The sequence below is a fragment of the Podarcis tiliguerta genome (genome assembly GCF_965153285.1).
Source record: "Podarcis tiliguerta genome assembly, chromosome: Z".
In the NCBI taxonomy this organism is placed as follows: domain Eukaryota; kingdom Metazoa; phylum Chordata; class Lepidosauria; order Squamata; family Lacertidae; genus Podarcis; species Podarcis tiliguerta.
In genome coordinates this window covers 47,742,016-47,869,714 of record NC_139553.1, presented here as the reverse complement: position 1 = coordinate 47,869,714, position 127,699 = coordinate 47,742,016, and the positions used below count along the sequence as shown (strand labels likewise).

At 44.1% G+C, this 127,699-nt stretch overlaps 1 protein-coding gene across 7 annotated transcripts; it reads left to right on the top strand.

Annotated features, from left to right (window-relative positions):
- Nucleotides 1-6,164: 6,164 nt before the first annotated feature.
- LOC310669082 (kelch-like protein 13) lies at nt 6,165-80,595 on the top strand. 7 transcript variants are annotated; one of them, XM_083422605.1, is made up of 11 exons: nt 6,168-6,365; nt 16,992-17,045; nt 21,997-22,059; nt 39,001-39,045; nt 39,585-39,698; nt 55,582-55,723; nt 60,395-60,527; nt 60,739-60,935; nt 65,174-65,969; nt 73,134-73,247; nt 78,926-80,595. In XM_083422605.1, exons 2-11 carry the CDS (start codon nt 17,017-17,019, stop codon nt 79,411-79,413), a joined length of 2,121 nt encoding a protein of 706 aa, XP_083278731.1. In that variant the 5' UTR covers nt 6,168-6,365; nt 16,992-17,016; the 3' UTR covers nt 79,414-80,595. The 7 variants fall into 7 exon arrangements, with proteins under 7 accessions (XP_083278732.1, XP_083278731.1, XP_083278733.1 ...); XM_083422606.1 differs by lacking the exons at nt 39,001-39,045; nt 39,585-39,698 and having other exon boundaries at nt 6,165-6,365; XM_083422607.1 differs by lacking the exons at nt 39,001-39,045; nt 39,585-39,698 and having other exon boundaries at nt 6,168-6,267.
- The last annotated feature ends 47,104 nt before the right edge of the window (nt 80,596-127,699 follow it).

Sequence of the window (127,699 nt, the reverse complement as noted above, 5' to 3'; positions counted from 1 at the left end):
TTCAAATCTTCCATATCTGGGTAAGGTAATTGAGAGAGCGGTTGCTGAACAGCTTGGTAGGTTTCTGGAGGAAACATCAGCTTTAGATCCATTTCAGTCCAGTTTCCGTCCTGGTTTTGGGACCGAGACGGCTCTGGTTGCCCTAACAGATGATCTGGATCGAGACAGGTCAGGACTACTGATTCTTTTAGATTTGTCAGCAGTCTTTGACATGGTCGATCATGATCTTCTGGACCACCGCCTCGCAGACGTGGGGATACAGGGCATAGCCCGTAACTGGCTGTGCTCTTTTATCTCTGGTCAGGGACAAAGGGTGGCACTAGGGAGGGAAATGTCGTCGCGCCACTCCTTGGTGTGTGGAGTGCCGCAGGGCGCAATTCTCTCCCCGATGCTTTTTAACATCTTTATGCGCCCCCTTGCCCAGATTATCCGGAGCTTTGGGCTGGGCTGTCACCAATGACACTCAGCTCTTTCTGCTGGTGGATGGCCACACCGACTTGGCCCCGAACACATTGACCAGATGCTTGGAAGCTGTGGCTGGATGGTTTTGTGGGAGCCGATTGAAACTAAATCCTTCAAAGACAGAGGTCCTTGTCACGGCTAAAATGGCCGCTGTTTCTTTAATGCGAATAAAGCTGGGTCAGCATGACTCAGCGGCTTGCAGCAGGTTGTATATATATAGTGAGAAATGTTAGTCTGAGACTGAGGATGGTGTTTGGGTTGGTTGGTTGGTTGGTTGGTGCTGGTGTGTATAGTTATTCAGTCGTGTTTTGCACAAAGATTTTTGAGAATAAAACTCTGCAAGGATATTCTCATGGACTCTTTTATGCAGACAAGGGTCCGAGGACCAGGCTGAAGAGACAAAGGGAGGTCAGAACCCTTTCCTTCTTTTCTTTTCTTTTCTTTTTTTTGCTTTTTACAAACACTGACAGTCCTATGGCTGGGTCTGGATGGCATGGGGATGAGGGACCAACTCCCTTCTCTTGCAGAGGCCCAATTAGTGCCATTGCCTTCCGTTAAGAGTTTGGGTGTAATCTTTGACGCCTCCCTTTCCATGGAGGTTACAGCAAGTTACAGCAACAGCCAAGGCGACATTTTTCCACCTTCGCCGCATCAAGCAGTTGGTCCTTTACCTTTCCCGCCCCGACCTGCCACAGTGATCCATGCGACGGTCACCTCCAGGCTTGACTACTGTAATTCGCTCTACGCGGGGCTGCCCTTGAAGCTGTCCCAGAAACTCCAGCGGGTGCAGAATGCTGCAGCGAGGCTCCTCACGGGGTCTCTGCCATGGCAGCATATTCACCCAGTGCTTTTCCAGCTGCACTGGCTCCCAGTGGAGTACAGGGTCAGATTTAAGGTGCTGGTTTTGACCTTTAAAGACCACCTCTCCAGGTATGCCCCACGGAGAGCCTCAAGGTCCATAAATAGCAACACCCTAGAGGTCCTGGGCCCTAAGGAAGTTAGATTGGCTTCAACCAGAGCCAGGGCCTTTTCTACTCTGGCTCCGGTCTGGTGGAACGCTCTGCCTCATGAGACCAGGGCCCTGCAGGATCTGATTTCTTTTCGCAAGGCCTGTAAGACAGAGTTGTTCCCCCTGGCCTTTGGCTTGGAGCCAGTCTGATTCCCTCTCTCCCTCTCTTTCTTTTTCTTTTCCTTCTCCTCCTGCGAGGAGGCTACATTTTAATATTTTAATGTTCCATTAAAATTAAAATTAATGTTGTATTTTACTTTTGTTTTTAAGTTGTAATCATTCATCTTGTTTTTATTATTGCTTGTAAGCCACTCTGAGCTGGGGAGGGCGGGGTATAAATAAATAAATAAATAAATAAAAAGATATTATTATTATTATTATTATCACCAGAGAAATGCTGGAGGGTATGGAGTTATGTGACCCCCATTCCAAGGATTTGTTGTTGTGTAGTTGATTAGTCATGTCCGACTCTTCGTGACCCCATGGCCCAGAGCATGCCAGGCACTCCTGTCTTCCACTGCCTCCCGCAGTTTGGTCAAACTCATGTTCATAACACTGTCCAGCTATCTCCTCCTCTGTCGTCCACTTCTCCTTGTGCCCTCCATCTTTCCCAGCATCAGGGTATTTTCCAGGGAGTCTTCTCTTCTCATTAGGTGGCCAAAGTATTGGAGTCTCAGCTTCAGGATCTGTCCTTCCAGTGAGCACTCAGGGCTGATTTCCTTAAGAATGGAGAGGTTTGATCTTCTTGCAGTCCATGGGACTCTCAAGAGTCTCCTCCAGCACCATAATTCAAAAGCATCAATTCTCCAGCGACCAGCCTTCTTTATGGTCCAGCTCTCACCTCCATACATCACTACTGGGAAAACCATAGCTTTAACTATAAGGATCTTTGTTGACAAGGCAATGTCTCTACTTTTTGAGATGCTGTCTAGGTTTATCATTGCTTTTCTCCCAAGAAGCAGGCATATTTTAATTTTGTGACTGCTGTCAACCATCTTCCATGATCATGGAGCCCAAAAGGTAAAATCTGTTACTGCCTCCATTTCTTCATGCAACCTAAAGTCAGACCTGCATAGGGAAGGTTTTTATTGATTCATATTTTATTATGTTTTTATATCTGTTGGAAGCCCCCCAGAGTGGCTGGGGCAATCCAGTCAGATTGGTGGGGTATAAATAATAATAATAAAATCATGGAATAGGGCATCCCTATTTTCATCAGAGAAATCTTGGAGAGATTTTTTATAGGCGGGTTTATTGAGTTCCCTCTGATGGCCAGAAAACTGGTTCTGAAATAGCACAGTTCAGAGAGCTGAATGATCTCCCCCACCCACCCACTTGAAGAGCCATAGGTTACTCCTTAAGTAAGAACTAATAGCCTTTCATAACAACCTGGAGTTGTACTTAAAGACAACCTGTGGATGTTCTGCATTTCTAGGTTTGCCAGTTCTGCTCCCTAGGGAATCACTGTTGCTCAAGCATGTGGACCTGCAACAGGGGACCCTTTCACCCACTTGAAAAGGAGCGCACAGAAGCTGTCTTTAAAGGTGCCAGGGGGCCCATAGGTAAGCGATGGGCAGAACCTGAGGCAAGTGGGCAGAGCAGTGGGCAGTGGCGTAGCGTGGGTTGTCAGCACCTGGGGCAAGGCAAGTAATTTGCGCCCCCTAACCCTATTCCCCAGATGTTGCGCCCGGTGCGGCCGGCCCCCCCTGCACCCCCCACACTACACCACTGGCAGTGGGTATAAATTTTGCCTTTGTATGGTGGGCTACCTTCTCCATCAGTGGGTCTCAGAGGACGTGGCAGGAGAAGGATACAAGGGCAAATCAAGAAACATGTAAACATTTCAGTGTTCATCAAAATAATAATTTTTTTTAATATACAACTAGAAACAGTGTCCATGTATCTCTTCAAGAGCTTTGTCATTCTCCATGACTTATTATTGTGAACAGGGATTTCCAACTCTCACAAATATTTCATAGAATAGAAGAATCATAGAATCATAGAGTTGGAAGAGACCACAAGGGCCATTGAGTCCAACCCCCTGCCAAGCAGGAAATACCATCAGAGCACTCCTGACATATGGTTGTCAAGCCTCTGCTTAAAGACCTCCAAAAGAGACTCCACCACACTCCTTGGCAGCAAATTCCACAGTCGAACAGCTCTTACTGTCAGGAAGTTCTTCCTAATGTTTAGGTGGAATCTTCTTTCTTGTAGTTTGGATCCATTGCTCCGTGTCCGCTTCTCTGGAGCAGCAGAAAACAACCTTTCTCCCTCCTCTATGTGACATCCTTTTATATATTTGAACATGGCTATCATATCACCCCTTAACCTCCTCTTCTCCAGGCTAAACATGCCCAGCTCCCTTAGCCGTTCCTCATAAGGCATCGTTTCCAGGCCTTTGACCATTTTGGTTGCCCTCCTCTGGACACGTTCCAGTTTGTCAGTGTCCTTCTTGAACTGTGGTGCCCAGAACTGGACACAGTACTTCAGGTGAGGTCTGACCAGAGCAGAATACAGAATAAATATTTATTTATTTTAATTTAATTTATATACTGCCCTATACCTGGAGGTCTCAGGGCAGTTCACAGAACAAAGTCAAATCAAAATAAAAACAACAACCCAATACTCCCCCAAAACCCACATTTTAAAAGGGCATGGGATGTCAAAAATCAGCCAAAGGCCTGCTTAAAAAGGAATGTTTTTGCCTGGTACCTAAAAGTGTCTTCTTCTTCCTGTTCTGTGGCGATCCCTCGTAGCCGCGTCAGATTGTCTTCCATAAACATGGTCATAACAGTGAGTCCATAAGTGACTGTGAAAGCCAATTCTGGAACCACACGTCCTTCCACAGTGGGGACATTGGTTTCGGGGTGGGAGTTGATCATGGTGAAGGTTTGCAAAGCGTGTCTTCCTCTTAGCATGTTTCACCTTTTCATATTGGGTTTGAGTGTCTTCAAAGCCCATGACACCTTTGTTAAAGGCTGTTCTCCAATTGGATCACTTGCAGACCAGTTGTTTTCCAGTTGTGGGTGTTTATACTACGTTTTTAAAAATTTGGCTTGAGAGAGTCTTTCAACATATTTTTTGACCACCAGCATTATGCTTTCCATTTTTAAGTTCAGAATAGAGTAGTTGCTTTGGAAGACAATAATCAGGCATCCGCACAACATGACCAGTCCAAAGAAGTTGAAGAATCATTGTTTAAAGGTGTATAATGAAGGCGCCCAGCAAACTTCCCTGGGGACAGCATTCCACAGACAGGGAGCCACTGCAGAGAAGGCCCCGTTCTCATGTTGCCACCCTCCGGACCTCTTGAGGAGGCACAAAAAGAAGGGCCTCGGAAGATGATCTCAGGGTCTGGGTAGGTTCACATGGAAAGAGGCGGTCCTTGAGGTATTGCGGTCCTGAGCTATTTAAGGCTTTATAGGTCAAAACCAGCACTTTGAATTGGGCCTGGAAACTAATTGGTAGCCAGTGCAGTTGGACCAGGATCGGTGTAATAATGCTCAAACTGTCTTGCCCCGGTGAGCAACCTGGCTGCTGAATTCTGCATCAGCTGAAGTTTCTGACCCTTCTTCAGAGGCAGCCCTACGTATAACACATTGCAGTAATCTAAGCTTGAGGTTACCAGAGCATAGACAACAGTAGTTAGGCTATCCCTGTCCAGATAGGGGTGTAGCTGGACCACCAGCTGAAGCTGATGGAAGGCACTCCGGGCCACTGAGGCCACCTGAGCCTCAAGCGACAGCAAAGGATCCAGGAGGATCCCCAAGCTACAAACCTGCTCCTCCAGAGAAGTGTAACCCCATCAAGAGCAGGCGACCTCCCAGCCATCTGGTCCAGGGAACCACCCACTAACAGTGCCTCAGTCTTATCCCAGTATGTTTCTGAGTACAATTTGAAGTGTTGGTGCTGACATTCAAACCCCCAACTGCCTCAGCCCAGTATACCTGAAGGAGCGTCTTCACCTCCATCCCGGACACTGAGGTCCATCTCCGAGGGCCTTCTAGCAATTCCCTCCCTGCAATAAGGGAGGTTACAGGGAACCAGGCAGAGGGCCTTCTCGGTGGTGGCGCCCGCCCTGTGGAACGCCCACCCATCAGATGTCAAATAAATAAACAACTATCTGACTTTTAGAAGACATCTGAAGGCAGCCCTGTTTGGGCAAGTTTTTAATGTTTGATGTTTTATCATGTTTTTAATAACCTGTTAGGAGCTGCCCAGAGTGGCTGGGGAAACCCAGCCAGATGGGCAGAGTATTAATAATAATAATAATAATAATAATAAGAAGAAGCTTCAGTCTGTTGGCTCTCATCCAGACACATTGGTCCAGCACTTCCACTGCCTCACCTGCATATGTAAAGGAGAAATAGAGCTGAGTGTCATCAGCATATTGCTGACATCGCACTCCGAACCTCCAGATAACCCCATTTCATGTAGCAGTTTCATGTAGATGTTAATAGGAAAGACCAGAAAAAAAGAAAAGCTTATTTGTGTTGGTGTGGAGTTGAGTTTGCCTGTCTCAAACTGGACCTGATACATTACTTTTACAATAAATAGTCGAGCATCGACGTCTTAACGGCGGCGTCGAGATTCGAACTCGCAGGCCGCCGCTCTCCCTCTAAATTCCCCCTCACGCTTCCCTCCCTTCCAGCGTCGCGCAAGCGCAGCGCCGCCATATTGGTGACGCAGGAGGGCGTGGCTTCAGGCACGGAGGGGGCGTGGCTCCCGATTCCGGACTCGGGAGGACTTTCGAAAAGCTCCCGCAGCCGCCGAGGGGGAAGGAGGAGGCGGATCAGGTGCGGCGGATCGGGCCCCGGTCGCTCTCCCCCGCCGCTCCCCCTCGGGACCCCGGGCCCTTTATTGACTTGGCGGCAGCAGGTGGCGGCAGCCGCGGGTGAGGCGACGGCGCGGGGGGGGGGGCGAGCGGGAGGCCGCTCTCTGTGAGGGACGCGGAGGGGGAGGGCCGCGGCGGCGGCGGCGGCGGCGGCGGCGGCTTTGTGTCCCTCTGCACCATTGGCTGGAGCAGGGAGGCAGCGTGGAAAGGACGGCGACGCTGATTGGCTGCGCGCGCTCCGGGGCGCGGGGAGGGAAGGAGGGCGATACGATTGGCTGGGCGGTCGGTCGACCTCCCTCTCTCCGTCCGGAGGGGAGGGGCGAAGGGAGGAGGGCTGGCCCCTACCCCATACACTGGCTCATGGGGGGGGGGGAGTCCATTTCCCGTCAAATCCAAATAATAAAAATAATATAGCGAGGGGCTGAATCTTAGAATGCTCACTCCATTTGCAAAGGCTGAATGGGGGGTTGGGTTTTTTGGGGGGGAGGAGCAATAGCTTGGATTTGCATCCTTCCCCTTCGATCTTCATCAGAGGCGTACCTAAGATCAAGTGCACTCTTTGCAGGAAGCTGTATCTCCAACCCCCAGCCATAAAAAGAAAATGTTACCCAAGTACTCTTAAGTGCATCCAGAGTGAATTGTAGTCCAAAACATCTGGAGGGCATTAGGTTGGCGAGTGCTGTTTTAAGGTACGGGGGCAGGATCGTCAGATGCAGAAAGGCACTGGAGCTTTGGCAGAAATTTGTAATTATTTTCAAAGGACATCAGGTGTTTAGGATGGCTGTTTTGGAGAGACCAGCTGCCCTTCTGGGTTTTGTTGTTGTTTAGTCATGTCCGCCTCTTCGTGACCCCATGGACCAGAGCACGTCAGGCACTCCTATCTTCCTTCCTCCTGCAGTTTGGTCAAACTCAAGTTCGTAGCTTCGAGAACACTGTCCAACCATCTTGTCACCCCCTTCTACTTGTGCCCTCCATCTTTCCCAGCATCAGGGTCTTTTCCAGGAAGTCTGAGCACTTCTTCTCTCCATTATTGTCATCTGCCCTTAATCTCAGCGAAATAGGAGCTATGCAGGAGGGAGGAGGTGTCACTTTGCATGCGCTAGGTGTGGGTTACTCTCCTTTTTAAAAGTCAAACTGTGGGACCCTGGTTGAAATTAGCTTTCAGTAACCCAGGACCTCCATACACCCTGCTCAGTCTTGTGCTCCACAGAGGAGGCACTCTCCATTGTCTCTCAATACAGATGGATGCCCTCCACACTATAGTCCCATTGGAGGTAACAGCAGCTTACATCTGAGTATACATGAATAGGATTGCTCTGCATTCATTTCCCAAGCACACCATTGCTCAGGACAGTCTCTCTCCCCTTGGCAGCCAGTTAGAGGCCACAGGAAATTGGAGGATGCAGTGAGGTGGTAATTCATATTTTTTCTTGTCAGCCAGTCTAGTTATTGAGCTGTTGCGTGTTTGGTCACAAAGAGAGCCACTTGAGTGTAGCGGTGAGAGAGCTGGTAAAGCCTGGGAGACCAGAGTTCAATAAGTAGATCCCAGTAAGTTCATTGTAACTTACTTCCTTACTACAGCAAAATCCATAGCATATCTACTGAGAGGTAAGTCTCATTAAATTTAATGGGATTTATTCCCAGGTTAGTAACTCCACTTACTTGGGAGTAAGTCCCACTGAACTCAGTGAGATTTACTTTAGAATAGATTTGGTTAGGATTACACTGTTAGTATGGCTAGGATTGTGCTGCAGGTTTATAATATAAGTAACCCCATAAGTAACCACAATGTGAATTCAATTGGACATGCTAGTATATACTTTTAGGTTTGCTGATTTAATCTGGTCTAGAATAGTAACAAGGATGCAGGTGGTGCTGTGGTCTAAACCACAGAGTCTAGGGCTTGCCTATCTGTGGTTCGAATCCCCATGACAGGGTGAGCTCCCGTTCCTCGGTCCCTGATCCTGCCCACCCAGCAGTTCAAAAGCATGTCAAGTGCAAGTAGATAAATAGGTACCGCTCCGGCAGGAAGGTAAACAGCGTTTCTGTGCGCTGCTCTGGTTCGCCAGAAGCGGCTTAGTCATGCTGGCCACATGACCCGGAAGCTGTCTGCGGACAAACACCAGCTCCCTCAGCCTACAGAGCGAGATGAGTGTGCAACCCTAGAGTCATTCGCGGCTGGACCTAACAGTCAGGGGTACCTTTACCTTTACCTTTAGAATAGTAAAAAACTAAATGGAATCTAATTAATTGTTCAGTATTCATACGAAAACCAGTAATAATTGTGAAGCAGAGAACCTTCTGAACCTAGACAAGGCACTTAAACATTATAGTTTGGTTAATTCTTAGAATTTAAGTGTATACTGTTTTCTTTGCAAAAGTGGAGGGTAGGGACAGCATCAGAATAACAAGCACAAACTTGATAAATGTCCACTTTATGAAATCATGCTTCTTTTCCCAACTTATGAGAATTGGCAGGAATTGGATTTGTGGCTTCTTTAGCCCATATCCACCTCACAGTCTCTTCTCTTTCCGACTTTTCCTTTAGTGCTGCAAACCAAATTGTGGGAAATCCTGAACCAGAGCCGTTAAGGTCTACTGCACATAGACATGCAGACAATATAGTCTCACACAATTATCCAGAGCTAGACTAAAACACTTTGCTGCCCTAGGAGGGGTGGTGAATGAGCCTCATCCTACACCCCAAATCAATGTGCATGGTAGTCAAGGCTTGCCACTTTCTTCTCGCACATGAAGCAGAAAATCCAACAAGCTATGGTACTTTCTTGCTCTTTGTCCATAAAAAATACATTAAAACCATTAACAGCTTGCTGCCCTTTCTATGTCACCCAAAATCAGCTGTCTGAGGCAGCTATCCTACTCTGATGGTCATGCACAGATGTTGCTCCTCACCTTCATTTACCTTTCCATGGAAACTAAAACATATCTCCCCTCCTTCAGTTTCTGCTGCACAGCTGTTTAAAGTGCTGCTGTCCCTTTAAAAACACCAACCAGCCTTGCTATTCCTTCTGCAACATCCCACATACCTATCTTCCCCCTTTAAGAGCGGCCTCTCCCCCTGCCCCTCTTGTCTTTATTAGGGCTGAATAATGGGAATCTGGCCTTTCCCTTCCTTTCTTCACAAAGGGTGTTTGGCTCCATGGCTGAAGTGTGGAGGATGTCGTTTTTTGCAAAATTGTCGGTGATATTTTTGTAGAGTTTCTGCAAATCTTGCTGTGGCGAATTATGGGAGGTTAACAGTACAGTTGTGTCAGTAATTATGTGGTGTTTCATGCAGTTAATGGACACAGAAGACAAGCTCAGGGAGCTTGTAGTTGAAACTTGCAGTTCAGGGAATAGGAGGGAATGAAGAGTCATGGGTAATGAGGGAAAGCTCGATTGGTTTTTTTTTGTCCTGACCATTTTGATTTTAAAGTTTAAAGCTATTGCAGTATGAACAAAGCGGTATAAAATGTGTGTGGTTTAAGCAAGCAGGGGAGAAAAGTATAGATGCATTAGGCTATGTTACAGTGGTCCCTGTTCCACATTGGGCAAGGATATGGCTGAGAGAGAAAGGTCTGTAAAAAACACTTAGCTGAGTATAAAGATCCCACCTCATATTCTCTTCAGGTTGATTTCTGCTGTGCTGGGGGCAGGAGGAGGGGGGAGGACAGGTGGGGGTGGACAGGAAGTGGACTGGGGATGATAATATTTTCTCCCCCACTCCATTTTCAATTCTCACCAGAAGTTGTGAGTAAAACAAAGTTATATGAATCAATATTATGCTGTATTTCCATTAAAGCAATTAGTCTTAAGTAATGACTAGACTCCAGACCCTTTTAAAATGTTTTCTAACTTCACACAGCAGCATTTTTTTTAAAAGAAAAGTGGGCAGGGGTGCAGTGATAATGAATAGGACAGAGAAGTCTTCCTCTATCCCGTCCAGTGTATACTGGGGAATGAAAACACATATCATGAACATGGTTCCATTCTAGCACTCTTGGTATCCCTGTCCACCCATCTGCAGAGAAAGTCGCTCCTGTGGCAAAATAGATTCCAGAATATTGAAAATGAGAATGCCATGTGTTCTGGGATTCTAGTGTGAATGTTTCTTTGCTACCCAAGATGTATTTACTTGCACTGTAGGAAAGATAAGGCTTCATTTTACTTGCAGCTGCTTAGCATATGCTTTTGGAGCTGGATTTGAGGTTTCATTCATAGGTTTTATGATGGATTCTCAAGGGGCTCATTTAGAATATGCCTGCTCTGTGTGCTTGGACCTGTAAGTAGTGTCTGAATTGCTGTAGTCTGTATAGTTCTGGACTTTCGTACTGTCTCATAACAGAAGCCTGCTTCAGGTATTCCCACTTTCCACCAGAGTTTGCAGAGGAACAAATGTGTTGTTAGTAAGGCTTTCAATACTGTGGTAACTTGAAACTTGAATACTGTGGTGTGTAAGAATAATCTTTAAATGTAGCTATTTTTTAAATGTTGGGGTCCTTGCAAATGTCAGCGAACTTAGCTGTGTTACATACACTCCTTTGCTTCAGGAATAATAGAATCATAGAGTTAGAAGGGGACCCTGAACGTCAGTTTAGGAATCCTGTACACATCCTTTTCTGGGTGGGCCATTTACTGACAGCCATATCCCCACTTGTTCTTGGAAGCTCAGGTTGTGCAAGTTTTCTAATATAAAAAGGGTGAAGAATATATAAAAATGCATACAGTACAGATGGCCATAGATACTCAATCAGAAGCTCCCAAATAGATTAACTCCCAAATACCAATTGCCAGCCTACATAGAAGTGTGTTGGGTAGCATCTTTAAATTCCACATGCTCCTATTCTTACAGACCTTCTGAAGAAGACAGTGATTGGTTATATAGCAGCAGCTCCTGAGAAGTAATAGCTGTAACTTAACATTGAATTATCACCCATGATGTGCTAAGTGCTCTACAGAGAAGAACACCTCTCTGTGTGTTCTGAGGAAATTGTGCTGTTAAGAGGTGCATTTGATTGGTGGCTGCTGTACCATGGAAAACTGGGTGCTTCTTAGTGATGTTTGCATGTGAAGCTTCAGTTTAAGAATTATTACTTGTTCCTAGAATTAGCAGTTGGCTCCAGGGGTCACAGATACTTCTTATTTTCTTGCAGAATGTGAAGAGCTTACCTCCAAAGGTGTCTGAGGTTGCAGCATTTCACAGGGTGGCTTCATTTCCGCCCAAAATCTGAGCTGCGTGATCAGCTGTGGCATGTCTTGTGACAATATGAATGCAACATGAAGTAGAGCAGGAATGAGGAACCTGAGGCCTTGTTGCTGCACTACAACTCACATAATCTCTGACCATGGGGCAGGTTGGCTGGGGCTGATGAAAGGGGGAGATCATAGAATCATGGAATTGTAGCGTTGAAAGGAAGGGTCATCTAGTGGGGCTCAAACCCTGAGATTAAGAGTCTCATGCTCTACCAACTGAGCTATCCCAGCAACAACTGAAGGGCCACAGGTTCCCCATCCTTGGAGTTGAGGCTGGAGATGGAGGAGTATTGTGTTGGAGGAACAAGAATGAATGCTGAAGGCTGGAGTGGTGGGGAGGAAGAAGTTTGAGAGAGGCCCTGCGTCTTTACGTGACATCTCGCTGCCTTGCACGATACATCTGACAAGGCCTGGCATTGTGTTAACTGTTCTGCACAGACAGCCTTTCATAAAGGTGGTGGAGGGGAGTGCTGACATTTCCTCACACAGACTGGCCACCTGCAGAGTCTGCTTTGAACAGGGTGAAAAAGAGTTCACTGCTTCCTTATGGTTGCTCCAGGCAGTTTCTTGCCAGAGGAAAGGACTTGGCTAATTTTCTGTCCTGTTTGCGTCACTGTTTTGTACTTGCCTGTGTTAAGGGCATTCTTTTGATAGTGAAACCTTCTGTAAGGGGATATCTTTAATTCATAAATCCCTAATACACAGTAGCACCTCCAGAAAGAAACATAACTTGCCTTAAGTGTGTGTCATAGCCAAAGTCTTAATCTCCATCTAGCGCCCACCAGGGTGCCCTAGGTGGTGATCTGCATCTATCCCTGGTTGCCCAAAGTTTGCTTGCAAATGCTGCAGTTCTTGTGTGCTCTTACCTGAGAGATTTCTGTTCTGTTATATTGCCTGACCTTTGCATTACAGGGCAATAGGGTGTGGCGTTGGCATGCCTGAGACAGGTTTTTTGGGCTGGAAGGGGGAGTGGACAGAGTTGCATTGGAAGGATGACCAAATAGGCAATTGTTTCAGCTGCTTTCTCTAACAATCACAGGGTGTTTGCTGCTTGTTCAAATACAACAACAGAATTAGGATGGGAGTATGAAGATGCTTTGCTCTGCTTATGCTTTGGGCTTCACAAGAAAAATAGGTAGCAATTCATGCAGCCTTAAAAGAACTAACAAGACCTGCAAGCTTTCTCAGAACTGGCCAATTTTTGTATGCAATTGTTGGGCTGACCGTTGTTCTCAGTTTTGCATTAAATGTCCTGGTTCTTTTTGTTGCTGTTTGCAGAAAGGAAGGAGAGGGTTTTTTGGTAGAAGTAAGTGGGGAAGAATAATAGTTAGTAATATGCAAAGCCATTGGTTTGAAGTTGTTGTATCTGCCTTGGTATATCAGTTTTAGCTGGTGCTCTGGGAAAGCCTATACAGTACAGTGGCACCTTGGTTCAAGAACAGCTTAGTTTATGCACAACTTGTATTAAGAATGCTGCAAACCCGGAAGTAGGTGTTTTAGTTTGTGAACTTTGCCTTGGAAGCATGTTCTGCTTCCTGTTGAGTGTAAATTGAAAAATGCTTTGGTTTAAGAATGGACTTCAGGAACAGATTAAGTTCATAAACCAAGGTACCACTGTACAATGTTTGAGAACAAACTACAGGAAACATGGACAGACAGATATGTCATTCAACCATAGGAAGTTGTCCTAGTGCAGTGAATAATTTTTTTTTTGGGGGGGGGGGTCTTGTCCTGTACTTGCCAGTACTTGCAGAGTACTTCCCAGTTTTTAGACCTTGTTCCTCTTGCTTTTAAAAACTTATGGTGCAGAAATATATACATTTTTCACTGCTAATGTGCACCCTTTTTGCAAAACCAGTCATATGGTTTTATGTAGCATTTAATGTGTGGGGCAATATGAATGAGATAAGATAGCGGAGATCTGCAATAATTCCTTAATTGCTCCTGGCCAGGACTAAGTTTTCCTCTATTGCAAGTGGATTTGTAGCTTATATAATGGCAAGGGTCAGTATTCAACTCCACTGACAATATTGTGCCCTGGAGTTTCTTAAATGGCAGCACAAAGGCCTCTTTGCCAATATATATTTTTTCTTCCCTTCCCCAAGCTGTGTTCAGTGTATTGGCAATAAGCTGAGCTTCTGGGAATGGTAAAGTATTGTCTGCTACAGCAAGCCTATAATAATCCTCTGCTGTCATGACAATAGCTGAGAAGCTGTGGGTCTAAACACCCTGACAGTGTTGCATGCAAATGTGAATTACTTGGTTCTTTGCTTGTGAGCGATTATTATGCCTGCTTTATCCTATGGTTCGCTTTTTAGTAGTGCCTGTATATGGTAGCAATCAGTCTGAAAAATGTTTTTGAGTGCATGGGAATTGAGAGTGACCCAAAGCCTCATGGTAGGAAAGCACTTGCCTCCTGGTTAGATTGTTAAATATTTATTCCTTTATGGCTGTGGTTTTCCTACAATGTTCTGGGGCTCTAGTGGTGCCTCAGAAGAAGCCTGTTTGAGAGGCTTTCGACAAAAAGAGCAGTGATGGTCAAATAGCTCCCTTGAATAGATGCTTTGCTCACTGTTACCAATCTCCCCCGACACTGCACAGTTTCAGGAGCGTGTTGGGCATGTTTTAGGGGTGACTCTCTTGGTTCAAGTGTGACAACAGGCCTGGCTAGTGCTCTATTTGAGCAAAGTGCGCACCTTAGGGCAGAGGTTTTCAACCTTTTTGGGTCCACTGCTCCCTTGACCAACTACATTCTTTCTGTGTCTCCCCTGTGGGGCTCAGGAGCTCAGTTATGTCTCCTCCTCCCCTTGCCTGCAGAGCTGGCAGCCTCTCACCCTTTTTCAAACACCCTCCCTTGTGGAATGTTCCCTCAGCCTCCTCTCCCCTCCCCTTGGGAGTCCTCTGGGCAGCTGCTTCCACCCCCCCCCCCACAAAGAGAGGTGCCTCCTCATGCCCCGGGGGGGGGGCTGGGAAGAGGATGCCCCCAGCCTTAGCAGCCTGACGAACACTGGCCAAAGGTGAATGTGACGCCAGCACTTTACTCACCTTGGGAGGCAGCAGTGGCAGCTGCAGGCACCACCAGGTCTGCATGGCGGAAAGTCTCTCCTTTGGCTCCAGGCACTCAGCTCCCAGGCAGGCCTTGCACACAGCAAGTAGAAGAAAGGCCAGTGTGTCGCTTACCTGCCAGACCTCTCACTTGTCACTTGTTTGGGAATAGTCCCAAAAGCAGGGGCTGGTGGACTGGTTGTTTGGGCTCCCTCACCCACTTGCTTGCCTACTCTGAGGCCCCTCAGCTCCTGGCAACCAGCACCCCATGAGCAGTCCCAGAGACACCATTTGCCTGGGGAGCTTGTAGCCAGGGCTTCAACAAACAGCAAGTCTTTGGGAATCAGACACGAGATGGCATTAGAGGAGGGAGGGAAGGAAAGAGGGACTGAGGCCAGGGTTGCCTGTGACACCCCTCACCATCATTCAAGGCACCCCAGGGGGCCACGACACACAGGTTGAATATCACTGCCTTAGGGCATGTCTAAGAACTTGCTGCAAAATTCTGTGTTCCTATGGCAGATGTGCAAGGGACTCTCAGCAAGGGTCAGTAAGTGGAAAGTGTTCCCTGAATATTAAAGAGGCTGAATTAATGGGCTCAAATTAACAGGTAGATCCAGGGAATGCTTTATGCACTGCTGGTCAAGCAGACCTCATTTTGTGAGGTCCACAACCTGGCTACCTCTGACATACAGCCACATTCAAACTTCATGAAATCTAATTTCTGTACTCCTGTACTGTATGTTTCCCTTATAGTAGTAAGATAAATTAAAGACTGAGTACAAGGGCTGAGACTGGGGGGCACCTGGGGTGAGTGGAAATCACCAAGAGGCCACCACTGACAGGAAGTGATGCATGTTGCCAACTCTTCCATGGTTCCTGCTTTGTGTTCCCTCCATTTATCAAAATTGCCTGCAGCTAACTTCTTTCAGGAAGAAGTGTTTGTGAAGTAATTAAAGCAGTTGGCTGGAATTTAAGTTAGTAAAATAAAACTGTTCCAACCCGTTTCTCTTCGCCTCCGCTGTTTGCTGTAGCAACATGTTGTGAGCGGAACTGTTTGTTTCAGCCTCCTCAAGTCTGAGATGGTTGTGAGACTGGCGTCCTTGCCAGCAGGGCTCAGTTTGTGTGCGCACATGTCTGCCGCTTCACCCAGCCTTGCAATGAAGTTGGCCAAGGTTGCCGCTGCATATGCCCACAAGGGATCAAACTGGGGGGTAGCTTTGTGAAAGGTCCCCTCCCCCCCGTAACTGTAGGTTTGGGAGGGAATGACTGCTGACCCAGCTGGGGAATAGGCTAGGGATGGCTGGAAAATGAAGGTAGGCTTATGCTCTTTACTTACTCTCTTTCCCCATAAAGCAAAGGCTTTTATGATTTCTGCCATGCCAGCCCCTTTCTCAAGCCTAAACTTGATAGCACAGTTTGGAAAGCTGAAAGCAGCAAGAAGCTTTTTTGCTCAACCCAGTACTTCAGTTATGACCATTTACATCCCTCAAGAATAGCAGGCAGGCAAGAAGTTGTTGACGCTTTGCTAAGAACTGGAGATGGGGCTATATCTGTCATGCTTGCTGAAGGGGGTGTGTTTTCCAGTGTTTTCCTTTCTATTCTAACACCTGTTGCTTTAGTGTGCATGTTCTTTAACTGATTCTCAAACATTTTTTTCAAACCCAGGTATCTCCCCTGTGCCATAATGGGTCTAGCTTTGTTTCTGGGCAAATATTTTAATTTGCAAACTTGCTGGTTTTTTGTTTTTCTTTAACAGCTGATGGGCCTTCTTAAGACCATAAGAATTAATGAGCTGGTAACTGATCAAAGAGAATCCTTATGTGTGCCTTGAATGGAAATGTGGATAACTGCTTGGAACATATTCTGGGGTGTTGTGTGACATAATGTGTAGATAAGTGGTTCTCAAATGTTTTCCTTGCCACACTTTCAGAACAAAAAATTGCTCACCACATCATTTTTAAAAATTATTATTAATAAGTAAGTACATTGCAAAACGAAAAGCAACAACTCTTAATAATGCTTAGTATATGACATAAAACACATAGGATATCCATAAAGTATAAAACAATGCAGCTACGTATGAACATAAATCATTCACAACTTATAGTACTGATTGTCCTTGAATCTTCCTGCCACAGTTGCCATCCTCTTCTGCTGCACCAGTGCACTGTGCCACACCGTTTGAGAACCACAGTGCAGATGTTGCTCCAAAATCCTTTAGTCTACCTCCTTTCCCTTGAGAGAGTGATGAAGAACATCTGCACTAGTAGTCTGGAAGGAATGTAGGCTGGTTCTGGTATCGGACTCTTGATGTAGAGCTTGCTGTGCAAGGGTGCCTTCTTCCCCATGTCTGAGAGTTTCCATCTGTTTTTGTTCAACTTGCAGGTTCGCAAAGAGGGAAGAAGGGCATATGTTGGAGAGGATGTGGAGAGAAGTTTTGTGAGTATCTAAATATTTGTGTGTTATGTAAACTGGTAACTAGTGGTCCAACACGCAGCCTGCAGGTTCGGTGTCAAAGTACTCCTGCCGCCCACTTAGTATGAAAAGTTGGGCCACCCAGACCTATCCTCCCCCCCCCCCATGTCCTTCATAATCGTGTGAAAGCTAACTGCACAGCAAACTTTGATTTGGTTACAGAAATTGTGAATATCAGGTGTGGCTGGACCAATATCAAAGTAGCCCATTTTAAGACTGAGATGGCATAGAATCTGGGGATTGTGTGCAAGGGCAAAATTGCACAAACTCAGAGTTCTCCCCCCCAACTGCCCCCACTATCAAACATGTTGTGAGATCAGGGCTGTCCAAAATCTCACGGGAGCCTCCCAGAGCAGGAAAATCTCACATGGGAAACACTTTTAAGCCCTCTGCCTTGCTTACCAGGCTCTGGTGGCTCACGAAAGATCTCTTGGGGAGGTCTGAAGATACATTGGATGCCTGCAATTGGATCCGTGTGAGGGCCTCCAGAACCTAGTAAGCAAGGGTCTCTCTATTTATTTATGTTTATTTTTTTATGTTATGCCTAAAGCTATGAACAAATAAGTATAAGTTGTGGTTCCACTGTAATTTCGGGAGCTTCTTTCTTACCCCAGCAAATTGCCCAAAGCAGCTCATAGTATACAAAGATAACAGTACAATTTTACTAAAAAGCAGCACATTAATTCAGCATTTGAGTACTAAAATATTTCAGTTGTAAGATTAAAATGTGTCAATTTTCTCTATAGAGAGCATTTCATCTCTGAACATTAGCATGAGCTCTTGTATATGAATTTGGCAGGCCCTCCCATAATTTTCATTGTGCTTAAAGGCTAGGGGGGGGGAAAGGCAGTAGAACAGAACAATCACAGGTTGATGGTCTTAAAAAGCTGGCTTTTATAGTTGTATCTTACCTTGCAGTCCACAGGATAAAAACCAACACACACTGTGGGGAAAATAAAAGACCTTTTAAATTTCTAACATCTCAAGCTTAAGTGTGTAAGTGAATTATCACCCAGAATGTGGAATTTCAATCTAGGTTAAGAATTTTGCCCTGTCCTTTTTACTTATTATCAGGTGAGTGTGTCTTCATAATCCTGCTTTAGCGTTTGATTATAAAGGCAACCGAAATATTTAGTTGGGTTTTTCCATGATGATTTCACATTGTAAGGTTTGTGACGGAGACATGCTTAAAAGCCTGGATCCTTTAGGGTACAGATGCCTGTGTACTTAGACAATGAAATAATCCAATTTTAGCTTGGCGCTGGAGAAGAGTGTCACGCCAGAGCAAATGCAAATTGCTGTGCAGCAGCTGGGTTTGTCAAGAGCAATTTTGAGCTTAGAGGGTTCCAAGTACAGAGGAAAAAGTGTCCCCCTTTCCCCTCTTTGTGCTTGTTAAAAGCTTCTGAATATTTGCTTTTGCCGGAAGCGTAAGTTTGGTTTACACTATGGCTGTTGGAGTTGCCATGAAATGTATATTTTGGATTATAGAATATAAAACACATTATTTTTCAAGAACTCGGCAGTATAGTAGAAACTGAGGGACCTCTCTAGAGGGCTGAAGAGCTTTAATGTCTAATTTCAATTTTCTATCTTGGTTATAATACTAAGTACCTTTGTTGCTTTTAATGGCAGGGGTTATTGACTGTCTCAAGTCTCTCATATTTTTTTGTCTCATGGTATTTATTTTAAAGTTTAAAAAGGTTGTGCAGAGATTTCTTTGTTTCCTCCTAGACTAAAACAGGTGTTGGAATTCGTTTTGCATCAACTTTATATCTATTTTTGGAGAGTATTGCATGTGTGGAGTCAGATCACTTATTACATTGCAAAAGTTTTAACTTCTACCCAGCATATGTATTGTATGTGTGGCTTAATTTTTTTTTTAATATGTCTAGGCAAATAACATTATAATGTGTGGGGTTCTGGTCACTTGTTAAGGCTATTTTATGAGTTGTGGGCCAGATGGTTCATGGTGAAACAGTGCAGAGGTTTGGCACGTGCAGCTTTGAATGCTGAGCAGTCAGCCATTCTAACATTGCAGAACAGATATGTCAGGCTTGGGTTTATACACATGCAGGGTGGTGGTGTGAAGAGAACTTATTTTGAAGCTTGCATTTCAGTATCCTATTAGTGAACTTTTAAAGATGAAATCCCTTGAGAGTTTGCACATCTCTACATCTCAGTCACACAGCAAATGCAGATAGCCAACCTGATGCCCTCCGAAACATTGGACGGGTACTAGTCTGTTGAAATGGATCTGGTGTAGGGGAATAGAATATTTGACAAGGTATCAAGAGACCTAGAATATTTTAAAACCCCTCCTACTCTGTGGCTTTCATTGGATCATCTTGGGCAGAGATAGCATTACTTGACCCAACCTGTCAATTAATACCCGAGTGGTATTGAGGAGAAAATAGGGGACACCAGGTGCACTGTCCTGAGCTCCATGAAAAAATCTTGAGGGTGAGGAGAGAGATTAAAATCCTGACAGATATGCAGCATAATTCTACTCCATGCATAACAGGGATGAAACATCTTGTGTTTGGAACACAGGCACAGTAATGAGATTTCATAATGTGACAGGAGATGGTTTTGCCTGACCCTACTGCTTTCTCTCCTCTGCCCTTCACTAGCTTCCCAGCTCATGCAAATTGCACAACATAAAATGAGCTGCGCTTTATAATCATAAGCATGTGTTTACTTGCTTGTTTTTCCCCTTTGCATGGAGATCGAAGTCTTCTCCCTTGCACATATGAATCAACTCATTGATCCTTGGTAGTGTGCCAGTGAAAGGCAGCTGATTATTGAGACAGCCTTTCTTGCTTGCATAGATCACCACAGAAGTAGCAAAGCAGTTTTGTCTCACATCCAGGGTGAGTTCTAACTTATTGATGGTAGGGAAACAAAGCATGGTAGGGAAACAAGCTTCCTGCTTGCTAAGATCTATGTCCTTTGATATGACTCTTGTTAGCAGAGATCGTATTCTGACGAGAAATACTAGTTTCTTACAATAGTTTTTGCAAATCATATAGATTGGGGTGGAGGAGTTTTTGTATGACTGTCTCCTTGTTGTAACTGCTTTTTCAAGCAGATGAGCAGGGAAGGGGAAAAGCGGAGACAGCAATCTCCTATGTTACCTCTGCTTTGAACTTCAGTTCCATCACTAGAGATTTTTATTTCCAGAATATTAGCAGCGGACATGAAAAACAGTTTCAGATGAGCACCAACTTATGCAGGCTTGCTTTGAAATATAACTGGTTTTGGTCTTTCTGGATTCTATGTAAAATTCCATTCGCGGCAAAATGGAGAAGGGATGCATTGCTTATGGGAAGGAAGCTCTTAATAAGGACGTAGGTGATATTGTGAGGGTCGTTATAGGTCTGCATTGGCAGTAGAAAGGAAACCCGATCAAAGCTCCTTTAAGCTGCTTTAACATATGGATATTCAGAAGAGGAAAGTGCAGCCCAGAGAGCTGTCTCACTCTTGAAGGATGACATTCTCTGATCCTGACTGTTGACTCTGCCTGACAGTTATTCTGCTAAATGCCCCCCCCCTTTATTCCACAAGGGGATTTTTGTTATTTGAATAATCTTAATGTGTCTCTTAAAGCAGATGGGATGTTTGCTATTTTGCCAGATCTTCAGTTCTGGGCCCACTTGAGAGGAAAAGGCTCTTACAAGTATGTGTTTGAAGAACAGAATGGGGCTTTACAATGTACTGCAATGAATGTGGTACAGCAAGAACAGTTGGAGCACAGCTCCCAAACTTTTATTTATTACTTTTACATACCAGCTTTTTCTTCCAAGGAGCTCAAGTTGGTGTACATGGTTCTCTTCTTCTCACCACAACCCTGTGATGTAGGGTAGGCTAAGAGATGGTGATTGGCCAAGGTTACCCAGGGAGCTTAATGGCTGAATGGGGATTCAAACCCTGCTCTTCCACACTGGCTTATTTTCAGACCAGGATTGATGATGCCATCTGAGAGTGCACCGGGGTATTTGACAGACTGTTAGCTGTGACAAGTGAATAAGATGATAACAAATCTTTTAAGTTGTATTACCGTTTGACAGGTTAGCGCATAGAGGAAACTGGAGATGGAGGAAAATACTCAAGCAGAGTCTGGATATGGAGCGTTGTATCTAGTGCTTGTTCTACTTGGAGTTAGACCCACTGTCAAATATGCATGACTAACTTAAGCCCATAAATTTCATTATGTCTACTCTGAGTAGAACTTGGTTGGATACAGCCCTTATTTCCTTTGATGGGGTTCCTACTTCATGGTAGTCATTGTAATATTTCTGTGCAAGTTTGCTTACATTTCTAATTTAATTTTAAAGGTTGTATTTCAGCTGGCTGAAGACCTTTTGCTAAAGCTCAGTGTTGGACCTAAGAAGTTGGAACACTGAGTTTAATAGGGCTATTCCCGAGGTAACTATGTTTCTGCCCCAAAGCTTATCAGAGATGTGAACCCCACCAGCTAAGTTCCAACATGCTAGCTACCCACCACCCTTCACTAGATCCCTACTCATCTCTGGAGGACAGTAAGCAGGTCCTAATACACTGGGCGTTATGCTATGTACTGCTATTAGTTTATTATATGTATAAAATGCGTGGACGCAAACTGCCTGTATGTTTTCGATGTTGCTTGGGGGCAGGGCTGTCATGGAGAGCTCCTGTGCTTCAAAGTTTGCCAGGACACCACTGGTGAATAGCAAACCTATTGTCGAGAAACAAATGCTTCATTTTTACAACTAAACAATGGATGGTCTTGGCATTGTGACTGACTTCACTGGCAATTAATCCCCACTCCAGTGAGCTATGCTCACATGATTTATTAAGATGACATGGCGCATTAGGGTACTATGCTTCCTTTTTAAAAATCAGAGCATTTAAAATCTTTATCTTGTTTTGTCAACAGGGGAGCTACTAATACTGACGGTATGGATCATTCTGTGCTCCGAAGGGAGGTGCATCATGAGAGGTATGCGTTTTGGTGCAAAATGAATCATGTTTAATACATTAACACTGCTTAGTGCTTGCTTGTTCTCTCAAGACAAATAAGTTTTTTTTTTTCCGGAGTTTTGGATGTTCTGCCTTTTGTTTATCAACCTCTGGTGGGTGGTGCTATAGTTATACAGAAGCTCATCACTCATGCACTGACAAACTTGTTTAGCATGTAGCCTATTGTGAGGATTCTGCCAAATCAATTACATTATGTACAATGTTTGTTAAAGCCTGTTTGGTCTTAAAACAGGATGTGAAACTTGATGAGCTGATGAGAGAATCATGGGTTTGGCAAAAGAATTGAGGCACATGCTTGTAATTTATGGATCAGAAGGGGCTGAATGTTACACTCCCATCACTTTTTAGCATATTTCTGTTGCCATATCCAAGTGTTGCCATAGTTTTTAATATCAGTAATTTTGGCAGTATCGTTGGGAAGGATTCCACCTTTCCCCTCAATTGCGTTTTGATTGTCTTTTGTTAGAGAGGCAGCTCTTATTTGCCAATTACTTCTAGTCAGAATGTCAGTGAGATTGCAGCTGTCTGCTGTTTGTAAAATGGTTAAAACCCTCCCAATAGCCTTGTTTCTTTTAATCGTACCCTTCGCTGGCACGTAGCCCTTCCCCTTTCTTCTTGCTCTTTACTCAGCCAACACTTAATTCTCATTGTTTTGTATTTTCTGCTTGAAAGCAGCTTGCTATGAAGCTGCTTCTGCCTCACAAAGAATATCCATGTGCATTTGGAATTCAGAGGCTTTTGAGGTATATGGGGAGTTATTACTACCATTTTCCTAACGGGGAAGGAAACTGTTTCTTCTGAAAACATGAGACAGGAGTGAGACAACTAGCTGAGGAGCTCCTTTGAATATTCTTGCTCTATGAAAATGCATTCTGTGCATTATTTGCATAAACAGCAGATGCAGGATCCTAGTTTGTGCCCCTGTGATATTGGTCCTTGGCCACAGGTGCAATTTTGAGGTGGCAGGAGAGCTTCATTTGTTGGTTGCACCTTTTTTGAGACATCACCTACTTAAAAAAACTGCTTTTGTGATGGTGGTTATTACATTTTGTTTAAACACACTGGGAAATTTTTAACAGAAAGGTTGGTTATGAATATTCCTTCATCATAAATTTAAAATGCACACATTGAAAACACAGGAACAATTTTTTTTCTTCATTTTCTGTTGCATGAGATTTTTCAACTGTTCTTATGTTCTTTAAATGCTGATTTCAAATCTGAAATTGGTTTTCGTGTACGTGCTATAGTTATCTTTCAATTTCTGACTTTTGCCGATATGTCATATTTACACTGGGGATAAGTGGACACTGACACGTTGATCTACCCTAACCACATGGTAAATATTGTTTTACAAACTTAATTTTTCTTTATTTTTATAGTTTTGTAACCCAAATAATTGTATTTTTCAGATTGGACCATGGCTTCTTCAAGTAGACAAAAATGTGTAAACAAGCCTGATGCCTTTTGTTATGCTATTTTTGTCTGGTCAATACGAAGAGTATCGGCAAGAAAAACTGACATTCTGTCACCCTATCCCAGTATTCCTTCAGCAGTTAGACCTCTCCTGCACTCTGAGGAACTCCCAATTCCAGTTTTTAAGGGGTTTGTCTCTTCTGAAGATGAAGGAAGTGAACATGGTGAAGAGCACAACTGGATCATCTGTGTGGATCTCAAAATGGTCAACTTCTTGCTTGGACAACAGAAAGGCTTTACCAAGTACCTGAATAACAACAGCTTGTGGATACCACTAGGAAACAAAAATAGCAGTCATTTGTGTGATCCTTGGGTTCTCGCCAAACCACGGGAACCCCAAAAGGCATACTCTTCTGTTTTCCTTTTGTCCAGTCTCTAAGCATTTCCTCACAATTCTGACAAACAATATGCGGAGCCCATTTCTTACCTTGGTCGCCCAGAGGAATTTCAAAATAGCTTTTATAGGCATGCCTCACAATCGCTGTTATATTGCGTCTTTGACGAGGAAGTGTATAGCAGCCACATACATAACAAAAGGCATCAGGCTTGTTTATACGTTTTTGTCTACTTGAAGAAGCCATGGTCCGATCTGAAAAATACAAATATTTAGGTTACAAAACTATAAAAGTAAAGAAAAATTACGTTTGCAAAACGATATTTACCATGTGGTTAGGGTAGATCAACATGTCAGTGTCCACTTATCCCGAGTGTAAATATGACATATCGGCAAAAGTCGGAAATTGAAAGATAACTATAGCATGTACACGAAAATCGATTTCAGATTTGAAATCAGCATTTAAAGAATATAAGAACAGCTGAAAAATCTCATGCAACAGAAAATGAAATCCCCCCCCCCTCAGTATACTGTATATCCCAAGGGAATACATTTTTTTTGCATACCTCCAACTACATAGATATACATGTCATTTTCAATGCTATACATGTTACATTCAATGCTATATAAGTCACTTACATTTATACTCATATTGTGCTACTTTGGCTATGTGTTTAATAAAATATTGAATTCTTGCATTGCGAAAAACAAAGATTATGGTGAAAAGTGAAAAACATGAATTGCAAAAAAACCACAACAACAACCCTAGAGCTTACAGAACAAAACCAACTTCAGATATGAAATCAGCATGTCAAAATTAGGTTAGAACAACTGCAGGTCTGTGCAACAAAATTTTTGTTTCCCAGTGAAATTGATTGCAGATGAACATCTTGGAGAACAGAAGCTGAAGTTCACATCATGTCAAAATTGCGTATATATTTATCTGTCTGAAAAGTTATTTGTTAGCATGTAAACTTTTCTTAACATTGGAAATCAGTTGATTCGATCTTTGATAGTAATTTTTTTCAAGTGATATGACAAAGAGCGGTAAGATTGTGCAGGATATTCTGATGTCCTATATAGCTTTGGTATTAAACAGACAAACAGCTCTCTGATCTTAAAATAAATTGTCCCAATATGAGAAGGTTATTAGAGATAGATATACTTGTTTAAATTAGTGGTTCCCCAACTTTCCCCCCTGTGGTCCTCTTGAAAACTGCTAGGGGTCTTGGCGTACCACTACATCATTTTTCAGCCTGTTGTACCAATTGTAATGTCCTGGGCTAGGTACCATATGATTTTAAATTGTCTTTTTATTGCCACTTTTATTTCTTACAATTCCTAGAATTCAAATTGTAATATAATGAAAGACAATATAAGAAGTAAAAGAAGCAATAAAAATACAATTAAAAATAATATAAATATTTAATGTGAACCCACTGCAGACCACTTGAATGAAGCTTGTGGACCACTGGTGATCCTTGGACCACAGTTTGTAACTCTTTGCCTAAACTATATGATCCTAACATTATCTTGCCATGGCTTCTTTAGATTTTAGTCAGCACATGATGATTTGGTAGAGCACTACCAAAAAGTAGCCATCTGTCCTCTGTCAGACCTTCCAGTTGTCAGTATCCTTCTTTCTTAAATTGTGGTGTTCAGAACTGGATAAAGGACTCCAAGGTGATCAAGGCAGAATAGAGCAATACTATGACTTCCCTTGATCTGGATGTTCTACTTTTGTTGATGTAGTCTAGAATAGCAATAACTTTTTTTGCTACAGCATAACACTGTTGGCTCGTGTAAATTAAGCTTGTGGTCTACAAAGACCCCTACATTTTTTTCACATGTATTACTGGCAAGCCAGGTTTCCCCATCTTACATTTGTGCAGTTTGGTCTTTGTGCCTAAGTGTAGATTCTGAAATTTTCACTATTGAAATTCATTTTGTTAGTTAGCTGCAATGTTCTCCTATCTGTTAAGGTTATCTTGAATTCTGATTCTGTATTCTGTGGCATCAGGTACCCCTTTCAGTTTGGTGTCCTCTGCAAATTTGACAAGCACCCCCTCCATTCTTTCATTCAACTCGTTTATAAAGGTATTGAACAACAAGGGGCCCAGGACAGAACCCTGCAGCGGCCCTCTTGTCCCTTCTCCCCAGGATGACGAACCATTAGTGGGCAGTCTTAGGATTTGGTCAGTCAGATGAAGTTGACTGTACTGGGGATTCACTTGGCTTAGCAAGGATGGCAGTGCTAAAGGTTTCACAGAAATGGTGGGCTGTGAGAAGCGGGGTGGAGTGAAAGGTATAATCTATGCAGCCTTCCTCAAACAGGTTCTCTCCATATGTTTGACAGCAGCTCCCAACAGCTGAGAGAGTGCAACTGGAGAACACCAGGTTGCGATAGTTTGTGAAACTGAGTCTTAAAATCCTGTGCTAGAAACCTTTGGTGCACTTTCATTAGCCATTTCATCAGACGTACAGCTTTCTGCAATCCTGGCTTGAAGAAACAAACTTCCAAAACTAGCCCCCCCAAATGACCCCACTGTGGAGCTCTAGTTAACACTCTGCATAGACTTGAATAGTTATGAATGCTGTTTAATTAGCCACCTACTCCTTAATTTTCTTGTCAAATTGATAATCAGCTCTTGAAGGATGTTGCTTCTCTGTCAGCTGGATAAGATCATGTAACCTAAAGCGTTTTCTGTGGGAGTAGCTGCTGTTTAGTTGCTTGTTCATGGCAAATTAATTGTTTTTGGGGAAAGAGAAATGAGGAAGGAGCGGTGGTTGGCTGTTAGATGCATTTCAGTTTTTAATAACTTTTAATTTTAGCTTTCAGCCTGTCATGCTTGCATATTTCTGAAGGGCACCCCCTTTGTCTGAGGACATTGAGCCCCTTGAAGAAAGAGTGGGATCAAAATATGATCTGTGTAGAACTCTTTTGTTTCTCTTTAGTAACACAGTCCAGAACAGAAGGCCCAAGCTGCATTCAGAGCAGTTAAAATAGATTCTCACTCTTGGGAAAGACCCTTAGGACCTTTGCAGGTCCAGCCCTGCCCTTAAAGGCTTCGGTGGAAAAGATTTCTGTGTCGCTTTCAACAAATATTCAGTTATTGAAATTGTTCCTTTCCCCTTAAAATTTCACCGGAATTAGTTGCCCATGTGTTTGTGAGCTTGGTTCAAAGGCTTAGTTAGTGATTATCTTTCAAGTCCAGTGCAGTTTGGTACAATGGGACTGTTCCTCCCCGTCAAGCATCTTTATTAAAGTTTATCAGCAGAGGCCCTCTGCTTTTCACTAACATTTGAAGCACGTTTGATTGGGATTAGGGTGAGCTTTTTTCTAGGTGGAAGCTCCTTCCTGCAGAAAGGCTGCCCTTCTCTTTCTTTAATGGCACTTCTGCTGCATGGCAGAAACCTTCCTCATTAGGAAGGCTTTGGTGCTATAAACAACATCAGCCACCAGGCCTGCATTGTTCTCCTGTCTTCCCAGTGCCACATGTGGCTACTACATAACAAGGATCGGGTGGAAGGGCAAGACAGGGGGAGCTCTGTGTAGGTGTAGTGGTAGAGCCAAATCAGTGCTGTGCTCACACCAAGCTGCTACCACTCCAGGCAATCAGAGACCCTGAGGATGTCTAAGGCTTTGACTACCTGGCCTGAGACATAGGGAGGGTCTAGGGTGAAGGAATCTGCTTAATGTGTTGTGGTGATCTCCTCTGTTGTTCTGTGTGAGGTGTTTGCCAGATCTATCCTCCAAGCTTCCATCAGAACGTTTGGTGTGTTCTTCCATTGCCTCTCCTTGCTGCCATTCCAGAGGTAGATCAGTTCCAAGAGTGTTGGGGAGTTCTGTTGGTTCTAGTCTCTTTGTTGTTGTGATCTGTGTTGATCCTCTTGTGATAAGATCGAAGGGGAAGCCCCAGCAATATTTAATTCCAGCTTTTTGCAGTTTAATTCTGTAAGCACATAAAGCCTCCCGCCCCCCAGCCCCGTGTTTCAGAAGCCAGACCTTCATTACCATAACTGGACTGTTTTTATAAGGATATTAGGTTCCACAGTTTGTTCCACATTTCCTCTTTCTTCCTGTAACAGGCAGAGCAGACAATTATATCATGGAGGAAGTACCCTCAGATTGGGTCTGAGTGCTTTCGTGTGCCTGTTCAAAACCAGCTGCAGAGATTATGAGGTCTGGAAGCATTGATTTAAGCCATGTGACAATAAAATGTTCAAGATCATTTCCTTCCATGCCCTCTTCAAAAGAATGAAAATGTAAAATTATTCTCCTATTTAAATTTTCTGCATCTTCAGGCATGTTGCGTATATCTTTTTCTAATTATTTGATATTTTTGTAATGGATTTGGCGTAATTCTTTTGTTGTTTTCTGTTAAAGAGTCAAGCCTTGTGTTAAGTTCTGTCAGTTTTGATTCCATTGGAAGCATTAGTTCTTTTCAAGTGTTTTTAATAAGCTCCTTTATAGCATCATAGTTCTGCAAATTCTTCTCTAAGTTATTGCTTCCATGTTCTTTCTCAAACAAGGAAGAGGCCTCTTTTGAGGGTGGTGCCATCTTGGCTGCTGTCTCCATTATTGTCTTCATCACTGCCCTCTCTCAGGCAGGAAGAATTAAGAGACATCATCTTTTACTTTCAGCTTTTCTGAATGGTTTTGCATTCCCCTCTCCTTTCTTCAAGGTTTGGGTTTTTTTAGGCAGCAGGGGCTTTTGTTCCAAGCTGTTTTTCTGGGCTTTGGAGGAGAGCTTAGAGCAGAGCTTTCCAAACTGTGTGTCGTGACATGTTAGCGTGTCGGCTGCAGTGTGTAGGTGTGTTGCATGAATGTTCCCCATGCTCCTCCCAGGGCTGGGAGGGGGTTAGTTTAACCTCTGGGTTGCTAGTACAGTAAAAGTGAATTACCATGTCGTGAAATGATGCATGTCTAAAAATGAAAAGTTTGGAAAGGGAGTTCATGATGGCTGGGAGTTTGTTAAGAGGGAGATAGTAAAAGCACAACTTCAGGCAATACCAATGAGACGGAAACATGGAAGGTGCCTAAAGAAGCCAGGGTGGCTATCTAAAGAACTTTTAACTGAGTTAAGATTAAAAAAGGATGTGTACAAAAAAATGGAAAAGGGGGGAAACCACAAAGAGGAATTCAAACAAATAGCCAGCACGTGTAGACACAAAGTCAGAAAAGCTAAAGCACAGAATGAACTCAGGCTTGCTAGAGAGGTTAAAAGCAACAAAAAAGGCTTTTATGGGTATGTTCGTAGCAAAAGGAAGAACAAAGAAACAGTGGGGTCACTCAGAGGAGAAGATGGTGAAATGCAAACAGGGGACACAGAAAGGGCTGAACTCCTCAATGCCTTCTTTGCCTCAGTCTTCTCCGATAAAGAAAACAATGCCCGACCTAAAGAATTTGGAGCAAATGATTCAGTAGAGAAAACACAGCCCAGAATAACTAAGGAGATAGTACAAGAATACTTGGCTAGTTTAGATGTATTCAAGTCTCCAGGGCCAGATGAACTGCATCCAAGAGTATTAAAAGAACTGGCAGATGTGATCTCAGAACCACTGGCAATCATCTTTGAGAATTCCTGGAGAACAGGCGAAGTCCCGGCAGACTGGAGGAGGGCAAATGTTGTCCCTATTTTCAAAAAGGGGAAAAGAGAGGACCCAAATAATTACCGCCCAGTCAGTCTGACATCAATACCAGGGAAGATTCTGGAGCAGATCATCAAGCAAACAATCTGTGAGCACCTAGAAAGGAATGCTGTGATCACCAATAGTCAGCATGGATTTCTGAAAAATAAGTCATGTCAGACTAACCTGATCTCGTTTTTTGACAGAATTACAAACCTGGTAGATGAAGGGAACGCAGTGGATGTAGCCTACCTTGATTTCAGCAAGGCATTTGACAAGGTGCCCCATGATATTCTTGTAAAGAAGCTGGTAAAATGCGGTCTTGACTATGCTACCACTCAGTGGATTTGTAACTGGCTGACTGACCGGACCCAAAGGGTGCTCATCAATGGTTCCTCTTCATCCTGGAGAAGAGTGACTAGTGGGGTGCCACAGGGTTCTGTCTTGGGCCCGGTCTTATTCAACATCTTTATCAACGACTTGGATGATGGACTCAAGGGCATCCTGATCAAATTTGCAGATGACACCAAACTGGGAGGGGTGGCTAACACCCCAGAGGACAGGATCACACTTCAAAACGACCTTGACAGATTAGAGAACTGGGCCAGAACAAACAAGATGAATTCTAACAGGGAGAAATGTAAAGTATTGCACTTGGGCAAAAAAAATGAGAGGCACAAATACAAGATGGGTGACACCTGGCTTGAGAGCAGTACATGTGAAAAGGATCTAGGAGTCTTGGTTGACCACAAACTTGACATGAGCCAACAGTGTGACGCGGCAGCTAAAAAAGCCAATGCAATTCTGGGCTGCATCAATAGGAGTATAGCATCTAGATCAAGGGAAGTTATAGTGCCACTGTATTCTGCTCTGGTCAGACCTCACCTGGAGTACTGTGTCCAGTTCTGGGCACCACAGTTCAAGAAGGACACTGACAAACTGGAACGTGTCCAGAGGAGGGCAACCAAAATGGTCAAAGGCCTGGAAACGATGCCTTATGAGGAACGGCTAAGGGAGCTGGGCATGTTTAGCCTGGAGAAGAGGAGGTTAAGGGGGGATATGATAGCCATGTTCAAATATATAAAAGGATGTCACATAGAGGAGGGAGAAAGGTTGCTTTCTGCTGCTCCAGAGAAGCGGACACGGAGCAATGGATGCAGACTACAAGAAAGAAGATTCCACCTAAACATTAGGAAGAACTTCCTGACAGTAAGAGCTGTTCGACAGTGGAATTTGCTGCCAAGGAGTGTGGTGGAGTCTCCTTCTTTGGAGCAGAGGCTTGACAACCATATGTCAGGAGTGCTCTGATGGTGGTTCCTGCTTGGCAGGGGGTTGGACTCGATGGCCCTTGTGGTCTCTTCCAACTCTATGATTCTATGATTCTATGAAAGCTCTGAGTTTAACTGGCCATCTTATTTCCATCGTGGCCATCCCCCCGACTGGCTGAAGAATTGATGGTTTCTTCTCCCGCTGTCCTTAGGACAGTTTGAGGCAGTCCATGCTCTGTTCATCTGTACATTTTTTCCCTCAGGTAAGTGAACTTGTGTACACCAGGTCAGATGATTGAAGGAAAATAACTTGAATCCTGCTTCCACCTTTCCTTTGCACAGCTCAGTTGTCACTCAGCTGCTGTGCTTTGTAGCTTGCCCATTAAAAGAAGAGTCATGAACATCAGTTTAAATCAGGCATAGGCAAACTCTGGCCCTCCAGATATTTGGGACTACAATTCCCATCACCCCTAGCAGTACATGTGAAAAGGATCTAGGAGTCTTGGTTGACCACAAACTTGACATGAGCCAACAGTGCGACGCGGCAGCTAAAAAAGCCAATGCAATTCTGGGCTGCATCAATAGGAGTATAGCATCTAGATCAAGGGAAGTTATAGTGCCACTGTATTCTGCTCTGGTCAGACCTCACCTGGAGTACTGTGTCCAGTTCTGGGCACCACAGTTCAAGAAGGACACTGACAAACTAGAACGTGTACAGAGGAGGGCAACCAAAATGGTCAAAGGCCTGGAAACAATGCCTTATGAGGATCGGCTAAGGGAGCTGGGCATGTTTAGCCTGGAGAAGAGGAGGTTAAGGGGTGATATGATAGCCATGTTCAAATATATAAAAGGATGTCACATAGAGGAGGGAGAAAGGTTGTTTTCTGCTGCTCCAGAGAAGCGGACACGGAGCAATGGATCCAAACTACAAGAAAGAAGATTCCACCTAAACATTAGGAAGAACTTCCTGACAGTAAGAGCTGTTCGACAGTGGAATTTGCTGCCAAGGAGTGTGGTGGAGTCTCCTTCTTTGGAGGTCTTTAAGCAGAGGCTTGACAACCATATGTCAGGAGTGCTCTGATGGTGTTTCCTGCTTGGCAGGGGGTTGGACTCGATGACCCTTGTGGTCTCTTCCAACTCTATGATTCTATGATTCTATGATTCTATGATTCCCTAGCTAACAGGACCAGTTGTCAGGGATGATGGGAATTGTAGTCCCAAACATCTGGAGGGCCAGAGTTTGCCTATGCCTGGTTTAAATGCATGCTCTTAATCTGTTCACATAATCACCAGAAGGTGGCATTACTGATTTTGAATAAACATCACCTCACTTTCTGGGTCTTAAACTTCATTGTGTAATAACTTTGCCCCTGGGTGCTGCAGAGTGTGACAGAAATTTGTGCAGCTAAGATTCTTCAATGTAGAGGGAGCTGCCATATTGATCTGTTTTTATCCTAAGCTGCCGTCTAATTCACTCCTGTCATATTGACAAAGCTTCACTCCCCCCTCCCCCAAATGTGAAGTTTATAGCAGGCTTACCTAGGGATTGGACCAAATCATAATTCTTTGGAAAGCAGGAATATACAGTGGTACCTCGGGTTACATACGCTTCAGGTTGCAGACTCCACTAACCCAGAAATAGTGCTTCAGGTTAAGAACTTTGCTTCAGGATGAGAACACAAATCACGCAGCAGCGGCGCTGCAGCAGTGGGAGGCCCCATTAGCTAAAGTGGTGCTTCAGGTTAAGAACAGTTTCAGGTTAAGAATGGGCCTCCAGAACAAATTAAGTACTAAACCCGAGGTACCACTGTAGCACCAAAATGATACAGCATCATTGACAGTCTGATAATACATATGTTTACTTGGAAGTAAGCCCCCCCCCCTTGATAAGACTTGCATCTTTTGTTTAAACACATAGATTACACAAAGTCAACCTGAGTAGTCACACACATTGTAACTAAGTTTGAACAGGTCTTTAATTTGAATTTTCTGTGATCCTGCAAGTGCTGAATTATATGAATGGGAAACTGATGCTGCCATTTTGTTCAGAATATCACTTTTAATAAGCAGGTACATCAATGCTGGCCTGAAGTACATAAAGGACAAGATGTTAATCATTTGTTCTAATTCACTGTGTTTGTATTCTCCTCTTAGATAAGTCCCCACTAGTGTTCATCCAGATTTCTGGCAAAGTCCCCTGTCCTCTTAGTACCAGTGGTATAGAAGCATTAAGTACTCCTAAACCTTCCACTGGGTGCAGTATCCCTTCCAGAAGACCCTGTTGCACATTCTGAATTCCTTTAGCTTCATTTTGGTGCTATAAGCACTATGATGGGGGCACATCCTTCTGGAGCGGAGGAGCAGAGAAACCCTGGTCTACTGATAGTGCCCTGTTTTTTGACCTCTTAAGGCTTTATTATTCAGAAACTGAAAACGACACTATACTTTTGGGTAAGTTCCTCTCTTGAGAAATGCCTGTGGACTATCACGTTTTCCGTAAAGTCTGCTTTTGCTAGAAATGTCTTATCTTCCAGAGGTGGATCTAACAGAAACATGGCTTTGGATTGTTTGTTACCAGCATGTCAGCCGAATACCCCCCCCCCAACCTCCAGAAAACAATTTTTAAAAAAATTTAAAAAGTAGTTTTAAAGAATGTAAACAGTATTCTGTGCTGGGTAGGTCTATGTGACCTCCACCCTCGGCCTGGTGGAGAGAGGCAGGAGCAGGACCCTCAGACTCTCAGCTGGTGCTTTGTGTCTTGTGTGTGCCCGCACTTGCATTGTCCCCAAACTGTAATGAACTTCTTAATGATCCTGAGTCTCACACCTGCAGGCAACTTGACTAGGAGGAAATTAGTATGAGGGTATTTTTCCTATGATTTTTGGGCGGTGGGGTGGGGGGAACAGGAAGGAGGATACAGTGTGAAGTTGAAGTTTTCCTCTAATCCTTGCTTTCATTACGTAGCTGAATAGAACAGAATTGTGTGTTTGTGTTATATTTAATGGTGTTTGGAAAGGACAAATGTACTGTGGAAAAACCTTTTAAGACCTCAAGCTGTCTAGATCTTACATGATTAAAAGGTCACAATTTGAGGCCAGCTTAACCTATAATTCCAACCCTGAATAGCAGTGGCATGTCATCTGAGAAGCAGATAAATGTGATCCCTGGTGTATAAAGATGCGTTAATTCAACAGTTCTATTAATTAATTAATGTTTTATTGAGTAGATTCCATATTTAGTTATTGCTTAATTGGTAATTGTGTGATTTTCCTTTTCTGGCACGCTTTATATTGTCCTAGAGATGAAGGTGTTTTTGAAAGAGCATGCAGTGCCTATGCATAGTTGCATTTATTGCCGCATGGATCTTGCAAGTTCTGGAAAGATGATGGATCTAGCTCTTTGGCTGCTAGTAGCAGTAGCTTAAAATATAGCAACTCCATCCTTAAGCCCCCTTATATGAGAACTTTCTTTGATGCAAAGAAGAGGTACTCCCTTGTGTTTTAATTTCCGCATGTTGTTGAGTTCCAAATGGAAAACAAAGTCTACATTTTAGTATAGTATTTGTGCTATAAGCACAAGTATAGTACTATAGTATAACACTTTAGTATAGTACTTGTGCTATAAGCTATGACCTAGAAATTGCAGATAGTGCAGAATGCTGCAGCAGGTTGCTGACAGGAGTGAGAGCTCTGATGAGACGTATACACTGGTTCATATTCAGTGTGTTACTATCGGTGTATATAAAGCCATTAGCAGCTTGGGACCAGTTTTCTTGTGCGACTGCCTTTCCCTGTATGTCATAGTTGGAAGGGACCCTAAGGGTCATCTAGCTCAACCCCCTGCAATGCAGGAATCTCAACTTGACCGCTTCATTCTCTGCAGCTAGCACTTTTACAGGTGCCGTGTAACACTCATTTGATAGTTCTAAGAAATGGATCTTTCATTGTGGTGGCACCCACAGTTTTCAACTTCCTGCTTGTTGAAATCAGGCAGGCGCCTTCACAGTACTCTTTTCAGTGCTTGCTTAAAATATTGTTGCTTAGGCAAGCCTATGCAGGTATGCAGCTGTTGACATGATGTCATCTCTTTTACTGTTGATTTCAATTATTTTTAAAAGTGCTTAACTGTTTTTATTCATCATTCTAATATTTATTGTAAATTACTTACAAGCTTTATTACAATCAACTGTCATATAAGTTTGTTAAGTACAGTAAGAATAAAACACCAAGTGCTTACAGAAGGCGCAGCATTGCTGGGAGTTCTTTTAACCCCTCCCTTGACCACTTCTTGGAGGCTATGCCATGTGACCAAGCAAGGAAGACTGTAAACAGAGCATGGATACCCAGTGCACTGACCCTTGATGCTGTTTTCTTGGTTGGGGTCTCTCTTTGCCCCCTTCTATCATGAGCGCTGCTAAACTTACCCTCCTTCCATAGCCTTTGGCCTTTCACCTTTAAGATTTCAGCTACTGGCCACTGAAAAAAAGCGGTGCTTGGCATCCTAGTGACTTGCAATCTGCTATGAACATTTTGTTTCATCTGCAGCTGAAGCATGTCTTGGCCAGAGTTTGGCACTGCTATTTGCACCCCCAGTTTATTGTGCATGTGGTAGAAGAATGTACACCATGTAAAAAAAATGCAGCCCACCATCTGCTCAGATTGCTTTCCGGAAGAAAGATGAGCCAGCAGCTGTCTCAGCTAATATATCCAAGGTTTTCATTGTGATTTTAGCATTGTTGTGTTGAAAGGGACTGAAAAGTGTATCTAGTCTGTCCTCCTGACAGAAGACAGAGCCTTATTTTGAAATAACTCTTTATAGAGTGAGGATTTCAGATGGGGTTACTAAGTTGTAACTGTTTTGATGATATGATGCATCTGATCAGATATGTTAACTGAGTTGTGCAATACATGTTTTTATCAAGAAATATTGAGTGATATCCAGCTAAAACATGTTCAGAGTAGACCCATTGAAGTCAGTGGGCTTAAGTAACAAGTCCAATGATTTCAGTGGGTCTTCTTGAAGTATGATGAAAGAGCCCATCTCTAGGTGGCTCTAGCACCTACTGCTCTCCTTAGAATAATAGATGCTCCTGGTTGTTTGGAGCAAGCTTCTCCAACCTGGTGTCTTCCTGATGTTTCCAACTACAGCTGCTGTCTTCCCTGACCATTGGCCATCCTGGCTGGGGCTGATGAGAGTTGTAGTCCACACAGCCTGGAGGGCCCCAGGTTGAAAAAGGCTTATCTAGAAAACCGAGCAGCTGAGATATGTGAGCTAAATCCCATGCCAAGATGAAGAGTGTTAATAATGGTCTCATCTGGGGGAAACATTGCCGCCCCTTCCCAATATATAGAACAGTTGAAACACAACCCAATCACTTAGTCTCCCCAGTGGAGCATTTTCTTCAATTTCTGCAGTGTTGGTGATTATTTGGCTTGATTAACTCTGTTCGCACTGGAAGAAGTACTGGTAATTGTTCCAGAAGATTCCAAACCCATGTGTTGCCTTGAGGAAGGTGTGTTGCCTCTTTTCAGAGATCAGCTCTTTTTTTGGGAGGGGGGTTAGGGGTAGGTTCTGAAATGGCTTGCATTTTAGCCTTTGCTTCAGTTGGCTGTACAGCTTTATTGTTCTTACACATTGGTAGTATGGGCTGAAGGCAAAGGTCTGTTTGGAGAGGAGCAGAATTGATGAGTTGCTGGAACTGTTAATACTAATACAGTGGCACCTCAGGTTAAGTACTTAATTCGTTCCGGAGGTCCGTTCTTAACCTGAAACTGTTCTTAACCTGAAGCACCACTTTAGCTAATGGGGCCTTCTGCTGCCGCTGCGCCGCCGGAGCACGATTTCTGTTCTCATCCTGAAGCAAAGTTCTTAACCAGATGCACTATTTCTGGGTTAGTGGAGTCTGTAACCTGAAGCATATGTAACCTGAAGCGTATGTAACCCGAGGTACTTGGTGAGCTCTGTGAAATAGCAATTGTTTGATTTACAGTAATGGAGGAGGACTGGGAGCCTCTAAGGGAAAACAAGGTAGACAAGCCATTTCCCTGATCAAATTGCATGGTGGCTTTCTGCCCTGCAGTGCCTCCAAGGGGTCAGTGCTGATGAGCAGTGAGGATCTTGGCCCCTGGTTGGCAATAGTGCCCTTGTAACTGCATAGCTCTTAATGGCACCTTCTTGACCAGACTTGACCAGACTCCGGCACTGAGGAAGATTGGAAAGCATCAATTTACCACCACCACCACCACCCCTTAGTGCACTGGCACATAGCAGAATTACCATATTCTGTTACTCCACAAGCAGCAGGTGTTCTGTCTTGCTTGCCACAACTAGGCAACGCTTGAGGTTGAACAGCAGTGACCTTGCTGCTCTTGCCTTCTGTAGGTGTCACTAGATGAAAGGCACTCTTTTAGTACTGAACCTGATCATTAATCTTGCTTTTTAAAAAATAAATGTGTGAAACACACCAGTGATCTGGCAGAGAAGCAATGATTATGTAATGTGTACAGTGTTAAGTTTAGACAATGGTGCTTGGCTGCATGATGCAAAGGATTCATGAGTGACGGCAGGGTCCAGTGTGGAGCGATCTATGCAAATGAGACCAGTTCATACACTGTTGGTAGTACACGCTTTGAAAAGTAGGCATCAGTCAGCATGTAAATGTGTGACTTTATCCAGTTCTGTGAATGCAGCCTTTGGCGTTGGCTGCATGCTTCAGTAAATCTGCTTTTATTGGCAATAAATCTGGCTGCAAAACCAGATCTCTGGAGTGTCAAGTTTTCTTCCTTAGAATGAAAATCCAGAGCTGAATATGCTCACAGTGTCACATGTGGCATGTGCATCTGCCTTCTACCCCCACATCTTTGAACTCCCTATCTTGCTAATTTTCAGTAGCGTTTGTGATATTAACATGTCCTCCTCCTCCATTGCTTTAAGAAGGCTGCTTAAAAGATTGTTCTCCTTGGGTTAGGGCTATAGGCCCAGCAACATTCAGTTCAGCTCTCTGTGTTGGTATGTCATATGCCTCTGTACCTTGGATACCTGCCCATAATTACAGTTCTCCTTGCAGCTTGGGACTTGAACACAAAAATCTTAGAGCCCTTTCTGCTAGTGCCTCCTTCCTGCAATGCAAATGAAACTGAACAGAAATAGCTTTATTAAAAAAAAAGCATTCTTGCTTTCATAGCCTTTTCCATTATACAGTATTTAGACTTTTCGCTGAGGAAACATTCAGGTCATGCATGCTACTGAACATAAATCTGCTCTAGTGGCACCTCACCACAGAGAGATGAGAGAGAAAGAGACACATCAAGCCCATAAAAATCAATATTGGAGTCCACTTGTGACCCTTCTACAATAGTATGCAAATGGTTAGTACTTGTTCATGGGAGCTGCTGTAGACACACCTAACGGGTCAGTCAAGCCACTGCTTGGTTTGGGGTGAAATTCCTTTCTGTTCTCCCCTACCCTTCCCCTAACAAGCTCTCTGTCAGAGATGCCTTCATAAAGCAGATAAATTTATGTGTGTGCTTTAAGTGCGCTTTTAAAAAATGCGCACGCGCTCTCACACATGGTAACTGCTTGCCCCTGGAGGTCACCACCAGACCACAGGGGCTGTGTTTGGGTATGTGTGACGGACACCTGCGTGTCCGGCTGCTTCGTCAGGACTTCAGGCAATTTGTGAGCTCTTGGGGGGGGGGGGGCTGCTCTATTTGATTGTTGATCGCGTTCCTGCAAGGACAGTTATTAACGGCACATTGCTCTCCATTTGCTGCAGACAGAAGACGGAGAGCAATATTCATGTCACCTGAGCATATTGTAAAAATGCATGGGGTTTTTACTCATCTCACCTGGAAGCAGAGAATAGGGAAAATGAGAGTGCCTTGAATCCGAAGCTGTGTGGAAGAACATGCAGGAATCTGCAGATATGTATCCTTGTTCGGTCGTTCGGTCGCCCTGACTATGGATTAGGAAAGACTGGTTTTTTTCTCTTCTCCTTCCCATTTATTTTCCTTTTCTTCTTAAAGAAAAGCAAAAATATACTATTGTTATTATGCAATAGGCTTTTGCCACAATGGCATCCTTGCATTCTTTGCTTTGCACGGAAGCAAAACAGGCTGCTTTGTTTGGTCACTGATCTCTCTGTCGTTTGGCCCAGGGCTATGCTGAGATTTCTCTCCCACTTGTATTGTTGCAGCTCAAATGAAGAATGTTCAGAGGATGACAAGTGTGTACTGAGTCGGTATGTTGCTTCGTTTTCATTATGGATCCCATCTTTTTCCCCCCTTCCCCTTTCCCACCCTGCTACTATTGGTCAGAAATCAGGTTAATAGGTACAGAATGTAGTATGGTGCTGCAGTGTGACTGTGAAGGTAGAACAATAGCACTACAGGCTTGTTCTTGGGGTGGGGGGGTGGAGAGGCATTCTTTTTATAGAAAAAAGCTGCATTGTGGTGACTTGTAAAGTGCAGCTCCTCTCTCTCTCTCTCTCTCTCCCTTTCTTTCTGTTGAACATATACTGCAGTCAACACTTCTCTAACGAGGTGGCACTATTCGAGTTGGAGTGATAGAATCGCCTTATTGCTTTAGGGGACAGCAGGGTTTAAAATGAGATGCCTCTCAACCCCTTTTTTCAGACTGGAAGCTTTGGTTTAAGCTCACTGGCAAGCTCGCTTGGCTTGTTCCGAGCTTCAGCAGCCACCGTTGTGCCAGTAGCGTGTGTCTGGAATGGAAGTCCAAGTTGGTAGTCTGTTATGGAAACGCTGTTTGCTGTTATTGTAGTATCGTGGTGACCAACATGCCATTGAAATGGAAAACGAGTTCTCCTGCTATGTGGAAATTCCCAGTTCCTGTGCTTAAAACATCCAGGTCGTCGCCACTTTCTCCAGCATACATGTAAGTGAGAGAACTGAGGCTATTTTAAGGTGGGGTTTCTTTTGTGAGATTACATCCCCCCCTCCCCGGGCTTTTGTTTTGTTAGACATAACCCCCCTCCTTTCCCCCCTTTTTCTTATGTGGTGCCCTGATGTGACATTGGTCTCAGAATTTTTATTTCTAACCTTGCATTTCTTTCATTAGAACCTCTAAAATTTAACACTCCTTTTGTTGTCAGTTTCCCATTTTTTCTCCCCTCCCCAAACGATGGATGTTGTGTTGAGTCGTTCCTTTGTTGAAAAAGCAGAGAAATGGTGCAGATTTGGCCACATTCATAATTCCTTTTCGGTGCCTATAGTCAAGGTTTGTGTGGTCATTTGTCCTTAAAGATCTTACGTGAGCAAGTCAGAATCATCAGTACCCAGATCTTCCTTTTTATAGCTAATTTTAAAAATGAATATGTATGTAATGCCTACCATTATGTCATTTCTGTATTGTGTGTGTGTGTGGCACTGTGAAATATTGGAATTGCTTCCTTTCACTGCAGTTTTTTACCCGTTCTTTAGCTGTTCCTTAGAAGTCAAAGCAGAAGTCAAAAATTAAAGTTGCCACTGCCAGATATGCCTTGATTGGGCTTAGGATTCATATTTTTAAAGGGCACTGTGGCATTTTAATAGACTGTGTTTTTCTGGCTGACATTGAGCACCACACATGGCCTGCAAAAAATGAATGCAGTAAGGAGAAGTTAACTTGGTTCTGGTAGTGCTCATTAATAAATGAGCCACGGTGGGAACAGCTTCCATGGTTCATACTTATAAAACACAAAATATATGCTCAGCCAGCATTGAGGCAGTTCTCCTTGAGGGTTGCATGAATGAAATGTGGTAACTTGATGCTTTCAGCTTGTATACTTACCAACATCACAAAGGAGCAAATTGCTCATCAGTTTTGTTGGGCAAATATGATTAGCAGCATCATTTCGCTGAAATACCTTTTTTTAAAAAAGCTTTTTACTAACTTGGAGCATCTAAAAATTATAGTATCATAATTCTGAAGCTTGAAAGCAAATTGTTGAGTGTGACGCATCGGAAGGGGGAAATGGCTTTGTGCTAAGGGTTTTCAGGCATTTTCATATTTCAGAGAGAATCGGCATTGCCTAGTGATCAGCACTGTTGTGGATTTAAAAAATATTGGAAAGAAGGGAAAACTCTGCTCTAGGCTAATTTCTGGTGTGCCTACCATTTACACAAAGGGAGTTTGCTGCCATTGTTTTCTGTAGAGGCAGCATATAAAAAATACAGTGTTGAACAGAACTGTGCATGGTTGGTGCATTGTCCAGCTCTTATACAGCAATACATGAGGCATAAATGTTCAGGAGGCAGCTTCAATTGTAGGTGAGAAGCCACAATTGTCTCTGTGAAAACTGGATTTCATTCATAGGTGTGTAAGCTTCAGCTTGTAGAAGGTTGCTTAAGTATTGTTTTAAAATAATATAAAAATTCTCCAGAGGTCCTTACGAACTGCTCTGTTGTAAATATTCCTGCTATAGGTGTTTATACTTTAGTTATAAGTAACTTTGTCTTCCGTTCTGCATTCTATTTAGGGAGGGGGTTGGCATTGCTATACTGGTGACTAAAAACTTCTATTATGCCATGCATATGTTTATTGGCATACCCACGCTCATGCCAAACCACTGCTACCTGCCCTTAGCACTTGGTGTCTGGTGGGCTATAATTCAAAACGTATTAAATCAGGACTAAAAGGACCAACCACTTAATGTCAGAATACAGTGTATGAGGGCTACTGCAGACCTGAAATGTTTTTCAAGTTTTTGTTTGGTAGAATATGTTCTACAATAGGATTTCAGAATGCCCCAAGCTAAAAACCCTTTGAAATCTAAGGGTGACCAGAGTGATGATTACAAATATGGTGCAGTTTGCCATTAGGAATTGGTAGAATCACTTTGCTCATTATCAGTTTTAAACAGTAGTGCGTTACGATTCAGTGCCAAAGCTCTGATTGTCTTGGTTTTCTTAAAACATGTGCTTTGATTAAATGCCATTCCCTGTCATATCCATTGGTCTTTAATGTTGCAATTTTAGAAGTGAGGAAGAAGCCCTGTTTTTGCCACTCTTCTAGCAGCAATATCGTGTTAATGCATAGAATTTGCCTTCCAAATCAAGAACCATATGCCTAATTTATCTTGCTTCTTATAAGAGCTTTATGCAGATGGGAAAGGGCCGCCCTTGATTAAGACTGACAAAAACTCTGTATGCTGCATGCAACCTGCTTTGCAACCAGGTCAGCTTCTTTCCAAAAAGACTCACTTCATTTTGGCAGACAGAAGGTTACCAAGGCTGAGGTTGTTCCCCTTAACATTCTGTATCTAGCTGTTCCTCTTAGAGTAAATTGGGTGTATTGTAGGAGATTGGGGTCTTTCATGTCCTTTAGAAAACTTTCTATGCCTTTGGGAATAAAAGATTTACCTGTTCATACCCCCTGTTTGCGGGGTAGTATGAGCAAGGCTGTTTTTAGCTGGAACTCGCCAATTCAGCTTTCAGGTGGGAGCTGTTGCCATTCTAAGAGCACCGGGGAAGTGTTCATGGTGAGTTCTGGCACCTCTTTTTTTTTTTTTTTTTGAAAAATAGCACTGGGTATGAGGGATGCACTCGCAGAAGGAATACAGCTTGTGTGCAGTTACTCTTTATGACTGTGGGGTGAATGTTTTCTGCTTGGAAATCCTATTGATAGGAAAGCACTCCTTTTTCGTAGGGCAGAAGGAATAAAAAAATGGGCTGCCTCTCCTTATACCTGATGATTGTGATGTAGGTTTGTTCAGTGGATTGTGCGAGTGTCAATTCTCCATGAGTCTGTTCACCAAAGGTGAGCAGAACACAAAGCTCTCTAATTCTTGTTTGTGAAACTCCTGTGTCTCAGTTTGTCCACATCTCTTCTTTGTGTGCCAGAGGACTGGAAAGTGGAAAGTGGCAACAGCAAACAGTGGAAAGCAAGTAAGTTAAGACAAAATATGAATTGTGGGTGGTTGTAAGTGCTGCCAACTCAGGTGGTCACAGACGGGGGGTGAACGAACAGGATCTGCAGTGCTAGTTAATCTAAACCTCACTAAAGCTATGAAGTCTTCTCCTCAGCCTCTTCCCTGCCCCAATAGAATGCAGTGTTTTTGTTTCTACATAGCTGCTGCAGCCAGAAATGACTGTTCCCCCCCCCCCCATGGAAGAATACAGCGGATGAGAATGGATTTTGCACTTGGAGAAACCTTTTGAGATATCTGCCTAGTAGATATCCTGTGGGCTTTTTTTTTTTTTTTTTTGCTATGTCCTCTCTGTGCAATGTAGATCAGTTAAAAGCTACCCAATTATCAGAGTTAGAAAAGCTAAATACCATGATTACCAAGAAAACTTTCCCTATCTCTTATCCAACTGGTGCTAGTGTGGATTCAGTGAGGTCCAGAAATGGGTCTGGTAGAAATCTTTTAAAAAGGGCTATCCCTCCAGATCATGCCTTATCTGTGTCCAATATGGGAAAGGATACTTCTGTGGAATGCTAGTGGAATCACTGTAGTAAAACTCAGAGGTGAAATCCTCCTGCTTAACTATGACAGCCAAAACAGAGGACTGGTGAAATGTCCTTTTGAAGATGCCAGCACTTCCCTTCAGGTCCCCTTGCAGACATTCACTCCCTGCCACAGATGTAAAGGGAATCCAGAAAGCAACTGAGTGAACAAGGTTGACTGCTGCCTTACAACAGGGGAGCTTTCCTGTTGGGAAGTCTCCACATCAAACAGAAATCCAGACACAGCTTCTCAAAAATGGTCCAGGAGCTTTTTTGTCTTCTAGTTGTGGCTATGAGTAAGAGACTGTAGATCAATAATAGTCCTGGAGGCTATGAACATGAGTCCTGGCCTCAAGCTATTGATGGTGGTGTTCTCTGCCACTGTTGCTGCACAAAGTCAGGGGGATTATAGATGATTAAAGGTCGCATGCCTGGAAACCTTGGCAGCTGGATTCCAGTGTCATAGTCCCTGTACTACCAAGACAGCAGACCAGAAGATGGAGCTGGGAGTACTTTAAGCCAGCCCTGTTGTTCTTGGGCTCTATCAGGCTCTCTAATGAAGTGTCTTTCTCCCATCCCCCCTCACACTAGCACATAGTTCGCATCTTGTGTAGTCCCTTGTGGGCAAATATGGTCCCTATCTTCCCAGTGTTACCTTGCAAACTGCTTTGCACTATGTCAGTTGAAAATCTAATGCTGTCATTCAAGCTAAGATAAAAATTGTTTTTCAGTAAATACGTGTTTTGGCATTGAGTGATGTACACTGAGTTTGTTTACGGCCCCAGCACAATCTCATCTCTATGCAGTCACTTCCCTCACCTAAGTTTCAGCAAATATGTTGCACCTTGGCAAATCTTTGGAGTTAGAAGAGGATGAGCTGCTTCAGTACTGACTTTATTGCTGTGGTTTGAGATGTGCATGGTATAGTGCCATAAACTTTCTTGCTTCCCCTATTTAAGAGGTGCTGATGAGAAATAAGGCAGATTCTGTGACTTGAATAAAAATTAAGTGTGTCAGATGCCCCTGTTGAATAGAACAGCAAAGTATGTTAGGGTGATCAAAGGAAGAGTGGGTGCAAGATGACTAAAGGACTACTCTGTTGTGAACCTTTTTGAAGGCTGCTCTTCATGTCCCATCAGTGCTTGAGGTATGATTGACAGGAATGCAGTGAGCCTTTTCTGTGACTGCATCTGGGTTATGGCACTTCCTACCCAGGAAAACTTTACTCTTGCCTCATCTCTGGTGGTTCTCCATCTCCTAGTTTAGATCTTCCCTTTTCAGCAAGTTTTTGGCTGGATTTTATACCTGTTCTTATCAGACCTGCACCTCATCTATAATTTTTGAGAGTACTAGATTCCAATCCAGTTATTTTCTTGAGATGGTTGAGTGCTTTTTAAATGGAAAGATTGAAAATTACCCAGTGCTGCTTCAGCAGGTTCATAGCAGAGGTGGTGGATATATACTGTATTGGTCCAAATATAAGCCGCACCCAAATATAAGCCACACCTTTAAAATTAAAAGGGGGGAAAGAAAAAAGACAATACCTGAATATAAGCTGCCCCCTTAAAATTCAGCAAGCACTCACACCTATTCCATTTTACTGGATGTTTGTTTCAGCAGCAATATCGTAAAAGCCAATTTTTGTAACATTGTGACTTTAAGCTACACTTTAACTTTTCACAGTCAGAATTTGGAAAAAAAAAGTGAGGCTTACCATACTTTTCCATGTATAAGACTAGGTTTTTGTTTTGTTTTTACTAAAAGATAATGTTAAAAAGGGGGGTAGTCTTATACAGAGGGGCAATCTCCCCCCATTTTATTAATTTTGAGTCCCCCAAAATAGGGGGCATCTTATACACAGGGGTGTCTTATACACAGAAACATACGGTATATTCTGGCCAATACAGTAGTTGACGTGTGGATCTGGGTTTTTGGACTTCACATAACAACCAAAGGGAAAACCTGTACATAATCCTGATACAAAATGTGTAGAGCACCAGACACAGCCCTGCCTCACACATTCCTTTCCGAGGAGATGTGTAGATGTGCTGCCAGTTGGAGTATCCACTACTGAGCTAGGTTGCCATATAGTCTGCCTAATATAAGGCAGTTTCCAATTCTGAAGGAAAAGCATTTTTGCTCTGCCTTCCCCATCCCATTGCTTTGCGTATCTCTTCTACCTCAGTATCCATGTATTACTGAGACAAAGAAAAATGGTAGGAGAGCAAAGGGCAACAGGTGGGCATTCCCTGCATGTGGGGTTGAGCTGAAGTCGCATGAGGACTGCAGTATGCTAGGCAGAGCTAGGGTTGCCGTAAGTCTAGGATTTCCTGGACATTACCAGGATTTCAAGGGCAGAAGTGATGTCTGGGGGGAATTTCTGGAAGGTGGCAGTTTATCTTGGATCTTCAGCAAGTAAACCAAAACATTGCGTTCAATCGGCGTTTTTGTTCATTTGGCTCAACAACTTTGGGGTTTGTCTAAAAAAAGTTCAATAACTTTCAGGGTGTCCTGGTTTTTACTTTTTGAGATATGGCAACTTTATCAGAGCAGAGCACACTTAAATTCTACACCTTCTCTTTCTGTAGCATTCCATCTTGAGTTATGTGTCCACATTTTTCATCTGCGTGTTGAATTTTTCTGTGCCTGCAGTCACCTGATCGAAATTGCATTTTGGGAGCCTAGATTCATGTTTGCCTTCCTTTGAATCCTTAGGAATGAATGGGATATGTTGGAAGTAAAGTTTATGCATAAGCTGAAGGAAGTTGGTTGCTCACAGCAAAAACTTGCTTATGGCTGCTGTGCCATAAAAGGCCTGAACTTACCTGCATATGTACCGACTCGGTTTACAGCTTGCGTGGTGTTTGTTCTCCATCTTTTTAGGTTGACCTGTTTCTCTTTCGTTCCTCCCACTGGAAACTGTTGGTGCTGCTGGACTGTGCTGGTCTCCTCGATTTTAGCACATGAACATGAGCATTCTGGAGGCAGAGAGATTGTGACCCAAGAGGCAATAAGGAGGAGGTGTGCTGGCCAGCCAAATAGCTGTCCCCAGTCTGCCTGTGACAAGGTTAAAAGAACAGAGTTCTGATCGGTTAGCTCTGCAGGCAAGTGCTGTGCTGTAATTGTTCTTGGGGTTAGCGCAAGCACTATTTCCTGGCTGGGACTGTGAGTCATCCTCATTTTTCAGGGAGAGAAGTGCAGCAAATGCCCAATTAAGAAAGTGGCTTAGGAAATGCTGATATGAACTTTTCCCCAGTGTAGTCTTGTTGGTCTCTCTCCTACCTTATCAAGGCACTTGAAAGAAGCATTGACTTTTGTCAGTTATTTTAAAAAGAGCCTTTATTTTAATTTGTCATAGTTGAAATACAATAATCAATCACTAGTAGAATTGCATTCTCTCCTGTTCAGAGTTATTTTTCTATAGTAAACCATTATTATTATTCGGTTTTGGGAAGGATTAACTGTAGCTTGTGTGTGTGTGTGTGTGTGTGTGTGTGTGTGTGTCTGCTTGTTCCTTATAGGGTTTCTGCCTACTTTGGTCACACAGTGTGAAGCTAAAAATTACATCAGCCTTTTTGTCTTAATTAAGTTACTTGCAGCCTGACCCTCCAGCTTACTTCACCAGCAAACAAATGTTTACGGTGCACCAAATGCTGTATTTTAGATTCAGTGTTTGAGTTGTAGACAGATGTTCTTGTAGGCTTGAGGGAGGCAGAGCTATTTGAAAGCACAGTTCATAGACTGACGAAGCCACCTTTCAAAAAAATCCAACTAAGTTACTGCCCAATCTGCCAGTGCATCTAGTCATTTATGCCCTAAAATGGGGAGGATTCAACATCTCATTTTGTAAAGATTCTGTACTCTGCTACCTTGAGATAATTCAAACATGCCACATGTAACCTCTCTAGTAGCAGTTTGCAAACAAAACAAAAACAAACAAAAACAGTAGCCAATGCGGCACTCTCCAGATCCCATCAACCCCAGGCAGTAGAGGGTGTGGTCACATGACTACTAATGCAAGAAGGGTATTGTGCCATAGCATACCTGGCAATGTGGAAGAGCTCAGTGTCCATCTGCTATCCCAGATGTGTGATAGGTGCACCTGTCCTTCCTCCAGCAACCAATCCAACCGAGACAACAGCATGTCACAAGCAAAACAGACATAAAGTTCTGTCTGTCAATTGCCCACACTTTTGAAAAGGGTTAACATGCCATCATTCTACCTCCTCTGCCTCATTCAGAAATGTTCTTTCCCTTTTGCATCTACAGTATATGGATTTCTTGATTCTAGGTTGGTTTTGAATTTTGCAGCTAGAATTGCTGATTGTGTGCTTTTACTAAATAGCTGTTGTTGATGGATTTCCTTATAAAACAATTGACTGAAATTCATTGGTCTTTACAGATCAAGTGGGATTTTTTGCTGCCCATGTATAAGGAGCACTGTCAATGAAATTCCTTAAATGAGACTACTTTTATTTTCCTGAGGTGAGGAAGGGGGTCTGTAAGTTCACAGTAGTGATTCTTGCACAATGCCTCCTGGTGCACTTGTGTGCCCACAGTTTACCTTTTTCTCTTTCTACTTGGCCTTTGCCAGCCTGCGACCCTCTAGATCAGAGGTTTCCAAACTCTGTGTTGCGACACGTTAGTGTGTTGGCGTGTTGTGTGAATGTTGCCATCGCTTTTCCCGGGGCTGGAAAGAGGTTATGTTAACCTCTGGTTTGCTAGTAAAACTTAAATACTGTGTCATGAAACGATTCATGTCTAAAAAGGGTGTCACCAACATGAAAAGTTAGGAAAGTTCTGTTCTAGAAGCTTTGGACTACAAAAATCAGCCCCAGCTAGAACAGCTGTGCTAGTCTAGGGCTGATGCTGTTCTACATAGATAGCTATAGACTTGTGATAAGATGAATGTGTTTAGTGTGCTGCACCCGTAATTACTGTAAGACTTGACTACATTGCAGTAGCTTGTGATCGTAAAAGTTGTTCTAATAATACTTGAAACTTGATTCTTCAACCTGCTTCCTAGTTGGTTTTACAAAAATGAGGGAGCTGTTCGGCATGCTAGTCTCTCTGCCCCCACAGCTTCTGGATCTGCTGTAGAAGAGGCATTCGTGGGCAGATAATCTTGTTACGCATCACTGACTCCAGAACAAGTTTTGTACAACAAAGCAAATAAATGTCCAAATGCTTAATTTGTGCATGTTTTCAGAATTCATTAAAAAACAGAAAGTATTAGTGAAGTTTGCCCAGGAATAACAAGAGAATCCATGGCATAGGAACATGTGAGTTAGAACATCTTGGTGGCTTTGCAGCTAGAAATTGTTTATTATTTGTTTCTGGGCCCAGTTCAAGGTACCCACATTAGTGTTTAAAGCACTAAATTACTTGGGCTCCAAATATCTGAAATACCACCTCCTCCTCTACAGGCCCTCTTATGTGATGAAATAAACAGAGGGAACCCTCTTGGAAATTCTACAACCCTCAGAAGTTTGTGTATGTGTGTGATAGCCTGGGAGAGGACATTCACTATGGCAACCCCTAATTTTGTGGAATTCTCTCTGCACAAAGGTGTGTCTGGCCCCTTCATTACACAGCTTTCATTGTAAGCGAAGAGATGCCTCTTTATGCTTACCTATGGTGTCAGAGATCTGTATTTTAGGACCTACCCTATTCTCTTAATTGGAATCTGTTTTAATTGTTTTTGGGATTGTATTCTTGTAACCCACCCAGGATCCTCATTGTGAAAGTGGGTAAGAAATGGAAGAATAAAGTATGATGATGATAGAACAGAACAAACAAACCTCTAAGATGAGTGGTGATTCAAACTAGAAGGTACAAATCACAGATTTTAAAAATTATTTTGATATGGAATTATTTGGGCCAGACAAGGTTGATGTTCTTTTTTCTTTTCTTTTTTACATTCATATCTCGCGTTACGTTTGCTTCACATTGTGGCTTTTCAGGTTACGAACGTGGCAGACCTGGAAGTGTTTGCTTCTGGGTTCACTGCACACGCAGAAGCGATCTAGCAGTGCTCTACTTACCGACTTTTCGCGGTGCAAACGGTACCCTGAAATGGATTGTGTTCGTAAGTAGTGGTACCACTGTATTGTATCAAGCAGCAGTACAAGCACCATTGGTTTTTAATTTTAAATGACGATTTGACACTTCTCTCCCCCAAACCATTAGCACGAGTCTTCATGGCATGTGATAGTGGGGGCTGTGGTCCATGATCGTATGTACCATAATAAATTTAATAGACTTTAAGGTGCCCAGTAATTTTGCTTTGCTTCAAAAGACTGCTCTGATGGTGTTTCCTGCTTGGCAGGGAGTTGGACTCGATGGCGCTTGTGGTCTCTTCCAACTCTATGATTCTATGACTTACAGTGTTCCTACTCTGGACATTTAAATTCTATCGCTTTTTTATTTCACCTCACAACTAAGTCAACCATCAACCCTTCAGAAGGTACTGAGCTTGAGTGTCTTGGAGGGTGAGGTGTGCATCAACTAGGAATTTTGCAGGAATCCAGTCTTTGCGAACTCTTACACAAAACAACCTGATCTGAATCAGGCTGATCTAGGGATCCGAAGACAGCTATGTGCTACTTTCAGTGCTGCAGCATAATTCTCAGCCATTTAAATATACCAAGCATGCATTAAATACTACCTCTGAAAGAGAATACATCTTTTAAATGTGTATTAAAATATTTATTTGAGGAGGATTTTTCTCTTTAAAATGCACAGATTATTCTGCCATGCTGCCTCTGTACTTTTCCAAAAGTGTAGGTGGCATGTTTCTTTTTCGTGCTTTTTACATAGCTGAGGCATGCATCCTCAAATTTAGGCACCGAACCCGTTTGCCTAATTTGCATTTTAGACTGAGCCACCCAAGTCCTACTTAGCTCTCTGTTCAGGGCTCATGGTTTTACTATCGAAGATTGTGGGGAGGACTGGGGGGACGACTTTTAAATAGGTATATAACTTGAATAATTCTATTAAAAGTATTTTCTTTCCTTTTGTCACTCTGTGTTACCACAAACTGAACTCCAGTCTTCTCTGCTTATTGTTCGAGCTTTTCATCTTCATGAGATACAGAAAAGCCAGGGCTGTATAGGAATGGTGTCCAATAGGGGACCACCTCTACTTTAAACCCTAACAGGATAAGAGATTATCAAATGTTAAAAGCTATGATTGCCCAATGAGATAGAGAGAAAAAAGTGTGCCTACACTTCCATATGACCAAGAGGGGCCTTAAACCTTGCCTTCTTGCCAACAGTCTTCCATGCATGTGATGAAATGAGGGGTGTATCGAAAGTACAGTGGTGCCCCGCAAGACGAATGCCTCGCAAGACGGAAAACCCGCTAGACAAAAGGGTTTTCCGTTTTTCAATGCGCTTCGCAGGACGAATTTCCCTGTGGGCTTGTTTCGCAAGACGAAAATGTCTTGCGATTCTTGCGATTTTTTTTCGCTCCCCACCCCCTTTTTCTAAGGCACTAAGCTGCTAATAGCCTTTTAGCAGCTAATCCGCTAATCCCTTAAGCCTTTAATAGCCGCTAATCGCGCTAATCACGCTAATCCGCTAATGGGCTTGCTTCGCAAGACGAAAAAACCGCTAGACGAAGAGACTCGCGGAACGGATTCTTTTCGTCTTGCGAGGCACCACTGTAGTTGGTGATATGGCGTGTTCAGGGTATGAATGTGTGTTGGGGGGTATTTTGTTTTTTAAAAAATACAGACCGAGTTGCATGCATTCCCTGCCCAACTAGACTGTTGGGGCCTAGCAGACTTCTTCCCACCTCATTACATATTGTTCATCTGAAGCTGTTGTGAATTGTCCCTGCTACACATCTTTATATTACCTTTGCATTTTGCAGACTTTTATGTTGATTAAAATTCAACTGGCTGCTCTCCCCCCCCCCCCCCATTTTAATGTAATGGCATCTATTGATCAGAGCAGTAGAATTAATTAGAAAGTGAATGAGCGCCCCCTCTTTTTTGGAATTCCTAGTTCTGATATAATATGCACACTAGGAAACACTGATAAATATTTTTACAGTCTTCATTTACCTAATGAATTGTAATATTTGTCATGTCAGCATTAATGAGCAGAAATAAAATGCATTTGTTAACAGTACCTAATTTGCACCTCAGAAAACATGCTAATGAACCCACAGAAAGTGCATGCAAAGTTGACCTAATTGGATAGCCTAGGTGGAGGGAAATGACTTTTTTTTAAAAAAAGAATTCTAATTCGTTGATTTGTGGCCATTGAGGTATGTGTTGCTGGTAATTAATCACCTGCTAGTTAGTTTTATTTGTCCTGATAACTTGCAGCTGAAGATAAAGTGGAGGATGTGTTTCAGTTTTGGAATGTAAAAAATAAAATCTGAATGCCTAGCTCGCAGTTGGAACCGTATTTTACTGATGATGTTAAATTCTTGTGAAGAGAGAAAATTCTCTACCACTGGCTTTGGTCTAAGATTTTGGAGGCACTGCTCCAAGGGAAGAAAGCATATGTCTATATCCTAACAGCCAATATTTTTACACACAGAGACAGGCAATGAGGTTATTTCCATCACATAAGGTTCACAGCCTTATGTAAGGATGCTTCCAGTGCCCTGCAAGAGAGATTTCTTCCTCTGCTCCATGCACTTCTGTTGAAGTGCCTGTTCTGATGTTGGTCTCCTCCTACCTCCTTTTCTGTGCCGTGTACGGAGCATGCTTCCTCCACAGCTTGATAAATTGGAGGTGGTTCTGATATGCTAAGCTTGACTTGGCACATTGAAGCCTCTTCACTGCTGCAGAGAGAGAAGTTCCACACATGGGTAGACTCAGAATGTGAGGGCTGGCTCCTCTTTGCAAGTAGAATTTGTCTCAATGGCTTCCTGGCATCTTTATCCATGCCATTGAAATCCCTCTTTCTTTTCCACTGTTCGAAATTGTGTTGTCAGAATGACTGCAATGGAGCACGGGGGGTTGCTTTACTCTAAAGCTGCCTTTTAAGTCCGATGTATAATTTTGGATTAGTGGGCCTGCTAACTATCCACAATTCTTCTAGGCTAGTTCAGGTTCTGAGGGCTTCCGTGTTTTAGGTTCATCCTGGCAGAACTGGCAATTCAGTGTCAGAAAAACTTTATTTTGAAGGTGCTCCCACACATCAGGGATGCCCTGCACACAGGAAGTTAGGATCATGAGGAGAAGGTTAGTACTACAGCTTCCTTTTTCCAGACCATGCTAGTCTTGCAGTTGTGTGTGGTGGAAACTTTCCCCCAGTGTTTTTATTGGGGAGGGTGAGTCCCCATTTAATTAGTAACGTGAATAGATGGCAATTGCAACAACAACATTAAGGTCCGTTACCTTTCCCGCCCCGACCTGGCCACAGTGATCCATGCGACTCCAGGCTTGACTACTGTAATTTGCTCTATGCGGGGCTGCCCTTGAAGCTGTCCCAGAAACTCCAGCGGGTGCAGAATGCTGCAGCGAGGCTCCTCACGGGGTCTCTGCCATGGGAGCATATTCACCCAGTGCTTTTCCAGCTGCACTGGCTCCGGGTGGAGTACAGGGTCAGATTTAAGGTGCTGCTTTTGACCTTTCAAGCCCTTCACAGCCTAGGACCCTCGTACCTACGGGACCGCCTCTCCCAGTATGTCCCATGGAAAGCCTCAAGATCCATAAATAGCAACACCCTAGTGGTCCCATGCCCTAAGAATGTCAGATTAGCCTCAAACAGAGCCAGGGCCTTTTCAGTGCTGGCTCCTGCCTGGTGGAATGCTCTGCCTCGTGAGACCAGGGCCCTGCAGAATCTGATTTCTTTCCGCAGGGCCTGTAAGACAGAGTTGTTCCGCCTGGCCCTTGGCTTGGAGCCAATTTGATTCCCTCCCTCCCTCTCTTTCTTTCTTTTTTCTTTTCCTTCTCCTCCTGCGATGAGGCTACATTTTAATATTTTAATGTTCCATTATTTTAATGTTGTATTTTACTTTTGTTTTTAAGTTGTAATCATTCATCTTGTTTTTATTATTGCTTGTAAGCCGCTCTGAGCCCGGCCTTGGCTGGGGAGGGCGGGGTATAAATAAAAAAATATTATTATTATTATTATTATTATTATTATTATTATTATTATTACATTAGGCAAACATGGCACAGGTTTCAAAGTTTTTATTTTTGATTACCAAATACATGTAAAATAGACAAATTGCTCTCGAGGGCATCAGAAATATTTCCAGGGCAAACTGGAAAAAAATCCAGTGCATATTACTTTCAATTTGCTGAGGAGTTTTCTTGCAGGATTTCTAGAATCAGTGTTCTAGAAATTGAACAACACTGCTGAAAGGCTGCAGTTCAACCAAAGATGCATCACATGTGACTGCTGGTTGGGTGTTCAGCACCTAATTGAGTCACTGCTGGGGTCTTCTATCAAAGACATGTTTCTGTCTATGAATCATTACCTATGAAGTTTTGAGACCGTGTTAAATTTAGCAAGTTAAGCTAGTTGCTCCCATTCTTGCCCCACCTCCAGTCTTAAGTTCTTGTGCAAACAGTTTTTAATATGGATATAACTTTTTCTGTCTGATATAGTCTACTTGCTGCTTCTATGAAAGGCAAAACTGGAGTAGCTTAATAATGTACAGGGAGGTTATGGACTTTGAAGATATTTTTAATAGGAATTGCTCTCCGCCAGTATGTTAATGCCTGCTTTCTTATACTTGTCACACTTATTTCCTGGCATGGAATACAGGGAAGGAGGCAAATCCTTAGATTAGGGTTGTGTAAATGTTTTATGCAATTAATCAAAATGTGACTAGAGATTTTCCACCCAGGCTGCTTCTGAATTGTTAATTGCAATTAACAGAATTGTGTGCTAAAAGAAGCACCACTTTCCACCTGTCCCCATGTACAGATAAATGATGGGCTTGCTAAATACGGTCTGTATTTCTGTAGTGTGCGTTCTATGTATTTCACACCCATGTTTTGAACCTGTGTTCACTGTTTGGTCCAAGTTACTTGTTTAGTATTTCTTAAGGTTGATCCCTCTCTGAACTATCCATGGTTTTGACTAACCCCTGAAAAATTATCACGTTTCATAAATGGCTTTAAATAGATGTGGTCTCCCTGACTCAAAGCAAGAAATGAATGTTCACAAGAATTCCGTAAAAATGTTAATATACAAATTGATATATGAATTGGAATTATTCAGTGCAGGTACAAAAAGGATTAGTTTAAAATTCACATGCATCTTTGGGCAGTTAAAGTAATTTCTGAAACTTATTTGGAGGCCAATATTTTTATCTGCATATTGACAGTCTTCAGATAACTTCTCAGTAAGAATGGCAGTTGTGCTTCAGACATGTTATGAAACTGCCCTATATAAGGGGCTGCCAACTTGCATGGTTTTCCACTTGGGCATTAATGGTTACACAGGTTATGGAGAGCTTTCTTCCTCCTAAAGCTCCATGGTCTACCTTCCAACAGTAAATAAACTTTCTTTAGACACCTCCTAAGTACACAAAGGGGACGTGGGTGGCGCTGTGGGTTAAACCACAGAGCTTAGGACTTGCTGATCAGAAGGTCAGCGGTTCGAATCTCCGTGACGGGGTGAGCTCCTGTTGCTCAGTCCCTGCTCCTGCCAACCTAGCAGTTCAAAAGCACGTCAAAGTGCAAGTAGATAAATAAGTACCGCTCCGGCGGGAAGGTAAATGGTGTTTCTGGCTCGCTGCTCTGGTTCACCAGAAGCGGCTTAGTCATGCTGGCGACGTGACCCGGAAGCTGTACGCCGGCTCCCTCAGCCAATAAAGCGAGATGAGCGCCACAATCCCAGAGTTGGACATGACTGGACCTAATGATCAGGGGTCCCTTTACCTTTACAAGTACACAAAGGGTGTATTTTTGTTAAAGAAAGGTTGCCAGAGCTTGATGCAGTTACAGCTTTTAATGTTTTGGCAGTGATTCAGTAATTTTAGACTCTGGACTTAATGGTTTTACGAGGTTCTTCCCCAGCATTTTAGATGGCAGTATGTAATCTCTTACTTCAGGATTGGTAAGCCAACTGTGCTGCGTTTGAGGGCTCTCCTACTCATTCTGCTGAGCATGGTCCTGGACTTGTACCCCACGAATCCTACTCTGCCAGACCACCACAGCCGGCAGCAAAACCTAGCATGAAAATTAAAAAAAAAAGTCATGACACATTTGAACACTTAACATTTGTCTAGCAGGAATCTGATCCAGTTCTCATTTTAGATCCTCCCACAAGTCTCTGGCTTGACATGCCATTCATGTGGCAGAATGAAAAGCAGGCTTTGGATTAAGGTTGCTTTCTTCTGCTCTGCATTTTAGATCTCTGGTTGAAGAGGAAGACCCTCACATGAAAGTATCCATTGGGAGCAGCGATATGGGTGTGTCTGCCCATCTACAATCATCAAAGGCAGGAACCACAAGATTTTTCACCAGCAACACTCATAGTTCTGTAGTACTCCAGGTAAGTTGACACCATGATCTGAACAGCCATATCATCCTTTTGAGAGTTCCTTTTATTTCACGGGTGCTTCTCTGACAAGTTCTCATTGAGGTTGAATGCCTTATCTCTCTGTTGGTGTGCTTTGCCAGTGCCATTGCAGCCATTTGTAATTAAGTACAGTCATACCTTGGGTTGAAGTTGCTTCAGGTTGCGCTCTGCGGTGACCCGGAAATAACGGAACACATTACTTCAGGGTTTCGCCGCTCACACATGCACAGATGGTCAAAACGATGTCACGCGCATGCGCGGAAGCGGCCAATCGCGACCCATGCATGTGCAGACGTGGATTGGTTCGCTTCAGGATGCGAACGGGGCTCTGGAACGGATCCCGTTCGTATCCAGAAGTACCACTGTACATAGTTGTAAGTTTGTTGCATTTATGTAACCCTAATAAAAATTATTATTATTATTATTATTATTATTATTATTATTATTATACCCAAGGTGATACTTAAAAGTAGTAAAAACAAACAAATGGTATTAAATACGAAAGAAGTGAGTTCCTCACCAACCCATGGTCTGCTTGGGAGGTTGAAGGCATGTGCTCCTAACCAGGGCTTCTCCTCTTCTGCCCTCCTACAGGGCGTACAAATCTTAAGTAGCCGCATGGAAGCAGGGAGGTGCCAACTCCTGCCCCAAGGGTTCTCTCGGACTAGTGGTGGTCTCTGCAGTAGCTGATGATATATGCTTCTCCTCTTCTGCCTTCCTTAGGGCACATGGGTACCTGTTACTTGTTAGCTTCTGAAATTTCTTCTCTTCTGCCAATTTAACATTGTGATCAGATTAGCAGCAGCAACAGGAAACCTGACCTTTTGCTAGAATTAAAGGAGACAACAGTGTGTGTTTGACATTGTGCGAGCAGAGAGAGCCATTTGCCCAAGAATCACACATGGATGCCTTCCAGGGAATCTGCCAGGGGAAGCGGTCTCTCAGTGTTAATATTTCGCTCCTACTACCTTCTTGTTCCCTTGGCTCAGAGCATGTTTCGACGGGCAATTCAATTTCATTATCCATCAGTGCACTTTGCTGGAGTCCAGACACATCCTGTGACCATGGTTATAGTAACCATCTGCTGCTGTTACTGTGTGGTCTTTGACTTGCATTTCAAATAACTGTGAAATGAGGCTAAATCCCACACCTTGGATAGGTCGCATTGCTCTCTCATTGATTTAATGGAGGAAGAGAGTTAGTATTGGGATGGAAATATGCCTGTGTTCTGGGAACTTGCTCCAGCTGAATGTTTGCATTGTGCTCTGCTGATTTTTGTATTAGAAATGGAATGTTGCAGGTATATCCAAAAGTTTTTGTGAGGCATGTGTGGTTCTCAGACAGCCTAAAACAGAATGAAAAGAATTTATTTATTTTATTGAATTGGTATACTGCTGTTCATTCGAAGATTGTATTTGCTTGTATTTGTAAAAATACAAATGAGAATGCAGAATACATAATAAAACAAAAAACAAAACAATAACCCCTCCTACCACAAGAATCCCTTAATGTGTATGCATACTAGATTGGGGCTGAATAAGACTCTTCTTCCTACCTTTCTCCACTCCCTCACATAGAGGCCCTAGAGGAAATGATGATGGTTTGGGGCAGTTCAGGGAAGTAAGTTGCAGAAGGAGCTCCTAGTGTGTAGGAGAAATTGGCAGGTATGGGGGAGAGAAAGAGAATAGAATAGCAGTGCCAGCATCTATCATTTATATAGCATTTTTATTGTTGTTTAGTCATTTATTTGTATCAGACTCTTCGTGACCCCATGGACCAGAGCACGCCAGGCACTCCTGTCTTCCACTGCCTCCCGCAGTTTTGAGCACTTTAGAGCACTCAAAATACTTCACGTGCATCTCTCAGTAATTGTTAATGGCAACCTAGTGGTTGGGTTTGCATTATTATTTCCCTCATATTGAAGATAGTTAAGATGAGGCTAAGAGAGAATGGCCTGCTTAAGTCTTTTCTAGTGAGTTCATGGTGAAAGTGGGTTTTAGACCTGGGGTTTTCTGTTCATAGCTTGGATTTGTAACACACATACCACCAGAGCTAGAAGATGTCTCTCTTGTCCAACCTTGGATTATCATAAGTTGTGGACCTGTAGAGTGGACTTGGAAAGTGCTGTTGGGCTCACATTCTGCTAGGGACCAAAATAAGTTTTCCTAATTATATGAAGAAATTGAGTTTGTGCCCTGTGTAAGCATGTCTGCATTCTGGCAACTTGTTCCAACCTGAATCCTTTTCTTAGCGGGGGAACAATTCTGCAGCATCTTCAATTTTACTTTGCAACTAGCGAAACCATTCCCCCAGCCTAGTCTCCTTCAAATCAACAGCTTTTGAGTGATTATTTTGGTTATACTGAGTAAAAGCTAATTCTAAGGGACTGAGTACCAGGGACATTCCTTCGGGTTGCAGTGATTATCAAATAGTGTGAGGCAAGAGAGACTTCTGGAGGAAATATAGCTAACTAGTGATTGATTGGCAGAAATAATTATGTGCTGATTGGTGATAGCCAAGACATAAATCTTGGTTGTCATGCCTTCTCTTTCGAGAGAGGAAAATAAGGGATTAAGTTCACATTTACTGAAGAAAGCTGTTCGTCACAGTGGAGACAAGAGGTTTTTGGATGTGGGGAATGTCTTAGAGCATGGGTAGACAAACTAAGGTCCGGGGGCCGAATCCGTCCCAATCGCCTTCTAAATCTGGCCCATGGACGGTCCAGGAATCAGCATGTTTTTACATGAGTAGAATGTGTCCTTTTATTTAAAATGCATCTCTGGGTTATTTGTGGGGCATAGGAATTCGTTCATTCCCCCCCCCCCAAAAAAAAATATAGTCCGGTCCCCCACAAGGTCTGAGGGACAGTGGACCGGCCCCCTGCTGAAAAAGTTTGCTGGCTCTTGTCTTAGAGCGAGGAACTGCCAGACACCACATAATAGGCCTCAAGGCTAGCCCTCAGGGCATCAGGTCAGCGAAACCTTACTTTCAACTACTTCTGAGATTGGGATGAATTACCCAAATTGTAATCTGTCTGCCAGTTAATTTTCACCTGGAACATGAATTGAATGTTGGCATTAGAAGAGACATTAATTAACATTAACAAACAGACTGAAAAAATAATACAAAAAGTATATCTATTTGAGATTAAGAAAGTTAACAAACGGATAAGGTTGCTCTGCTGGTTAAGAATCGTTACTTTATATTACTTTTAACTCTCTGTCATTTCTGTGGGGTGCTGGTGGCAGAAGACAAACTACATTCCTGAGCATGGGAAAGCACTTTTCTCTTAAAGAGAGAAGCTTTTCAAGGCCCAGACTGTTAAGGTGGAAACTAACAGAACCCAATACGGCAAAGATTGTTGGTGTGATTTGGCAATTATTGAATGAGCAACTGAAAGAGCTCAGAGCTGAGATGCATAAAATGGTGAATGGAAATGGATCAGAGAAAGATCAGACCAAAGAAAACACAGGATCTTTGGAAAAAATACTGATTAAGATCTGCTGGGACATGAGAGTGGAATGATAGTAGATGATGGAATGGAGAAGACCTCCACGCAGTTGCCTGGAGGAGTGAAACAGGCAAAAGACAGAGTTGTGATGCTGGGGAGCAGAACGAAACCATGGACAGAAACATTAAGAAACATCCTGATATGGCAGAGATAGAGCTGAGAGAGAAAGGATCCTGTGTGCAAGTTGGAGTGAATTCAGAGGAAAATGGCATCCGGTGATCCTTATGGAAAAAGAGTGGAAGAAGCAGAAATGGAAGGAACTTTATTTCCAAATTAGGGTGGGAAATCATGGCCAGCAGGAAATGGGATTGGAAGATATGGAACTGGGTACAATTTAATGAATATACAACTAGTAAATAACTATGGATTATTATTCTAATAATGGGTAATAGAATTTTTTGGAGATATAACTGTTATATGGGGCTGGTGGAAGGCTGTTCTTGACATTTAGCGATAGTAACAATTGAAGAGCTCCTTTTGGACTTTTTGTGTGGAAAGGAAAATGAATGGACTTGAGATGCCTGGGGTTGAAGATTGGGAAAAGGCCACCTAGCAGATTGAGGAACAGCTGGACATCATCCTATGTGTGCGCACGCGCAGACACACACACACACACATTTGACAGACTGAGAACTGGAAGTTCTATTTATTTCTTTATCTGTCCCCCCCCCCTCTCATGATCTTTATTTCTTGTGCTTTCTTTTTCTCCTATCCACCTTACATTTGCTTATGCTTGGCTTTCCTTTTTGAGGTCCTCTACTCTGGGTATTGCACAGGAAGGTAATGAATAGAAGGTGAAAGACCCTGTGTGAGAGTCAGGGAAGGGAAGGTCTCCCAGGGTGGGAGGCTGGGAGAAGAAAGGAAACCGTCTAGGTGAGAACTGGGGAGGGTTCATCCCCTTTTCATGTGAGACAGGGGTAAGGATCTACCCCAATAGAGGACTTTGTATTTCTCTCTCTCTTTTTTGTTGATTTTATAAATATTTAGATTAAAAAAATAAAATAGATTAAAGTAAAAAAGAAAATAGTGTGGGACTTATTTGAACCATTGTGGAGTGGTTTTTCTATTTTGCAGCCCAGAGAGCTCGTTCTTGCAGCTGGGTGGAGCTGTTGATGCCATATTTTCTCTTGTAGGGTTTTGACCAGCTGCGAATAGAAGGTTTGCTTTGTGATGTGACACTTGTGCCAGGCGATGGTGACGAAGTGTTTCCTGTTCATAGGGCAATGATGGCATCTGCTAGTGATTACTTCAAGGCCATGTTCACAGGTACAGTGGATAGCAGTGATAAGGTGCATTCTGCATTTTAAAAAAAGGTCTGCCACGTAAGAGTGTGTTTGGCATGAATTATTCTTGTGGTATGTGTTTATCCTGTCCAGCTAATGGTTATGTGTGAAGTGGCTTTGTCTCTGGAACAAGAAATTTTATAGGGGAAGTTCTTTCAAGCTTTAACTATATCTTATCTAAATTTTGTTCTCAGGTGGGATGAAAGAACAAGACTTAATGTGCATTAAGCTCCATGGCGTGAACAAAATAGGTTTAAAGAAGATCATTGATTTTATTTATACTGCAAAACTTTCTCTCAACATGGACAATCTTCAGGATACTCTAGAAGCTGCCAGCTTTTTACAGATATTGCCTGTGTTGGACTTCTGTAAAGTTTTTCTTATATCTGGGGTAAGATATCTTAGGTTATTGCTCGGTTTGCCTCTTTTTTATTTTCTCTGTTAAAATCACAGTAAGTTTGTCAGCCTGAAAGATTGATACAGTTGGGACCAACGCAGGAAATTCAGTAGTTCTGTAGCACCCCTGATATGTGACCTTGATTTAAAAACTTATAGCAAATGAGAGTTCACCACCTTTCAAGCTCTTGAGGAACAAAAACTTATAATCTGCCCCTTAAATTAAAGCACAATTCCATCAGGTAATGATTTGCCTTTCATAGAGAGATGGATGAGAGCAGGTTTTCCACGAGTATCGTGTGAAACGTATTGATGCCCAGTAATTTGCCTCATGTTTTTATCATTCAGGATTCCAACCCTTGGGGCTTTGTTGTATTGTTGGGCCGGCTGAATGTTTAAGGCATTTGTCAGGATTTCAGCTGAGAGAGATCTGAAAGTCCAGGTTGTGAAATGTCCTCTTGTGCCAAGACAGGCACTTTCTATGTCTGGAACAGCTGGGGTCTGTCACACTGAGAGGTGCTGTGCAGGTTTTGTGTCTCCTGTTGTTTGGGTGAGAGCATCTTGCACTTACGTAAGGTCCTTTATCTCTGATTTAGTTGCACATGGGCCTAGAGTCCTCATTACTATTAAATGAGTTGTGCTTAAAAAGCCAGTGACTTCTGTGCCATTTTGCATATTGCTTGCAAAGTGCCCTGGGAGATGGGGTGTGTGTGGAATGACATTGACTTAATGTGCAACTATTAAAAAATGGCACTCATAGATTTTTAAGACATGTGTCTTAGAATCAATGTGAGAGAAAGCAGGCTGTTTCAAATGGCCCCAAAGCTGTATAAGGAGAAAAAGGATTGTGAAGCACTTTTCGTGCTGAGGGTTATATGGTCTTCTGTTAAGAGTTATGTAATCCTAGATCCTGCATTGTATCCAGTGGTAGTTCTACTCAGAGTAGACTTAATCTAATGGTCACAACTAACTGAGTGGAACTTAATGTGTTTAAGTCCTCAAATTTCCCATTAGAGGTCAGTCACTTAGGATTCTAATTCTGAAGGCCGTCTGAAATCTCAGATGAAGAAAACGAAATATAAATTCTGGTCGCCTGGACAGTGGGGTCCAGAGGACAGCCAAGAGGTAAAGAACAACCCACACATTTTATCCCTGGGTTTAGCAGTGAGGATACAGGATTATCTGTGCGTTGGTTACGCTTGCAAGCCCATTAACTGCTGGCATCTCTTCCTTTTTCAATTTCTTTCTCAAAATTTCCACCTGCAGCTCTGTTTATATGGGACTGCTGTCATTAGTTATCCTATCTCTCTAGCTTTTCATTTTAGCTGCAGTTGCTGTATCTGACGCTCTTTGCCCCCTTCCCTGTGCGTCTAAGCTCTGCAGAAGAGAGGATTCTGCCACGTTACAGGAAAAACTATATTCAAGTTTCCTTTCCCCCTCTTTGCTATTTCTTCAGTAATAACAGAATGAAGGCCCTAAAGTTGCAAAAGGTTGCAGCCCCTCCAGAACAGTATTTGGACCCATAGGTGGGGGAGTTCTGTGATCACCCTCTCTCTGGCCTTCTAGGTTTCTTGGCAATAGGGATGGGAGGACATTGCTTCTCTTCTTGGACTCAAAGCACATGCTGGAGTTTTCACCCATTTTTCACCTTTGCTGGCTAGCCTGCCTGCATCTGTAGAAATCTCCAGGAGAGCGAAAGCTTTGTGTCCTCTGGCTGGCAGACTTGACAGTAGTAGTAGTGGTAGTAGTAGTAGTAGTAGTAGTAGTAGTAAAGCTTTGGGAAGAAGAGTAAGGGGTGCAGAGACATGGGTGGAGGACATAGGATGCAGCAACCTGTAGCAGAGCAAAGAATGCAGAGATGCCTATGAGTAGAAGTAGCCTGGGGTGCACAAAAGAGAGCTCTGTGTTTGAAGAGAAGAGATGCTCAGAAGGAGAGCTAACAAAGATGGAGGCGCAGCTGTGCATAGTGTTCAGTGGGGCGCAGAGAGAGGGGAAAGTTAATGGAGAATAAGTTAAACAGGAGGAGTTAACATGCCACACTTAGTGGCTTAGTGCCCACCTGAGTGACTCAGAATGGCTTTCAGTGATTTGGGTGGTGCCCTCCTGTCCTTTGCTGGGTTTTTGTTTGGGGTGTTGTGATCAGTTCTAGCAGTGCTGAACTGCTCCATCATCCTCTCATGGAATAATTACTTATCCGTTCAGCTCATGTTTTTCTGTATAAAGCAGTGGTGTGAAACATCATTTCACCAGCTCTTGGGATGTTAAAATCCCTTTAAAAACGATTGTCCTCCAAACAGCCAATCATGAAAGGTTGCTCATCCTCTTCTTAGTTTTAAAAGCAGGCTGCTGAGGTTGAGTGCCTTCCCCCAGCCCCACATGCAGCCACCTAGTGTGTGTTGTTGAATTCTGCAAATAGAATTTTGCCCGAAGTGCTGGACATGAACTGGATTCTGAGATGTTGGTTATATTCATGTCCAGCATTCTAATGCCTTGCTTGGCGTTCTTGTTAAAACTTTAAAGTGTACTCTGATAATTTGATGGTATTTCTCAAGCTGCACTGTATTATTGCTGTTTCGCCTTCCGTCCAGTGCATAGTTAGACTATTACAGCTGCATAAGTAATTACTTGTAATAAAGTCGTATGGAAATTGAAGACTTCTTAAGCATGCATGTTTCAGATTTTGCTCAGTCTCAAGAGCTTCCTAGAAGAAACATGAAGCCATGTAGCAAACTAATCTAATAAGATAATTCAAATAATTAAGGAGAACCCAATCAGTTATACTCTTCTGTTCTGTGGGCCTCGTGAGCAATGGCCAATAGTAATTTGGTAATTTACTGGGAATCTGTCAGTTGGGAATGAGAAAGCTAATAGCATGCTGTAATGCAGGAATACAGTGGTACCTCGGGTTACATACGCCTCAGGTTACATACGCTTCAGGTTACCGACTCCACTAACCCAGAAATAGTGCTTCAGGTTAAGAACTTTGCTTCAGGATGAGAACAGAAATTGTGCTCCGGCAGCGCGGTGGCAGCAGGAGGCCCCATTAGCTAAAGTGGTGATTCAGGTTAAGAACAATTTTAGGTTAGGTACGGACCTCCGGAACGAATTAAGTACTTAACCTGAGGTACCACTGTATAGTTGAATAAAATCCACCATAACATACTTCCTTGGGCTCAGAGAAGTGGTTCCTAAAGCATATTGGATTTTAAGAAAACAACAAAATTAAATCTCTTGCACTCAAGAGAGTTGCAACTCATAAAAGCGGGGGCTGGAGGGAGAAAAAAATTGGAGGAGAGCCAGTTCTTCAGTGCAAGTAAAAAGTGCCAGTTATAGGTTTTAGAGGGGTAGCTGAGCCATCAGTCCCAGAACCAGAAGGACCCCTGATCCCAACAGCTGAAGAGCTGCCAGGTAGGGTGGCTTCCTGCAGCAGGAAGGAGTAAGTGTGAGGTGTGAGCTGTGGAGGATGTGTGGCCTTTAATTACTTGCTTTATTTATAAAACTGTTTATAGCTCACCCTCTCATATAAAACATCAAGGCAGTGTATAGCAAAAGTACAATAGAACATAAATGCATTAAAAATTTTTTACAAAGCAATAAGAAATGACTGGCTCATCTTGAAGGCTCTTAAGACTGTCATGGCCGCAGCCTCAGGAACCAAATGCAGGACTTTGTCCTGGGAGGGCAGAAGAGGAATCACAGAACTGTAGAGTTGGAAGGGACCCTGAGGGTCATCTATTTCTACCCCGTTCAATACAGAAATCCTGCCCACATCTGTCCCTGGCTGGGCTTGAACCACTAACCTTCTCATTCAGCCAGACACGCTGACCCATTATGCCACAAGGTGCTCCTGACAGAGGAAGATCTTTGGTTCAACCCCTGGCATCTCCAGGTACAGCAAGAAAAGACTTGTTTCTGAAACCCTGGAGAACTGCTGTTAGTGTAGACAGCAGTGAATTGGATGGGCTAATGGTGTGGCTTGGCATAAGGCAACCTCCCATCTTCCCACAATAATGTCTATTTATACTTTATGTGGACAGTCTCTTTGCACACCTCTCCACAGTCTAGCTGGGTCCACACTTGCACACACCAATCCAAAGAAATGTACAGTTTGTGTAAAACACACTGAGTGTGGTGGTATGTCTACATTAGCAACCCTTGTGTTACTGTAATGTGCAGGTGAACATAAAGCCAGAGCTTAAAATGGAGGAAGTGACTTTTCTCTTCCTATCATAGGTTTCCTTAGAGAACTGTGTCGAAGTGGGGCGGATTGCCAACACGTACAACCTCACAGAAGTGGATAAATATGTGAACAACTTCATCCTCAAGAACTTCCCAGCACTGTTAAGTACTGGTGAGTTTGTGAAACTCCCCTTTGAGCGCCTTGCCTTTGTCCTTTCAAGTAATAGCCTTAAGCATTGCACGGAGCTGGAGCTTTTCAAGGCTGCCTGCCGCTGGCTGCGGTACGAGGAGCCACGGATGGAATGCGCAGCGAAACTCATGAAAAACATCCGGTTCCCTCTGATGACTCCGCAGGATCTTATCAACTATGTCCAAACTGTGGATTTCATGAGGACTGACAACACTTGCGTCAACTTGCTCTTGGAAGCCAGCAATTACCAAATGATGCCCTACATGCAGCCAGTGATGCAGTCGGAAAGGACGGCCATCCGTTCGGACAGCACTCACCTGGTCACGCTAGGGGGAGTGCTCCGGCAGCAGCTGGTTGTCAGCAAGGAGCTGCGGATGTACGATGAAAAAGCACACGAGTGGAGGTCTCTGGCACCTATGGACGCTCCCCGCTACCAGCATGGCATCGCTGTTATTGGGAACTTTCTCTATGTTGTTGGCGGACAGAGCAATTATGACACGAAAGGAAAGACAGCGGTTGACACAGTGTTTAGGTTTGACCCTCGGTATAATAAGTGGATGCAGGTGGCTTCTTTGAATGAAAAGAGAACCTTCTTCCACCTAAGTGCCCTCAAAGGACATCTGTATGCTGTTGGTGGTCGAAACGCAGCTGGTGAGTTAGGTAAGTCTTCACCTTGGTCCAAAAAACCCCCCTTTCCTGACTTGTACAGCAATAATTATTTACTGTTGTATGCAAATAAGAACTAATTCGTTACTTACTTACTTACTTACTTACTTACTTACTTACTGTATTTGTATCCCACTCTTTTTCTCCAAGCAGCTTAAGATGGCAAACATGGTTGCCCCATTCCTTATCCCCCCCCCCCCAACAATAACCCTGTGAGCTAGGTTAGGTTAAGAAGCAGTGACTGGTACAAGATCGCCCAATGAGTTTCATGGCTCAGTGGGAGATTTGAACTCCAGTCTCCCTGGTCCAAGTCTGGCCCTCTACCAGTATACCACACTGGCACCTTGTTTTTATTTTTTAATGTTTTTGGTTGTAATGTGTTAAGAAGTGTGTATCAGGAGATTATTATTGAATTACCAAATCCACCATGCCAAAATATAACCCATGTGTTCACCTCTACATTCGCCATCTGATTTGTAAGGAGAATGTGGTGACATTGTGAAATTCTGCTTGTGGAATTGTGTTGGTTTCTGTGAGACAGTGGAAGTAATTGTGCAAATTGCACAATCCTGTGGATGTCTACCCAGAAGTGAGTCCTAGTGAGTTCAGTGGCCCTTACTCCCAGATGTAAGAGTAAAAGATTGTAGCCCAAGATTCCTGTTTCTGCTCACTTGGCATCTCCTTGATAAGTGCAGAATGCAGACAGCTATGTATATAATGAAATTGTGCAGGTGAAACCACCCACGTATTCTATATCACTTGATGATGTTCCTCATTTAATTTATTCTTACTTGATATGTCCTGACACGGAGTTCTTGTCGTAAACAGTTACCTTGGATGTTCTATGGATTGCCAAGTAACCGCACTGATTTTCTGTAAGGAGCCAGATCCATTTGTATGAAAATCAGTGTTTGGCTGACTGCGCTTTTGATTTTGTGGCTGAAATGCTCCCCCATCTCATTTAATTGCATCACAAGTTATTTTTCACTTTTATTGCTGCTTTCATATATATTTGCTGCAAAAGGGTGGAGAATTGGCATGATCTTTCTCTTGCTGTCATAAAAGAAATAAGCAGAAGGGACGGGGGTACATTTTCATTACATTACATGGCAGGAGAACAATGGATTTGGAGTTCACTTTTTTGGTGCAAAAGCATAGCAAGCAAACACATGTGGGACTGACCTCGACCTACAAGAGTGCAACTTTGAACTAATCCTATTTTATCACTTTTCATCAGTGAAAGATAATATGCTCATTGTCAGTGCTGACCTTTGGGGTTTTCACAGCTTCGAAATCTTGAGTCCTCTTTCCAACAGAAGCTGTTCAGATGGACCCCACTTTGGATGGGAGAAGCCTTCCCCAGTTGGATACCCTCCAGATATTTTGGACTACAATTAGCATAAGAATATAAGAAGCGCCCTGCTGGATCAGGCCTGTGGTCCATCTAGTCTAGCATCCTGTTCTCACAGTGGCCAACCAGATGCTCATGGGGAACCAGCAAATAGGATTCAAGCAGAAGAAAACTTTCTTTTCTTATGGTTTCCATAAGCTGGTATTCAGAAGTATTAATACCTCCATATACAGAGGCCAAGCCGAGCTACCATGACTAATAGCCAGTTATTGCCATCTGCCCTGGCCATGCTGACTGGTGCTGTTGAGAGTTGTAGTCCATAACATCTGGAGGGCACCAAGCTGTAGAAAGCTGGTTTTGAACACATTCTTGGAAAATAAATATATTTGGGTTCAGCCACGAGTATAATCTAGGATGGTTAGATGATTTGAGGGCTATGTTGTCACTTGAGGAGTGAGTCCCCTGACTATGGGCATGCCTTGTCCAGCTAAACTAAGCTGGGGGGTTTCAGGCAAGATGTGTTAAGGGCAGCAGGTGTGTGTACCTGGAGTCCCAGGAACACTGCAGAACATTCGTCTGTGCTGGTCGGTTGCAACATAGCTGGAACTAGTTTATTTATATATCATGTTTTCCAGAGATACCTTTGTGCTCAGAATGGTTTGCAGAAAATAATCAGTCTTGATAAAAAAAGTCATAACAAATAAAAGGTATAATCCCACTATAGTGAATTGCAGCTCTTTATTGCGTAGCCAAAGGCCATCACTAGTCATACATAGAATAACGCCGTGGAAAGTGGAAAACCTCTCAAAATATGATTACAACAAGCTAACTGCATTGTCTGCTGTAATATTCGACGCACATCCAATATTTTTAGCTCTGTAACACACAATTCAACCATTAACAAATCATTTTAAATATAGCAAATCTCAGTGAGCATAAATGGGTTAGTTAACAATATCCAGTCCTCTTGCATCCCAAAGCTGGTAGCCTTAGTGCCTAGTAGCTCCCCTCATAAACTTTTATACCTGGACCCAAACAGCCTGAAAACATTTTTGAAGGCCCCTAAGGCTGAAGAACTGGGACGCAGGTGGTGCTGTGGGTTAAACCACAGAGCCTAGGACTTGCCGATCAGAAGGTCGGTGGTTCGAATCCCCGCAACGGGGTGAGCTCCCATTGCTCGGTCCCTGCTCCTGCCAACCTAGCAGTTCAAAAGCACGTCAAAGTGCAAGTAGATAAATAGGTACCGCTCCGGCGGGAAGGTAAACAGCATCTCCGTGCGCTGCTCTGGTTCGCCAGAAGCGGCTTAGTCATGCTGGCCGCATGACCCGGAAGCTGTACGCTGGCTCCCTCGGCCAATAAAGCGAGATGAGCACCGCAACCCCAGAGTCGGTCACGACTGGACCTAATGGTCAGGGGTCCCTTTACCTTTAAGGCTGAAGAGTGTGGCAAAGCTTGTAGAAACAACCAGCCTCTGATAGTGAGTGCATGGTGTTTCTCTCTTCAACAGGGTGATCAAAGAACTGGTTCATACACTTGCCACCTTTATGACATGGAAGAACAGACCTAGGTTCTTGTCTTAGACCATGCACAGACTTGATGGTTCTGCATTGTGGCCCAATATCTGCAGTTATTTAAACACACACACACACACACACACGATGATAGTGGGAAGATTATGTGAACTGTGTTGATACATGCATGGGATTTGCGTGCAGAGTCCCTTTCTTACATGCTGAGATTTGTACATAGTGGGTGGGAGGATAGTGCCAGCTCCCTCATATTAAAAAGGAATTGCCAGCTTGGTAAGGGTGTGAATTGGGGCAGTTAAATCTACTGACTCTCCAAAAGACTAACTAACTGCAGAATAGGTTTTTGTGCACATGCTTATATGTAAAGCAGCTTAGTGATACACGCAGTATACACATGTTCAGAATGTTACTGTGGGAATGTTACAAAGTGACCTTAAAAGTTAAAGAATGTGTCTTAGCAAACGGGAATTGTGTAAAATTGACTTGCTCATCGCTGTCAAAAGGCACCTTACCACAAGTGCAATTGTTATTAGTTTTAATGGATAAACCACCCTTAGTTCTTATTCAAATGAAGAACTAAGTGTCGTCATGTTGTGAAAACGGCAGTCTTATGCAGCCTTAAAGGATAACATGATGCTGTAAGTATAGTCCACGAAAGTTTATGCCATAATTTTCTCAGCTACCCCTCTGCAAATGTCTTGTCAACTTCAATTTTGCATTCTGTCTGTCCACTAAAGGTGTTTTGCAGAAGCATGGTGACCTGATGAATGCACATACACTAGGTTCTGTGTGTTACTTCTATATTTTAGGAGTCTCCCAGTCAAGAAAGTGATCAAATTTTCACTAGCTGTTGATTACTAGCTCACTTACTTTCCTATATGATTTTGTGCTTTTCATTTTTTATTGTTCTATTATAATTCACACCGCTTTCTTGTGCTAGCTGAAAAGCGATACATAATCCCATAAATAAATAAATAAATAAATGTATGTATGTATGTATGTATGTTTCAAGTTGGAGGGTCAGGTTTTCCCAAAGCCTGCATGAAGAGACTGTGTTCTTTAGGCTGTAGATCACTAACCTCTGCAGAGACCCCATGATGGTCTCTGCACTAGGTGTTCTGATTGCATTTCTTCTGAGCTGCTATCATAGTTGGAGCCATCCCTCTGTATCGGTATGGTATTGTCAGTCTGCTCTTTTTCTTTTTGGAAGGTGGCTTAGCGCCAAGAGTTCCTGTGATAAATCCTTTGGCTGTGTATTCCTATCTGAGGGCTTAGAGCAGATTTGTATTGTAAGCATTGGCTGCACATGGTGGGTTGTGTGAAGTCACAGAAAATGGGGATGGGTGGTAAGTGGGTTTCCTGCGCAAGGGGTGTGTGTGTTTAAAACAGTCCTTGCAGAGCTACACCATCTGTGTCCTTGCAGAAAATGCACCAGCTGTGTGAACTGATCTAGGGTTTGGATTGGGATGGAGTTGAAATTATTGTGGTCTGGTAGACCTGTGAGCACCAGATGTGGAGACGTATTCCAAGTGACTAGCAACTATTTTACCTTTTGAAAACAAAGTAGGACCAATAGAGAGAATGAGATATTTCGGATAAATGTAATCTTAGCTCCCTGGTATTTTTCCAGGGCACTGTCAGTGCAGGTTGCCCTCCTCCAAATTGTTCATTAAGTGTAGATATCAAATTGCTATAATATAGAGAGTCGACACACAGAGATTATAATGCCTGTGTATTCTACAAAAGGAGAGAGAACCAAAGGAGGCACAAAAATAAGCCATCTTGAAATCCTTAAAAAATGAAAACCAAACCAGGACCACTAATTGCTCCACTGCTACCTATTAACAGAGGGAAGCCAGAGGAGGCTTGCTGGGTTTGGTTTTTGAACATCAAAATCTATTTGGCATTCACAGTTGTAAAATAGAAGTGATCTTTGGCCAAGGGTGCTAAATATGTGATCCAGCAGGGAGGGGGATATGAAAAATAAAGTTTTTGTCCAAGCTAGAGTCTGAGAATAGGTCTTTGCTTAAAAGGAAAAGTGGGAATTTCTGTTTGAATATATTATCTGCCTTTACACATGGCTCCTAGCAAAATATCATATTTTGTCTTATTTTTCCAGATAGCCTAGCTGAAACAAAGCTTTTAGCAGGCACTTAAAACTGTGGAAGAAAAGTGCCTCCGTAATATTAATAATTAAGCACTAAAAATATGTTTCTCACAGATGTGGAGCAAACATGTGTTCTGTGGAGCTTTCTATGATGCAAGCCACATAACGTGAAGTTGTTGTCCTTTGGATGATAGTGCACATTCCCTTCTTTGCTCCTCTTGCAGGTTTGGTGAAGTGCATGTGTGAGTCTATATTCCTCTATGTCTCCCTCCATAGAAATTTGTGAGGGGAGGAGTCACAGTGAATGACTGTGGATGATGCTTCAAATTAGCTGTAGAATATGGTTTGGATTGTATCATTTTAAATTACAGGTATGTGGTTGAAAGGCCACGACCTTTTTTTTTCTTTTTAAAGAAATTCTCAGCATTTAGAATAGTAGCATATAAGGAAAAAGGCTTGTCTAGAACCTTGTCTGCACTTTTTCTGAGTGCAGGATTTATTTATTTTTTCGTTTTACCAGTGGGTAGCATCTGACGCCATAGAATTCTGATGCTTTCTGCTATGATATCCCATGAGACGTATTTATATTTGAATGCCCTAGCCCTCACAGTGGTGTATGCAAAGGCCAATGTGATTGCACGTGACTTGCTTTTGCAGTTTGGATTTTTGCCCTCTGTTAAGCGGATACAACTGTGTTGAAGCTAAGGAGGTCACACACTAGGCGTGTGTTCATTAGTCAGAAGCAAACATAAAAGGAAGGTTTCGTATGTCTGCATTCATGTCAGTAGCAGAAAGAATTAGAAGTATAAAATAATGGTGGTTCTGAAAGGCCGTGAGTGATTGCATTTCCCATATTGAAATACCATTCAGCAGTTTGAAGTAGAAATCACAGGGTCACTCAATGCGCCTTGTTGTGCGGAGGGCTGAGTCGTTCTTCCCTGAGCAAGACAAAATGGCTGGTGCTGAAGAACTGCTTCATAGCTATCTAGCACCTGCGTAACCATCTGCCTTGTTCTGTACAGGATGTTCCTTATTGCTAAAAGAAAACAAACAACAACAAAAAACACCCTACTCTGTTAAAGCCTCATATTAGATCTCTTCGTTTTCTCCTCCCCCCACTAAAAACCTGGACGAGATTGTGGTTTTGGTAAAGCTACTGGTAATTTTTTTTTGTCAGCTGCTAATTGGAATTATTTTTTGAGCATATTTTTGCAAAATTGTGGTGCCTATTTGTGCTTTCCGCCTCCTCTTCCCAGTTCCTCAGTATGTAATGTAATGTACCTCCGTTATTCTCTGATGAAAGGTGATATAGAAATTTAATAAATAACGACAGCAACAATAATAAAATGCATTCTCTAGATTAAAAACTCAAGAATACAATCAATTTCAGTACCAAGACCCAAACCCAGCCTAAAAGGAAGGCTAATACTGGCCACCAGCAATAGATAATTTAGCACATGAAAAGAGTTGACAGATATTAATGTTTAATATCAGAAGGCCTGGAATAATAGAAAGGTCTGCTTCTGGAACTAAAAAGACACTGAAGTAGGTGTTAGGGGAACACCTCTTAAAAATGCGTCACACGTAATATTTTATTTAAAGTGCTTACATGCTATCTTTCAAGGCAAAGCCCTAGCAAGATGCCTCACAAAAGATAATTAGATGCTTATACATAGCAGGAACCTTGTGTTTCTAAACATTGTTATGGTACAGTCCAACTGCAATGGTTCTTGCCTAAGCCCCCAGTGACCTTCCTTTTAGTCACCCACTTGTGATCCGTACTGTTAACAACCAGCATTATTCCCCCTCCCCCAATACCTTCCCCCTGCTCTGGTTCCACCTCCCACCTGGGTTGGTCTGATGCATAGGTCTGTGAAACATTTGTTCCAATGATAATGATTTCTTTGGAGGTCTTTAAGCGGAGGCTTGACAACCATATGTCAGGAGTGCTCTGATGGTGTTTCCTGCTTGGCAGGGGGTTGGACTCGATGGCCCTTGTGGTCTCTTCCAACTCTATGATTCTATGATTAGAGTTTAGACTGCCTTCATGCTAGATCTAAGTAGGGTGGAGGGTAATCTGGGGGGAAAGAAAGGGAGAAATCATAACCCAGTGGGTTTTGTTTTGCTTTTAAAATGTCTCACTCTGCTCATTTGTTGTTGCTTCTACATAGCCACAGTGGAGTGCTACAACCCAAGGATGAACGAATGGAGCTACGTAGCAAAAATGAACGAGCCTCACTATGGTCATGCCGGAACAGTGTATGGGGGGCTGATGTATATTTCAGGTGAGCCTTCCTATTTTCTTCTTCTTCTTCTTCTTCTTCTTCTTCTTCTTCTTCTTCTTCTTCTTCTTCTTCATTTGTATACTGCCCATCATCCAACAATCTCAGAGTGGTTCACAGCATAAAAATACAAGATAAAACACATAATAAAAACAAGAACAAAAGAAACCAATAATCCCTCCCTCCCGCAAAACATTTTAAAGCATACAGGATGTAAATCAGCCAAAGGCTTTGTTGAAAAGCAGTGTTTTTGTCTGTCATGTAATGGTGCATAATGAAAGTGCCAGGCAAGATTCCATGGAGAGAAGACTCCACAAATGGCCTGTTATTGTGCTGGCACCCTCTGGACCTCTCGTGGAGAAAGCACACAAAGAAAGGCCTGCAACGATGATCCCAACGATAAATTGGGGGGAGGCGGTCTTTGGGATATTGTGGTCCTGAGCCATTTAAGGCTTTATAGGTTAAAACCAGCACTATGAATTGGACCCAGAACCTAATTGGCAGCCAGTCCAGTCAAGCCAGGGTCAGTGTAATATGCTCAAATGGCCTTGACCCAGTGAGCAACAAGACTGCTGAATTCTGCACCAGCAGAGGTTTCCAAACTGTCTTCAGAGGCAGCCCTACGTATAACATGTTGCAGTAATCTAACCTAGAGGTTACCAGAGCATAGACAACAGTTGTTAGGCTATCCCTGTCCTGACAGGGGCGTAGCTGGGACACCAGCTGAAACTGATGGAAGGCACTCTGCTGAGGCCAGCTGAAGCTGAAGCAACAGTAATGGATCCAGGAGTGCCCCTGAGCTATGTGCCTGCTCCTTCAGAGGGAGTGTAACCCCATCAAGAGCAGGCTACCTCCCACTAACAGTGCCTCAGTCTTATCTAAATTGAACTTCAATTTGTTGCCACTCTTCCAGTCCATTACTAGGACGAGACAACGGTCCAGCACATCCACTGCCTCACCTGCAGATGTAAAGGAGAAATAGAGTTTTGTGTCATCAGCATATTGCTGACAATGTACAGTGGTACCTCGGGTTATATAGGCTTCAGGTTACATGCACTTCAGGTTGCAGACTCCGCTAACCCAGGAATCGTGCTTCAGGTTAAGAACTTTGCTTCAGGATGAGAACAGAAATCGTGCTCTGGCAGCGCGGCGGCAGCGGGAGGCCCCATTACCTAAAGTGGTGCTTCAGGTTAAGAACAGTTTCAGGTTAAGAATGGACCTCCGGAACGAATTAGGTACTTAACCCGAGGTACCACTGTACTCCAAAACTCTGGAGTGCTCTGGACATCTCTTGAGATTCATCTGCTACAACAGCAGAGTTAAGATCCTGGTGGATGAAGCAGATCTTACTCCAAGCCAACCTAGCATTCGGCAACAGGATCCACAGACCCATGGTCTGGCAACCATAATTCCCCAGGTTGGAGGAGGGGCTAGCGCACGGCACAGTCACCAACAGCCTGTGCCCTGTGCCCCTTACCTGGCCTGCCCCGCCTCCCACACCTTCCCTCCCCCTGCCCTGAATCATGGCAAGTAGAGCCTCCCTTGCTCTTGCCAACTCTTCTCTTTGCAAGCACATCCTATGCCTCAACAAAAAACCCAAATTAAGAAACCCACAAGTTAAAAACCGTTTAAAAACATTTTATTATAAAACTTATTACTTCTGAGTGAGATTGCTCCCAACTACTCCCATAGTTTTTTAAAACTGTAATTCCAGTAACCTGTATCAAGATCGTTTGCTCTTTCCAAGCAGTGGTTTCTAATGCCCCCCACAAATCCTAATTTCCTTCAAAACTGTTCCAAACAGGACATGCTATGACATCTTCAGATTTCATTTTAGATAGTTATCTCAGCTGGCAGGTGATTATTTTCTGAAACAACCTCCTTAATAACGTATTTGTGTTTCTTCTTCTTAAACCTTCAAAAAAGGGTTTATTAGGAAATCACAAACTCAGCCACCATGCTGTCTCTAATCCTACAGGTGTCTCTATTGTAAGAACTGACTCATTTTGACTGGGATAAGTTGTACCTCAGGGAGGCCTAGCAAATCCAATGCATGTTAAGATAAATACTGCATCTTTGGGGTAAACATCAAGAACTTTGAAGTCTAGCCAGCGTATGTAAATCATTGCATCCTTCAAACACGTCATCAGAGGGAGAGAGCAGCCTACAGAGTCTGTTTTGCCTGATTCACATCAAAACGCTGTGATTTTAAAAACCTATTTTAGTTGGCAGCAGTGCAGCAGTTAGCTTATTCTCTCAGTGTTATCAATTCTCTGAACAATTGTCTCCCCCAGAGAGGGCTGGAAGCCAGAGGAGCATATGCCTCCCGTCTGCCACATGCACCTGTGTCGGAGTGGAATGCCTAGAGTGGGGGCCCCAAATCCTTTCAGCTGCCTTGTTCTTGGATCAGTTTTTCCATGAAAGAAATGTCTCCCTCCCATAGCAGGCTGCAATCATGAGTACTGTACTGCTTCCAAGCGGGGTCGAGTTGATGGCACACGTACTTTGCATTCAGAAAGCCCTTGCTTCAGTCCTTGGCATCTCAGAGCTAAAAGACATGGGTGGCAGGTGCAGAGAGACCCCCCTTCCCAGCCTTAGACCCTGGAGGGCAGCTGCCAATCAACTCTGGGCGGATCCTATAGAAGTCTGTGTTGTTTCAAATGAGTTTGTATCTACCTCTGGTTCTAGCAACCTACTCTGGCTGTGGGTGTTTTTGGACAGAATTAGGAATCCTGCTCTTTTGTTTTTAGCAGCATCTTCTACAGAGAATGCCATAACAGCATAAAATGTGCCACAGAACCCTTTATAACTATGGCAGCGAATGGTGCTCACAGCGCTCAAGGTCTATGCAAAGCCCTTTTCATCTGGAATAAAATATTAATTTCACATATATGCTCCTAGGATCAGAACTGGCAGTGTCTCACCATAAATGAGAGCTTGGGGTCATAGTGGATAGCGTGATGGAGATGTCAACCTGGTGTGTGGCAGCTGTTAAAAAGGCAGATTCCATGTTAGGGAAAAGAACTGAAGAGAAAACTACCAATATCGTAATGATATAATACAAATTGATTGTGCGACCACATTTGGAATACTGTGTACGGTTCTGGTGGCCTCACCTCAAAAAGGATATTGTGGAGTTGGAAAAGGGCAACAGCATGATAAAGGGAATGAAGTAACACCCATATGAGGAAAGGCTGCTGCATTTTGGGGAATGAGGAAAAGTGAGTAAGACGTAACATAATAAGTTTGTAAAATAATGCACAGTATGGACAGAGAACAGTTTTTCTCCCTCTCACTTGACACCTAGAACTCATGGGCATCCAACTTGGATGGCTTTAAAAGAGGATTGTACCAAATTCATGAAGGATGAAGTTGTCATTGGCTGCTAGCCAGGATGGCCATGTGCTGCCTCCATGGTTGGAGACAGCATTGCTTCTGAATACCAGTTTCTGGAAACCACAGGAGGAGGAAGTGCTGTTGTACTCAAATCCTGCTTCTTGGTTTCCCACAGGAATCTGGGTGACCACTGTTAGAACAAGATGATGGGCTAGACAGGCCACTGGCCTCATCCAGCATCATCTTATGTTTTTAGTCTTGCACTTCATTGTAGGGAGTTGACAACAGGTTGACAGAGGCATGTTTTTAGCACTTGTGCCATCTTCAAGTGTGTCTGCATTATTTTTTGTGTGTGTTTTGATAGGTAGTTATTTAATGCATTTATTGCTATTTGCGTATTTATTAGAAACTTTTATATGTAGCCCTTCATCCTGTTTGTATTTTAGAGTGGTGTACAACCAGTTTATATCACAGTACAAATAAGCAGTAATAAAAGTAGACAAACAAAACTTAAGATATACTGAAAGCTCAAAATGACTGGGTGAATGAAAATAGTTTTGCCTTAATGCTGGAAAAATTGCAGTGTGTTTAAAGCTGCTTACAATGTTGATGTATAATACAGTGGTGCCCCGCAAGACAAATGCCTCGCAAGACGGAAAACCCGCTAGACGAAAGGGTTTTCCGTTTTGGAGGTGCTTTGCAGGACGAATTTCTCCATGGGCTTGCTTCGCAAGACGAAAATGTATTGCGATTCCTGGGGGGTTTTTTCCGCTCCCCACCCCCTTTTTCTAAGGCACTAAGCTGCTAATAGCCTTTTAGCAGCTAATCCACTAATCCCTTAAGCCTTTAATAGCCGCTAATAGCCGCTAAACCGCTAATAGCGCTAATCCGCTAATAGGGTTGCTTCGCAAGAGGAAAAAACCGCTAGACGAAGAGACTCACGGAACGGATTCTTTTCGTCTTGCGAGGCACCACTGTAGATCATCAAATACTTTTTTTGTACAAAACAAACTAATCAATGAAGTGTTAGGAGCAGAACCCAGCAAACAATTTTTTTAAAAGGAAAGAACCTATTCAAGGACGAAATGGTAAACATTTTTAAAGCACGCAGAAATAAATACAGTTGGCATCCGTTTCATGGGGGGTTCTGTTCCTGGCCCCTCTTTGCATCAGCAAAGCATACATGAACGCATCCCTGCCCTGTTCTGCTGTTTTAGTGATGTGTTTAATGACATTTTGGTCACTTCCGGGTTCAGTGATGTGCGCATATGCACGATCACACATCATTCAGTCATGCATTAATCGGTCATTGCCTGTAAATAAAACTCTGGCAAATGCCTGAAGGTTAAAGTAGAAGGGGTCCAGCAGATCTCCATGAGGAGGACATTCCAAATCACTGTCTTTAGTGTCCATATGTCTGATCTCACCTATTCAAACATGCCCCTCCATGGTCCTGAATGGGGTAACTGTGCCCCTGAAGCCTGGGAGTCATTCTGGACTCACAGCTGCCGATGGAGGCGCAGCTCAATTCTGTGTCCAGGGCAGCTGTCTACCAGCTCCATCTGGTATGCAGGATGAGGCCCTACCTGCTCGCAGACTGTCTTGCCAGAGTGGTGCATGCTCTAGTTATCTCTCGCTTGGACTACTGCAGTGCGCTCTATGTAGTGTCTCAGAAACTACAACTAATCCAGAATTCGGCAGCTAGACTAGTGACTGGGAGTGGCCATCGAGACCATATAACACCGGTTCTGAAAGATCTGCATTGACTCCTAGTACGTTTCAAGCACAATTCAAAGTGTTGGTGTTGACCTTTAAAGCCCTGGCCCAGTAGACCTGAAGGAGCGTCTCCAACTCCATCGTTCTGCCCAGACACTGAGATTAAGCACCGAGGGCCTTCTGGTGGTTCCCTCCCTGCGAGAAGTGAGGTTACAGGGAACCAGGCAGAGGGCCTTCTCGGTATTGGTGCCTGCCCTGTAGAATGCCCTCCTACCAGATGTCAAAGAGAAAAACAACTATCTGACTTTTAGAAGACATCTGAAGGCAGCCCTCTTTAGGGAAGTTTTTAATGTTTAATGCTGTATTGTGTTTTTAATATTCGGTTGGAAGCCGCCCAGAGTGGCTGGGGAAACCCAGCCAGATGGGCGGGGTTTTATTTATTTATTTATTTATTTATTTATTTATTTTCCCCTGAAAGACTGGGAATAGCTGCTACCAGTCAGTGTGGACAATATTGAGCAAGATGGACCAGTTGTCTGACTCTGTAAGGCAGCTTTCTGTTCTTCTAACTGTTGATCTCATTAGCATTCCTCTTACATGAGGTGTTTGCTTTTTCTCCCCTGTCCTAGGAGGCATCACCCATGACACTTTCCAGAAGGAACTAATGTGCTTTGACCCTGACACAGACAAATGGATTCAGAAGGCTCCGATGACCACAGTTAGGGGCCTTCACTGCATGTGTACTGTCGGTGACAAGCTTTACGTCATTGGTGGAAACCATTTTAGAGGAACCAGTGATTACGATGATGTTCTAAGCTGTGAATATTACTCGCCAAGCCTAGACCAGTGGACACCAATCGCTGCTATGCTGCGCGGTCAGAGTGATGTCGGGGTGGCTGTGTTCGAAAATAAAATATACGTTGTGGGAGGATATTCGTGGAATAACCGTTGTATGGTGGAAATAGTCCAGAAGTATGACCCAGAAAAGGATGAGTGGCACAAAGTCTTTGACCTCCCAGAATCCCTTGGGGGCATCCGTGCTTGCACTCTGACAGTCTTCCCTCCCGAGGATAATACAGGCTCACCATCTAGAGAATCACCTCTTTCGGCCCCTTGAGACGTGGCATCGCTGGACTTACCATGTTGTCGCTCCAATACCACTGCACTGCATCAGGGATTCGCCTATTTGTCTTCAGTAGTATCTTACAAGGCTTACCCTGAAGCAGCTGGCACAGTAACACAGTTGGGGGTGGGATGTAACAAGAAGATGGGCGTCACTTGTGGGGTTTGGTCTAGAAAGTTTTATCGAGTGGACAGCCAAGTGCCAAGCAAAGTGAGGTTTTATTGTTTCATTTTGTTTTTTGAGCCAATCGCTTAAAAAATGAGGTATTGTCTTAGGAAAAGAAAAACCTTTGCATCAGGCGCTTAGATGTTCTGTACTGGGTACACGGGTCACATAGATCAAGAAGCCGTGTAAGTTGAGCCAGTGGGGGGCGGGGTGTGTGTGCAATGAATGGGGAACCTTGTTTGCTAAGCCCTGTTGCTGGAGGACCATCTTTCCTCGCTGCACCTCTGGAGAGAGGGGGAGCCCCTGATGCACACAACTTTTAGCAGCTATCTGGCCTCAGCTACCTCCCTCTTCTAATGGAGTATTTCAGACCTGTTTACTGACCTGACACTGGAGGTGCTTTTCAGAGGATATGGCAGACAAGAGAAACACAGCCTTTTTGAGACCATTAATAGATATACAATAAGCAGACCCTGAATCTATAAACCAGGGTTGTTGTTTTTCTAAATAACATATTAAGGGGTTTTCTTTTCCTTTTCTTTTCTGAACCTCCACATGCAAAGTGAAATGTGCTGGAGATTTGTAATTGTGTTTTTACTTTCTGTTCTCTTCCTCCTCTCCTTTCCTCTGCCCCGAAATAAAAGCTCTGATTCATCATGGGAGCCTGAGCAATTCATACATTGGAGGGAGGGGGTTTGGTTCAATTGCGCAACCCAGTGGGGTGCCTGTACTAGATTTTGGGGTAAACAAGGGCTAGAATCTCTTAATTTGAAGCCACTAAAATTTTGAGCAAATGGTTCCCTACTTTCCCCTCCTCCTCCCTCCTCCCTCCACAACCCCCCTCCAAATACCTTTTTGTTGGTTAAGAGAACTTGCTTCTTACACCTCTGTATAAAATCTCAGTTAATATACGGTTGTTTAGCACAAAATGCAGCTTTTACAGAGAGCTGCTTTTGCTCAGAGAATTCAGACTACCCTGTTTCTTTTGTTCAATAAAATCTTTAACGGCAATTAGTTGGGTGGTTTTTTAATTTTAAATTGTTTTAAAGGGCTCATTAACCTTCTCTCCCTTCTCCCACTTCCCTGTTGCCAGGAAACGTCTGTATGTATCTTTGTGTGTGGGTAGCACAACCTGCTGGGAAGCCAGTTTTGTAAGAGCTTCCAAATTTTGGGGGGGAGAGCAATGCTTGACCTACTTTTCCAGCAGCTCCCCTGGGAAGCCCAGGCTGAGCCCATTGTGAATTCTGTGTCTGCAAGGGGGTGGGGTGGGCACTGGCGCTGAAAAGTTATTCGCAGAAAGCCGGTTTGGCTGAGCTTAATAAACCACCCCACAAGGTGGAGCAGAATCTCTGGGGCATGCTTGGAAGAGGTTTGTCAGCTGTGGCTTTGAGGCACACACAGGGCTCTCAAGTGGAAAGGCTAGAGTTCAGTGGCGGGGGGCACCTCCAGGTTGCGGGCTAGGAGGGAGGCCCGTCTGCAACACTGGAGAGCCCTGCCAGCCAGTGCGGTCAAAACAGCTAGATGGATCCTGTTGGAAGGGACCCCAAGGGTCATCTCTCCCAACCCTCTACAATGCAGGTATAATGCCTAAAACATCCATGACAGGTGGCCATCCAACCTCTGCTTTAAAACCTCCAAAGAAGAAGAGTCCTCCACCTTTCCATCCCACAGTCGAACAGCTCTTAAAGTTCTTTCTGATGTTTAGTTGGAATCTCCCTCCTTGTAACTTGAAGCCACTGGTTCATGTCCTACCCTCTGGAGCAGGAGAAAAGAAGCTTGCTCCATCCTCCATGGGACAGCCCTTGATATATTTGACTGGTACATGGCAGCTTCCTGAGTTCCTATGGGCAGTGTAGTGAAGGAATGTGGTTTGCAGAGTTGGACAAGGCAGACTTGGGTTTAGATCTGATGCAGCACGTAGCTCTCTAGGGGACCTTGGGCCAATCTCTAGGCTCATCCAGAGGCAGCCAGTGGGATGCTCTCCAGAGGCTATTGTTGGGCTACCAACACCAATCAGCCCCAGCCAGCAGAGTTAATTGTCATGATTGATGGGTATAGTAGTCCAATAATACCTGAGAGGGTATTACCTGCCTAACCCCAGTGGGGTGCCACAGGGTTCTGTCTTGGGCCCGGTCTTATTCAACATCTTTATCAACGACTTGGATGATGGACTCAAGGGCATCCTGATCAAATTTGCAGATGACACCAAACTGGGAGGGGTGGCTAACACCCCAGAGGACAGGATCACACTTCAAAACGACAGATTAGAGAACTGGGCCAAAACAAACAAGATGAATTTTAACAGGGAGAAATGTAAAGTATTGCACTTGGGCAAAAAAAATGAGAGGCACAAATACAAGATGGGTGACACCTGGCTTGAGAGCAGTACATGTGAAAAGGATCTAGGAGTCTTGGTTGACCACAAACTTGACATGAGCCAACAGTGTGACGCAGCAGCTAAAAAAGCCAATGCAATTCTGGGCTGCATCAATAGGAGTATAGCATCTAGATCAAGGGAAGTAATAGTGCCACTGTATTCTGCTCTGGTCAGACCTCACCTGGAGTACTGTGTCCAGTTCTGGGCACCACAGTTCAAGAAGGACACTGACAAACTGGAACGTGTCCAGAGGAGGGCAACCAAAATGGTCAAAGGCCTGGAAACAATGCCTTATGAGGAACGGCTAAGGGAGCTGGGCATGTTTAGCCTGGAGAAGAGGAGGTTAAGGGGTGATATGATAGCCATGTTCAAATATATAAAAGGATGTCACATAGAGGAGGGAGAAAGGTTGTTTTCTGCTGCTCCAGAGAAGCGGACACGGAGCAATGGATCCAAACTACAAGAAAGAAGATTCCACCTAAACATCAGGAAGAACTTCCTGACAGTAAGAGCTGTTCGACAGTGGAATTTGCTGCCAAGGAGTGTGGTGGAGTCTCCTTCTTTGGAGGTCTTTAAGCAGAGGCTTGACAACCATATGTCAGGAGTGCTCTGATGGTGTTTCCTGCTTGGCAGGGGGTTGGACTCGATGACCCTTGTGGTCTCTTCCAACTCTATGATTCTGTTCCATGATTCTACCTCACAGGGTTGTGAGGATAAAAGGTTTGAGGGGATCCTGGTCTTGGAGGAAAGGTGAGACAAGAAGTAATAAAATTAAAATTAACAAATTAATAGACTTCTGCAGCAGCAGAGAAAAAGCACTGCTATTGAAAAAGCATTGGTTACATAACTCAGCTTTCTGAGAACCTTTTTTCATTAAATAATGTGGTTAGTATGGGTGCAAATATGTGTTTGAAAGCCTGCTCTCTTCTGAGGGATGAGAGGGGTGATTTAAGTTTTTTCAAAGATTGGAAATCTATGTCTACCAGATTAAGCACCAGCAATGCCCATTTTCTCACTGCATAATGTTTGCAGGTTGCAGGAATGCAGCATTTCTGAACACAGGGTTTGGATTGCTCTCAAGGTTCAGAGGCAGGGTGGATTTCTCAGAAGCGAGGTATTGGCAGGATTCTGCACAGAAGGCCAAAAAGTCTGCAGAAAACAAATAGATCTACTTCGTAAGCAGTTCTCTGGGAGAGCCCAGCACAAGCGTATCTGCAGGGGCAGCCAAAACTCTTTTTGCTAGGGTTGCAGTGTTCCCAGAACATTCAATGTCATCCTGAATGGCTCTTCTCAAAAAGGAAAGATCCATGCTTCATCAAGAGGTGGCAAGTTAAAACTATGGAAATCACTCCCACAAGAGGCAGCGGTAGCCACAGACTTTGCTGGCTTTAAAATGACCAGACAAAAGCATGGGGGATAAAATTGGCCACTAACCCTGATAGACATGTTCTGCCTCCACCGTTAGAGGCAGCATGCTTCTGAATGCCAGTTGTTAGAGAGGAGAGTGTTGCTTCACTCAGATCCTGCTTGTGGGTTTTCCATCTGGTGGGCCACTATGGGAACAGGATTCTGGGCCAGATGGACCCAGCGGCCTGGTCCCGCAGGCTCTTCTGTTCTCCAAGCCCCTTGGCACTCCTGCTTTTGACATCTGGGATAGCGGAGACCCGTTCCCTGCTGTCCATTCATGACAAGTTGCCTGAAGGCACTTTGCACTGCAATACTCCCTCCCTCGGCCATTGAGGTAGGTGCATCTTCCTGCATTTTATAAGGGCAATGCCAAAATGGATTTGCTAGAGCTGTAATTCTCAATGGTGGTCCCAGGAAACACGAATACCACTGCTGGCATATAAGCATTAAGTAAAGTATGTGAATCCAAAGTCTGTGTCTGCTTGTGTAACTGCTCTAGGTTTATCAGTGAGGAGGCAGACCAAGAACAATGACAAGACAAAGCATAGCCATCCTCTGTGTTTACAGCCCCCTACTCTAAAAGTTTGTGCTTCTACGTTCTTTTTTTTTTTTAAGTGTGGTTCAACTGGCAGAATTCTGAAGGTTTGAAGGCAAACCAACTGCTGCTTTGTATATTGCATTTCCCCCCATTTTATTGTTTGCCTCAGATATTTTAATCCTGCTGTTCCCCAAAATTTCCCAAGGTGGCTTACAGATGGAAAGCAATTGCAGAGAGTGCAATTCAAATTGTCATAATAATCATGAGAATTAAAAGGCAAGGTGATCTTGAAAGTCAGTTAACGATCAGTCGCAGAAATTAGATCTGAATTATTTGCGGTGAGGATTCAGTAGCAATATCTGCTTTATGGATTTACTGGTATTTTTGTATATATGTGTGGTTTATAAGGCTTCTTGACATGACAGTAACAGAACCAAAATTAGATCTAAAAAGCCTGGAGAAACTGTAGGGAGGGTCATCGCCTGGCTGAAGAAATGTCAAACTGGATTCCAGGAGAACCTTTTGTAGTGGAGACCACTACAAGGCTGCCTTGTTATCTCATTGGCAAATGCAAGACTTCAGTGATCATTTATTGGTTGTGCATTTTTTATTCCTTTGTAAGGGAGCTGTGTGGTGGGTTTCTGGCTTCCTTAGAAATTTCCATTGTTTGTATATGTATGCTAAATTTAAAAGCAAGAGTATGCCTAATTGGGATCTCAGACAGCAGAGCTGGCAGCCATTTGGTGATGTTGTTAGGCTGTTATCTTCCCTCATCTCCAGCCAGGTGTCAGAGATGGTGAACCAGCTGCAGCCCAGCAACACCTGAGAGACTGCAGCTCCCCTACCCCATCTTCAAGGGTGTAACTGAGCGGTTTTGTTTTGCCAGGAGTGGCTTCTTCACTTTTCACTCGAGGGTGCAAGTGCCCTGCAGGATCAGGGCAAGATTATTCTAGTCTAGCAGCCTTTCTAAGAACCTTAGTGAACAGGAGGTGGCCCACTGGACACATGCATTGTCCACCAGTGGACTGCTCCCTGTCTTGACCCTAACCCCTTTAAGCTATGTGCTCACAAAAGGTAGGCTAGAACATCTTTCTCCTGCACTTGGCAAGGTTATCACAGGCTTCAGGACTTCAGCCGTTGCTCTGCTCTGTTGTTCCAATTTAAACTTGAATGCTGTCCCCCCTCTCTCCCCTGCCAACTCACACACTCATTTCTTGCATACCCAGCTGTTGTGGAAGCGTGCTCTACTGGGGAGGGGGCTTCTCTGACCCTGTACACGCAATGCTTAAAGTTGCAGCTGTTTCATGCGTGGTGCTGAGTGCAGCTGCAGGAAGCAGCTTGAGCAGCTGTTGACACTGGATCTTCTGGAGCTGATGAAGGATGAAGTAGAGGGAAAGAGAATTTTCCAAATTATTACAAATCAAATCAAACCAAATTAATTTAAGTTAATATAGTTTCTTAAAATCAGGTTTCCCGCTCCTGCTCCAAACATATGATCACCATTTCCTTGCATAGTCACATCATTTCTTATTTAGAGTCCAGTTGACATCCTTCACTTGCCGTTAAACCATTCTTCCATCTGGCCTCTTTTTTCACCTTGCAAACAGCACCTCTGTTACATCTTATAAATAAACAATCTATTTCACGGGTATAGTCCTTCATATACAGTGGTACCTCTGGATACGAACGGGATCTGTTCCGGAGCCCCGTTTGCATCCAGGGCAGAACGCAACCCGTGTCTGGGCGGGTCACGATTTGCCACTTCTGCGCCTGCGTGTGACATCATTTTGAGCGTATGCACATGCGCGAGTGGTAAAACCCGGAAGTAACGCGTTCCATTACTTCCCGGTCACCGCAGAGCGTAATCTGAAAACGCTCAACCTGAAGCGACTTTAACCCAAGGTATGACTGTACTACATTATTGCGGACCTGGTGTGCTGAGAGAGTTAACACTTTTGCAGTCTTTATCTGGATGGTGTAAGGTCACATTCCATTCCTTCTGCTGTTTACAGACTAGCGTATGAGCTGCAGCCATAAATAGCTCAGAGTGCATATCCAAACTCCGCCATTTATATTCTACTGTGGATTTCTTCCTCAGCACACAGTTAAAAGCAATATCTTTTCTCAAATTCAGCCTCTTCACCACATGTGCCTGGCAGCAGTTCATTCTCGCCCCCCCCCCACTGCATTCCTCCAATGGCAGTCCAGGAATAATTTTAAATAAAGTCCATTCAGCCTCAGTCGAGGGGGGAGGGCATAGTAAAACCTTGTTAAATTCCTTGCTGAGCATAACTTAAAAGCTTCCCGCCTTTTTTCCGAAGTAACAAACAAAATAACATAGCAGCAGCTACACACGTCTTTTTCATGATGCAGGGGAGGACAGGGGGAAAGGATACCATCTGAAAACCATAAAGCACATAAACCATAAACTATAAACCACAAAGCACATTGCCCCCCCCTTCCTTTCCCAGTTGCTGTAAGGATTCTCAAGCTTCAAAGAAAACATTCAGATGCCTTCAAAGAGCCAAGTCCAGTCCTTTCGGCATCTGACTGATTGCAGCCCCTTCGCATATGTTGGTCTAGGAGTGCCTCTTGATTAATGCCAATTGTCCGAATTAGAATTTGCTCTTCCTCTGGTATGCCCGCCTACTTTCTGTTTAGGTTTGCAGATCTCATTCTTGGCAGCAGCCATTAGGTTGCTCTTGCCCTGCTGTGTGCAATGGTGCCCCCTTTCTCAGCTCCCTGCTCCCAATCCTTCATGGGATTGTAGCTAAGGACATCGGAAGAGCCTGATAGATCAAACCAGTGGTCCTTCTAGTCCATCTGTCCTCATAGTGGCTACCCAAATTCTCTCCTTGTATTGCGGCATGCACCACCCCACACATTAGGGGCGAGGAAGCAGTGGCTTTCCAGGGGTCCCTAGATCCCAACTCCCACCAGCTGTGCAGTCAGTGGTCAAGATAGCGGGAGCAGTGGGTCTACAGCAGGCTTCCTCAACCTCGGCCCTCCAGATGTTTTTGGCCTACAACTCCCATGATCCCAAGCTAGCAGGACCAGTGGTCAGGGATGATGGGAACTGTAGTCTCAAAACATCTGGAGGACCGAGGTTGAGGAAGCCTGGTCTACAGCAACTGGAGTGCCACAGCTACTCCATTGGGGACAACAACCACAAGATTCAGTTCAGATCCCAAGTTGATGCCTGGAGAAAGCAGCCCACTCTGGAGGCTCTGATTCAGCTTGTGGGGTGTGTGGCTCTGAAGCTGTATCCCACTTTTGAAAAACTAGGCTTTATTCCTCCCCTGTTTTCTATCATTTATAAATTGTTTCCTGTGAAATTCCCCCAAAGCGATTTGCAGAATAATAACATATATAAAATGTGCAACTGTTTTTTAAAATAAATGATACAGTTCTGCAAATCACTTCGGGATGTTTCATGAGAAGCAATTCATAAACGAGACAGATAGTGGGAAGAATGAAGCTTAGGTTTTTAAAAAAATGTTTTGAGAAATGCAATGGTTCTAACAGCAAAGGCACGGCATATATCAGACCATGTGTGTGTGTGTGTGTGATCATATTCCACAATCAGGCCATGGCTGAAAAAGTCCCGGCATGTGTGCCTGATGGGCATCTCAACAGACAGAGATTGGCTTACACAGTTGAAGGTGGCTTTTAAAAACCATTTTGGGTTTAAAGGGTAACCACTTGAAATTGGGTCTGGAAGTAGACAGGCAGCCACTGGAACTCATACAATATAGAATATTGGTGTAATATGCACCTTATCCCAGCTAGGAGCCAAGTGGCTGCATTTTGCAAACTGTCTTTAAAGCACATTTCAGTAGTCTAATCTGGATTTCACTATTATAGGGAAATAAGAAACAATGCTGTGTCATGTATGGAGCTAAATAAAAAAGAATAAAATTGCCATGCAGGGCTACAGGTTGCCTTGTAGACAAGCGGCGGCAAAACATTTGGTGTGGTGGGCCCTCAAACAGGCTGAAAAGTTTGCTAGTACTTCTCCAAGCTAAGTAGATCAGCCAAGATGGAGAATGCATAGCCTCCTTTGAGCCATAACATCACCCATGTCACTTGTATCCTTGGCTACACCTTTATTCAACCCTTGCGAATGCTAAGGAGCACCACCTGAATGCAGATCCAGGGGCGATTCCTCTGCAACTCTTTCTCTTCCCACTTATTCGTAGAAGCATAAGCAGAGGTAGTTAACTAATTAATTTGCAAATGAAATCATTATTTTGACTAAGTATTGGTTTGCCTTGGTGCAGAACAAAGAGTTTGTTCTTCAATTTTATTTTTTTGAAAACATTTTTATCCTGGTTATGAATCTTGATTTGCAGTGGCAGAGGCCCTGCTTTGCACCCAGAAGGTCCCATGTTCAATCTTTGCCATCTCTGGTTGGGGCCAGGAGACAACCTTTCATGAAACCCCAGAGAGCAACTCCCAGGCAGCAGAAGGTCAGCACTGAGCCAGGTGTACCAATGAGCTGACTTGGTATAAAGCAGCTGCCTTCTGTGTTTCTATGTCAGATGGTACCACGAGGTGCACACTTCCCTTTCATATGGTGAAAGATCTAATGAGCCTATTAGGAGAAAGATGCATAGCATCCTCTGGAGTCGCAATATCAGGTTTTCTTGTGTGTCTGTTTCTTAGTGGCTGATTAGCTGCTCTCCCTGTGCAAAGGTCAGAGGGGGCAGAGTTCTGTTGAGGCAGGTGATTAGCTGTGGGAGGAGCTTATCAGAGCTTGCAGGGCAGTTTGATCCATCTTTTAGATTTAGGGGAGCTAGTTTCAATCGTTTGTTGGGGAGACCTAGGTTTTTTTGGGGGGGAGTTATTTGTCCTGTCTTCACGCTTTTTATGATGGAGGACCGCTGTAGTCACTCCAGCGACATGTTCTCAAGATGGAGGGGGAGGGAACAGCTGCAGTCGCCTGCGGTTCCTGCGCAATGTTTGCCATCTTGCCAAAGGTTGCAGGCAGCTTTACCTGCAGCAATTGCATGTTGATTGCCCTCTTAGAAGACAAAGTCCAGCAACTGGAGGAACGTGTAGCTACGCTCCAAAGAATTAGAGAGCAGACAACTTCATTGTCCAGAAAGTGGGAGAAGCAACAAGAAGAACAGCCATTTTAGATCTGGTCCTAACCAATGTTGATGACCTGGTTAGTGGGATAGAAGTGGAAGGATCATTAGGCACGAGTGATCATGCTCTTCTGAAGTTTACTATACAGCGGAAAGGAGCAGCCAAGCATACTAGGACTCAATTTCTTGACTTTAAGAAAGCCGACTTCATAAAACTTAGGGAAGTGCTGGGTGAGATCCCATGGACAGTAATACTAAAAGGAAAGGGAGTTCATGATGGCTGGGAGTTTGTTAAGAGGGAGATAGTAAAAGCACAACTTCAGGCAATACCAATGAGACGGAAACATGGAAGGTGCCTAAAGAAGCCAGGGTGGCTATCTAAAGAACTTTTAACTGAGTTAGGATTAAAAAAGGATGTGTACAAAAAATGGAAAAGGGGGGAAACCACAAAGAGGAATTCAAACAAATAGCCAGCACGTGTAGACACAAAGTCAGAAAAGCTAAAGCACAGAATGAACTCAGGCTTGCTAGAGAGGTTAAAAGCAACAAAAAAGGCTTTTATGGGTATGTCCGTAGCAAAAGGAAGAACAAAGAAACAGTGGGGTCACTCAGAGGAGAAGATGGTGAAATGCAAACAGGGGACACAGAAAGCGCTGAACTCCTCAATGCCTTCTTTGCCTCAGTCTTCTCTGATAAAGAAAACAATGCCCGACCTGAAGAATTTGGAGCAAATGATTCAGCAGAGGAAACACAGCCCAGAATAACTAAGGAGATAGTACAAGAAGACTTGGCTAGTTTAGATGTATTCAAGTCTCCAGGGCCAGATGAACTGCATTCAAAAGTATTAAAAGAACTGGCAGATGAGATCTCAGAACCACTGGCAGTGATCTTTGAGAATTCCTGCAGAACAGGCGAAGTCCCGGCAGACTGGAGGAGGGCAAATGTTGTCCCTATTTTCAAAAAGGGGAAAAGAGAGGACCCAAATAATTACCGCCCAGTCAGTCTGACATCAATACCAGGGAAGATTCTGGAGCAGATCATTGAGCAAACAATCTGTGAGCACCTAGAAAGGAATGCTGTGATCACCAATAGTCAGCATGGATTTCTGAAAAATAAGTCATGTCAGACTAACCTGATGTCGTTTTTTGACAGAATTACAAGCCTGGTAGATGAAGGGAACGCAGTGGATGTAGCCTACCTTGATTTCAGCAAGGCATTTGACAAGGTGCCCCATGATATTCTTGTAAAGAAGCTGGTAAAATGCGGTCTTGACTATGCTACCACTCAGTGGATTTGTAGTTACTGACTGACCGAACCCAAAAGGTGCTCATCAATGGTTCCTCTTCATCCTGGAGAAGAGTGACTAGTGGGGTGCCACAGGGTTCTGTCTTGGGCCCGGTCTTGTTCAACATCTTTATCAACAACTTGGATGATGCACTCAAGGGCATCCTGATCAAATTTGCAGATGACACCAAACTGGGAGGGGTGGCTAACACCCCAGAGGACAGGATCACACTTCAAAACGACCTTGGCAGATTAGAGAACTGGGCCAAAACAAACAAGATGAATTTTAACAGGGAGAAATGTAAAGTATTGCACTTGGGCAAAAAAAATGAGAGGCACAAATACAAGATGGGTGACACCTGGCTTGAGAGCAGTACATGTGAAAAGGATCTAGGAGTCTTGGTTGACCACAAACTTGACATGAGCCAACAGTGTGACACAGCAGCTAAAAAAGCCAATGCAATTCTGGGCTGCATCAAAAGGAGTATAGCATCTAGATCAAGGGAAGTAACAGTGCCACTGTATTCTGCTCTGGTCAGACCTCACCTGGAGTACTGTGTCCAGTTCTGGGCACCACAGTTCAAGAAGGACACTGACAAACTGGAACGTGTCCAGAGGAGGGCAACCAAAATGGTCAAAGGCCTGGAAACGATGCCTTATGAGGGACGGCTAAGGGAGCTGGGCATGTTTAGCCTGGAGAAGAGGAGGTTAAGGGGTGATATGATAGCCATGTTCAAATATACAAAAGGATGTCACATAGAGGAGGGAGAAAGGTTGTTTTCTGCTGCTCCAGAGAAGCGGACACGGAGCAATGGATCCAAACTACAAGAAAGAAGATTCCACCTGAACATTAGGAAGAACTTCCTGACAGTAAGAGCTGTTCGACAGTGGAATTTGCTGCCAAGGAGTGTGGTGGAGTCTTCTTCTTTGGAGGTCTTTAAGCAGAGGCTTGACAACCACATGTCAGGAGTGCTCTGATGGTGTTTCCTGCTTGGCAGGGGGTTGGACTCGGTGGCCCTTGTGGTCTCTTCCAACTCTATGATTGTATGATTGTATGATTCTAGGTTCCCCACCTATTCCTCAAAAGCATGTGTGGAATATCCCCCCCCCCCCCGTTAGTGATTGTTTCTTTCTTGGAAAAGTCTTTGACAAGTGAAATCTGATTTAACACTGCAATAAATAAACAACATTTGGCCTATTGTTCAGATTGGCCTTGATGTCCGTATCCATAACAACCCCAGCCGATGGCTTCTCTACTGATGCATGCTTTTGACGAGAATAGTCTCTTGAAACATACTGGAAGCCTCTGTGGGTGGGTGCACAGCTCATCTTCCAGTTTTATTATCTGGGCTGCCATCCAAGAAGCACTGTTCTGTGATGATGACGCTGCTTGATCTTTAGTGCTTTCCAAGCCCCTTTCTACTTTTCTGAGCAAGAAAATATTTTTGAATTCTGAGCAGGTGATGCAAATAAATGAATTTTGGGTGTATTGAGCTACTAGGCCATACTTCCATTTTGGTGCTTTTGGCACAACTGGGGAGTGTTTGCTCCAAGTTCTGACAAATGCCATTCGTTTTTTTAAATGGGTAATTCAAGGCAGCTTTGCAACAGAAACTAAAAGCATGGTGAACATCCAAACGAGGGCTGTTTGTGACAAGGCTGTTCTGGCCCTGGGTCAGGGATGAAGGGAGCTGGGATCCAGCAACTTCTGGTGGTCAGCCCAGGCTTCTGATGTTTGTGTGAATGCTTCTGTCTAAGTAGCAATAGCACAGGATCCAGATTCCTGAGAATTTCAGCTTCCACCTTTTAAAACAGCAAAAAGGGATTCTTGAAACCGTTTGGACTATGTAAGCGGAGTGGATTTCCTTCAAGATTCCTAAGATTTGCACAATTCATTCTGCTTTTGCTAGGCGTGGGGGAGGGGATCAAATGCCCATGGCCTTCAGTCTTGCTCAGCCACCCCTCTGGTTTATGAGATGGTAAGTTAAAGGTAAAGGTACCCCTGCCCGTCAGGGCCAGTGGTGACCGACTCTGGGGTTGCACGCCCATCTCGCTTAAGAGGCCGGGAGCCAGCGCTGTCCGAAGACACTTGCGGTTCACGTGGCCAGTGTGACTAAGCTGCAGCTGGCGAGCCAGTGCAGCACACGGAAACGCCGTTTACCTTCCCGCTATAAAGCGATACCTATTTATCTACTTGCACTTAAGGGTGCTTTCGAACTGCTAGGTGGGCAGGAGCTGGGACCGAACGATGGGAGCTCACCCTGCCGCGGGGATTCGAACCGCCGACCATACGATCGGCAAGTCCTAGGCGCTGAGGTTTTACCCACAGCGCCACCCACGTCCCAGTATGAGATGGTAGCAAGCATAATTTAGTCAGGGTCACCAATTTAACTTCCCTCGGTGTGCAATTTGACTGCCAAATTTCGAAATGCTGCACACCTCCATAGATCTGGCCCTGTAGGCATGTGCCGACTTCCTCTAAATGACCTCAACTTGTGGCGCACAAAGGGATAGCCTGGGACAGGGGCTTCCTGCTTATTTCGCTGGATGGAGCCCTCAACCTTTGCCCTTAGCTGGGATTCTAGACTGCATACATTTAAAGAACATTTAAAGCATCTCTCTCCACCTCCCAAAAAAGAATCCAGAGCTGCATTTCCCTCCACCCTTAAACTGCAGTTCCCCAGATTCTTTTTTTTGGGGGGGGGGGGTGCTTTAAATACATGCTGTGGATGCAGCCCTATTGTGGCTTGTAAGTGGTATTTGAGAGGTATTCTTCAGGGGCTTTAGATGTTGCTGGGCTCTTCCTCCCATCAGCACTGAGCGTTGGGCCTGCAGCCTGGGACTGATGGAATGTGGAGTCAAACAACTTTTGGAGGACCAAAGGAAAGAGCAGAAGAAGAGGCCACTGGCCCATCTAAGTCTAGCATCCCGTTCTCAGAGTGGCCTACCAGATGTTTGTGAGAAACCTGGAAGCAGGATTCAAGCGCAATACTTGCAGCCTCTCCTCCTGTGGTTCCCAGCAACTGGCACTGAGAAGCATTGCTACCTTTGACTGTGGAGGCAAAGCATGGCTGGCTGCTACATTGATTGGTACCCACCCCTGGTATGCTGCAGCCGCTGCTGATTTCCCACCCCCAGCTTGTCATGTCCCCAAAGAAACAGGAAGCGCTTTATTCCACCGAGCAAGGCAAAGCTGAATTTCCACTTTTCTCCCTCCCTCCCTCTCCCCTTGGGAACAGCCTTCCTCCCACAAAAAGGAAGCAACCGCTTGCTGCCAAGGAGAAAGAAACACCACAGTATTGTATTCCCCAGCTAAAGAACTGCCTGGTTGTACCAGGAAGCTGCAGGTTAATGCAGCAAGCACATTAAGCACATTAAGCCTTGGTGCCAAGGCAGATCCTGACAGCAGAGGATACCCGACCTCAAGTAAATGTTCTGGTGTCTGAGAGGGGGATGCATTGAGAACCTAAGTAGAGTGCTGCTAGATCAAGCCAGTGACCCACCTCGTCCAGCATTGTGTTCTCACATGGGTCAGCCAGAAGCCTGTGGGAGACCTGCAAACAGGATCTGAGCACCAGAGCAACATTCTCCTTCCATGGCTCCAGCAACTGCTGTTTGGAAGCATTTGCCATGTGGCTAATAGCCATTGAGAGCTTTATCTTCCATGCCCTTGCCCAAGCTTGTCTTCAAGCAATCCAAGTTGGTGGCCACCACAACTTCCTGTGGGAGTCTATACACTGTGTCTTCCTCCCTTCTGCTGGCTAGTGTTTGCCTTCCAAATTGGCCAAGAGACACAACTTTGCTGCTAGTGCTTTGATTTTTTTCCTTTTTTTAAAAACCAGCTGCTTACCACCATGTCCTGGGGCTGTTTGCAGCCATTGAAAATTTACGAATGTGGCATTAAAAACAGTTTGCAACAAATGACAGGTTTTAACAGGGAGACCCTAGTTGTGGCAGCAGCTAAGGCAACATGGGCAATCACTGCTTGTGCGTAGGCTGCTCTGATTTACCTCAAAAGAAGAAGAAGCACCAGCACCTCCCTGTCGAACAACTGTTGACCAGAAGCCAGTTGCTCTTTCTGGCATGATGAGAACAGAAGGGTGGAGTTGGCACTATGCTCCAGCCCTTGTCTCCTCACCAGCCTGCACATGTGTTGAGATGGTGATTCAGCTCCCACACTCAACGGAGCCTGCCCCCACTCCAGTGGTTCTGCCAGGGCAGGACTCAGGGCCGTGTCCAGGACTCCACTCTTCAGGAAGGATCTGAATGTGGCAGGACTGGCTTATCACATTCTGAACTAATGAAAGCAATGCACAAGACTCCTTACAAGAGCTGGGTGCCTGCCCCTCTCTCTGCCAAGTGGTGGCAATAGCCCCTGGGGTCCCAGGAACACACAAAGGGCCTGTGTCACTTTGGAGAACAGAAGACACGGCAGAGACTGTCGTGCTTTAAGACATAGGGTTTATTCACCTATTTACACCTTCAGTCTGCATGGAAGGAGTCCAGATTCTACAGCATGACCCAAAGCATTGCAGGGAACCTTTCGTCTCCCTCTCTAAGATGGATTACTGCCCTTCTCCTTTTATCTCCCAGAAACCCCTTGCTTGAAAAACACACCCCATCTCCTTGGCAACCCTTCAAACCCCTTTCTCTCTTCACACCTCAGGGCAGGGGAAAGTTCTCTTGCATTGCCTCAATGGCCTTCTGTTGTTCTCTTAAGGGCTTGCTTGGCCAGGCTGGTTTGCATAAGCCAGCCCAGGAACTCTCTTTCTGGCACAGCTCTGCAGTTTGTGGAAGACCAGGGAGAGGCACGGTCTGTGATGTGCTCCAAAGGTAAATAGAGAGGCTTGGGGCAGCACATTTGGCCTCTGGGCTGTGGTTCCTTATCTAGAATAACTTAGATGAAGGGATAGCTCAGTCGGTAGAGCATAGAATCATAGAATTGTAGAGTTGGAAGGGACCCCAAGAATCATCTAGTCCAACTCCCTGCAATGCAGGAATCTCAGCCAGTGGCGAAGGAAGGCTCTCCGGCACCTGGTGCTGGGTGTCGAGGGGCGGGGCATGTGCGGTGCCGATACAGACAGCACTTGAGTGGTGCCCATATGGATGGTGCTTGAGTGGCGCCTATAACGATGGTGCACGTGTGCCCTCGGCCGCCCTGCAATGAGTGTAGCCCTCAGCCAGCCACCATTTTGTCACCCCCCCCTTTTGTCACCCCCGCCCCCTTCCTATGCCCCTGATCTCAGCTAAAGCATCCATGACAGAAGGGAATCCAAGCTCTGCTTAAAAACCTCCAAGGAAGGAGAGTCCAGAACCTCCCGAGAGAGTCGGTTCCACTGTCTTAAAAGCTCTTGCTGTCAGGAAGTTCTTCCTGATGTTTGGCTGCACTGCAGGGGATTGGAATGTGTAACCTCCATGGTCCCCTTCCAACCTTACAATTCTATGGTTCTGTAATTTGCACTGCTGTTCAGTGTCTCCTATCCTGCTCTTATTAACTGCAAAGGTTTTCTGCCACATGGTGTCAGATCAGATTCCAAATGGAACAGAAGAAGCAATCCCTCTATCATTCGTTCAATGTTCTGAAGTCAAAAGCACATTAAGCAGGAATACAGAAAGTTCAAGTCTGATTTTAAACTTGGTCAGGGATTCCTACCTGGCTGCAGAACAGGTAGAGATCACTGCTCACTTCAAAGAGGAAGCAGCACAGCTTTTGAGAGCGTTCTGGCTTACAAAGGAAGTTTGTAAGTTTTGGAATTTCATACAGGCCTAACATAGATATCTTTTTATCTTCAGGATGGCTACAGCAGTGCTGTGCAAAGTGGGGATCCCTGCTTCTGAAGAGCTGTTTGTTGCTCATTGGAGAGGTCTGGGCCAGAGGAAGTTGCCTTATACCAGGGGTAGGCAACCTAAGGCCCACGGGCCGGATGTGGCCCAATCACCTTCTCAGTCCGGCCCACGGACGGTCCGGGAATCAGTGTGTTTTTACATGAGTAGAATGTGTCCTTTTACTTAAAATGCATCTCTGGGTTATTTGTGGGGCATAGGATTTCGTTCACCCCCCCCCCAATATAGTCCGGCCCCTCACATGGTCTGAGGGACAGGTTGCTGACCCCTGCCTTATACAGAGATCCATCAAGCCCAGTATTGTCCGCACTGACTGGCAGTGGCGCACCAGGGTTTCAGGGAGGGGACATTTCCAGCCCTACCTGGTGCTGCTGAGGATTGAACCTGGGCCCTGCTTTGAGCAGAGCAAATGCTCAGCCACTGAACCGCCTGCTTGCCACATCATTAATCCTAAAAAGAGAGCAGAGGTGAGCTCTTAATTCTGCAAGCTATTTTAAAAAACGCCTTCATTTCAAATTCTGATTCTCCCCCTGCCTGCCCCTTTTAATGTTTAAACCAGTTACAAATTATAAGAAATCCAGGATGCTGTTATCAGCATCTGTCTGTTTCAAGAGGCAATGGAGTGCCTCTGAATGTGAAGCCAGACTTGTTGCTTTAGCAGCACCAAACTGACCTCCCTTGGGCACTAGCTGGGCACTGGGTCTGGAGGTCCTGGGCTGTCCAGATGTCAAGACTCGCTCTCACTGATGTGGCCCAAAGGAAAGCAGAACAATTTGTTTGGCACCAGCTTGGCTGCAGGAGTTGCCAGAAGGAGGCATACAAGGCACAACCCAACCATCTTAGGAACTCCACTCTGGATTTGTGTAGGGTTCACGCCTTAGTCTTCTCTTCTCCTGAATATATCATGCAAGGCAGCAGAGGTTTACGATCAGAGTCTTCCTTCTCCTAGATGGGGTGCCTTCCCAGGTTGACCAGGCCCATCGGCCCCTCATTTTCCTCTACAGCACACGCAGAAACCACCTTCCTGACTGTGGGGCCCACCCTTAGCCTCGTCTGCTCAATCTGACACAGCCTGTCTTTTAGAAGTCTCTAACTCATTGAGGGTTTGAGACCCATCGGCTACACTCACCTGGTTCAGCTGGCCAGTCAAAGCTGTTCCCAGGATTGTGACTACTGTCAAATGCTGACGGCTTCTAGGAGCTGCAGGTAAGAGCTGAGTGGGGACCAAAGGTGGACAAACTACCTCAGAAGGAGCACACCATGTCCCTCACCAGAGGTACCATCCCTCTCCTAACGCCCCCCCCCCACACCTCAGGAGAGCATACACCACTCTGATCTGTCCTGTCCATGTCCTTCTGGCTGCTGACTATCTTGCCCTGTCCTAGGCAGCCACCTGGTTGATAACCTGATTACACACCATCTGCAACTCTGTGTTCCAGTCTTTGGAGTGGTGCAAGTATCTCTGAAGACACAGTTCTCTTGTTAATTATGGCCTCATAGGCCAGAGTCCAAATTTCAATCCAGTGTGGAACTGGGTAATCGCTTGTCGCTGGACAGAAAAACTTGATCTGGGCAGCCAGAGCTTGTTGAGCAAAGCCATCTCCACAGCTGCACTTGGCAGAAGCTGATTCTGGCTCTCTCATTTTCAGCAAGGTAGAGGTTTGTTGGCAGTTCTGAGCTGCATCAGCTCCAGCCACTCACCAGCTAGCAAACTGGAACTGCAGCAGCTCCAGGTGTGTGTGTTTGTTGTGCTAGGCCTGTTTTTCTTCATATGGCCATTTCTTGATGCCAAGCCCTGCTTCTCTGTCTGCCCCTAGAGGGAGCAATTGAATCCAGGTTGCATTTAAAGGCACAGCTATGAAACCCACACTTTCTGAAATGATGCACAAACTAAAACACAGCCCTCCTTTGAAACTCTGTACATATCTGGATTTTCCAGCATCGTTCTTTAGCCCAAGTAATCTGTATGCTATTCATGTTTTTATTTATTTTTACTTAACTGATTTATATGCCACCTAACTGCAATCATCTCTAAGTGGCGTACAATAAATGCAATACAGAATATTTTTTTTGGGGGGGGGGAGGGCACCCGTTAAAAGAACAACTTTTGAAAAATATCCAGGATCTGGAAGTTCAGGATAAAACACTCAGGATCTCAAGAAACCAGAGATTAATAAATAATAGTAGGCAGTCAGAGGTTTTAGAAACCCACTCAATTTCCAAATCTTATATATATATATATATATATATATATATATATATATATATATATATATATATGAAAATTGGGCCACATACTAAGACCTGTTAACAGAAAATAAACTGAAGATACCACAGGTAGCATCAAACACCAGTACAACTTGCCAAAATGTATAAAAACAGGTCATCCATATGTTGGAGATGCAATAAGGAAAATGGGTTTTATTTACACATGTGGTGGAACTGTGTAGAAATTCAAGAATTTTGGAGTAATGTATATGAAGAATTTAAAAAATTATTTAAAATAACATTTGAAAAAAGACCAGAAATATTTCTTTTAAGTATATTGCCAACTGAAATAGGAAAATTGAAAAGACCATTGTTCACGTATGGGGTAATGGTGGCCAGAATTTTAGTGGCAAGAAATTGAAAAAATGCTAAAACACCTAATATAGCAGACTGGCCAACATTAATGATAGAATACTTGCAGCTAGCAAAGGTGACGGGCACTTAAAAAAATAAAAAGAGGCACTTAAAAAAAATAAAAAGAGATGTCAATTAAAATGACTGCTGGAGCAAAAAAATCTTCAGTGGGCACCATGATCCACAAGACTGGGCCTACAGTACTAAATGTATGTTGGCTGTTGGATACGAGCTGTGCATCCAAGCCATGGAAAACCGCTAATAGTCAGCCCCCTAAAAACCTCAGTGATTGGACAGAGATCTAGGGGATAAGGTGGCCCCTGACTTATCCTGGACCCAAGTTGTAAAGGGCCTTGTAAATTAATACAAGAACCTTGAACCTGGCCTGCGATGGCTGAGCAATGGGCACCACCAACTGCACTTCATGCTCCTCCTTTGCAGTTGCCATAGGTATGACACTTGTGACCCGCATTAGTCGGATGAGGGCTGGATTTTTCAGAGTGTGACCAGAAGCTCTTCTCCCTTTTGTTTGCAGTGCTTGCCTATTAAACAAACTGTTAGCTCAGTCCTGGAACTTAGTGGCATTGCTGCTTCCAACCTTGATCCTCTCATTCACAAAAAGAGAGGTTCAGTGTGTTACCAACAAAATAGGTGGAAAATCCAACAGGTGCAAATTTTGCATGACAGTGAAAGAAAACTTATGTAGTTGCTTAAAACCAAGACAAGGCAGTACTATAAGCACTGGTTGCTTAAAGATAACAATCTGATCATGTACCGAGGGCTTTCTTCTGTATTGTATAGCAGAGATGGGGGCTGCAGGGTTCTCAAGGTGGTTGGACTGCAGTTTCCATCATCCCCCAACCACTGGTCAGGCTGGCTGGTGGGGCTGAGGGGCGTTGGAGCCCAGAAAAATCCGGAGGCTGATAGATGTTCTCCATCCATCATTGGGAAGCACACCTGGCCCCACACTCAGAGTTGAAGTAGAATAGAAGGTGCAGCTGAATGGCAGATTTTCATCCTCAGAAATTTAACTGCCTTACAAAAAGGAAACTGCATGCTTCTTTTCCATACAAAAGAAAAATGGGAGGTTGTTTGCGGGGCGGGGCTGAAAACTGAATTAGTTGCAAGCTCTAACTAGGAATGCTGAGCAGCTGTGAACTACTTTTGGCCAGATGTTCCCCTCCTGTGTTATCTTTGCAGTTATAAAACTTATTCCCCAGCTCTGGCTTAAAGGTACTGCAATAATTGGCCCCAAACAAGGAAGCATGGGACTAAATTAATCCTTGTACAGCCCTCTCTCCTTCTCCAATCCTGCCCAGGGCAGAGGGAGGTTAGTTGTTGATTATCAGTTTCTTTTTTGAAGTATTACTAGATTGCTTTTTTTAAAAAAAGGACCCTTGAGACTCTATTTCACTACCAGCGTCTTCTGTCTTTCCCCCCTCCTTCCAGCAGCTGTTTAACTGCAACCTGATTTTATAGGTTTATCCAATTTCTTATCCTCATTGTATTATGTTCGTTGTACACCACTCAAGAGATAGTTGCAATTTAGTGGTCTATATATTGTCTGAATATTTTTTTTAAAAAAATCTTCCCTCTCTAGCCCATGCAGAACCCAGCTGTTCTCTTTTTGGCAAACACCCTCACCCCCCAACAACTACCCACACACTGTGTTTCATGGCCTACATGTTGCCAGTCATCCTGTCTGGTTCTTGGAAAAGACACACTTTGCAAATAACCAATCTCAAGTCTCACTCTCCTTTGCTCTGGAAAAGTGCAGGCTCTCTGCACTGCTGAATTTAACAAAGCCGGCTGAATCCTGTTCTGTAATCATAATTAATACTTACTGTCCACTTATCCAGGGAACTGCCCAAGTACAATTAGCTCCCTCCCTCCCTCTCTCTCTGCCAGCCACTCATAACCCCACATGTTTTCTGCTGGTGCATGCGAAGCTTCTTCTGCAGTGGAACCAATAAAGACAGCCTGCTAATTAAGATCTTAGCTGTTTCTCTGGGGACTTTTCTCCAAGGGTAAGAAAGGTTGGCGTGTAGGTTTTAATCTGAGTGCTGCAATCTCTTTTGCTGCTGTGTTTGTTTCTCAGCTGCAGTGACTCCATCTTTAATAACTGTGACTCTCAGTCTGTGGAGTCCAAGAACATAAGGAAAGCCAGTGGTCCTCTAAGCACTGGTCTCACAGTGGCCCACAAGATGCCTGTGGGAAACAAGGGAGCAGAACAGGAGCAAAAGAGCCCTCTTCTCCCTCCCATGGTTTCCACAAACTGGTATCTGGAAGCATTTCCACCCCTATCTGTGGAGGCAGAGAGCAACCCTCATGGCTAGTAGTCATCAATAGCCCTCTCCTCCTCCATGAATTTGTCCAATCCTCTTTTAAAGCCATCCAAGATGGTGGCCATGCCTGCCTCCTGAGGGAGCAAGTTCTACAGTGAAGAAGTCCTTTTTCTGTCCAGAATCTTCCAGCCTCATTAGATGCTCACGAGTTCTAGTGTTATAAGAGAGGGAGAAAAACCTTTCTCTACCCACTTTCTGCATGCCACATTCAATTTTATGAACTTCTATCATGTCACCTTTTACTCAGTTTTTCTCCAAACTGAAATGACCCAAACACTGCAAGGTTTGCTCCTAGGAAAGTTTATCCAACTCCTTGGTTGTTTTAGTTGTCCTCCTCTGAACCTTCTCCAACTCCACAATATCCTTTTTGTGGTGAGCCGACCAGAACTGTGCATGGGGCTCCGAATGTGGCACACATATAAATTTATATAATGGCATTATTGTGGAGTGTGAAACACAGAGCAGTCAGATATAACATTCCTAGAGTGGACATGTTTAGACATGAAGAGGGATGTTTGTCCAGCCAGTAGATGAACTTCCTGTTTTCTCCTGGGCTGGGACAAACTTCCTCTACATTTGACCATAGGTGGGTGTGACTTTACCTGTGCAGGTAACAAAAGCACAGGGCTGGCCACCACATCTCTCTCTCTTCTCCATTTTGCTTTCATCAAAGAAGCATCAGCCTGAGATGCTCTCTTGGCTTCCAGCCAAGAGTGGACAAAGGGACTATCTCCTTATGGGATAGATTCCAAGTGTATATATTTTGTAACTTAAGTCTGCCTTCTGGGATCCATCTGTGAACAAAATGTGTGAGTAAACTATTTTATACTTTTATACAAGACTGTGTCGTGCCTATTTGTTTTAGGAGGGAATAAAGGGGAATTACCAGGAAATTTATTTTAGAGGCTTAAGCAAGCCTGGCAAACCTATCCACTGTGTAAGTTTAAAAGGGGAATGTTACTCTGCTAAATTATAGAACTTGTTAACGCAAGTTGGAAAGGATATGATTAAATAATATATCCTCTCCTGCCTCCCTGAACATTCCCACAATTATGACTGTGCTGTTTCGTTTTCAGTTCCTTTCCTGATGATCTCTCACATGGAATTTGCCTTTTTCATGACTTCCACACACACTGAAGAAGTAGCTGCCTGCTCCCTCAAGCTGTTCTTCTGTTTTGTATATTTACATTTTGATAAAATGCCAGAAAATAAATATCTGCAATATCACCACAATGCGATCTTGGAAAGCATCATGTGAAAATAATAAATAAAGGCATAAATACAAATATCCTGCACTCCACATTAATTTTCATAGCTGGTTTTTGTTTGTTTGCAGTGGATGTATTTCACTTTTACTGTGCACTGCAATCTTATCTTTGCCTACTTAGAAGTAATCCCTGTTGAGTCCAGTGGGACTCAGCTTTCACATATGGAGGGAGGACTGCAGCCTTCCTATGTATGCTTTCCTCAGAGCAAGTCCCATTGAGCTGAGTCTGGTTTACTTCTGTCATTTAGGATTGCACTGCAACTTTTTTTGCACTCAGTATCCTAAAGAAGTCTTTTCATTGTCAAATAACAGTAGCTCTCCATCATTGTAGCCCAACAACATCCCATTTTCTGTTACCTTTACTCCTCCTGCAGTACCTTTTGTAGAGGTGAGTAATAAATTTGTTCAGTTTGGATTAATGTGAACCAACCTAATTCACAGTAAAGGGTGGGAAGTGTTCAGAGGACTTCCCTCTGTGTGGTTCCCTTTTGGAAATGTGTTGCTTATTGGCATTTAGTAATACTTTTAAAAAAACTACAATTTCTATAACAATATATTTAAAATATATCTAAGTGGTATACAAAACAGAAGCAACAACCTAAACAAAATATTACAAAAATACACAGTTCCATATAAAATGTTACATTAATACAAAGTTACCAATATATAAAAATCAGTATTACAGTAGAACGTTGGTTCCTGAATGGCTTAGTTGCAGAACAAATCTGCTCCCGAACACCTGAAACCCAGGAATGTTCTGAACATTTTTTGGAAGCTAAACGTCCGGCACAGTTTCCAATTGAGTGCAGGAAGCTTGGTTTTTGAAGGGTTCCAGGAGTCGAACAGACTCCTGGAACAGATTAAGTTCGAGAACCAAGGTACCATTGTAATTTATTTTCTGACACACCCTCCCTCTTAGCCTCCAGGTTCTCACCCAGGGTCCAAACAAACTGTGTCCATATCTGTGAGTGAAAGATGTTCTCCAAATAGGAAAGGTTAACTTCGGTCATCCAGAGTTTTGGAGCTCATTGTCAGAATAGGAGCCAACTTCAGGGGGGGGGGGCAAGGTCCATTTGGCCCTCCCAATAAAAGTCCCCCCTCCCCCAGCAAAAAAATTGGCTGGCATTGTTATGCAAATTGTGTGCATGTGCCATGTCTTGTGATTGGTTATATACTGTGGGGCTTACCTGGCCCCCTCCCAGTATTTTATTCAAGTTGGCACCCCCGGTTGTCAGCAATATGCTGGTGACACACAACTCTGCTTCTCCCTTACGTCTGCAGTTGTAGTTTCACAAGGAGAATTCCTGGTAACAGTGAACAGTGGACATCTCTCTCTCTCTCTCTCTCTCTCTCTCTCTCTCTCTCTGCTTTATATGGGCAGGCCAAAGGTGGATGACATTCCTCAGGCTGCCCAAAGCTGCACTATTTTAACTTCATGGGCAAAACAATCTGCCTTAAGATGATTTTTAAAAAATCCATCTGACCCTAATTCCGCAGTTGTTTTTTCTTCTTCATCATCGTCATCATCTTCATCTTCTAAATCAACAGTAAACAAAACTTCTTTGTGCATTGCGGTCAAACCTTATTCATCCTCAATATTCTGCGGGGGTTAAGCCTGGTGCCTTCAGACCTTAGCTACCTTCATTGATTGCGGGGCTCTTTCTTCTAGCCAGCAACAGAAATTTGCGTTGTCTGCCTGCAGCCCCCTCCACGGCAGAAGCCAGGTTCGTTAAGCGAGACCACGTGCCAAGACAGAGGTAGCTCATATGTAATTTGAACACAGCAGGGGGAGAAAAATATATTGAGGGAGCAAGTGTTCATTTCTTTCAAATGTCACTCTAATTTTCTGCTTCATGGGAGCAGGCAATCGGTTCCTATGAAAAACAGCTTTCTTCCCACCCCACCCTGCATTAAATGTAGCAAAACCTTCCTCTTCAGGCTGCCGCTCGAGCTCTCAAGTTATGGGCCAGCAGAACTGCGAGTCGCTTTGCAAAAATATTGTTGATGCCCGGGGGTGTGGCGGGGGGGGGGGGCAAACTTAAGCAACACTTCCTGCTATGTGGGCTGTCTGGGGTTGGCTTGGAAGGTGGGGCACTCTTGAATTCATATAGGTCAAAAGTGAGCGTGCTTTGCATGAACTGAGGTCTGATCTACCTGTCACTGGGTAACATGGCACCCTGAGTGAGCCCCAGATTTGGTGCCCCCAAATAGATCTTCTCAATTATAGATCTTCTCAGTTTTGTGCCCCCTTGGCTTGGCATCCTCTGCAGAAGAGCTGAGTGTACCGCCTGAAATCCAGTGCTGCTGGACATGCAAGCATTCACAGTTGAACAGGACTCTCAGCGGCTACATGGGCAGTGTTTTCATGGCAGCATAGTGACACACAGCTTGGCTATGTGTCCCTGTTAGGTTAATGCTATGGGCGACCCTGTGTGACTCAGACATCTTCTGTATCGTGCATGGAATGCCACTTGATAAGGGTTTTTTGGGGGTGAGGAATGGGAGCTGTGAACGCCTGACATCTTGTGTAAATTGTATACCCCAGAACAACCCCCACCCCCATTATCTTCCACAGTGGAGAAAAGGTGCCTTGGGAGACCACTTGCAATCTTTCAGATGTGGCATCTTCTATATGGCTGGAGAGTAAAGGGTTAAGCCCCCCTCAGCTGCTGAGACCAAAGGGGCAAGCATGGCTTCTTTGTTTCTCCAAACAGTTGGTTACCTAGGACTATAGAACTCTTTCCTATCAAGATTGTACGTCACATAATAAACACTTCATATTTTATATGAAGACTCAGTCTGAAAGCCTCCCGTCAATGGGGTGCTCCAAGCAAGGATCCATTGTGCTGAAGGTAACTCCTACTGTTGCATATAAATTCTAACAAAGCAGGTGCCAATGGTGCCCAGGTGCAACAATTCCTGGATCAATCACAGCAGCATAGAATCCAAACGGTGTTTTTTGGGGGGTGTCTTTCTCTCATATTGCTCATGGCTGCTTCCTTAGTGCTCCTAAGGCAGGGGTAGGCAACCCAAGGCCCATAGGCCGGATCCGGCCCAATCGCCTTCTAAATCCGGCCCGCAGATGGTCTGGGAATCAGTGTGTTTTACATGAGTAGAATGTGTCCTTTTATTTAAAATGCATCTCTGGGTTATTTGTGGGGCATAGGAATTCATTAATCCCCCCCCCCAATATAGTGTGGCCCACCATATGGTGGACTGGCCCACGGCTGAAAAAGGTTGGTTACCCCTGCCTTAAGGCACTCAGTGAGGACTTATCCACAATCTTTTGCCCCATGCTTTCTAGGTACAGGTCTGCACTTTCCAGGTCTGAATCTGACCGTCCATCCCCCCTCCCCCCCCCATTTCCCCAGGAGAACTCAATCTTTACCACAGAATCGGAGCAATCAGAGCAAACAGCAATTCAGGTTTTCTGCAGATTGCTGTTTGCTCTGATTCAATAATAAAAAGTGGGTTTTCACAAAGAAAGCAGAAGGGGTGGGGGCTCAGTCACAGACCCGGAAAGCACGTTTCTGTGCCTAGAAATGCAGAGCAAAGCTAAGTCCTGACTAACGAGAGGTGGCTGCACAGTTGGGCTGGCCATAGCTGGCACTGTAAGGGGCCCAAGCACTGCCAGGTGAGAGAATAAACAAAAGTTCATTTTGTGCCAGTAGCTACCAGCTGCTGACTCCCTGCCAGTCCTCAAGTACCAAAGCACCAAGGCAATTTTCCTGCTTGAGCCACACTAAGTACAGTTTTTGCTCCAACAGGAGGTGATTACAAATTCCAGAAAATATTCAGGTCGTAAATCCAGCTTGATTATGTAGCCACTTAGCTGCGCTAAAACAGCCAAGCCTTTCATGGAAAAAGGAAATGACTCTTGATCGCTGTGCATGGATTAGGTGCTTCAACATTAACAGTTTCAGCAGCGCTCAGAAATGCGGGCAATTTATTTTCTAAGCTCCCAAAGATCATCTTCTGGACCCGTGGATGGATGGAGATGAGCAGGATGAGCTGGTTTCTGCATATCCTGGCAAAATACGTCAAAAGATACTGCAACATACTGCGACATTCTCCACTCCTTTGGAATAATGATTGATACGGCTGGAGTGGAACCCATAAAGGAAATGTTTTTAAAAGTCAATTCAATTTTCTTTCAAGCCTGGAGATAAGCAATAGGGAGTTGGTGGAGAGATACTATTCAGGTGAATCTCATTGGAACAGTAGTAGGAGCAAAAGGCCTTTCTGAATTTCAATAAATTCTTGGCTAAAGAGATTAAGGAGATGTATGAATTTCAGTTCTGATATTTCATGCTGCAGCAACAATGTAAAGAAAGGTTGGAAGAAAACAACAACAGCAATAAGCTGCTTTGGAATACAATGTAAACCGTTGTTACAAGCCATGCTAGAACGTTAAAAGATGCAAATAAAACAACAAACAATTTAGTACAAAAATGTCTGGAGTACATAATGAGTCTGGCTAACTATGCTTTGTACAGACACAGAATAAAAAGGTGAACAATAGTTCCAAATACATTTCAACCTTATGGTGGCCTTAAGATAAGCTGCTGTGGTGCAGGATAAGACTGTTGAAGCTTCCAGTCATCTAAAGTCAGCCTTGTATATTTCTCTGCATCTAACGAAGATATGTCATGCAGGGCAGTGTGGAAGAAACCCCATAGCTCATCAAATCAAAGGAAATATGACACAAAATGCATCTTTGCATTCAGTGCTCTTAAAAAAAACAACGCAGACAGCAACCACTGGTGCGTATATGCATGTGTATTCCGCCCCCATGCAAATAACAGTGTCAGGGGTGCAGTTTTTACCAGTAGCTCAGCGAGTGAGAGAAGGGTTAACTGCCCTCCATCACAAATTGCCACCTCATAATAAACACCCCCAGCAGCTGCTCATTGCATTGTTGCTGTTTGCTTATAAAACATTTACAGTGGATGCAAAGAGGACTTTTTAATGTTGTTTTCTAGGCTGGGTCTTAATTCTGACATATGGAAGGCTTGTCACCAATAAATAGGATTGATTAAATAATAAAGATATATTTGAGAACAAACATATTTAAAACATTCAAAAACAATCCCGTATTCTCATAGCCAATAATTTCAAGGCTGGCAGGAGGTAGTACCCCTTAACCATTCTGCTGCTCCAGAGAAGCGGACACGGAGCAATGGATCCAAACTACAAGAAAGAAGATTCCACCTCAACATTAGGAAGAACTTCCTGACAGTAAGAGCTGTTCGACAGTGGAATTTGCTGCCAAGGAGTGTGGTGGAGTCTCCTTCTTTGGAGGTCTTTAAGCAGAGGCTTGACAACCATATGTCAGGAGTGCTCTGATGGTGTTTCCTGTTTGGCAGGGGGTTGGACTCGATGGCCCTTGTGGTCTCTCCCAACTCTATGATTCTATGAAATGCTTGGATAAGCAGGAATGTTTTTAGATTCCTCCTGAGAGTTAATAATAAGGGGGACAAATACACCTTGCTGGAAACTGCAGGGGAGGACTTGCTCTTGCTCTTTCCTGTGGGCATCTTCCCATTTGGGCAACTGGTCGGCCACAGTGAGAACAGGAATCTGGACTGGGTGGACCATTGGCCTGATTCATCAGGCTTTTGTTACATACCCAGGAGCAGCGCCACCAACAGCGTGAGCTAGGGCTCTGGGTGGTATGGATTCATGTACAGTGGTACAACTAGATAATTTTAGACCCTGGTCTTGGTGGTCTTATAGAGCCTTTTTTCATAGAATTTTGTATGTTGCCTCCCAGATCTGAGCTTGGCTGGAGCCATGCATAGATGGAGCTTCCTGGTCCATTGGAGTCCTTGTCAGAGGCATCCTGTTGTTGTTGTTATTTAGTCGTTTAGTCGTGTCCGACTCTTTGTGACCCCCTGGACCAGAGCACACCAGGCACTCCTGTCTTCCACTGCCTCCTGCAGCTTGGTCAAACTCATGCTATCCGAATCCAAATATAGACACTGAAATTTCATTCTGCCTTCAATCTTATTGGGGTCTATTGTTGTTTACCATAGGAATAGGAAACTCAGATTCCCACCCCCCACCCCGGTCTTATTTGGGAACAGCTGATCCACTTGTTTCTGGGTTAATTGCCCACCTCCACCCCCAGCCTCACCTGGAGTAATAGTTTTGTCTTTCTCAGGAACAATAACTAAGAATGTTGCGTAGTTGTTGTTTCAGAGGTCTGTGACTATACTTTCCGTAATTAATTTATGCATAAAATAAGGGGGGGCTGTTAAAACAGACACACACACACACACATCTTTGAAGTTTTCATAATGGTGTCTCAACACCAGAATAATATGGAAATGTACTTTCACTTTGATCTTCTGGAAGCTCTGGTCTAATTAAGGCATGAGGAAAGATTCTTAGTCACTCTGTCTGTCTGTCTTCTCCCCATTGCCTCTTTCAAGTAAAATGAGCAATCAGAAATGTCCAGTGAGAATCCACATCACAAAATAAGTCTGTGCTCATTGCAAATCACTGCTAACCCATCTGCCCAGTGCATTCCTCTTGGGTGAACATAGCCTGTTTCATGCAGGGATGGAATAACTGCAAGTAGAGGCCATTTTTAACCACAGGAGAAAAACTTTCAGGTGATCCTGCAGCTAAGGGTGGGGGAGCACTCAGGCATCACCCCAAAAAGGGGGGACTCGGGTTTGCCTGAAATTTGCATATGCTAATTTGTGTGTTTAGGTGCAAATAACTACTGTCAGAACGAGAGGTTTTTTTTTAAGCCACTCCCTGATGCTTTTACTAAAGGTAAAGGTACCCCTGCCCGTACGGGCCAGTCTTGACAGACTCTAGGGTTGTGCGCCCATCTCACTCAAGAGGCCGGGGGCCAGCGCTGTCCGAAGACACTTCCGGGTCACGTGGCCAGCGTGACATCGCTGCTCTGGCGAGCCAGAGCCGCACACGGAAACGCCGTTTACCTTCCTGCTAGTAAGCGGACCCTATTTATCTACTTGCACTTAAGGGTGCTTTCGAACTGCTAGGTGGGCAGGAGCTGGGACCGAACAACGGGAGCTCACCCTGCCGCGGGGATTCGAACCGCCGACCTTTCGATCGGCAAGCCCTAGGCGCTGAGGCTTTTACCCACAGCGCCACCCGCGTCCCTTGATGCTTTTACTAGCCAGTGGGAATTAAAAGTACAGTGGTACCTTGGGTTACATACACTTCAGGTTACATACGCTTCCGTTTACAGACTCTGCTAACCCAGAAATAGTGCTTCAGGTTAAGAACTTTGCTTAAGGGTGAGAATGGAAATCGTGCTCCGGCGGCATGGCGGCCCCAGGAGGCCCCATTAGCTAAAGTGGTGCTTCAGGTTAAGAACAGTTTCAGGTTAAGAACAGACCTCCAGAACGAATTAAGTACTTAACCCGAGGTACCACTGTATAAAATCCTAGATCCCAGGGTCAACCCAGGTGCTCACATAAGCTTCTCCCCTGGCCCCCACGAGAAAGGGCATGGGGGACTCCTCCCCCAGCAGGCTTAAGGACCAGCACTTTGGGAAATTGGACTTTTTCATAGCAGTGATATTTCATTTAGAATAAGAAAGACAAAAGAAGATACTAAGACCCAATGCAATATAAGCTGACACGGGGGGTGGGGGGGTGGATTTAAAGCAGCAGTTTAAAAACAGTTGCGGTACAGATGCAGCACACACTAAAATAAAGCACAATCTTGTCTAACTGTGCTGTAAAAATTCTCACCAGCCTTGACCCCCCCCCAGGCAAAACAGCAGCGTTGCAATCTGCGTTGCAAGAATAGGCTACAGCAAGAGGGACCGCAGAAAGAAAGGAAGCATGAGGTAGAGTGTTTTACACCCATTTTCTCTCAGCAGAGACAGCACGTACTGAGCAGGAATGAGGGATTGGTCTAAACCAGCACACCTGCCCTGACCTGGTGCACCCCAGCTGTGAACTGTTGCACTAATAGAGTTGTGGGATGTAAGAAAAAGATGCAGGTGCTGTGCACAAGATACGAAGTCTGAGCAGTCAGGCCACAACTTAGATGAAAGAATAACATTCCTATAGGGGGCGGCTTCTGTTTCCAGAACAGTTAATTCTCCAGATAACAACCAGCAAGACACAGGGCATTCACAAAGGGCTTATTTCCGGCTCCTCTTGCTCCACTGTTTCCCTCCCACCCCCACTCCTCTTTAGCGCTCAATGGGGCAAACGGCAAAAGGCCTTTTTTGCAGATTGCTGTTTGTTCCAATTTAAAGAGAGGGTTTTATCTGCAAAAGGAAGATGCAAGGGGAAAACTTGGATGAGCAGAGGAGCCCAAAGTCTCTGCTCAAGGCCTTTTTTGCAGATTGCTGTTTGTTCCAATTTAAAGAGAGGGTTTTATCTGCAAAAGGAAGATGCAAGGGGAAAACTTGGATGAGCGGAGGAGCCCAGTCTCTGCTCAATCAGCCTCATGAATATGTGATCCCAAAATTCTGATCCCCTCCCCCAAACTGATGGCCAGGTTTTGTGCCATTTTGTGCTGTGAACCCCACATTTTGTGCTGCCCCCAGAGTAATTGACAAAGCAAATCAGGGTCACAAGTTAATGCCCCCCCAAAAATTCCAACCTTGCCCCGAGTGACTCCAAACTGGTGCAATGCTTTGTGCTGGTTTTGTGCTGCAAACCCCACATTTTGTGCTGTCCCACAGACGGAGGAATTGGCATCGTACCAGGGTCACATGTAAAGGGCCCCAAACCCAACCCCAAAACCCATCTACACGTCTGCTCTGTATTAATTAGCAGGACAACAGAAGAGCTCCCTAAATCCTTGACCGCTAGAACCAGGGGAGTCTGCTATCCAGGTTCTGACTGTTGATGAGCGACTCCAAGACTCCTTCCGTAGGGTTCGTCATCTTCTAAACAAACCAGGGTCCCTTCAAAGGGATGGCTGTGCTGTAAAGAGGGGCACGTGGCCCCTTTCCCTGCAAACTGTGAATTCCAATGAAAGCATGGACTGCAGCAGCCCTGCCCCTCACATGACCGTTATTCAGCTTTCAGATAATTGCTCACTCTTTGTCTGTGGGCTTCTAGGCATATTTAATACACATCTTATAGGTATATAACCTGTGACTATTTTGCAATGTTCTAATTGGGAAGGTGCCATCACTCTGTGACTGAGCACACACTCTGCAAGCTGACGGCCTTGCTACGCACCCCCCCCCCAGCTATATGATCACAAGCAGCTGGGCTGGACTCATGAAAGGCCAATCTTCCCTACTGCCCAGTCCCCCAAATTCCGCAATACTGCCCACCAACTCCCCTCAGCCACAATTTCCTAAGTGAGCCAACTAATGGCAACTTCTGCCCTGAATATTCCAATATGAAGCTTCACTGGACGTTTGGCTTCTAGCCATTAGGAGATAGGGAGAAATCCGTCCCCTGTCCACTTCCCTCAAGCCCTGAATGGTTTTATAAGCTTCTGTCATGTCACCTTGTTTCTCTAAACTAAAAAGTCCCAGTTGCTGTGACCTTCCCCCATAGGGGAGTCCCTCTACCCCCTTGATCATTTGAGCCGCTCTTCTTAGACACTTTTCTGGCTTTGGCTGTGCTGTATCCCAGCTGGGGCCTGAGCCTGATTGACCTGACCGAAGGCAGAGCAGGCTGTAACCCGCTCTCTCCCTTCTTGGGCGAATGCCAGTGTGAGCTCATACATCCAAGGAAAAATCAATGTGCAAGAGCCATTTGAGTAATAATCCTCAGTACCTCAAGCCTTTATTTATGCTGTGAAGGGGTTAGGTTCTGGATGATGCTGCCAAGTGAAGCTGTTCATTTATTTGCATGGTGATTTATGCCAGAATTATCATTAAAAGCCTGGAACAGTTAGTGATTAAAGTTTAGCCTGGACAATGGGATAATCCAACACTTAATGGAGACTTGTTTCCAAAAATGCTGGCTTCCAGCAGCAAGTGGGCAAATGTGGCATTTGGATCTCAACAGCCTGCACCCTGCAAGAGATTAAATGCCTGCAGGGTGTCGTGAATAAGCCGAAATAAGCTTGATGTGAATGGACTAGCTCAGGAAAAGTGGGTTTTTTTGTGGGGGGAGTGAAAGTTTTCCATAGGAGGGGACACACATGCTGTTACCTCTGAGCAAGAGTGAGGACCTCATTGAAAGCTGCTGTTTGTGCCACAGCCCCTGCTGAATAAGGAAGCTTGCAGAATATTTTAGCAAATATAGTATTTTAGAAAACCAGTTTAAAATGTGCCAAGTATTTCATCTCAGGCATGTGAAGCTACTTCACACGGCACTCTCTGTCTTACCATGTGGAGTTCACATCTGCCTTGTGTGAAGCAGCTGTTCCCTGGAGTTGGAGGCCTGTCCAATATATTGGTTATTTGGTTTAGTTTTGTACTTCTAGCAAGTGAAAAAGGTTTGTTCCTCCTATTAGGCAGTGTGAATCCTACATCAAGGACTAGACACATGAGTGGTGGCCAAAGCCTGAGGAGGGTCCCTTTTGTGTACATACACCCATAAAGTTGGCTTCCTGTGGGTGAAATCACAAAAGCATGATGGTTAGACAATCACAAACAGGGGCAAAGGCACCAAGGAGTTTCAGAACCTGTATAGTGGGTACTTTATTATTTCATACCCCCCAACCTTTGGTGGGAAAAAGAAAATGGGCTAATCCCTATCACTTACTTCCTGCCACAATACATACGTTTTCTTACCTGGAATGGGGTAGGAGAATGTCTGTGAGATCTCCTTCAGAGAGCACACTCCATTTTGAACTAGGCTTTGAACTTTTTGTAATTTGTATGGCTTACTGTCTGCCTGATTTTTATCATTGTATCTGTTGAAAACTGGCAAGACTTTTGATGTGAGTTAACCTTATATTTTCTTGTTTTACGTAAACAGCCTGAGAGTGATTTCTTTGCTAACGGGAAGATCGACTCTACCTAAAGCATTCCTGGATATAATAATTGTTCCATAAGATTATAGGACGCGGGTGGTGCTGTGGGTTAAACCACAGAGCCTAGGATTTGCTGATCAGAAGGTTGGCGTTTCGAATCCCCACGACGGGGTGAGCTCCCGTTGTTCGGTCCCTGCTCCTGCCAACCTAGCAGTTCAAAAGCACATCAAAGTGCAAGTAGATAAATAGGTACTGCTCCAGCGGGAAGGTAAGCGGCATTTCCATGCACTGCTCTGGTTCACCAGAAGCGGCTTAGTCATGCTGGCCACATGACCCGGAAGCTGTACGCCGGCTCCCTTGGCCAATAAAGCGAGATGAGCACCGCAATCCCAGAGTCGGTCACGACTGGACCTAATGGTCAGGGATCCCTTTACCTTTTAAGGTTATGCAACCTTGTCCCAATAGGTTCTATAGATAAGCTGAGTGCAGATAGAGATTTTTAACTGCTGAAATAGGTATTTGCATTCTCTTGCAAGGTGGTCCCTTTGTCTACTCAGTTTGGGGGCAGCTGAGAAACACCCGCTATTGGTGGGGCTTGGACACTGCTAAGGATGCCTCTGGCATCTGAGGTGAGGCAGGCAAATATTATTAACAGGGTCAAGTTTATGGTGCAAAACTTGACAGAGGAGATGTGAATGTGGGATCTTGTGGCCCTGCAAGTTTTCTTGAACTCCCAGCTCCCATCACCCCAGACCACGACCCTGCTGGAGATCCACACAATTTCTGGAGGTCCATGCAGGTTCCTCATTCCTGCCTTAGAGGGAAGTGAGAATGATGGCTATGAAGGTGGTGAACCAAGGAGGAATGTATTTTTTCTTCCGTGTATCTATGATAAAGGGCGACAACCCTGGCTTTTTCCCCTGTGAAAATTGAGTTTTTCATCTTTCTCTGCCATTCCTCCCCCCGCCGCCCAGTTCTGCTCCCCCAGCAACTACTAAAATTCAGAGATGTCATTCAGATCAAAGAGGGAGAGAGGGATGTTCACACCCTGCAGATTAGAATGCTGAACAAATCATGCCAAATTGTTACAGGGTCACAACTTAATAGGATCAAAAACCTCAGCGTAATTCCTCATCAAGTCACAATAAAGGTTGCAATCTTCCATTTTAAAAATGTCAGCTTTATGACTCCAGCTGTGTTTGTTGATGGGTGCAAGAAAAAGAAAGTGGTTTGTGGGGGTGGGGGGTGACTTACAGCCAACTTGTGGATTGTGAGGAAAGGGCAACCTTTTCAATAATGGCTTTGTTGGGATTTGCTTACGTCTGCTTTGCATAATTAATAAAAGAACCCCATTTTGATGGGAATTGTGCGTCGTCATCGCTGCAGCACCACACACAGGGGGCTTTGTCTGGGCTGGCCAGCCTTGTCAGGCCGAGGGTGTTTTTTTCTAAGAGATGCAGTGGGCGAGTGGGGCGGGGGGTGCAGCTCAGGCGGATGTCTTGGATTGATGGCGATATGGATTGAGGCAACTGCCAAGAGCAATCTCTCTGCTGGAATGAAAACTGACTCCATCCTTGACATTGCTTCAGCACGGTCACCATGGAAGCACAACTGTCTGCTCTTCCTATGTACTGATAAAAGCAGATAAAGGAGAATGATTCACACAGAAAGACAAGGCAGTCCCATCTCGTTCAGAGTGTGCAGACTGAACCCCAAGGTGCCTCGCTCAGGGGCTTATCCACAATTCCTCTTGTTCCACTGCTCCTTCCCAGGGGAAGCCACTCTTTAGCATTCTGTTGGAACAAAGCAGTTTGGGTTTCCTCCACATTGATGTTTGTTCCGATCTAGCAGCTTTGCCTGGAATGGGGCAAGGGGAAAACAACTTGGACCCATGCTTTCTGGATGAGTGGAAGTGTGAAAGAACTCTGCAACTGCTGTCGTGGACACGGTTGTGGTCTGCACAAAACAAGCCATGCTGTGGTTCTTTATTATGTAAGCCCAGCATTATCGCAAACCTTTTATGGCAGTTAATCACCAAAAATCCACTTTGAGCTGCTGGCATAATTTTTTGTGTAGTGGCTAAATGAACGTGAGCAGCATAATGGGAGTTTTAGTGCAACAACAGCTGGGGACCCACCTCTGAGAAACACAGCCTCAGGCTCAGGAATCCTTGTGCAGTTTGGCAGTGATATCTCAAGAGGCATTCAAACTGCTGCAGGTTGGAACCATTGTGCCAAATTGGGGGGGGGGGGGGTGACAGCCAGATTCTTCCAGATTAGCACAGGTTGGACCGTCACACAAATGTGGCTGAAAACTGAAGACCTGCTCCAAGCACCTCCCTGCACCACTTCTTTGCAACAATGGAAGGTTTGTTAGGGGACCTTCCAACACCCTACAAGGAGTCCTGTTGTTTGTCACAGTGCTACAATTCCCAGCACCCTTAACAACCTGGAGTTTCCAGGGTTATTTGGGGGAAGCCATGACTGTGAAGGTGTCTACATGGTTTCTTTTTCTTTTCAGCATCATAAATTTTGGGGTGATTTTTTCCAATATTCCCTTGGCATTTCTAAACCCTGTCCAACATCTCCTAGCTGCAGGCTGGCCCCCCTCTTTGGATCCTTGACCCTTCTACTCCCACCACTGATCAGCTCTTCAAAGTGGGGGGGGGAGAGGAAAAATGTGTTTTGTTTTTGTTTTAAAAGGGGGGAAAGGGGGGGGAGAGTTAAGACTTGAAAAATAAAAATATGAGTAAAAGATGGCTGTAGCGGTGGTGTCCCCCCAGAAAAAGAAAATATTGAAAAAAGGAAAAATGGGGGGAGGAAAAAATGTGTTTTTAAGAAATAATATTTATTTATTTATTTAAAAAGAGGGGGAGGGAATTAAAATTTAAAAAGTAAAAATACGAGTGAAGGGTGGCTGTAGTGAAAGTGTCCCCCTTAAAAAAAGAAAGTATTTAAGAAAGAAAAAATGGGAGGAGGAAAAAGCAACGTATTTTTAATAAATACTTTTTATTTGTTTATTTTTTAAAGGGAGGGGGAAGGAATTTAGATTTAAAAAGTAAAAATACGGGTGAGAGGTGGTTGTAGCGGCTGTGGCCCCCTTAAAGAAGAAGATATTTTTACAAAGGAAAAAGTGGGGGGAGCGAGGAAAAAAAGTGTTTTGTTTTGTTTTTATTCTTCAAATTGGCAAAAAAGAGAGTAGAAAATACTGGGAATAAAAAATAAAAAGAGGATCATCTGTCACGCTGCTTCTTTCTGGGCCCTTACTAGGCACGCCAGCTGCCAGGGAGATAGGCTTGGGTGGGGCCAGGGGCCAGCCACCTGGCCCCCAATGCTCTCCTGCCTCTGTTCTCCTTTTGTGCTGGCAGCAGCGGTGGTGACGGAAAGCTGGGGAGATCAGGACTCCCTTTTCTTCCCCTTCTTCCTCTTCTTTTTTCGCTGGCTCCCCAGCCTCCAGGCCTCGGAGGTCCACCGGATCGTTGGCCGGGTGTTTTTGGCCCCAGATCAGTCAGGAGCACTGGGGGAGTGTTTGGCGGCTCCCCCAGTTGACCCATTGGGTGCCCCCGGTTTGGCTCCAGTATCTTTTTAAAGTTTTATTTAAGCTTATTTACAAACAAACAAACAAGGTACACACACTTAGCCCAAAAAAACAAAGAGAGTAAAGGGTAAGAAAGAAAAAAGGATGATGTACCACACCCATTTGACTCCCCTCCACCAGCACTCGTCATCTTTGAGTCATTTAAGTTCTTATTTAAATTGCATATCATTTATCGCTGTAATTACTTTTTTTAGTACTATTATGGTATAACATCAAGTCCCCTTACAAGCTTAGTCTAAACATATCAGCATGTTATCTTTAGAGCAGTGTTTGTTCATCTCTTATTCGAACCATAACCATTGTGCCTTTAATTTCTGGTGTATTTGATATCTTATTACAGTGGTACCTCAGGTTACATACGCTTCAGGTTACAGACTCCGCTAATCCAGAAATAGTGCTTCAGGTTAAGAACTTTGCTTCAGGATGAGAACAGAAATCGGGCTCCGGCATCAGGAGGCCCCATTAGCTAAAGTGGTGCTTCAGGTTAAGAACAGTTTCTTTCCAGTTCTTTGCAAGGAGTATTCTGGCTGCTGCGACTGCATATAAGAATAGTTTTTTCCTTTCCAACTATGCTCAGCAAGAATATCATGGGGGTTTTTTCCCTATAGATATTCTGAGCATCTTTTTTAATTCTTCATGGATTCAGCTCCAATTTTTTTTTTTTTGACTTTTTCACATCCCCGCCATAAGTGCATCACAGTACCCTCAACTTCCTTGCACTTCCAGCAAAGGTTGGATTTGGTCTTATAGATTTTGGCAATCTTTGACGGTCATGTGCCATCTATAAAACATCTTCATCATGTTCTCTTTTATAGAATAACAGGCAGTGACTCTTAAGTCAATTTTCAATAGTCTTTCCGACTGGCCTTATTCTATTGCATGTCCGATATCTTGGTCCATTTGAAGTGCTTCTTTTATTTGTTCTTCTTTTTTGTTACTTTCTAATAATACGTTTTGTAATTTTGATTTTTCTTTTTCAAAGCCTGATTTTTAATCCAAGGTAAAAACATTATTTAGTTGATGATATCGGAGCCAGCCAATGAAATGGTACCTAATTTCTTCAAATGTTTTCAATTTTAGCTGGCCCTGCTCTTGTCTTACTAGCTGGTTATACGTTGCCCAATTCCCTGACATATTTATTTTTTTAACTGAAAACTCTTCTAATGGTGACAGCCACCATGCTGTATACGGTTCCAACAAATGTTGGTAAGTGGTTCACACCACTTACCAATAAAGAGCTTCTAATGATGTGATTCGTGAAGCCTTTTTGGACCTTTGCCTTGTTGTAACCTAGGTAGGCATGCCACCCAAATCTGTTGTCGAAACTCTCCAAATCCAGGATATCTAAATTTTCCAGCAGAATCATTTTGATCTCCGAAATTCTTCCCCAGAAAGATAATTTCAGTCTTGACCAGATATCCAAGTCTCTTTCAATTTCTTTCCAAGTCCTTTTATAATTATCTTCGAACAAATTTAAATTTTTCATTGTAATCTCTATCCCCAAATATTTAGCTTTTTTCACTACTTCCAATGCTGTTCTATCCCCCAATTCCTTTTTTTCCTGATTCTGTAGATTTTTTTTACCATGAGTTTTGTTTTTAGTCTGTTGAGTTTAAACCCAGAGACCTCACCATACTCTGTTATGGTTTCTAGAGCTTTGGGAATACTCTTTATTGGATCTTCTAATGTTAATATTAAGTCGTCCGCAATGGCTTTTAGTTTGAAGGGCTTTTTTCCCAGCATTATCCCTTTAATTTCTTCTTCCCTTCTTATTTCTGAATTTAGTATTTCTAGTATTAGTATAAATAATAGAGGAGAGGGGGGAGCAGCCTTGTCTCATTCCTTTTTCTATAGAAAAATGAATTGTTTTTTCATTGTTCATGATTAAGTTGGCTTTTTGTATTTCATAGATGGGATTCTCCCATTTCAGATAAGTCGATAACCTTTTTTAGGAATTTCCAAGATAGATTAAATTCCTAGGGGGTTATCTCAGTGAAGACCTTACTTGGAAAATAAATACAACCCAGGTGATTAATAAAGCCCAACAGAGACTCCAACTTCTCAGAGTATTGAGAAAGAATGATGTCAATCAACTCTTGATGATCTCCTTCTACCGATCCACAATAGAAAGTGTCCTTTCATACTGCATCACGGTGTGGGACGCTGGTTTGACATCAACTGATAGGAAGTGCTTACAGAGGGTGGTAAATACAGCACAAGATATTATGGGCTGTCCCGTGGATGAAATAGCAGAAGAACGTTGCCTCAGGAGAGTGAGGGAAATTCTCAGGGATGATTCACATCCTGGCTGGCACTTCCTGCCCACAGGCAGAAGATATAGAAGCATGATTAGTCGCACCAACAGGGTAAAGAACAGCTTCTATCCGTGGGTTGTTAGGTTGCTGAATGAAAAGATAACAACAGGGCAACTGAATTTCGGGTTTGGTGGGTGTGTGTCAGTAAACGAGGAGAATTAAGGCTAAGAGAGCTGAGTGGGGGGGTGGTGCTTGTGTAATCTCACTGTATACAAGTTGTACAAGTGACAATAAAGTATTTCAATTATCAAAGGCCTTCTCTGCATCAACTAACACTGTCTGTGGATTCTTGTCATTGTCTTGTTGGGCTGTATATGTGATGAAGGGGAGCCATACTGGGGTGAAGGCATCTTCTTCTTTTTGTCCCCATGTCAGTTTCAGTTTATTGGTTAGCTTTTCTAGAAAGGCTAGAATGTGTGGTACCTACATTTGCAAATGTGCTGTTGGTCCCAAAGAGCTTGGCAACCCTGTTTTGCTACCTTGGCATGTGCTTTGGTAACACGTGTACAGATGTGGCCAGAACACAGTTGGAAATGACACTGAAACTAACCTCAGAAGAGTGAGGTGCAAGTATGAGATGTGTATCTTCCATAGGTCCCATGGCCTGTGTTTCATATGATACACCTGACCATTCAAGCATCTCTTCTTCTTGGAGGGTTGCAAGATATGCTCAGTCAGAAGCAAGGCAGTACATCCAAGGTTCTTCTTGGTTTACACAGCTGGAAAGAAGGTAGTTCCACTACAGAGCCCCTCTGCTATGAAACCTAGAAATTAGAGAAGGGAAGAAGGGAGAGAGGCTTTTCAATAAGAAGGCTGGTGTTTGGGCTGACCCCCTGGCGTTTGGGCTGACTCCCTGGCATTTCAGGTTTATAAAAGGGCCCCACCTTGCATATTGTTTTTAATATTCGGTTGGAGGCTGCCCAGAGCGGCTGGGGAAACCCATCCAGATGGGCAGGGTATAAATAATAAATTATTACAATTATTATTGGAATGCCATTCACTGGGACTCACAAGTGGGCAGAGTGGTTGCTGCACTCAAGTCCTGCTTGAGGGTTTCCCATTTGAGCATCTGGTTGGCAGCTGTGAGAGCAGGAGGCAGGACTAGATGGACCATTGGCCTTATCCTGCAGCAGCTTCTTATGTCCTTTGGCTTGATCCAGCAGCCAGGCTTTACTTGCATTCTTAAATGGCAAGATCTCTTCTGGAATCTTGGAAAGAGGCAAGGCTGGCCGTCGCAGACCCGCATTGTGAAGGGCTTCATATGGGCTGATGTTGTTTCAGCTTCTCCATAACCTAGCTGATTTTTTTGGGTAGGTTCTCCTCCACACCAGCACAGGGCTAGGTTGTGGAAAGCATTCTCTCCTTGCTGCCAAAGTCAGTGGCATTTAAAGTCAAGATAATGAGTGCATTTAAATTATCCATTCTGTTTATGAACCAACAGCAAAGGCAAACGTGGTTCTAAGGCTCTCCTTCATTGCAGCCTCTTTGTTCTTCTCACTGGTTCCCTTTACTCTCATTAACACCCCAGTCTGCCTGACATTTCATTAGAATGATGGCTTGTTTACGGTATGCAAATAATACCTAAATTATGCATGGGTAATTATGAATTTATGCACCCGTTTCCTGCCTTAGCATAAGGACATGTAGAATTTGTTTCATTTTAACCTGAGCAACAGACATGATGCTCAGAGGTGGGTGGTGGTGGGATAAGGAAGAGGTATTCTTGGGATGCTTTAAGCTGCTGTGCCATCTCAGGAGCAGAAGCCTGCAGGCACCCAACCCCTGTTTGCTACATTCTTTTGGTTCCTTTAGCTAACAGATTCTTAATTTTCACCTTCCTGCCACTGGAACACTGCGTCCTGCCATTTGCCAAGCAGCTCCTGAGTATGTAGCGCCTTTGGTGATCCTTGTGCTGCCCTAGATAGAAATAGTTTTGAGCATCCTGCATGACAGGTAGGCATCTATTCGGCTGTGTCTTATAGGCTGGCAACCAAGCTAGAGCAATGAGGGATGTGCCTTGCCTGCTTTGTACTTCTGCAATCAGAGTCAGAGGAGGACGTCCAAAGAGGGTGTTTTTTAGAAGCCCTGCAGGGATCAGGCAAGAAGAGCAGGTCCTCCAGCAGGATGAGCTGTCAGGAGGACTTGGACCCCACTTCAGACTCAGATAAGAAGAGGAATTCACAGTGTTTTCAACAATGAGTGGGTTGTTGTGAGGATGCAGGAGAAGCAGGTAAAACACTTTGAGATCTTTAGAAGATAAAGGTGGTGCATAAATGTAATGAATGAATGAATGAATGACCATGTTCTCCCCACTTGTTATTCCTAGCCATGCCCATTTCGTACAGCTGTTAATGGAACAGGGACCTTGCTTTGGAAATATACAAGCAGCATTTCCATGATGGGAACCCACGAATCAAGCCAACACTCCAGCTACCTGCAATCCGCTGGCTCCCTCCCAGCTTTCAAAGTGGCCCTCACGATTTCATGAGTCAGTGGCACTAGGGGGGGGGGGGGATCCTTTTTCTGACAAAAGGCTGTGGTGAAGCTGAAGTGATTCTGCAGAGCACGCACTCTCCTCTCTGCTATTCCTGTGTGATCTTTCTTTTTCATAATGATACAAAACCAGATCAGGTGGCTGCAAGAAGGTGAGAGATAAATAATGGAGAACAAGGAAATGAAAGCCATTATCGCTCTGAAGCCAGAGCACCGATTAGACATAAGTACTTTTCCATGGCAGCTGGAAAATGTGGGTGGCTCCTATTAAATTTAATTATACACTTGAGGAGGGTTTCGGGGGCAAAGCTGATGGGGGACTGTATTTTTTTCGTTTGTTCATTCATTCATTCATTCATTGAGGTTGCAATTTGAACCCTTCATTGAAAGAATCACAGGGATGTTTGCAAAAACTAATGTAAATACATAATGTGTGATAAACAGAATTGTTAAAAGAATTATAGTAAGTTACATAATTAACAACAATATGATGTAACTCATCAACCTCTAAAAGCCTGAGAAATAAGGTGGGTTTTTTATTAGGTTGGGGTGAGAGGCACTTCAAAGGGGAGACAATTCCATAGTTGTGGAGCCACCACCAAGAAGGTGCTTCCATGGGAACATCAGAAAAGCAGGGGTAGGTTGATAAAGGAGAACGTATAATAATAGATATATGAGCCCCAGGCCATTCAGGGCTTTAAATGTCAACCTAAAGACATTGAATTGGGCCTGGAAGATAACTGGCAACCAATGGAGCTGTTTGAGAGTGATGTTTATCACATGTAACTTGCTATTCCATTCTGCGCCAACTGCAACTTCTGGATCATCTTCAAGGGCAGCCCAATGCAGAGTGCACTACAGTAGTTTACCCTGGAGTTTACCATTGTGTGGACAACTGTAATCAAGATATCCATGTCTAGAAATGGCCATACTTGATACACCAACTGAAGCTGGCCATAGACAATCCTCGTCACTGAGCTCACCTGGGCCTCAAGTGACAATGATACTTTTAGCAACCTATCCCTGAAGTGGAAGTTCAGTCCCATCCAGAATGGCCAACCCTACCAGATCTCAGAAGTGGGAGTCATCTATCTCTATCTATCTTCCCATCCAGCCCATTACTGTCTCCAGGAGCTTTCCTGCCTCTTCTAATCCTGAAGAGACAGAGATAGGGCTGGGTGCTCTCAGCATATTGAGAGGGCTGTATGCTAAGAAATAACATAAATCAAACCTAGCTAAAGAGGTGACTTGTTGGACTACACCACCCCTTTCAAAACAAGGAGTTTCACAGTATCATATCCTGACTCTGCTTTAGCACTTTGGAACTCTCTAGTTTTCCACAAGGAGGTGGAAGCATTGGAGCTGTCATATCTGAAACACACAGGGAGAACTCCCTGAAGGACTCCCAGTCTTCTGCTCAGGAATTTACCTGAAGTTTCTGCTGATTTATTATTGTATTATTATTATTATTATTATTATTATTATTATTATTATTATTATTAAAAAATTGTACACCACCCTACACTGGTACAGGATACAGTCAGAATATAAAAATGTAAAATACATAATCAAAATAAAAACCAAAAGGACCCAACACCCCCTCCCCCCAACACATTTTAAAAGGGCATCAGATATCAATCAGCCAAAGGGCTTGTTAAAGAGGAACATTTTTGTCTGGCACTTAAAGGTGTATAATGAAGGTGCTGGGTGAACCTTCCTGGGCCTCCCCACAAATGGGGAGCCACTGCAAAAAAGGCCTCTTGTGTTAATTCATGTTATGTTCTATATGTTGGTTCCAAAAATAAATAATAAAAATAAAAAAGGAGAATTCCAGGATGCAAAGATCCAAGTTTGGGGCAGATACAGTTTGACGAGAGAACCCCAGCAGAAATTTAAAGTAACAAAACTCACCTTACACAGTTCAGATTCATACATCACAATCAGCCTTGGCACCTGGTTCTGATGTTTGGTCACAAAAATAAGCTCGTGTTGGAAGGCTGGGCAAATGGCAAGTGTTTCTAAGGTCTTGTGTGTTCAGACTGATCATGCCATTTTTGGTTTTCTTCTACATGTTTCTGATGCTTTGGGTGAGTGGCAGGCATAAGCACCTCATGAAGAGCAGGTTGGAGCCTCCGGGTTCAAGCTAGGCTGAAGGTGATGCCATAGAATGGTCCAGCCAGCTGCTCTTCAGCTGCAGCTTCCCAAACTGATGGGAAGGTAGCAGCTCAGGGTGTTTTTGGACCAGGGAGTGGCACTGGATTGGCCTTCTAGTGTCAGCTGACTTCCTGAGCATAGAGGCCATAGATGGCAGCCTCCAGAATCCCACCCTCTGATCAGAGGCTGCAGGAAACCCGTGGGGTTCCCAGTTCAAATCTAGAAGCACCACTTTATATGGAGATTTCTTGAGCAGGGGGATAGAAGTGATTGTACAGACCCCAATTTTGAAATAGTGAGGCTGCCACTTTCCCATTCTTTTGATTTTAAATGTGCTAGCTCACTTAAACATTACAGTTTTTCCTTCTGCTTTTTAATGAGTGGAAGCTTTTGGTTACTACAATGATAAATTCTCACAAAGTAGGTGGAGAGCCTTTTGTGTGGGATTTGGGGGTGGAATGTGCACATTTTAAAATATTGTCCTTCAACTACATGCCCTGGCATACGGTTCCTGAGCCCTAGCTGAAATTTGGTTGAATTGCTGCCATTGTTACAGTAGAATGCTCCAAGGGATAAGTTTTACATGGTTATTTATTAGGAAGTTATTCCCCACTTTACTGGAAACAAATAATGCTCTAAATAAATAAATTGGCTAGCCTATTCAGTTCCTGAAGCAATGCTGTAAGAAGCAATGGCGGGGCTGTCTTACTGAGGGGGGAGCACCTTAGCCCCATGGTTGAGCATCTGTTGGTCATGCAGAAGGTCCCATGAAGACTCTCTAGCATCTCCAGTGAAGAATGAGGAGCATTAATCTCGGGAAATAGACTGTGCTGAGCTAGATGGGACCAACAGTTTGACTAAGTATAGGGCAGGGATGTGGGGAGTGGGAACCGGTGGCCCTCCAGATGTTGCTGGGCTCCTCCAACTCCCAGCAGCCAGCAAGACCAATGGTATGGGATGAATGGGAGCTTTAATTCAGCAACATCTGGAGGGCACCAGCTTGGTGACGGCTGCCCTACTGCAGCTGGGATGAGTACACAGTGCACGTAACAGAAATAAATGGCATACTCTCCTCTGTTTACCCTCTGCCTCTGTCTCCACTGTGTTTATTTTCAGATCAGAAGCCCCTTGAAGCAGGAACCTGTTTCTCTGTCCTTCACAAGCACCACATACACCCCCCACCTCCTTTCACAACCTAAATCACAACCTGAAGGGAACTATATGGGGATCAGGCCTCGTGGCATCCCAGCTACCCCCCCCCCCCCAATGTAGGATGCCCAGGATCACAGGCAGAAGCTGAAACCAAGGAAACCTTTGTCTTCCTGAAGAAGGTCTTTCCCAGCTGTGCTATTGGGGAAGATCAGCAGCCAAACGTAACAAATGCATGTTATTGCTAGTTAAAATGAGAAATGGCCAATACCCCAGAGTTCATGTGCATGGTTCTCCCTCTGCCATCAATTCATCCTCAAAACAACCATGTGTGAGAGGTTTTGAGTAGCTTGGGGTCACTCAGTCGGCTTTGTAAGATGAACCCAAGGCTATGTGCAGGTCAGTTCTGTGTCCAGGGCAGCTGTCTTCCAGCTCCATCTGGTACACAAGCTGAGACCCTATCTGCCCGCAGACTGTCTCACCAGAGTGGTGCATGCTCTGGTTATCTCCCGCTTGGACTCCTGCAAGCGCTCTACGTGGGGCTACCTTTGAAGGTGACTCGGAAACTAATCCAGAATGTGGCAGCTGGACTGGTGACTGGGAGTGGCCGCCGAGACGACATAACACCAGTCCTGAAAGACCTACATTGGTCCCAGTACGTTTCAAAGCACAATTCAAAGTGTTGGTGCTGACCTTGAAAGCCCTAAACGGCCTCGGCCCAGTATACCCGAAGGAGCGTCTCCACCCCCCATCGTTCTACTGAGGTCCAGCTCCGAGGGCCTTCTGGTGGTTCCCTCGCTGCGAGAAGCAAAGTTACAGGGAACCAGGCAGAGGGCCTTGGTGGTGGTTCCTGCCTTGTGGAATGCCCTCCCACCAGATATCAAAGAAATAAACAACTATCTGACTTTTATAAGACATCTGAAGGCAGCCCTGTTTAGGGAAGTTTTTAATGTTTGAAGTTTTATTCTGTTTTTAATGTTCTGTTGAAAGCCGCGGGTTTCACTGTTTACTGTTACGGCTTGGTCTCTCCCACAAACATGAGACTCTGGCTGTTAATTATTTCAGATTTATTGCTAAAACAACAAACTAGGACGGAGCTCCTCTACTCATCCTCCTCCCCATTTCCGTTTTTTGTTTAACCTGTAAAGCAAATTTCAAGCTCATGCTTTCCCTCAAAGAATTCTGGAGATGGCAGTTTGCTAAAGGTTGCTGGGAATTTCAACCTGGAGGATGGGTTGGTGGGTTTAAACTGCAGTGCCCAGAGTGCTTTGGGGGGAAAGGATGTTGCTTGCAAAATAGTCTCCCCAATCAAATGCTCTCCCTTCTACACTCCATTAGTATGGGGTGGGGCCGAGAAGTGGTTTGTGGCAGAGGCAAGGCAGCAGAAGACTTAGGAAGGGGCTGGTTAAACGAGACTGTATTTCCACCCTCATTCCATCCACTCATGGCTTCTAAATGTTTCAACATGGAAAGTGAGGAGTAAATAGACAGTGTCTCTAGGTGGGCAGTGAGCAAGTGACATGAAGAAGGCCCATTCCTCCCACGAAGTCCTGAGATTGCCTGGCTCAGCCACTTGAAGAACCACCGTTCAATGCTTGGAGTGGTTTTCTCCGTAACCCTTGCACCCAGGGCTAGCCCAAAGTGGTGGCAGATCTCCTAGTACTGATTTTCTGTTCTTCATTCACACATTTTTTCCGTGTGTGCGTGTGCGTGCCATTTTGTAGTTTGCCTCAGGCGCCGAAATACCTTGGGCAGGCCCTTCCTACACCAACTGATGCTGGTGGGCTACAACTCCCATCCATCCCATCCACATCATTTCATTTATTTATGCATTTATTTTGCTTATTCATTTATATGCTGAATCAAAACAATAACACAGATGGCAAGGTGAACTTGCAGTTAATGTTTACTTATTTGCAGCTATTAAAAAGTACTTTACAACCTAAAGTTACAGAATTGTGCACAGTAAACAAAGTGAAATAAACAACAGAAGTAAAGGCAATGATTGTGATCATTATTCCATAAAGGAAAAGCCTTCTTAAAACAGGATTGCCTTGGTCTTGAATTGGTCTTAGAAATTATGGGCATAGCCAAGGGGCCAAATAAATCCTACAGCAACAATGAAACCAAAGGTTCCTGCAGAAACTATTGCAGACTGAGGATTAAGTTTCGTATTTCTTCTCGCTTATTTTCCACTCTTGAGTCAGGAAACCAGTCTGTTAAATCCATTGGTGTGTCGAAGCTTAGAATGGGAGTCTCAAAAAAGCTCTCCGCATATTGTAGCACATAAATTCCGCAATCACTATTGTTGTTTTGTTGTGGCACTTCCAGGTAGAAACATTTCACAACATCTTCAGAGAAACTTCTTTTGGTGCCTCTCCTGACTTCCCACTCTAACTCCAGCCATTCCTGAAGTATTTGGAAAATATGTGATGGGTAGGGGCCCCTAAATGAATTCATGAGCAGAATACAGGGCTGTTTGCAAATAGCAGAAAATTTAACTTTCTTAGAGTATGGATTGCGCTCGTACACAGGCTGCATTAAGCCTGGGAAACAGATAACAGCTAAGACCCAATGCTCATCTTCATTGATGGGAACAAAAACAAAATCTTTTTCAAAGATATCAACATCTTGTGTCCATCCTTTCACTCGCCTTTGCCATTGCTGCTCAATTGTGAGTTGTGCGGTCTCTGGGAAATTTCTGCTCTCCTTCTCACTAAGGAATGTGTAGAAAAAGCAACTGAACACATGA

Excerpts from the sequence above, each read along its gene's own strand:
- LOC310669082 (XM_083422605.1), top strand. The coding sequence starts at position 17,017 with ATGTTGGAGAGGATGTGGAGAGAAGTTTT. Across the intron at positions 39,699-55,581 it reads CCACTTTCTCCAGCATACAT|ATCTCTGGTTGAAGAGGAAG; the intron begins GTAAGTGAGAGA and ends TCTGCATTTTAG. Across the intron at positions 73,248-78,925 it reads GGGGCTGATGTATATTTCAG|GAGGCATCACCCATGACACT; the intron begins GTGAGCCTTCCT and ends CCCCTGTCCTAG.